This window comes from Dromaius novaehollandiae, chromosome 1 (assembly GCF_036370855.1).
Source record: "Dromaius novaehollandiae isolate bDroNov1 chromosome 1, bDroNov1.hap1, whole genome shotgun sequence".
Taxonomy (NCBI): domain Eukaryota; kingdom Metazoa; phylum Chordata; class Aves; order Casuariiformes; family Dromaiidae; genus Dromaius; species Dromaius novaehollandiae.
Genome location: NC_088098.1, coordinates 16168844 through 16313022, shown reverse-complemented (window position 1 = coordinate 16313022; position 144179 = coordinate 16168844). Strand labels below are relative to the sequence as shown.

General features: G+C 35.7%; 1 long non-coding RNA gene across 1 annotated transcript; it reads right to left on the bottom strand.

Annotated features, from left to right (window-relative positions):
* Nucleotides 1-91141: 91141 nt before the first annotated feature.
* On the bottom strand, nt 91142-133669 carry LOC112991433 (uncharacterized). Its single transcript, XR_010388977.1, has 5 exons — nt 132911-133669; nt 132176-132267; nt 102565-102621; nt 100347-100417; nt 91142-91971 (listed from the first exon to the last, which is right to left on the bottom strand). It is a non-coding gene; the product is annotated as an uncharacterized LOC112991433 (long non-coding RNA).
* Between the last annotated feature and the right edge of the window lie 10510 nt (nt 133670-144179).

The following is a 144179-nucleotide window of genomic DNA, read 5'->3' as shown; positions in this document are numbered from 1 at the left end:
AAAATGTTATGATGCAATATGGATGGCTGAGAGAACATTAATCTGCTTCCAAGTTTTAATCTGCATCAAGAGATCTCTCCAGTAGATAACAACATTCCAGACTTTATCAAGGGAGAAGGTACAGATTTCATGACACGGAATATTATCAAAGAATATTTTTAATTAGGGCTTGTGAATAAAAACAAAAAAAAAGAAAAAAAAAACCTTAAAAACAAGTGTAAAACAGGAGTAGAGAAATCTCCACCTGGCAAATCACAGTGATAGTGATCAGGAACTGCCTTCAGCCCTCTGGCAAGTGGAAGGGAAAGAAAAGCTCCCAAATGCTTAGCTAATTATCATAATCTTTTTTAATACATAATCATCCATAGCTTGTGCCAGGAACCATCCATCACCCATCTGTGGCCATGCAGAGAAGTTATCACAGCCTAAAAGCTGGCATTAGACACTGCTGGCTGTGTGACGGCTGGTTGGAAGACAGGCTGCAGAAAAATCTGTGTAATCAGAGGGTGGAACCTGGGAATTCAACCCACAAGCCTTTCCTAGGCTCTTCTGTAACTAGCCATGGTAGATCAAGACATTTACTTCTGGGGAAGTGGCTTTCCATCATAAGCTTATTGTTTTGCTAAACAGCAGAATGTCTAGGAATTCCAAGCTATGGCCTCTTGAGTCATTGATGAAATAGAAGTCTAAGAATATTTTTGTTTGTTTATTTAAAGCAACAGATAGCAGTCATCATATTAATTCCATATGAGTATGGAATATATGTTTAAGTAAGCTATAACCTATACTAAGACTTATCTTTATGAAAAGAGAGCTTAGAACCGTAATAAATCCTGATTCCTTCTTTTGCATAAATACCTCAGAAATCTCAAAGATACAATTAAACATGTGGGGAAAAAAAAGTCTGATCCTTTAATCTACGATGAGGCCATTCCACGCAAATGATGCCACTTCAGTGAAACAAAAGGCAGATTCCTGAGATGTCATCTTCATAATTTTTGTGACCATAGACATTATTATATTTGGCAGTCACTAAGACTAAATTTAGCATCAGAAAACTAATCTCTCTCTAGGCTTCTTTTTATTCAGCAGAAAGACATATGTTCCCCCAAGGGTATACATAATTCATACATGTGCAACATGTGCATTGCATACATAGTGCATACGATGTAGCAACTGAACTTTAGATGCTCTGCATTACACTGGTAGTGGGACCATGTCCCCTCTGCTGTCTGCAGAGAGAGCTGAGGGAGACAACTGGCCTCTGCGAATGTCTCTGCACCGCTCTGACATACTCTGTGTGTAGGTGGGTCTGTGGAGACACTGGTGGAGTTGTGACAGCCAGACTGAATGCACAGACTTCTGTTCACATGGCCTGCCTTGGGGCCACAGCCATACAATGTACTTTTGATGTGAATTCATATGTAGTGATTAACATTACTTGCAGATGTGGAAACTGTAATTTCTTTGCAGGAATAGATTTTTTCAACACAAAGTACAGTGAACCAGATGGAGCAACAAAATCCAGTGAAGGATCTAAGTGAAACAGGAAGACAACACAAACTCCACCCTCTACTTCACTGACTTCTGAACCAGCATTTTTCTGAAGTGCTTTAGTTCTTCTCCAGGTGCCTGCTCACTAGGTGGGCCATGCTGACAGACAGACATGGAGTGTCAGAGTTGTGGTATGACGTCACCCACAGTCAATGACCCTTTTCTTTTGCTATGACAGTTTGGACTTTTTGAAATATTGGTTTGGTTTGTCTACCTGGTGTTGTTACACTTAGCTAAACTCTGAGCATGTAAAATATACTTCTTTGCACTGCCTTAGTATCCATAAGATGCTTACCAACAACATAAACATGAAAATATGTTACGTCGCCCTCAGGCAAAAATAATACTTTGGGCCAACGTGGCACTGCTTTCTTCTGCAGTGAAGCCAACCCATTTGAGTGGAGCAGGATGTGAATCAATATAAGATTTTTTTGATTTCTCTGAATCTCACCTATGAGCTATGAATACTTTCAGGGTGTTTTCATCTTCAGAAAACCAAAGCTCACACAGATTTGAAAACTGTTAGCTGGCACCACTAATATTGTCAAGAAGCCAGCCTCTCTGCCAGCTGCTGTCAGAACAATTCCCACAGAATTAGCCATAAAGTTTCACAACTCTGCTCTGAAAACAATGTGCCTTGGCAATCCCTCTCTTACAGTTATTTCTTAATTAGCTTGTCTGATTCTTTAAACTATAACTTTTTAAGAGCTTTAGGTGAATAAATTGATCAATAACTTTATTTAAAGAACAGCAAAATTGCTATTGCTGTTCTGCTCCATGACAATTTGTGCCTTATCATTTCCTTTTCCTTTTTTGGCAAACACTATGTTCTTATTCATTTGAACTGATTTTTTTTTTTCATTTACCTATAATGCTGTGTATTTATAAAGAAAACCTTACAATCTATCTCTAATTGCCTCAGTTTCCCCTGCCCACTAGTTTCTCCAAGAATAATCATCACAAGTATGTGTATCTTTGTGGTTTGATTTGGAAATGATTTTGTTTTCAGCAACATAACCACCATCATATCTTATCAGAAAACTGGCTTGATATTCAGAAACAGAAAACTAGTTTGATATTCTGTGCAAGCCCCTATAATGGGATATTATTCAACTCAAACTGCGAAACCAGAAAGTTAGTTTGCTGTCTTATGTTAGCAGACAGACCACTGATATTTATTGTACGTTGTAATCTCACTCAGTAACTTTAGTAATCAGCTGCACACTTTTTTTTCCATCCTTCAAAACTTTTTGTATTATGATGTCTTTTCATGATTTAGCTAAATTGCTTCCTCTCCTCGCCTCATTATTTTAGAATATATCACTGTGAACATACTTTAACTCTTCATCTAGTTGTGGATACTTTACAGTTATTGTGGGGGGATGCTCCCAGCTTCCCGCCCCCCGCCCCCCATCTGGCGCCAGTTACAAGCAGTCTGCATTCCTGTGCTTCACTCTCTGAAAGGGAGGGTGTCAAGGCTTTGAGATAAGGCCTGCTTGGGCATCCGGAGGATGTCAAAGCTGTGAAATAGGGCCTGCTTGGGCGCCAGGACCCTGGCAAACAAAGCCTCCTCTCACTGCTGGAACACTCTTAATTATGGTGGTCTGGACCATCTCTTCCTCGTCAGGACCTTGGGAGATAACACCTACTCTCACTGCTGGGGCAGTGTTAATCATTGCAGACTGGAATTGACTCCTTCTCACCCGAGCTATGGGATCTCTCCCTGGACCACCACTGCAAGAGTAAAGCATTCGCAGTCACTCAAACTCCTTTCTTCAGTGCTGAAGAGTGCTCAAGGCAGCTAGCCTGCCCTTGGGGGTGTTCGGCTACTTCCCTCCCAGCGCATGACTGTGGGTGCAATTGTCATAACAGCGGAGGAGAGTTGAACCCTGCAACAGCCAGGAGCCAGGGACTGCAACTGCGTGAAGAGAACTGCAACTGGCCTTGCAACTCCACCTCCACCTTTGCCTGAAGGGTATAAATAGGTTGGCCCCGGAGGCTGTCTTTGGCTCTTTGTGGGTGACAGCGAGTCTGCCAACTGCGCCCTCCCGCAGTTACTTCCCTGGGATTGAGTGTATGTTGGCTGCTCAGGCAACGCGTGGGTAAGAGCGTATGTTGGCTGCTCAGGCAGAGTGTGGGTAAGATCAATTAGAATTGGAAAATAAATATTCTAGTTGAACTAAGTTTCTGTTGATAAGAATTGTTGCTTTGTACTGTTGCAAAGTGTAGTAAATTTAGATCTTTAAAATAAGTTGTAGAATCACGCAGTAAATCTCCTTCCTCCCCTACTCCCCTCCCTTGTGCCACACGAAACCCTCACAGTCCGGGACTGTAAACATAATCGGTTGTCCCGTGACAGTCATTCACAGTGAGTTTCTTAGTCACATGTTCTCTCATCATTTGGCTCTTTCAGGACATGACAAAATGCTTTTTAGATAAATCTGGAGTAACTTAAGTCTAAGTAAACCACAAAGTACATGACTTTCCAGCTTGAAAGAGACACAAAGAAAGGATTCAGTGGAGAGAATTCCCAATTTGCTTTTCAATTTTTGTCATGGGAATACACATTATTTCTCATTTTAAAAGAATTTGGAAATAATGCATTTTAAACATATTAAATTAAGTATTTTCAAATGCAAGGTACAATTATATTGTGGAAATCATGGCCACAGAATACTGAAGAAAACAAAAATATAATGAATTTTAAAAGAGACTACATGTCCATCAAGGTCATTAAGGACTATGGTTGAAATGTGATCTTCAGCTCAGGAATCACAGAATCACAGAATGGTTGAGGTTGGAGGGGACCTCTGGAGATCATCCAATCCAACCCCCCTACTGAAGCAGGGGCACCTAGAGCACATTGCCCAGGATTATGTCCGGAAAGCTTTTTGAATATCTCCAAGGAAGGAGACTTCACAACCTCACATTGCTGGCTTATGGTCAACTCATTATCCACCAGAACTCCCAGGTCCTTCTCTGAAGAGCTGCTCTCCAGCAGGTCAGCCCTAAAAAGTCCCTAGCTTGTTAGAGGTCACACTTTGGGAGACTGGCTGCTGAGAAGATCAACTCTACATATGTTTTATTTTCTGCCTTTCCCAAAGCATCTGTTACAGGCCATTATTTGTGGCAGAATATGGTTTAACCCAGGAGAGCAATTTCTTACCTCTAAATTGGGCAGAGCTCTAGCTATAACTTGTTAAAGTACAAAATGAATCTTTGCATCCTTTATTCTTTTTAAGACTCAAGGTCATGGTACAGAATAGCTTTTTTTAAAAAATGTGCTATTGGAAAGGCTTACTACTCTTTAGAACAGGTACATCCTGGAATATCATTAAATTGTATTCTTTTCTGGAAGTACTTTAATTACAATTACAAAAATATGAAACATCAAGGTCATATGTTGCTGGCAAGAGCAAACTATTTTTAATGTTCCATAGATGGAAAATTTCTAGCACTCTTCCAATAATAAAATATAATGCTTTCAATGCTTTTTTCCATTTCAGCATAAAAAATGCATTGCTTAAAATATTTTAGATAATAAAATATCATGTATGCATAGGCAAAATATCCATAGGTTAAAAAAAGTATATAAAAAAAACCTTTTCAAAAACACTTTTTTTCCAGTAGAACTACTTAACTGAAACAAATGACCAAAACAAAATTCATTCCCAACCGACTGAAGAAAGAAAAGATAAAGCACAATAATATGAAAATAATATTTATAAAGAAACACCAGTATTTTGTGAGATGTCTACCTGCTGACATGATGTGGTTAGGTGTAATGATCTAAATAGATTAATGTGAAGCTTTTACTTATTGCAGAAACCTTTGTATCGTTAGAACAAAGCTGAATTGCAATGTTCAAAATGTAACTCATGATGCTAATAACTACTTCCAGCTGTCTAGATGATTATGGATATATTGTAATTAATTATAATAATCATGATTATGATTAAATCATTAGCTTTAATAGATCATGGGTAATTAAGGATAATTTTGTTCCATGACTTAGTTTTGTGTATATATGCAACTGTAGATAGAAACAAAGTCATTTATAGTTTTGGAGATTTCACCTTGAATCCAAGTTATGTGTCAGTGGTGTATTTTAAATCTTTTGAATCAAACCAAAATCAGTATGCTTCTCTAAATAATCTGCAAGACTCTTTGATTTTTCTCTGAAGTTTTATGATAGTATTGCATATAATATGGATGACTATAAAATATAAGAATGTCTCAGCTTTGAACTTCATAATCAATTAAAAATGATAAAAAGCTGCTTTAATACAGTATTTTTCCTAGTCTGCTTTTCCTGTCCTTATCATCACAATAAAAACACATTTAAAAGTGATTTTTTTTTTTTTTTTTGGAAATACAAGAGCTAATTATCTTCATTCATAAATTGAAAACAGGAATAACTCTACTGCTTTTAATCAGGTATAAATGAAGTAGAAACAGGTCTGTTCCTTTGGAAAATAGTAAATCACTTTTCTAGTATAATTCCATTTCAACAGTTCTCCTCAGCTAAAATATGCAAAATATCATTTACTACAGTAAACTTAAGAAGTGTGTGGAATGTAATGGAGAACTCAGTTACACATCATTTATCCTCTGAAAGACAAAGCCTGTCATCACTTTCAGGATAATTTTTCATGAAAGGGATCACATTAATGAGAAATAACACTGAAAATAAAGTCAGCATTCCTTTAATCATGTGTACCTACTGGTCTAGTACGTTATTAAAACTACCTTGAAATATGCTGATGGTTTAGTTCCATTCCATGTAGAAAATGCATTTATAAGATATATTTGTCCATATAGGATACTGTCTATATTCCAAATTTGATTTCAGCCAAATGATATCCTAAAATATCATCCCTTTTCTTGCCCCAATTTTTGGATACATTCTAGCTCTGTATTGATTTTCAGTAGTGAAGATCAAAAAAAAAAAAAAAAAAGTCCAAGTGCAAAGAGGAGTATATGCACACTTTCAGGCTGCTTTTTTAAGGTGCTGTTTTTTCCCCCTTTCTCTGCATATGTACACTGTGAATTGGAACAAGTTGTTCACAGAATCCTATGCTTCTGTCATTCACAGAATCCTATGCCCTTGAGAAAAGCACATATTCAGAAAGTAATATTGCCATAATGATTTTAGAACAAAATATTACAAAAGAACACTAAAGTCAGTTCATCTGAGATGCAGAGCCTTTCATCTCTAATTTGCCAGTCTTAATCCAAGCAAGCTCAGCAATGCCTCACAGTCAGTACTGTCTGATGAGTGTTTGGTGGCCTATGAGAAATGAATAAATGATCTACTTCAGTTGCTTCTAGGTAGGATTTCTCATTGCAGAAAAATATTCTAAACCTTCACTGTCAGCCTTCGATGGAAATAGGAAAGCAAAATATATTTAGGCAAAACTGGTCTGCTGTGGCCCTCTCTAATGCTTCCAGGCAATGTTTGAAATATATTAGTGGAGCTTGCATCACTGCCTCCTGTTTGGTACTGTTGCTACATACAGACGGATCACGTGCTGTGGGGATGTTCACCAGTACTAATATTCTCTTTAAAACAGAATCGGCATATGGGGATTGTCGATTTTACTGCAGAACTGATTAATGTATATAATAATATAAAGGCTTTACTAAAGAATTAATAAAAGTAGGCCTCATAGAAAGTGTGAACAGCAGATGGACTGCCTGCAAAGAATGTGCTAACAAGGTTGGGAAGGCAGTGCGAGAATAATAGTCCTACAAAATATACAAATGTAGCAAAAGAGAATAAAGGAAGTATACTTACTGACTGGAGGGTGACCCAAGGCCCTATATTAAAGATGAATTTTAATCTACCAGTTAGGAATGGACATAAATTTATACAACTGTATAAAAGGAGATTTAAAAATAAGATGGATTTTTCATTAGCTCCTGGTTCCAGTTATGACATCTTGCTATGTCCATAGAAGAACAGAAATAGAAAATTATTGATTACAAATAATATTGATTACCAATAATTTTCTATTTCAATCCTCCTATGCATTACCATTTTTCAAAGTCACAAACATATTAGGGAAAGTTTTCTTCTTAAAAGAAAAATTGTGTTTGGATTATGATTCTGAGACTTACTTAATGATTACGTGGCGCAGAGAAGACTAGAGTTAACATGATGTTTGGGACAAATATAACATAATTTAGACAGGAATTTGGTGTTTGTTCCAACTGTAGACAAAGTTATAGTGGAATTCTTTACTGACTAATATCTTAGTAGAACAGCTAAGAGGGATACCAGGAGAAGGAACAGAATAGCAATATGAGATGAACAAAAAAGAGGTATAAGAAAGGGAATAATTCTTTAAAGAAAATTAATGAAACTAAGAAAAAAAAGAAAAAAATGAACAAAAACTATGTTCATAAATGGCTATTGACAAAGACAAGATAAGAATAACCTAGCAAAAATAGGAGAAATTAGCAAAATATTAAAACATCAGTATTGACTTAAAAAGAGGCAATCATTCTGGAATCAATACTCATCAATACAATGCAAATTTCTTTCTTTGATGATACAAAGCATTATTTTATACGAGGTGCCAAATATTATTACAGTAATGCTACAAGAGATACTGTAACTAAAGTAAAGATAGAACATCGGAAAGGCTTAGAGGAATTAAAGAATTGTGGACTAAAAACATGCACATTGACATGTCTGACAGGATGTGAAAATTATTTACGGTATACATATTCAATTTGATGTAGTCATTCGTGAAGCAACAATGTCCAAAAAGACCTCAGGTAAGAGAGGACATCGATATAGGTATCAGTAGTTTATAAGACAGTTGCAAATTTAGAAGTTCATGATAATTGTTGGGAAAGTTGAATGGGCTGTAGCACTCCCATTGCCTTCCTCCCCTATTAACTCTACTCATGGTAGCAAGTGCACCCCTGAGCTTGAGATGTTTAGAAATGTGTAACTGTGCAGCCACCTTTCCTTCAAAATAAGGCCCATGATTAATAACAGTACAGGTACAAAACTCAAAGGAAGGACAATTAATTAATTAATTGAATGTAATCAAAAGGATTCTCTTACAAAAAAGACTAACTGATCTGTTATCAGTTTATGTAACTTTCCTGAACAATTCAGTATTTGAGAATCGTTTATAAATCTTAAAAAAATGCAACATCAAGATGAGAAAGTAATTTCCTACAGTAGCTCCCACAGGTATTAATCATTCTATTTTTGAACTTGGGTTGAGTTTCCTAAATAATTCTGGCTGTGAAAAATGTGAATTCCTAGCTCAGTGATAGTCCTTCCCCTACATGTTTTCACCAGCACATTTGCTGATATACATGTTGAGGACGCCACAAACCATTCTTATTTAACAGAGAGATTCCGAACCTAAACCTATAATTTCCACTATTGTGCTTTCAGTCATTACAGTGACCAGAGATAAGGAAGCTGAAGCTCCACTGTTAACACTGTTCCACTTTGTAGCGCAACATAAATGTTCATTAAGCTAGACATTTAGAAACCTTATAAAAAAATCATTTTTTAATGTTCTGGTTAGAACTTTCACCCAGGAGTTAAAGGATGTGGGCACCAGTCTTTACTCTAATTGATGATCAAATACCAAAATACAGAGTAGAAGAACATCCAGAGTATAACGGAGAGCCATTTTCACCAAAAATACCTTGTTATTATAGGGTTAAGGGTTAAGGGCATAGTGTTACTTCAGATGAACTGATTCAATTACTTTTTTCTGTCTTTTGCTTGGTAGAAACACTGGAAAACATGTGAATTTGTAAGGTGATGGGTAAAATAAAATTATTTCCCAGTTATGTTTTTAGGGTTAATATTTAATTCTTATCCCTTAATTTCCATTGTTTTATTTTCTGTTCAAAGATCCTCAGATGGAAGCTAAGTATTTTGTTTTCAGTCAAACAATACATCTTACTCTTTTATATAAAAGTGTATCTTTCTATATCAGTTCTCTCAATATATAAAGCTTTTCTCATCAGATCAAAATATGTGAAAACAGTTGATTCTGTTTAGATTGCACCAATGTTTATTTAATCTTCCTTAAGCATCACATCGGCATCCAAATCAGAAAATAAATTATTTCTCCAGACTAATTATGACAGAAGACATTATTCTGAATATAATTCCTTCTTTTTAAAGCTTGTTTGTATTTTTTTTTTCTGTGATTGGTAGCAATTGGAATTGAAAGGCTTATGATCTATTTTGTGTGAGTACGGTGATTACAGGGTCCTCAAAATGAGCCTGAAGGGTTTACTTCAGAGGATTGGTAGATAACCTTACTGCAGGTCTAGTTATGTATTCTTGCACAGTAGTAGCTTGCAACATCAATTGACCTATTGCACAGTATTGTGTTGCACTTCCTAGTACTTGAATAAGTTTTTTTTTCTCCTATTGCACCCACTGAAATATATAGTAAAAATAAAATCCAGCTCCTCACGTAGTGTAAAATGTCTCAGCTTCATTATAGGCAACAGAGTACAGTTATCTATAGAGACTGATGATCTAGCAATTGCTTTGTTACTTATGCAATAATACGGAATATGTTACATATAAGTGTGAAAATGTTCCTGTTTACAGGAAGACTAATTAGTGGTTTCCTAATTAGCCATCCTAAAACACTAAACATGTTTCCAGTGTAAGTCGGGCTCATTTAGAATTGGCTGCAGTCCCTGTTTTGCACTGTATTGTGCTGAACAACCACTATGCTATAACACGGTTAAAGGAGGTCTCCAGTAGGATATTTTGCTGCATCAGCCATTATATATTAAAGGGTAACAGCAGGTGGAATTTCTTTCATTAGACCTCAATATCTAGGACATGATTTATTTGCCATGCACACAAGTAAGCATCTATGTTTAGGCAACTGAGTCAAGTTGTGAGGGTGCAGATGTCAATATATGTCCGAGTTGTCCGTTGTCTATATGGTCAGTGGGACGAAAGAGGCCATTCTAGAACATCATTCAACTGACTTATTTTGTATATCTGTTAAGGTAAGACAAATCACAACCTGCATGTACCTACTTTTTCCCATTACCTCTAGAGGAAATCTGGATGACTAGCTCAGCTCAGATTTCGCCTTATACAGTCTGAAGTTAAGTGAAAGAAATCTCACCTAGCATGATTTTAGGGGATGGCTAGGTTTTTCAAAAGATCTGTTGTTCATAAACCAAATTGCATAGCTTGACACTAAAAGCTTTTCCCTCTGTTGGGAAATGAATGAAATCATAGATGTTTAATAGAATGTGTCATCAAACTTTCTATTCTAGAGCATCCAGTTGAAAAAGAGAATCTGAACAATCTTTTAGCGAGCTGACACCAGTTTTCTGCTAAGTGTTACAGAACATTCCCTTTATATTAAGCAGTAGGAAATATTTAATGACAATGCTTTTCAAAAATCATGGTTTGCCAGGTACGTGGTGTCCACATAAAATATCTTCCTATAGCAAATAAATTACTCACAAATAGAGGGTTGTTTTTTTTCCTACTTTGATCTCAATCTATGATTAAATTGGCAATCTTTAGTAGGACTTAAAGAAGAGTTTTGTAAGATCTGTTTAAGTCATAGTCTCGCTAATGCCAGTTCTCCAGATGACAGGTTCCAGGGGAACTTTTTTTTTCTTTTTTTAGAAAAAGCAAATATAAGCTTATCACAGTTCTATATAAATATATTTAATTAGATTGGGTTTTGTAGATTGGAATTTGTATTTTTAAGAGGTTGATCCCATGCTTTAAGGAAGAATGTAGCGAGTTCAATCAAATATCGCAAAGAGTATTTTCCGAAATGCAAACTATACCTAGATTTTCTCTATTTTCCCTCCTTTTCTTCTCTGTGAGCTGTATGCACATATCAAGCTTGCAGTAAGTATGCTATAGCTCCTTAAATGTTGCTCTGTCTAATACATGTGATAAAAGTATTTTCTCATCTTTATTTCCTTACACTATTTCAGTGCTGGAAGCACAATACAAGTGTGCAGTTTTATACAGAACATTTTATCATGACAAGTAATATTTAATAAATCTGTTTCTTCACTATGCTTTTCTTCTCTTGATAGTCACCAGATGCTATGAAAGCTTCTTCAAGACACTAGTTCCTGTTATATAGTTGTATTTTATTTTTGAAAAACTCATTCCAGGTCTACTATTAGATCCTTATTTCTGCTGGTTGCATGTCACAGTAATGCTCACAATAGTATCCTTTTATTTTATTTTTTTTTTAATACGAGACATCTGTGATTCTTTTCTTAAGTAATAACAAGATGTAGCTTAAGACCAAACCCTCAGTTATTTTTATATTGCCCTTAGCAGCCATGCTCTTAACAAAATTGCTCAACACATACATGTCCACACTGAAGCCCTGAGTTGCCTGTGTCTCCCAGCAGTTGTGTTTATCTTATATTTCCAGAAAAGCAAAGTTGGGCACCCTTTGCCATAGTGCCGAGTTACATCAGTTCTTCCTGGGCCTCATGCCTCAAACAGCTTGGATCATAGGAGAGCTCAGGTTAAGTCCAACCTCCTCGTCAGGGCAGGGTCAGCTGTGAGGTCAGACCAGACTGTTCAGGGCTTTATCCATTCGCTCTTGAAAACCTCCAAGGATGGAGACAGACAGCACTGGGCAACCTGTTCCACTGCCTGACTGTCCTCATGGGGAAAGTTATATCTTTATATCCAGCCCAAACTTTTCTTCTTTCAACTTATGCCTATTTTACCTTGTTCTCCCACCAGGTTTCGCTGTGAAGAACCTGGCTCCATTTCCTTAATAACTTCCATTTAGGTCTGATTGCAGACTACTATTAGGTCCTGCTAAAGCCACCTCTTCCTCAGGCTAAACAAGTCCCACTCCCTCTGCCTCTCTCACAGGGCAGATGCTCCAGCTTCTAATCATCATGAGGGCCCTTCACTGAACTAGCTCCAGTTTATTGTACTAGGGTGTCCAAAACTGGATGCAGTATTCTAGATGACGTCTAGTAAGAGATGAGTAGAAGGCGAAAATCATTTTCTTTGATCTACTGGTGGTGATCCTGTTTATGCAGCCGAGGAGGCTGTTGGCTGCCTTTGCAGTCAGGGCACTGCTGCCTCATGTCCAGCTTGCTGAACCCCAGAGCCTTTTCCACAGGGCTGCTCCCCAGCTCTTAGTCCCCAGCCTGTGTCATTGTAGGGGATTCTTCCTTTCCAGGAGCAGGACTTTGCATTTGTCCTTGCTGAATTTCAAAAGGTTCCTGTCAGCCCATGCCTGCAGTCTGACTAGGTCCCTGTGCATGACAGCGCTTGTGTATACTGACAGCATCTCCTAATCTGGTGTCATCTGCAGACTTGACCAGAATACACTCTGTCACCTCCTCCAGGTCATTAATAAAGAAGTTAAAACAGGAAAGGAGCCAGGAGATATGTGATAGAGATATGCCTTTACTTTGAAACTGGGGATGATGTGATGTTGCCATTGCCATACGCTTACTCCTGTCTGTAGTGATGCAACATACTCTGATTGGGCAATAGTATGACGATGGCGGCTTTTAGGCCAGTTCCAGCCCAATGTGGTGATTTGCCTATTTTGCCTCATTAAATATGTTCTGACCAAATAGTTAATGTATGATTTCTGATGCTCTTAAAAGTCCTGGGCAAATATAGGAATATGATACCATGGTATATTGCATGATCTGGGTCCTTTTGGACTTAGGAATACCTTATTATCATGGTATTTTTGTCCTAAACTTCCATATCGTGTTCCCTATACAGAGCCTATATGAGCACAAACCTGTGGGCCTTCTACTCCCTCAGACAGTAGCCACAGGTATGTACTTTTAAGGCTTCATCTCTAGGCCTGTGGCAGAGGCATTGGTGATCTCAGAGAGCCCCACATTGAGATCTGAAACCTAGAAAAGGGCCAACGGCTGCTGCAAGGTGACTGGCTAGAGACAGTTCCAGTGGGAGAGGTGTGGTTGTCCTCTATCCATGAAAACTCACCACAGAGAGGGATTATCCGGTATCAAAGGTGTAGCCGTAGCCCCTCTGTTACCTTCTTATATGTCTTAATCTCTTATATTTGCATATTAGTCTTTCTAGCAACAAAATTTTGTACTTGAATGTGGTCTTTTTACATTTTTTGAGGACGCCAGGTCTTGCTGTCAGGACAGGAAATTTATCCTAGGAAAGGAACAGGACAGGAAATTTGTCCTAGATACAAGAAGAAGTACAGAACTCCACAAAGTTGATTTTTTTTTTTTAATAAGAGGTCAGATAATTTGTTTTTGTCCAATACATACTTCTCACATATCAGATTGGGCTGGGAACAGACACGTTAAGGGTTATTGTGAATACAAGATGGCTGAATAAGGTGAATAACGTGGCTAACTATAAGCCAATAGTGAGCTTTCATTAGAAATATCAAAAACTGTGTACTGGGCCACATTAAGAGGTTTAACCAGAACATTTAAACGAGTTATTAAGAGATGTTCAGAAACTGGAGAGAAGCCAACAGAGAGCTGCTAAGAAAGTCAAGATCTTAGAGCATGTGACTGATGAGAAGAGGTTGAGGGAGCTGGGATTGTTTCGTCTGATGAAGAAGAATATAAGCAGCAGGCAACTGAATAAAACTGAAATTCTTTTAATGGCACTAACAAATATGACGATGCCATACTAATTCCAGTGATGGCAGACAATATAATCAGAGACAAAAGCCAGTTTTACCCTGTGAGGTTCAGGCTGGGCTTTGGAGGTGGAGGGGGAGTCCTCTAAAAGACAGTGTTGGAACAGCTTGCCCAGAGAAGATGTGAAATCTCCATCCATGAAGAATCCATTAAGATCTAATGAAAAAAAATCATGACTGACCTGACCTAGCACTGATGATAATTCTGCTTCAAGTGGATGGCTGAAGTCTAGTAAAGGGATAAATACAGACTGACTACTCTCTTGCACGCCATAACCAGGTCGTGCCAAAAGATCCATGAGGCTTTTCCATGATCAAACTGAAAGCTACTTAGAAACTAAGAGTTAAACATCACATCTGATTATTCAACATGAAAAGCAGCAACATCCATCTTTGGTATAACAGCTGTGTGATAAGTTTATTAAATGAAGGCCTAGAAATCAGAGCGTCTAGACCTACAGCAGAGCCAAATCTTTTTCTTCTTCACTCCACGAAACTCCTGTAGCAATCTGTCCACGAGATACTCTGAAAAAATACAAAGGATCAGCATGTTTTCTGCTGAAATTGAGACAGACTATGAAAAAAACAAATTATAGGGGAGGAGTTAGAAAGGAGTGTAATTTTAGCTTAGCAGTTAAAGCTGTAATCTAGAAGCAAGCATTTGATTTCAAGGGGAAAGATACAAAAATGTATTTTTTCCTGTTAATAAGATATGTCTCATTGTACTGTAAGAACAGATGACTTTACAAAAAAAAAAAGCAGCAATGAAACTTAACCACCATACTCATCTTTTTACCTACTTACTGAGTACCACGAGCACAGGAAGAGTGAACAGAGCTTAGTAATAAGTTTTATTTTAACGTATCTTGAAATTTAGAACTCAAATAGCTGGAAGTTTAGACTAGTGTCTGAAATAAATTCATATCATAATAATCTAGACACCAACAGTGTTAGACAAGCAATCTAAAAAATATTTCAGAAGCCCAGAGGAAGTTGCTGTCATGAAGAAAACTCTGATAAAGATTTTTTTTTTTGCATTTAATTGGGTTAACATTAGAACTAAAAAAAAAAAAAAAAATGGTGCTTCTTCTGCATGGCCAGCTATCTTCACTGAAAACCATTTCTTTATCCCCTACAGAGAGCAAACTTGAAGAATAAATTAACTATAAATAGAAAAATTACAATATTGGCCACAATGAAACTGTTACAAAATGATGGACTTTGTTGGTAGTGGAAAACCATCTTTCAGCAGATACTTAAATAAAAGAGTACAATTTTCAGCATTCAATGATGCTGTTTTTCAAACATATTTCTTGCAGAGCTTAGATAAAGAACTGATAAACTCCACTAGTTTTTATAAAAGAAGAAAATAACCCCCTATATTCCCCCAAAGCTCTGTGGCATTTCTAAATAAGTACCATACTATTATCAATGAATTAGTGATATGATATTCTGTTCTAGTGCAATAAAAGCCATGGTGTGCCTGATTCCACTGTATGATAAGTATGTGAAAAAGGTGATTCTTAATAGCTTCTGGAAAGACTTTGAAATTCAAATGACTGAATTAATTTGAAGTATGAATATATACTTAGAAAAAAATCTTCTTTTAAATATATTAAAACATTAAAAATAAAAAAGAGGTTGGTAGTTTTAATAAATATGTTGACTAAAACATTAGCTAAAAGAAAACAAAAAAACAAAGCAGAAATGTGATAAATTTTGAAGCCTGCAAGCTTCAAAGAAGAGAATAAGCTTAGAATTTTGAAATGTTGTAGGAAAGTCTTTCCTGTGCTTTCATTTGTTTCTGCCAACTGCTGTGTGAATTTGAGATGCCCGTAGAACTCTCTATCGCATGTGTTTTTTTCTAGAAGAATAACACAGAACTATTAACCGCATAACATTTGTAAAGTACTTTGAAAATGGAAAACACTTGAAGGCCAAACTCAAGACAATATCTGTACTAACACAGATCTCAACTTAAGGCTTCACATAGTATGACATAGTGGCAAAACAAAATGTCTGGAGTGAAGATATGAAATGTAGAAGTAAGGATATGAGAAGAATTAATTTTCCAGTTCAGTCACTGAAGTCAAAATTAGGAGAGAGCAGGGATAGAGAGAGAGAAACAAATACTGCATATTATTTTAATCCAACATTTTTTCCTTTTTTTTTTTAATTGAAGCAATTGTCTGAATAGGTATCATGTTGGATTTAGTAAAATATTTTCCTTTCAATTATTTAATGAAAAGAAAGTGATGACAATGAAAGAATACACTTAGACAATTCATTCAGCTAGAATATTCCCCTGCTGCCTCGCTGCCCAGCATTTAAAGCACTTCACCACAATATATAAGACTCCAGGAACAGGCTGGCATGATGTCTTGAGATATCAGATCTTCAGTTACCATTTTTTATGTAATTTAAATCATTATCCACTGAGCTTGGGAGAATGACTCTGAACCACTGGTCATGAAACACAGCTGAAAGACAAAAATCCAAGTTGGATCTTTAGAAAAGGAATTTGAACTGATTTTGTGTCTTTCTCAAGAGCACTGCAGTTAACAAAAGCATATTTCAGCTTTTTTTTTTCCTTTTTCATTCATTCCTGTTACAAATATTTTTTAGCACATAACTTTTTATTAAAGTGAAGAGACGTGATGAGAATGATCCTTTTGATGACGCTTTCACTTTGGACATTTCTAGAGTTTCTCTAGACTCCAGTCTGGGGGCAGATAGGTATTTTAGTGCAACTTAGAACAGTTTCATTAGGAGAAGCATTTATAGATATCTCTTACCCAATGTTTAAAACCCTTTTAAGGGAGAAAGGATGGTTAGTTTTAGATTGAAAACCTTCCAGCTAGAGAAGAGAGCTGAATCTTACTTTCAATCTCCTGAATGTTCAGTTTACAAGACTAGATTTGAAAAGAAATACTGAAATTTAATGGCATGAAATATAATTTCATTAAGGAAAGATGATTTAAACAAAAAATGATTAAAAGACCACTTATGTTAGTACAGCAGTCAAATAATTTATTGTTTGAAAAATGAATGTGGCAAAATAACTGATTTGGACATGGAATTTTTCTTTGGTTTGGGATAGCTGCTTATGGAGTCATTATTTAGAACCAGAAAAACTCTTGAAGAATCAGTATTTATCACTCCTTTTGACTGAAACCCCTTATTGCACTTATGAGATTTGGCAATTTTTCGCCTCTCTGAGAGCTGTATTTAAATATATCTATACCTATACTCAGATATGTGTTACAGAATACAAAGGATAATATTGGTGGATTTTTGTGCTAATCTTTTTTCAGAAGAAAATAGATTTTTTTTGTAAATCCTTGCTTTTTGTGAGGGATTTTTTAAGCAAAACACTGAACACCTTAAAACATTGTCAGCTTTGCACTGAAAATAAACTAATAAAATTGACTTCAGTGTTTCAGTCAAAAGATCCAGCAAGCTGATTCCTCTAATTATACACTGCATCCAAGATTCAAAGGTTAGATATGATGGCTGATAAAAACAGAAAACGTGCTTCATCATGGGAGGACTAGTCTGGCCAGAAGGGTGGAAGAGACGAGGCACTCAGACTACAACTGCACAAGTAAACATAGTAGCATTTCTCATGAAAATGTGCTTTTTTTTTTTTTTTTCTTGCTTTTGTTAATTAAAGATTTTGAAGTTTTAGGAAAGCTTTTAGTGTTTTTTTTACATATTCATTAACCTTTCTTTGAAATCAAAACAATATAAGACTAACTAGAAACACTTCTCACCAGCCTTGAAGTTTCAAAGTAAATCTCAAACAGAGAGAGATGATCATTTAATATATACATTCTTATATCATCCAGTACAATGGCATTATGGCCTGGCTAAGACTTTTGAGGACTTAATTGTATAAACATTAAAGTAAATAAAGTTAGAAAGTATAACTAGTTTGAAGCTACAGGAACAAATAAATAAGATACTACTGAACATACATTAAAATTAGATGGAAAATTCGCTCCTTAGAAGAGATAAATTGGTATTTCCACAGCTTTCAGAAAATTATACAATTTTATAGTAGGAGAATAATTCTTTATTGAATTCTATAAATTTATTCAGAAACATAGAATGTATATTATTTTATACCATATACTATAGATCTTTTGTATATAGAATTATTTTATGACATGCTTTATAAAGCTTGAAAGCAATGTTCAAAGCATGTGTAAAGAATAGCAACCTATAAATAAATTTAGTTTCTAAACTAAGGCAAATTGTATGATCTTGCACTGTCTGAATACGAATCAGATTGTTATAGAAATGACCATGCTTGGACTTTTTCCTCTCTCCCTCTTGCATGAATTTTCATGAAGAGTGAATGAGTCAAAACTCCAGAGACTACAGTTAAATTAACTAAAAGTAAAGTACAATGTGGATAGAAAATTTATCCTCAAGCAGCTGATCTCGTGTGAGATAAGGAGAAATTTCAGAATTATGCATTTAATTTAGACTCTCTTGAACAAAAGCCTACACCTTGTTAAACACTGCATCATATTAAGAAGTTAGGATGAAAGGATAAGATCACGCTTGTAGTTTTTTGAAAATTATTATAAATATTTTCAGTGTATCAACTAAAAGCTCTCTAACTAACCTGCTAAATTGAAATGCTTGAATTTTTCTGTTTATATACTTATTGCAATCATACATTTTTCATTCACTTTATTGACATTTTAGTTATTTTCTGCAGTTCCCTCCCTTCTGCTTTACATTCCTTCTAGCACCTTTTATCTTTTATTTTCAAGTTTTCCTTCTTTCTGCTGTGCCAACTTATTGTTCAACTTATTTCATCTATAGGGAAACACAGGTCAGACCTTAGGGTTGCTGAGCTTTAGGTAGGGAATGTATAAAGTTTAATTCTTTGTTTAAAAAAACCCCGAACTTAAATCAGGTACTATGTATATTAAACATATACATATAGTTTGCTCCATCTTACTACTTAAATTATATGGATCCAAATGTGGATTAAAGCCTAAAATTAATCAAGAAAGAAGCAACGAAGTTTACTCTGAAGTAATAACTAGTTTCTTTGCTTACAAAAATCAATGTATTATGGAAGATATTTTTCAACATTTTATGGTTTGAATTTCTGACTGAAGCAATGAAATTATATAGCACATTGTAAGTGTGGGTCTTACCGGAATGGTTCTAAATGAAAGCTGAGAAGGATGCAGTGGATAAAAATTTGAAAACTATTTGCTCTGATACAGCAACATTTAGATTTCCTTATTCATTCTGCCTCACATTTTATTTCAAAAGGTTTTCATTTTTGCCTTTCGTTCCTTCCATTGGCAAATATACTGTTGACAATTCAAGAAAAATAAGAAAGAAGGGATAGCCAAATTATTTCTCTTTTAGTTTTCCTAAATTCTTTTTTCACTGTCCTGTGATACTCGTAAAGTTTTTAGACCAATATCTTCTTTCTTCTAGCTTCAGGTGACATGCTAAAATTAGTAGTTCAGTCTTTTTCTGCATCAGTAGTTCTATCTTTGGTTGCTAAGGCAGATTTTTCTTATCTTGTCACATGAAAATCTCTGTACGCTAGATTAGGCATCAGCAAAAAAAAAAAAAAAAAGCAAATGATATGCTTGTAGATGTGGCTGCTTCTCCTGCATTCACTAGAAAAAAAGCATTATCAAGAAGATCAGCAAAAGAATTTTGCACAGAGGTAGCTCTCCAAGCTCTAGTAAGAGAAACAGTCTGTCAGAAATGCAGAGAACTGTTCCTCTCATAAGCGGAAATGTATACACATATATCAGTTTTTCATTAGTTTTTCAGGAAGCCAAAAGACTTAGCCAATGTTGTCTTTAAGTGATGCTTTAAATAGGAAGAGAAAAAAACACCACTCTTTTATTTTCACATATCTCTTGATTCTGTTCTTTTTGGTGTGAAAATCTATTTCTAGACAACTGTGTGCTCTTCCTCAGTGCAAATCCTGTAAAATTTGTGTTCTATATGGAACTTTTTGACGAACAAAAAAAGAACTTTCCATGGCATTGTTATGAAAGGACTGGTGCTTTCTGCTCCTACGGTTGACTTCCTGTTTAATTTCCTGGACTAGTCAAGGAAAAGCTACAGAAAGATGAAAAAAAAAAAAAAATCTGTAGACTTGCTATATGACTGATTTAGCCCCAATTAGTTTTAGTGAAAACTACTGTTGAAAACAGTTAAGTCCATTGTTATAGATACATTTGTGTACCTTATACAAATGAGTGAACACACATGAACATGCAGTTCCTCTCCTTCCTTGCTCTTATAGTGAACTCAGGAATCTGTCATTTCAAAAGCAGATGCTATCTTAGGTTAGACAGTGTACGATGACTATACAAAGCACATAGCAAAGTAACACTTCCAATAAACAAGATTATAAGCTAAGTCTGTGGTGTGCAAGCTCTATTTTCTGCTCTTATAGAATTTAGCTCTGAAATTATGTGTACGCAAGCCCTTCTCATGTATTTCCCATTCTAAACAATATAATTGTCAACCAACAGGATTTTGAGAGAAAGTAAAAGTTGTACTGAAAAGACAGTGAAAAACCAAAGAGACAAACACAAGTAAGAGTCTGCAGAAATTAAGATTTAAAGCTGAGAATTAAAGCAGGGTTTGAAGTTCAGCTGAAGATGAAAGGTTCAAGTTTTGGTATGTTCATTTTTCTCTAAGTTATACTTTAAAGGATCGGAGTCAATACACAAAAATAATTTGATTGGAGCCCATGCAACAGTTAACTTTTTTTCAAACATTTCTTTGATTAATTTTTTCTTGAATAATCAGGAAAAAAATTGTGAAAAGGATCAAAAGCTCTCAACATGCAACTATTTGAACAATAACAGGATGAGTTGTTCTTATAGAATAAAAAGCAGATATTGTTGCATTAGACCTTCATAGCTACTCAGAGAAGGAAGTTATTTGGTCCCCCAATGCCTTCATTGAGATTCGACAGAAAGATGCTCCCCAGGTAGTTTGGTTGGCTGAACTGAATGTAATCAAATCATTTCTTTTGTAAAGATGCTTTCTAGTTAAGACAAGAGGCTAGAATCCATTGAAGTGTTTTATAAAACAACTTGGCTTCATTCAAGAGACTTAATTCAGTCACCATTATGAACTCCAAATAAGAGTATGTAAGTTTAAAAATGGTTTAATAAAATAGAGCAAACAGTGATATAAATGGAGCAATGATATTTCCTCATCACCTCCTGCCACCAGACAACCATCCTACAGCAAGCATATTTAAAAGACTACCTAGGTCACAAATTCTGGAGACTTTCTGGGATCTTGGTGACAAAGTTCAACACAGCTGCTGGCAGTGCAGTGAAAGGTATCTATTAACCAGCATATAAAATTGACAGCCACAAAAAGACCCAAGGGTCTGCTCAAGGTTGAGTTTGCACTGTAAAGCTGTCTTAAAGAGATGACACTAAAACCTTTTCTCTCTGACCCTTCAGGACAAGATGGAGAGTTTGGGCTCAATTCAGTTATCTAAGCAAGGGTGACTGGTGCCACTGGATACACCTTTACAGCACCTCCCCTTGCGTCTGGCTGCGGCTCCAGAGGGCTGAAGGTCTCTCAAAGGTTCTGTGCCGTATCTACTGGTACTGAATCCAGTCTCTTTATCCTTCACAAATAATAATCTCAAATGTTAGAGGCTTTGTAAAAGGCAGAACTGTGGAAACACATAAAATTTGAACTATGTATGCAGCCCTTTAGATCTTCTAGTACACAAGAGTTCGGATGCGTGGTGTTTTGAAAGTATGACACACAAAACATACATTCAAAGTTATAAATGATAAGGAGATGATATGTCTGGATTTATTCCTTTATTATCTCTATAGATGGCCCAAACCAATCTTAATCTCTTAAAGTAAAAAAGTCTTCTTCTTACTTGATTATCACACTTATAAATTCTAAGACCCCATCAAAATTCAGACTAAAGTTGTGTTTGTTTGAGAAATACGTTCCCAAATAAATGAAAGTAATAGTGGATTTGATTCTTCACAAGGCGATTAGATCATCATTTCCAGTGGAAGCAGTGTGGTTGTAATAAGTATTCAATGCCTACTGTCTTTGTAAAAAAAGCTTTTTTAAAAACTCTGAAAAACTATTGTTTTTCAACATTTTATTCCTCACTTCTGAAACAAAGTGGAAGTAATCCTCGACATGGAAGACATGCCAGCAAATTCAGGTGGATCTTTTTTTTTTAATAATCCACAGATGAGAAACTGTAACATATTTTCAACGTATAGACAAGAGATGCTTTTGTGAGACTAGAATCTACACTTCCAAGATTTCAGCAGTAAGTAAGGAAAGAAAGATGACCCTTTAAGTATTTAATTCACCTTGCTCTTTGGTAGCTAGTATGAGACTTATCTCTGAAATTATTGGAGGATGAGTTTTTTTGGTTTTTTTTAATCTTTGAATGACTATATACAAATCCTGACACTCATTAGAAATAAAATTTTATGGCTATTATGAGTTCACTAGAATTTCTCTGAACGGAGAACTTCCCCCTTCTTCATGCATAGCAAAATCTCTAGTTCCTTGAACATGAAATAGTATGTTTACCATGTTGCTTTGACAGTAAAATTGGATTTTATTAATCGAAAGGAAATGCGTTGGACCAGATCCTCCACCTCAAGCCAAAAAAACTGTTGAATTTTATGACAGTTGAAGTTCTAGCTCATTACTCCGAGTACTCCAAAGAAATTTTCTTTCCTTTACCTTTAAGTACCTGCTGACTGGTGGATTTGTGCTTTTCAGATGCTGCAGTGGTCATTCTTCCTTGTTTCATACCATTTTATCTAATATATTTCATAGACTACCATGTGCATCACATTTTTTTCTTTCAAAATAACACATATTATTCCAAACTAGTGATTTTTTTTCTTCTGATATATTGTTTTCCTTACTCTATTAAAATTTTCCAGTAAGTTTTTATCCTTTGTAATTTTTATATTACCTATATGTTTGTTTTCTGAAAGGAATTTCTACATTTCATTCAAGTTTTATTTTTCTTTTTATTTCATCCCTTTGCTCACTAGGCCGCTGCCTTTTTCTAATTTTTTTTGTTTGGATTTTTATGAAACATATTTTCCTTTCAGTGAATGTATGTATCCATTAGCGTTTTCTCAGAGGAATGGATTTGAAGAAGTCATTTATAAACATCACTTTTTGGGTTGGGGAGAAGTTAAAATCTGAAGGAATATAACTCATCTTTGACTGTTGGCATCAGGTTATTTTCCCATGATGGTTTCACATTCATTCTAGATAGGTAAAAATTACACTGATGTATGTCTTCCAAGGAGCATATTACTTTTTGACTTTTTTTTAAACAGGAGGTTGCTGATTGTGACATTAAGCCTCTAATTTACAAAATGGGCAGCTGCAGAGTCACAGAAGAGAGGTGTTGGAACTCTATTCTTAATTTTCCTACTGAGTTTGTATTCATGGACAAATGATTTTACTTTCCTATGTATCAGTTTTCCTCCTTGCATTCTGGGTCTCTAGTTTGATTTGTTTCAATAGTTTTGAGCTTACTGGTGCAAGGACTTTCTCTTACTATATGTTTACACAAGGAGGGCCTGTTACATGTTGGAGGTATTAACTATATTCTCGTGCGACTGAGCTTAACCCAGTGCCCACTAACCTGTCAAATTATTTTTGATTTCAATAGAATTTGGATGTAACTGGTTCTTTTTGTTTTGCTTTCAAATTATAATACTCAGAATTAAATGCACTTGGAATTAGGGACTGCTGTCCCTAAATGCTTGACAATTGTCTAGGTGCCCTTATTCTGGCACTGACACTGAAATATAGCTGCATCATGGACTTTCAGAGCAAAAGTACTTAATGTAATCATCATCCTAGATACATATTTTTCCAAGAAAAACATATTACAACTTACAAACCTTTTTTTTTTCTCTCTTGAGGATCTCTACTGTGTGAGATGATATCTTTCTGAAAAAAAAAGAACTGCTGAACTACTGGACCCTTGGCAGAGGTACTATATGATATATTTTTAAGCTATATGCGATATGTATAAAGCTTTCTTTCATTGAAGATTTTACTCTTTCTTCAGGAGCTATATGAGTTTCGCAAATAATGCAGAAGGAATAACTGTAAATCCATGACTATTCTTTTTTTTTTGCCATATAAGGAAATGACTGATTTCTTACATCCAAATAACTGCTTGATAATGCCTGGGAAAAAAAGTGCTTCTTAAGATTTTCTAGGTTTTTTATTAGATTTTTCTAAGAATTTACTGGATGATTTTCTTTCTTCTTTCTTCTTGGCCTATTTTGTCTTCCACATTTAACCAAATGACACATACAAATCTTCCTTTACTTCTGCTCCTTTTTCTTCTATTGACACCAGCTCAGAAAGCATGTCAGCTGAGCAGATTGATGAGTTTTATTTTTTTATCAGCTTTCACAAGATAGATTTACAACTTTTCACTAGTAGCTCCCACAGATTTGTGCTATACAATAATAAATGAACAGGGTATGGCTCTTCATCATTTTAATGGTTGTCACATCAGAGCTGAAAGATTTTGATTTTTGTTTTTAAAGACATCAAAGGCTAACAGTACAAAAGAACACAGATATTTACATTCCAACTTATTCTAACTTTGGTCACCGACATCCAAAACTGCCATTTTCAAAGCCCCCATTGAGTGGCACCAAATCCTGAACAAGCCTTTTTGTTTATTTATTTATTAAGTTACAGTGTTATAGATGCCTTGTTCTTCTTTTCTGGGCATGTCCAACAAGAGTTCAATGCAGCATTGATAGAGCTGATTGACCAATATCTAACTCTCATGGGCCTCCATCAGGATCTGCAGACTTGGCATTCTACGCTGTCTTAATGTCCTATGTATGCCCTATGCTGTCTGAAAGAACTAATCAAAACAGGTTCCATAGCAGCATCACCATTTTTTAATTCAATAACTAAACAGTTAGAACTCAGATTTATGATTTTTAAAAAGTTGTTTTAAAATCGTTCTTCTGCTTGAATATATTCTATTCCAGATATTGTAAGGTGTAAAGCCTTTGTATCATTACTCTGGAAACCACTGCACTTTCCAGAAAAATGTCAGATTAATTTGGTCAGAAAGGTGAGGTAAGAGTGAATATGCTTGACTTGCTTTGTGCTTCAGAAATTCTTCTGAGGCTTAGGTTCTCACGAAGACTTAGTTTGTATATTCATATTCTGTGGCCTCTGGGGCAGAGAGAGGTAAAGTGTCAGGAACCTCTATTCTGGGTTGCTGGAAATAAATTTCCCTGCTCTAATGCATATTATATGGTTTCATAATAAAATACTAAATAAAAGTAATAGCAAAAAAAACACAGAGCTACTGGAGCAGAAACTAAAACACAAATGTCTTCTCTTCCTCTGAATGACAGCTTTAATCAGTAAGCTAGAAAGTCACACACACGCATATTCTCTCCCTTGCTTTCTTTTGGTCTTTGGTCCAACAGTCTTTGATTATTGCATGAAAAATGGAACAAGTTCAGAAGACAGGAGTGAGAATGCCCTTGATCTGGGAGTGTATGTGTCCCTCAGGCAGAGAAAGAAATTTTAGCTGTGCCTCATGCAAGCATTCAACTAATCACCTTAGTGATAAAAACGGGAATGGAGAGGAGCCATCTAAACTAAAGGAGCTTTAAGTACTTGAAAAAAAAGTACTTATCATGTTATAAAACACTATAGAATTATTGGTGGGGGGAGGATGCAGGTGCCATGTTTTTGGCAAATCATGCAAATCATGAGATGTTCAGGAAAGCACTTCTCCAGAAAATGCACCTAAGCCGGAGTCGGACAAAAAGTTGGCACCTGTGTGCTCGGCTCTTCCCATTAGCTGGGTCTTCCCTTGACCTTCCCATTGTGCTGCCTGCTCTGACTGTTATCATCATCCAGTGCTTCCCAGTCATTACTTAGGGACATTAATAGGCTAATCTAGATTGTAGACTATACTTTAAGAGACAAAGTTGAAAGTTAGGTGTTATACACACTGCAATATATACATTTAACTTGAGGTCCAAATAGGTAATGAGTATCCCATGTTTTACTGCTGTGTTTTCCTTGCTCTTAGCTCCCCTTTCCCCCACATACTTTAAAGCACAGGTCTAGGCAAGAAATTTGGAATCCGATCAAGTTGGCTGTCAAGAAAAGAATCTTAAACCTGAATATTTAATCTGAATTTTAGGCTGGTCTCATATTAATTAAACAGGAATTCTACAAAGGACTCCTCATTTTATCCTATCCTTATTTCTCCTTGTGAACATTATATAAGCATTATATAATCAGAGACATTAATAAATAATGGGTCAATTACCATCCTGATACTATTTCATTTACCTTGATATCTATCTATGATAAGTTTGGATAATTCTCTTGACCGTTTTAAAGTACATACAAAAATGTTCCAATGATAAGCATTAATCAAACAGTTATGAAATATACCTGAAAATTAACATGTTATTCACTCTACTGTCTCTGGAGTTAAAGTGTGTATTGGCTTTAATCTAATAAGCATTCAGGATCATACAGTTCCTACGTGGTCTCCACAGCTGGCATGTGTTCAGATTATTACTATTTACACCAATGTTCTTCAGTTACGCATGGTCTTACAGCCTGCGAACTGGCTTCAAGGCTTTGCAGCACTGTGTCAGATACTCATATTGTTCAATTCAGTTACTTCTGGTCAATGACAGTTGCACCAAGCATCTTTGCAATAGATAATTGACTTTGACAGCATTGGAATGAACTGACAGGATGCTAGCAATCATGGCAAATGACATGTTCTGCCAGTGCACCTGAGACAAAGTATTGGTGGCTTGTACAGTGTATCAGAACTTGTAAGTAAACTATTAAAAATAGAAGATTACTTTTTCAGGTTTGATCTTAATGAGAAAAATGAAAATAAATGTCAGAATTCTGGTTTGATCCATCTTTTTGTGGGGGCCATAATGCTACAGTTTTCCTATTTAAAATTATTTTTGTGTACATGATATGTTTATTATATTCTTTCTATAGATTTACAAGCCAGAAACATGAAAACAACCCTGAAATACAGCTTTGTCTGAACTGGAGGGCAGCATCTCCATGCCACACAACTTATTCGAGCAATAGAAATGCTGGCCAGGCATGTTAGGAAACAAGTCTAATCACAGATGAGACAGATGTATGTAAACAGTATAGATGGAGATTTAAAGTTAGTGACGTTTTGAAAATAGTCAGCATTGCCCATTAAAATAATATGCATATTAATGAAAGGCACTAGAGAATGGCAAAATTTGGCTTGCAGGCTCAGTTAGTCAAGCCTCTGAAATGACATTTTACTCAAGCCATTCAGCCTTTCCGAGGTATAAATTCAGGTGGGCATTTCTAAGTAGCTGTTCATAAGCCAGGATAGTATCAGGGACAAAACGTTATCTCAGATTGCATCCTGTATAATTTGCACTATACCCGAGTGCTTCCCTGTATTTCTGCTCAGTTCCTATGTGCTGTATCTGCCCTGTCTTTGATATACTTTGTCCTCAGCTAGAGAGGTGGAGAGACAGAGTAGGAGGGAAAGAAAACATTCCAAACTCATATTTTAAATAAAAATTTAAATAATGGAATAGTTGAAAAGACATATTTCATATACCTATGTGAATGGATACATATATGAGTACTTGTACATATGAATGGATATAAATAGATGTGTGTAAGTAGTAAATGGGTCAGTTAAAGTAGCAACCGATTTGAAAAGGGAGGCTAAATCAGGAAACTAAGTATTACCTATGTTGTCTCACTAGTTTTTGTTTTCTCATTTAGTTTATAATTGACCATTGCTGTTATTCTCAATAAAAAATTTATATATATTAATTTTTTTGCATGTCATTTACTAGCACTCTTGTAAACATTCACTAAGCTGCAGTTAGGAAGTGGATGCTTCCAAGTGATGTGAATACAAGCACTTGATCTCCCAGCAGCATTCCATCTAATCGGTTTGATGGCCCTTTCTCACTGTTATTTGATTCTGTTTTTCTTTTTTTTTCTCCCAGGCAGTTCACTACATTGAAAGAAGCTTGACTGGGGGATGAAGTTCTTCAGAAAGAATTCCCATGGGTCCAATGGCTAGGGAAACAGGAATTCTAGAAAGGACTCCTCATTTTATCCTATCCTTATTTCTCCTTGTGAACATTATATAAGCATTATATAAATATAATCAGAGACATTAATTTTGTTTACAGCACATTTGTTTGGAAAGGTTGTCACACTATCTTTGGCATCTTGCTTAAAGCTGCAGATTACACAGTGGTCAGGAAAGACTTCAAAAAATAGTAGGCTTAAAAAAAGTAAAAGTGTATGGCATGTTAGAATTTTCCCATAGTCTAGCTGTATTAGAAAGAGATAAGGACACTGCAGATAAAAAAGTGGACTTAAATTATTGCTTATTCCTATTAAGAAAGTCTCTTAATCCCTTAACTATTTTAGTGGAGGAGTTTAGAATGTGCATATTCAGTTAACTATAACAACATTTATGGGATTAAAAACATCTACCATTGGGAGGCCTTTATTGTTATTCATTAGCAGAAGTTATCATATGAACTGTTTTCATGCATTTGGAACAGGGACAATGCTGAAATTTCCTGCTGGATTTCCAATATATTGTATTTATATTAGTAATCAATGATCCTGGCCCCTCTGCACTGGAAAAAAATAATAATAGGAAATAGCAGCCCCTGTCCTAAAGGGCTCATGGCAACTAGGCAGACAAGGCAGTTCAGTTGGACAAATGGCTGTGGTGGCACACAAAGTGACAGTAAAATGAACTGACCAGGCAATAGTGTCAGCTTGCCACCTGCTCAGCCATTTTCCATGTTCATTGGAAAGGCCATGACCATTTTGTATCCCTTTTTAAATAATTTAACTATTGCAAAAAGCTCCAGTGTTTAATGATGTTGCTACTCTCTTTCTCAGGCATTTCAAACTGCTAGAGTAATCTAAAAGATACCTAAAAAGTTATATTATGCTCATTTACTATTATCATGATAATTATTATTAGCAATTATTAGCTGTTATGGTGGAAATGAGTTGAAGTAGAGTTTGGAGTAGTCTGCTTGTATGTGGCAACATCATATTCTAACTATGTGTTTTAGCTCAGGTAAGCATAATACATTTATGCTAACCTAGTTCAAAAATCCATTGCTTTGGTCCCATTTGTTGTACGGAAACATTTTTTCTTCATACTTCAGATTAATTATAATTGAGATCAGCAAGACTAAGAACTCTAGTTAAATCCAGCTGTTTATCTATGGAAAAAGATGCTATTAATTAGAAAATATATATATATCCTTTTCTTAGAAATACAGACGAAACTTTCCAGGAAATTAGTCTACAAATTAGTACGTATGTTTTTATTAACAGGCTGTTCCGTCATCAGCAAACTTGATTTGTTACCTGTAGCGATATTCTTTTTATTTCTTGCTTACTTTCTCTTTCTTTTCAGTGAAGCTTTGTTAGCTAAGTCATGTTTACAATCATTGGAAAACATAGCTGAGAGGAAGCACAAGCTTCTTTCATTATTATTCTGCGTCAGTTTGTTATGAACATTACAACCTTTCTCATTTGTCTCTTGCTCTCAGTGTTTTCTTGGCTAAGATACCTCTATGCATAGCAGTGAAGTGACTCTTAGAGCAACAGCTTGAGACAGTTAAGCAGGTTATGCTGACCAGCCAAACCAACTTTTACATACTTATCATGCCTTTCCTTTATTTCTGTTTTCTCTTCCAAATACTCCATCTCCCAGGAAAAGCAGAAAGTTAACAATGAGGATAAAATCATTAAATGCTTGAACAATATAAAGGATAATTAATAGAAACTGCCACATACACCAGATTCATCTTATTTTCTTGTGGAGGAAAATGAAAGATATTGGAGAAAATAAAATAAAAATAAAAAATGAAAAAAAATCTCATTACATTTCTCAGTAGTTCTAAAAACTGTAAAACATTTGTATTTTCCCACAGTTTAACAAATATGTTCTTGTGAACATTCACCATTTATTACTTGAAGAATATTTGTTAATTCAGTCTAAATTGTAAAAAGATGGAAAGCACATAGAATTAACTATAGATAGGAAAAAAAAAAAAACATTTTGGCTGATACTAAATTACAGTTTTGAGAGGCCTGAGACTATTCACTGTGAAAAAAAAGAATATAGCTAGCAAATTGAAAAAGCTAAATACATCTTATAGTTCCAAACTACTTGAAACAAAATTTTAATTTTGAACTATCACTTGCATAAAATAGAGTTTTAAAAATACTAAAATTATAGAATATTTTAAAATAGAAATTTGGAATCTACTCAAACCCCTCCTCCCTACTCTAATTTTCCAGTTTGTGCAATGAATAATAATAAATCATCTGCAGAATAAATATCTTTTGGAAAGAGATACAATTTATTGGACTTCCTTTTACAGAAGCAGATCTTAAAAGTAATCAACTACATTTATATTTTTCAGTATTTTTCTCACTTGGAAAATAAAATTATTGAGCAAAAAAAATCCACCAAAGATGATTATTCATCATACTTAAAAATTAAAAGATTCTTAAAAAAAAAAAAGTCTGTGGTCATTCTCTGACGCAGTAATGGATATTCTGAAAGATGGAATATTGGTTTCAGAACCTTGACCCATCCCAAACTGGAAAAGATAACCAAAGTATTCTATTATTATTTAAGAGTAAAAATGTAAAAAGTAAAATGAAGTTTAGAAACACCACAACAAAATTACAATTATGTCTAAACTTCCTGTTGTTAACAAAATGAGATAAAAAGTTTTAGCCTTTTTGACCTGGAACAGACACAGTCAGCTAACAGTTTCAATGACTTTTAAACAAAAGGGAGATGCTGAGGAAGATAAAAGTATAATACTGTCTTACAGGGGCATATGACACTTAAAGAGAGTCTTGTAATTATAAAGTAGTAAATAACGTATAAGAGCAGGGAGTTATGAAGCAATGGGATGTTGTGTGCATCCCCAGGAGGTGGTACTACATCGTGTGAACTGCTGTAGAAATGGTCCTGGTGTGGCTGAACAAAGTAAATTTGAATGAGAACTTTATTATCCTTGCTATGGAGATAATCCTCAGAAGTTAAGGAGCTGCCATCTCCTCTGTATCTAACAATGTAGAGTGGAATGCTGTCCTTTTGTTTCTGTTTTTCTAATGGCAGTCACTGTGGTGGCTCAAGAGAAAGAGTCTACCATGCTTGAGTGAGTGGAGAGGATCTCCTTTTCTCTGCAGACAGCATCACCTCCTCTCTCCTGCATCTTGCCTTACATATTTTGCTGCAGACTTTCTTAAGGGACCTAGGTAAAGGCTTTAAGCAAAGTTTGATGGTTCCCCTGGCTTCACACACCAGGAGTCGCATAGCAGGATTTCCATGTGAGGAAATCCTTCCTACCTAAGGTCTTCTTTGTCTGGCTCTACAGATTGCCAAAGAATAATGTCACTCGGGGCAGGCTCACTTTGCAATTTTGCCCAACCATTAAAAACTCTTTCACTGGGGCTCTGGGAACGGGAGGGTAAAGTGGTGCATCTCTTCCTTTCATATGTAAGCCAGCAGCTGCATCCTGAGTCAGGAGAACAGGAAAGGATGAAGGCAAGCTTTGTGACATTAAATCAGTGCCATCTCAAACAACAGTACAACTGTCAAGTAAAGAACCATCCAAGAACTCATCAGCAAAAAAAAAAAAAAAAAACTGATTTCTTTCTGGGCTGGAAGACTCCCCTTCAGAAGCTGCTGCTCCTTGTTTGTCTTTCAGCAAAGATGCAGCCTGTAGAGTGCTGCAGAAAGAATTTCAAAGGAATGAAAAAATAATCAAACATCAACTCATAGGAAAAACTGACTTCAGGTAGTTGCGCAAAACCCATCAGGAACAGTTTGCACATCTTTGATGAAAGTGCACACAAGGCAGCACACTCCAGAAATACACAATGAAATGAGAAAGAAACTAGAAGTAAAGATATATTGCTGAAAAGAAATATGGAAACAAAGAACAAAAACCTCACATCAAAGGAAATACAGCTGAATTAACAGAAGCAAAGTCATAAATTTCTGAAGTTAGGATGAAAAGATAAGCTCAAAATATATATTCATAATCTTTTATTTTGATCTGAAATTATTATTCAAAAGTACTTTCAATTGTATGACATTATTTATTTTGTAAAAAAAAAATCTTAACCAACCATAAATACCTCATTTTTGCCTGTGAAGCTACCAAGTGTACCTGACATGGTAGTAGAAATTAATCTACTTTCAGTGTATGAAATTTTCATCTGGAAAAATCTTTGCCTTCAAATTTTGACTTGCAGCACATAAGACTTTTTTTGGTTACTATGCAGATACCATTAACTTAGAACATTAGAAAATATTTTCCTTTGTAAGCTACGTATGTCTAACTCTAGACTGAGAAGCGGATTCTGTGTTATTCACGGTTTTTGTTTTTGTTGTTCTTTCTAATCAAAATGGAACAGCTAGGAGAAAATCATCTTGTTTATTTGTAACTTCCATTTCCTGTGCAGTGCAGAAGTTCTTTTTGTATGTGTGTCCATCCATCCATTCATCCAGTGATTAAAATCTGAATAACATTAAACTGAATAGAAGCTATAAAAATACATGTCAATGAACCTTTGGTAAATGCAATGTTTCATTAATTATCATGTTTCCTTTTCTGTAAAAATGTACTAATTAAATTGATAGTGCCATACATAAAATCCCAGAGACCTTATAAAAGTAATGTAGCATGCATTAGTTTTCAATATATGTAGTTTTCAATAATACTATGTCAGAGGCACACTGTGCATCTGTTTTCGAGTCTTAATTTATAGATGAGATGAGCTTTCAAAAATGAAGTTTCCCATCACAACTATTTTCATTTAATTTGAGCCTCTGTATGCAAATCTAAGTCTGCAAATTAGAAAATTGGTTATACCAGTGAAATAAAATATGCATGATTGATGCATCTAATATCCTGCTTTTGTATTATGCTGTATTATAGTTACTTTTCATTTCCACCATTAATTAAAATTAAGACAATAAAACAGTCAGTGAAGCAGCAACAAATCACAGTAGCATCTTGAATATCTAAGTAGAGTGACAGTGAAATTGAACAGTATAGTTTTGATAGATAAGAGTTTACTTCAGAATATCCTAAGTTATTTTTCTCATATGTTTTCAAACTCAGTTTCAAAGAAGGAAAATTTAGAAAGGGTAAAGACATGTTTTTTTTACCAGAATTATTGTCTACTAATATCTGATCCTGCAAGATGCTGAGTACCTGTGGTGATAAACAGAACCTCTTAATTCTTAATGTAACGCAAGTTGAGAGAATAACCACTCACAGGGCTCATTCTGTGTTTTACAGGATCAGGTCCTAAATGAGCTTTTCAATTCATTGGTTCCACACCAGCGCATTTTTCTATCCAGCATTTTTCAAGAACATTTATTCATATTGAACATAGTTTGAACCATAGGATGTCATGCAGCTATAGTAAAAGGCAAATAGATTATTCAATTACTCTGTACAAGCAGAGAACACAAAGTATGGCAAATATTAAATAAGTTCATTGTTGCAACTGCTTATTTGTTAAGACTTCAACAGCACTCTAAATCCATTAACCTTTCTTGTGGTTCTTTCTTGCTTCCAGAAAGGTTGTGTTTCTGGCAAATTTGACATGGGCATGATAAATGAGTTATTTTTGCAGATGTTGATTATATGACCTGTTTAACTTGCTGTCCTCCAGTCCTGTCATGCTAATAGATGCCTGGTAGCATAAATAAAGACAATTCCCATAGGTGAGTAGCAAATGTCATTAATAATAATGTGTATCACCTAAGATGCTCACAACCCCTGCAGCACACATTTGATGAAGAACTATATATGCCAAACAGTATATGAGTTTTTAAGGAACCAAAATGGTATTTTCTTTAAGGAGGAAAATTTTGAGCCCATATCAAACAATCAAAAATTCATCCGTCTTTCTTCATTGGTACTTCTAAATTCTACAGGCATTGAAAATGATTAAATGTTGTAAAACCTACTAGAAATTCAAGGAAACACCTGACTCCAGTGGATGAATGTTTACATTGCTAAAATGGCCTCCTGGAGCGCTAATGAGCAGTAATGAGACATTCTGATTAGTAGGACAAGGGAAAACAAACTGTTCTGACCAAACAAGTGTTCTTTCTAGATCAGAGCATAATCTAAAAAGCAGTTGTTATGTAATTTGAGTTACATGGTTACATTCCAAGATAATTATGCAGAAAAAATATGCATAATAGAGTTAGATTTTGCCTCCAAAAGCTATCTTTTTGACTAACCAGAAAAACAGCAGAGATCCAGTTTTGGATATAAGGAACAAGATTATGCAATATTTAATAATAGAAAATCATTGTAAAAGAACCTTTAAAATGCCCCTGTAGAATCACATACAGATTTTAGTCCTACCTACCAAAGTCCTTATCCCCAAAAGTCCTTATCATAGGGATAAGTCCCATAAGTATTAAAACAGAGAGAAAAGAGAGTGTCAGTGTTGTATACTGAAAATTCATTAACATGGGACAAAATGAGAATCATTGAATATACTTATTTTCTTCTTTGCCTACTTAGCATCAGTATAGTTCCCAGTAAGTTAGCATTGAGCTGTCCTTGAAGCTCCAGGGAAGGAAGACATCACTACAATTCCCACTAGCCATTTGGAAACAGATTGGCCACAGCTGGTTTCAAAAGTTTTTATTAGCAGGTGTTTATGCAATTTACTGAATAACAACTATATACTGGTTATTCTGAAGCACTGTAAGGTAATATTTAAAGCTTGGGGGAGGGGCAGTAAGAAAGGAGAAAAGGACGGGTTCAGGAACAGGAGATAAAGAGGAAGGACAAGGAAAAATTGAAAATAGAGTAGCAGTTTCCAGTTAAGCTATCGCTTTTCAAACTGTTTGCTAATACAGGTACTCTTTGAAGTCAGTCCAGTCTCCTGCATCTTTTCTCTGCTGGTGGACAGATGATAGATTTGTCACTGTGCCCTCACACCAAATGCATCCAGCTGGTTCTCTTTCCAAATGACCTCCTAGCTGTGCCTATTTGCCGTGTATTCTTAGTCCCTTGATATTGCATTTATTCAGTCCTGTCATCTCCTCCTAATGTAAAGCTTGTGCTCTCCTGGCAGGGGATATCAACATCGGAAATCTCTTTCTCTAAAGCATGACCAGTTGAATTTGTACTGCCAATGCCCTTGCAGATGTGATAAACACATTCCATTTGTTACTCTCACTTTTTATAATTATTTATGATTTGAATATCATGATTAAGTACGGAATTTTGTTAAGAATATTTACAACTACCGTAGTCAATAATTATGTGAAGTGAAAGATTCTGCTGGCTCTCATCACAGAATCTGTGTAGATAGCAGAGACAACTGGAAGCCCCCATTGAAGTCCTTGCTATTCTGGTGAAAATACATTCCCATAGATCAGCTCAGACAGCCTTCGTTTCATGTTCTTTTATCCAAGCTTCAGAGCAGGATTTTGTGATGAAGAAGTCAAGATCATATTGTTTCAAATCCTTTTTAAGATACAGAAGTCTAGAGTTGATTTTTACCTTGAAGTTTCGGTTGAAAATTGTTGCATTATAAGATAAAGTTAAATATAAGTTCAGATGAAATACAAATTGACTTTAAGACTACCAAGAGCTAAACTATGGATAAGTCCATATAGTCTGAATATGCAGGGTCTGATTCAAATCTTAATATGACATGCTTATTTTCATAACCTAACTGGGCTTTGGTTAAACTGAGAAGCTAAGTAAAAGCTTTGATAAAAGAAAATTATTACAAGATATGAATGATATCAGACACAGTAGAAGCAAGATAAGGTGCTAGATGAAGAGTATTGAGCCAAATTAAATATTTAATTAAAAAGAACACAAAGGTATTCAACAAGACAGTGCTACAGAGTGATCAGCTTATGGACAATAACAAAAACATTTTTGTTCAACTCAACAGAGCAAAAATAAAGAAATATATACACATAATTGAGATTATTGTTACCTTCATCTTTACCAACAACCCAGCCAAAAATATATCTTTAAAAGACCAGATTCTATATAATTTCAGTGGGTTTCAAAACAAACAAAATTCTACAAATATGAAAATCAAAATTCTCCTATCGCTGAAATGATTAAGAATGTTGTTACATGAAGAAGGAAAAAAAAGAAAAAGGAATAAGACCTTTTTATTTTACTTTCTATCTTAAAGGTTACTTTTTTTTCCCAGAGGAAAGTATTGAGATATAGAATTATTAATAATATATGATATTTTTTTCCTATGTTTTTCCTTCAGCTTTGAGGAAAAAATGCTTCAGAGCTAATCTGGCCAAGAAATTCAGTTCACTTCAGAACTAGCACAGTCCATTACAGCACGAACACAGCAGAACCAGAATAGGACTTTAAGGCTCTGTTTAAATCCCCAAATAAAATTAAGTCAGGAAATGTTTTCTGGCCCTGAGTACAAATGGCAAAGAATGGCTACATTCACACTGGGTAGTAAGTTGGTTCAACTCTGAGCCCTCTAGGGACTTCTGTGGTTTTATGGAGTAATTATTAATATGTGCATTGTTTTCAGTTCCAAGCATCTGATATGAGCATGTTTCAGTTCACCAAAATGGTGTTTTCATGGCATAATACTGGAGATATTCATTGCATGTTCTGGAGCACGGCATACAGGAAGGTGTCCAAGGAAGCAAAGTCCAATAGCAAAATGGACGATGTATATTTTTTTCATTATATATTTACTCTGTCTTCATGCCAGTTTCAAGATTACGTTGAGATTAACTATTGAAACATGAATGTTCCTATTAAGATCCTCCCTCTTTTATTTTTCTTGGAAGTAAGCTGCTACTTCAGGAGCACATATGAAGCTGAAATCCACCTGAAGTATTTAAGATATCGTATTTGCTATTTAAGTCTTACCAATTTCTGCAGAGTACCTCTTTGTTCTAAACCACTGAGAATCTATAAGATACTTCATCACTATTCTACCATCAAATCACATTCATGTTGTGTCAAGCTGTTGCACAGAAAACAGACAGTTTCTTCTGATAAACCGTGATAACTTCTGCATAATGTAACAGCAAAATAATGTTGTCTGACTCTTTGGTTCCTGTTTCATTGATTTTCTAAAAGTTAGAGGTTTTGTGTCTCACTTGTCTCTAATTTCTTTGTGAAGTTTGTTAAAAAAGTCTCTACCATTTAACTCTGTTATGTTTTCACATTCTTTTTCACACAAGTTTCTATGTAAAAATTACTTTATCTGAATAGGTTTTACATAATTGTCATCGTAGACATTTCCATTTGGTTTTGTTCATCTGTGCTTTCCCTTTCTCTGTGGAATTGCTACTGGGGAACCATGGTAGCTGCTGTGCTAATCTAAGTAATATTAAATGTTTTCACTGATGAAGTGGTAAGGGGCAGAACAGAGCTCACAGAGAGAAATAAATAGATACATAGTGATATCGCTTGTGTAGATCTGAGTACCGTGTTTGACTTTAAGCCCGTATTAATCACTTCAACACATATTCCGTTTCATAATTTTAAGAGTTTTCAGGAAAGAAGAGACCTCTGTTACCTTGATCAAGCTACTCAACAAAGGCTATAGTCTTGCCCTAACTTTTACAATAAGCTCATGATTTCTGTTTGAACCACAGCATATGTTAGGCAGACATCCAGGTTTTACCTACAATGCAGGGTAGATGCCCTCCCTCACATGTCCTACAGGACCAAGGGACTTATTGAAGCACATTGTAGCCCCCACCTTCCTGCTTGCTAGGTTTTCTTCCAGAAGAAACTAAGGCAGGCAGGAGTATGGAGCTCCTTCTGCTCCAACATACATTTCTGCTCAAAAATACACGCTCAGGATTTACTACAGGATGCACAATGAAGGATGCCTGTCACACAGGAAAAGCACAGGCATTCTGCCTTGACTGAAAATGAAACATAACACCTTACGTCTATTGGCAGGTACTTCCGATGGTTAAAATACCATCGCTATTAAAGATGTAGTTTATTTCTAGTCTGGATTTATGATTTTCCATTTTCTAGCTATTGGATTTGCTATGCGTTCCTCTGATGGATTAAAATTCTTTCTACTCCCCATCTTAATCTCAGTCAGAAATTCTCTCCCTGTGTGGATAAACCAAATTCTCTTTTGTGTTTTTAGAATAGTGCTGTAATTAATATATTTTTGTGTGAAAGTTCATTTCCAGATGATATAGTCTTAAACACTATCCGTATTGTGCCCCACAAGGGATGGAGTTTCTCAGCAGTACAAGAGAGCTGACTTTCTCTCTCTCACTTCAGGGATGAGGAATTGGGGCTCGGCCAGGGATTGAGCTACTTCTGATACAGAAAAGGAAGGATATGAAAGACAAGTAGAGATGGAAAGAACAGCTTGGAAAACTGCTTCTTAATAGCTTCACTGACATGGCAAGGATGGAAGTCCCCAGCATATCAACCTCACCTACCAAAGCCCTCACCTTGCAGCAGATAGATTGGCCATCTAGGCTTCTGGCACAGGCAACATGGGCAGTTTTGTATGATTTCCTTCAAAAGAAGGAGAGAAAAAGACTTGTTTTAGTATAAACATATGTGTGCACATATCATGTTCCCGAAGTTACACAGAAAAATATGACTTCACTTTTATCAGAAGTCATATGTCTGAGTCTGAAAACAAATGTCTAACTAGTTACAATAGTGTTTTCATGTGACTACTTCTCTGTGAAGACAGATGCAAAGCTTTCATGGAAAAAAGACTTTTTGAAGCTGATTTTCAGAACATATGAGCCATCTCAACTTTTCCCTGCTATTTTTTTTCTGTAAGTTACATTTTTTGAGTAGCTTTTTTATTCCCTTGACAATTGTTGTAGTTCTCCTTTTATTTTCGTAAGTTTTTCCAGACAAATCACAAAGTGTCTGTATACTCCTTATTGTCTTATTGTCACAGACGATGTAATAAGTCTGAGAGTACCATTCAAGAATTCTTGCTTTTTCTGGGGGAGTATAGTTTCTTTCTTGGTTCCTGCCAAAATGCCTATATTTGTAGTAATCTTACTTGTTGTTTTGCTGTGTGGATACTTGTCCAAAGGGAACTGACTAAGACATCAATGTATTTCACATATTTTGCGCTATTTAACAGCCCATCAGTCAGATGATGGTATTTTTTGATTGCTACCCAATCTAAGCAACATTTGAAATGGAGACCTGGCCTACAAAGGAAATTTATTTCTTTGCCAAATCTTTTTCAGCTTGTCTCTAAATACATTTAAATAGCATAACTTGTGTGGTGGACAGAATCTATGCTTGGTTTTCTTTCAGTTTCTTTAGTATGCTCCTCTTTAAAAAAAAGAAAAAAAAGAAAGAAAGAAAGTAGCAGGATTGTGTAGGAAAAAAACGCCCCCAGCTCAGCAGTAAGAGAAGAAAACTTATCTAGGAACCAAACTGGACTATTCAGAGTTTGCTGCAACTCAGAAGGCCCCTGAGTTGTTTGAGACAAAGTACCCAGACATGCCTGCAAGGACAGAGTGCGAAAGTTGCTTATGAATTTTTTAATTGCAGTGTCCATAGTACAAAGCAAAAGAAAGCTAGTAGCCTGAAAACAAAAACGTTTCTAATAATGCAATTCCCCCTTTTTTTTTCTTTTTTTTCCCTTTTTTTTCTTTTTCCTCTTATGAATCCTTTAGTCTTCTTTGGCAAGTTTCATATGAAGAGAAGGCCTGGGCAGATCCACCTCAAAACTCTGGACATTGTAGGATCCTGCACTGCTAGTATTACTTCTGTTTTCATTTATATAATTTATTATTAATGAATATCTGCATATAGAAAACAAACCATACACTGATCTGCTGAAAAATGCAATGCCTACTATTTCTAATGCTAGAAAATATTATATTATTAGGAAAAAGATCAATTTTCTGGTGTTCAGTAAGAGAACACTGTAATTTTTAAGAGGCAATCAGAAGAGACAGGAATTGTGATTTTTGGAAAAAAAAGTCGGATTAAGGAGATATATAAATAGGAAAATAGATTGTGAATGTTTAATAGAAGAATATTTCTTCCTGTTTCCTGATCCCTGTCAGTTCACTGTAGAATAAAAGCAAAAATGCAGTTGAAATATACATATATTTTCTGCATTCACTAAATCATAGAACATCTAAATTGGATGGGACCTCCAGAGATCACCTGGATGAACCTTGAAATCAAGGTCTTAGATTAGGTTATCAAGTGCCCTGTGAGTCTTGAATATTTCCAGAGAGCAAAGTACTCCACTTCCCCGGTGAACCTATTCCAACGCTTTACTATTCTCACAGTGAAGATTTTTTTTATTGTTGTTACAACTAAACAGCATTTCCCCTAAGACAACTTGTGCCCACTGCCTCTTGTCCTGTGTCTGTGCATCCTTGTGAAGAGAGTAGCTCTATCTTCTCTATAACTACCTTTTACGTAATGGAAGACAGTGATTAGAGTCCCGCTGCCCCTCTCCACCCCCCACCCTTCTCTTTTCAAGGCTGAACAGACCCAGTTCCTTCAATCTTTCTTCCTATGTAGGAAGTCATCCTACATCACCCTAGTAGCCTTCCGCTCGACCCTCTCCAGGACCTTCCTTCTGGCATTATGTACTTCCCTTCTGAGTTTGGTTTCATCCACAAATTTGGTAAGGGTTAATTAAATCCCAACATCCAGATTGTCCATAAAGATATTTAAAAGTATCATAGGCATTGTTGACCCTTGAGGAGTTCCACTTTGATTCGTTAACCACCCTTGGAGCTTGGCAGTTGAGTCAGTTTTGTATCCATCTTGTGGTTTGTCTGTCTAGTTCATATATTACAAGGTTGTCAGGAAGGATGTTGTTGGAGACCACATCAAATATTTTGCTAAAATCAAGGCAGGTTATTTCTACAGCTCTTCTTTCACCAGCTGAGCAAGTTTTTTTTTTCACAGAAGGCAATCACTGACCCAAGCCAAGCTATCTCAATAAATTATAATTTATACATATATACATATGCAAATTCTATGTTGAAGTCCCTCATTTTGGTAATAAAGTACTACAAATTCTGAAATGTAAAATTGACTTTATAATTTCAGTTCCATTGCCTTGTTGATCTGGACTCTGAAATGAATTAAGCAAAAAAAATTCAGTGTGATATGTATTTATATGCATATATATAGATGTATTGTACATGATGAAATAATGACATACAGTAAATGTCACTCAGAAAAATTATGATGACTTCAAATAGCCTCCCCACCTCCATCTCGGTATCTTCAACATGTGTATCTTTATCCTTAGCCAGTACTCATACATAAGATGAAGAATAACTATCATGAAGAAAATACAGCATTAACAGCAGAACAGGCTGACAGGTGCTTTTCGTACATGGTACTTCCAAGAAACTCTGTCCATCTTTCCGCACCTGCATATTCAGAAAGTTATGTTCCACTTGTTGCTTTAAGGGGAATTTGGGTTTAATATGTTGAATATGAAAAGAGTGGCTGACAGGAAATGTTTAGGAATGATCTCTACCCGATGTGTTTTCCCTGTGGATATTTTATGCAAACATTGATATATGGGCCCCATGCTGCAGCTGGGATTTATACATTGACAAACCTAGCCTGTTTTACTCCTCCTCTCCTCCATTTACATCACAAAAATGTCTGAATGGAATTTCATGCAACAAAAATTCAGCCCAAAGTGAGATTCTTTCTGCCAAATTTAGTAAAGCTGGCCGCAAACAATGCAAGTGTAAGAGATTCATACAGAAAAGGTTACAGTGTTCTTTTTTGGTAAAAAATATTTGATGACCTAGAGTCAATGTCAGATTAAGTCCTATATCTATATGTATACAGTCTTATACATGACCATTATATATCTTAAAATAAAGAAATACGGTTATATACAAATCAATACTCTTATTAAGAAATTTAAAATAAAAGTTTAGATATAAGTGAGTGCATTTAAAAAATGTTATACACGCTAATCAAAGATCAGCCTGTCACTGAACTAAAAGTCACCTGATTTGAGTACTCAGACTGTAGTGAATGTCCTGACACTGAGAGGCCATATTTAAATATAGTCTTAAGAGCTTGATCTGAGTCTCTTTGTTGAGGAAAGATTTGCTTCTCTTCCACTCTATTTTTCAAAAAATTTGCCCAGTTTCTCAACTGCCATGTTAATCTGTTCCATGTTACTTCTACTGGGGAACAATAGGTGGAAAAAAATACCCCTTTGGCAGGTTTCCATGGAGATATAATCCTCATTCCAAAGTATCTTAGTTCTTTTCTTCAGTGTTGTTGTAAAAGTGCTAGTTAACTCATTGACTGTCAAAGAGGAGGTCTATCACTTAAAAATATTCAATCCAATGCTGAGAAATAAGAATATCCAAAAAATATTTTAGAATATTGTTTTTATATGTAAAGAAGTGATTCTGCAAGTTGCATGAAGTGATATTTTAATACAGAAATACAATTATACTTCGAAGAACTTGCATATTCATGCATGTTTCAGATTCATGAAAAGGAGGTAGTCATCTAATAAAATATCTTTATATGCTACAAGTAACAAAAATCTGTGAGTTAACCCATTTTTATTCTCTTTGGAGAGAGTAGTAAAACATTACTCACAAATAAAATAATTCAGAAATTTCAGTAGCACAGTTATCTGGTAGCCCCCAAAATGTTGACAGTGCATTCAGTTCATAGATAGTAAGTAGTGCATACAAAGAACAGATATCAGTATGATTTCCTGTTTATATTCTTCTTTTCAGCATAGTACATAGGTCTTTTATGGATTTCCGTAGTTTCAGAGCAGTGCTGGGATTAAAGTAAAGACTAAACATTAATATCCAGACATCAGACATGCTTTCAGCTGACATCATGTCATGTACCTTAGTGTCGTCATTCCTGTCCCAATCCCAGTATCTCCACAGCCCAGCAGCCCATTCCAGCTTGTTTCCTGCCTTCTCAGTCTCTCCAGAGAATGAATTGCCTCTTGTTCCAAACCTACCAATACAATAACCTAGTATCCAGCTATTCTAATCCAACTCAACAGCTGACCTAAAACACAGGGAAATTATCATCGATACTTCACCATCTCCAAATTTCTTAGTCAAAAGCGAAGCCATCACATTCACCTATCACCTGGAATTACAGTCTGGAATGCTATGGTTATATACTTTAGCTTGAATTATGACTGCTACAGAAGGTTAAGAACTTTCCATGACACTTTATTTTTATGTTGTTTTTTCATGACTTCATTTAAAATGAAAATATATTTTGTGTTCATTTTGATCTTTCCAACCTGGTTTAATTGTTAGTTTGTTTGAACAGTCTGGAAAAAGACTTTTTTCCCCACCTTCAGCTCTAAGAGGGCAAAAATCACTTTTGAAAATATATGCTCTTAATGTTGAAAATAGTTATGCCACTGTGCAAATTTCCCTTTAACTTATCTCCAATCAGCTGACATCTGAGTGTATCACAGTCACTCATAGATGATATTTTTGAATAAAATAACTGCAGGCTTATTCCTTATTATGTAAATAATGCCTAGTATTAAAAATTCAGAAAAAAATATTAGACACAATGTCTATGGCCATAAATCAGTTAAAAAAGAAAACAGTAAATTTTATTTATATTGTAGCTAAAGGTTCAAAATATGCATTAAGAAAATTTCCAAGAGAGAACTGTTTAACAGTCTGCAGAATACAGTCTTGAAATTCTAAGCTTTTTCAGGTAGCTGTTATTTTTAGTGATTTTATCTGAAGAAATAATGTTTGTCTAAGCAATTCCTGGAATGCATATGCTTCCTATGAGCATACAGAATATGTAAACATTAAAAAAAAATTAAGACAATAAAACTGATTTGAATCTGAATCTGACTTTAATCTTTTCAGTGGTGCCCAGTGACAGAATGAGAGGTGATGGGCACAAACTGAAACATGGTTAGTTCTGCCTGAATATAAGAAAAAGAGTTTTTTTAATATGGAGGTGACTGAGCACTGGAACAATTTGCCCAGAGAGTTTGTAGAGTCTCCATCCTTGGAGATACTCAGAAGCTGTCTGGACACAGTCCTGGACAGCATGCTCTAGGTGACCCTGCTTGAACAGGGGGAGTTGGACTAGATGATCTCTAAAGGTCCCTTCCAACCTCAATCATTCTGTGGTCTTTCTGCTCAGGGTGTATATTACTCCATTCTATAAATAAAAATGCTCCTCCTAGTCACCTTGAAAATGCTTAGATGTTGTGAAGCATAGCACAGCCTAGAATAGAGTAGTATAGAATGGCAGGAGGGGATGGGATGGGATACAAGCGGAGCAGAGCAGAGAGGAGAGGAGGTTGCCTCTTGTAATTATTTTCAACTGCTCTTTCACTTTGCTTTTTGTTTCTCGGTCTAACTAGAAAAAGATCTAGTTCGGAGTTCACTAATTTCTATTCCCTTACTATCCATTACTAACAGTTTCTAGAAAATAAGACCCAAGTGTAAAGAGGATGAATATTGCAATAGACAAAATGTATCTTTGCAGCAAAATGTTTCGTTGCAGCAATTAACTAGAGTTACATCAGCAGCAATTGTTTTATGAACGTCCTGGAGCAAACAAAACTAATGTTTCTTCTTATCTCTACAGATTTTTCTTTCTTTTTTTTTTTTTTTCCCTTGGTGACAAAACTTATAAAATCTGTACTTAGTGGTGTTGTTTCAAAAGCTATTGTTAGAGTAACAAGCAGCAACCCTGCAATGAGTCAGCAGCAGTTCTGCTTCCTTGTCAGAGGCAAAACAAATGAAATGCTTCTGTGATGAAATAAATGGAAACCACTCCAGTTTTAATAGTCTTTAATGATGAATTTGGTGATGTGGGAAAAATCTGATTTCAGACCACTTTCAAGTAAATAAGAATATTTGGATTAGTTGCAAATGTATTGGCAAGAACACTATCTTCATTGTTAAGAGAATTGTATTTGTGTTTTCTTCTGTAAAATGAGATTGCTTTGAATCTTTCAGACTATGTTTTTAGGATGACCTTTTCAGCTTGGATCTAAAAAAATGTCATTCAGAGTGAGACTGTTTAGTTCATTTCATTTCCACAGAGATCATGCTTGTGAAAATGTTCAACATTCAACAAAGAATTTAAACACTTATTTTTCCTGATAGGAGTCTTGCCAGGTATTGCTTCTTTTCCGAGAAGGGAAAGTTTCACCCTTTAATGGGTGCAAGGTGATAATGCATTGTTAATTTTCTTGATGGATTAAGTGGCAGGATAAGGTTTGATCTTAGGGTTGACTTATCGCTGTTATCAAACCTTTCTTTTTTTGAAAAGTGGGCATTGGCAGTCTACAGAGAACTGGGTTTCGACTTAAGTGAGTACAGTACCTAAATGTATTCCACCAATTTACAAGTTTGGGTTAAAAGCTAGTTTCTCTAAAGAGAGAAAGAAGTGTCTTCACAGAGAAATGAGATATGTAACAAGATACCAGTGATAAAAAGAGCTTGTTTCTAATTTGTAAATCCCAATGATCTTAGCAGCTGACCACATTACTTGCTACCACCCACTCTGTATGGCCCAAACAGTTGACAGAATTAAGTGTAACTGGTGGCTTTTTACGCAGAGAAAGCAAGCTAGACAGACCAGTGTAGAGAATAGAGCGACTGCTATAGATAACTATGGGGATACAACAGAAAAGTTTTCTAGAAGAGCATAGACAGTTTGTGAGCACTTTGTAGCTAGTTTATTAAGTACTACTGCTGACTTCTTTTTGAGATCATTATGTTTACTTGGTTTTATTTATTTACATTTACATTTAAGAAAATGAGAAAAATTACTTAAGCAAGGAAGTCTTTCTCATCAATTAGATGAGAGGATACTGCACCATTGCAACACTGTCACTGTGCCAGCTGTGCCAGTGGAATAGAACTTTGCTGCAGGATTTATGTCCCTCTCTGTCTATCTACAGTATAATTTTTATGGCTTGCTTACAAAAATATCTAAGGTCTTCACATTTTAACATATTAGAGTTTCCTTTTCTCAGAAAGGTATTGTAAAAAAATACTCTCTTTTTACAGACAGAAAATAAAAACACAGAAAAGTTTAGACTTCTGAAGATTTATACACATCTGTGAATCAGAAACACTAATCATTTTTTTTTGTAGTAGTAGTAGTAGCAGTTAAGAAAAATCTTTTGAAATCTCTCTAGGCTCATACTTGTGTCTTCAACTTCCTATATACCTTTGACGTATATTAGAGGTAAAATATTTAGGTACATTTAAAAGCATCAATGACCTGCTGCTTGCATTTTAGAATCTAATTACTGTTATAATACAGTCCTAAGTGAAGTAAAAATGATTACATGACAACTGTGCAAACTCTCCCTAATGGAGAATAGTAGATGGATTTGATGATTTTTCTCCTCCAAATGCAATATAAAAAATGCCTCAGCTAAACAATAAAAGGAAGGTACACAGAAAACATTATAATTAAGTCATAATTTATGATGCTATATTTAGCAGTACCAGGACCATGCTATATTTACCCTTCACAGCATCAGAGTATTACACTGAGAGCTGTAGGGCAGGTAGGGGAGCCAATAAGTATTCACAGAAGGCAGAAGAAATTATGGATGAGAAAATGTGAGTTTGTGGCTCAGCAGATTTCAGTAGAATCTTCAAGCCAGCAGATGTAGCTAATGGATAATATTGCTCATTGCCTGCAGTTCCACTTATAAATGACTTTTCAACTCACAAAAGTAAGACCAAGAACAAAATTGTCTAAAGTACAGGGATATGGGAATGACAGAAGAAAATGTCTTTTGCTGTCTCTTCATTTTCAGTGAGACTGTAGTAGTTCTTGTGCTGAAGAAATCTTCTTCCTTTTAGCTGACTTCCTTTCCTGATAGTACTATGGCCTTGGAGGTTTAGGCGTCTCCTCTAGGGAGTACTGTCGTGGCCCGAAGGGAGTCGTTCAGGACGACCTCCCTCCCCTTGGGGCCAAATGACCAAGTTCCTAATGCCCTTGGACTGAATTAAGGTGAAACGACACCAGCCAACCAGTTTTAAGATTTATTAAGGCAAAATGGAATCAACTAACTAGACACATCCCGCATCACACATTTAGGAAAAAGAGAGGAAAAGGGGAAGACAGAGAGAGAGAGAAAGATAGATATCACCACCCATGGATCCAGCAGCGTCCCGTTGGTCCTCTTCTCTTGGGAGTCTCGGTGGCGGGGGGGGGCAGCGGCGGGAAGCTCCCGTCTGGTTCCGCTGACTCCGCTCGAGTTCCTCAGTCGTCGCAAACAAGCCCCCCCCCTCTATTCACGCCGTCTGCAGTTTTTATAGGTTCTCGCCCCACCTCCGGGAGGTGCTTCCTCACTTCCCATGCAGATTAGCTGTCATGCGCAGTCCGCCCTCTCGGAACCTTCCAGAAACGGGCTGGGGGCATCTGGGGGTCTCCTGCTCATGTGCAGATGGCAAATGAGTACGTGCGGTTCGTGCCCTAGAGATGACCTTCTGCCCTTTTCGCGCCCTTTTTACCTTGTGCAGGTGCACCAGGTTGTTTACCTCACGGACAGCTCCTGGGAGCGCCGGCGCAGCACTGCTGGACGCGCCTTGGCAGCAGCGGCTTTTGCAGCAGCAGCAGCAGCAATGTCGAGACAAAACCGCATCTAGAGAACCGGTTCTCTACAACTACCTACCTATGGCTTTAGGTTGAACCCATCAAAGTCTTTTCCAGAATCAAAAGTGATGGTGAATGAGTATTGAATGGTCTGTATCTGAAGAACTGGTAGGGATCTACATAGCCTCACTATAATTTCTAACCTAAGACGTTACAATGTCACTGTGTCTGCTATTGCAATGTCCACACCACTGCTATCACACAGCAATAGCTGATACCACATTTTAATCACTCTTCTGATATTGTTGTGTTGCAAAAGCACTGTATTAAAAACTGTATTAAAACTGTATTAAAAGGACTCTTTTGTCATTTTGAAAATCTTATATCTCCATCTTGTATGGACTCCATATGACTTCTCACAGTGTATAATTATTTTAAAGGCTAATTTCAAGCTTTTGCAACTGAAAATGTTTCTAATGCTATGTTTCTGCATTGTAAAAAATAATATATAATGTAACATATAATGCTATATATTTTAAGCTTTCATTTCACTTTTAATAAGGTCATTGTAAAGGACTATAATTTATTATATTGTAAATAATTGTGCTAACTGGAAACTATTTTGATGTACCTCCAAAATAAAGTTCAAATTTTGATATCGTAAGTGTGTTATGCACTTATTTGTTTCATAATTCTATTTGACAATACTTTAAAAGAAGAAAGCACGTTTTTCTCCCAGGCTCCTGTTTTGACCCATTTACAATATTAATAACGACTTTGCTTTCAAGATACCAGATGGTATTGATGAGACCTTAACATGTACCCATGTTGTATATTTAAAAACTATTTCTTCTGAAGATGAAAAATTAGGTGGAATCCAATAACTTGAAAGTAAATCTTATTCAGTGTCATGTCATCACTGAGCTCTGTCTCTCGCTGTAGCAGAGAGACCTTTCCTGTCATTGAGACACTTTTTGTGACAACTGCATAAAGAAAATTTATCACAAATCTTGTTGGAAGCCCTAGTTCTTCACTGATTGTTTCTGAAGAACTCGTCATTACAGCATTTTGTTACCCAAATGGAATACAAAAGTGAAAAAAAATCTATTATTATTATTACTATTATTATTATTATTAATGCTGATGAGATTATGCAGTGATCTGCATAAAAAAAATTAACTTTTCTCAGGAGGTCATCTTTGAACTGCAGGGAGATGGACCAGGTGACCATTTTTAGTTTCCTTCAAGTCCTGTTATCTGTTATTCTAGAGAATAGAAAATAGCTTAGAGAAAGTTGACTTGTCAAACCCAAAACAAAAACATGTTTTTTAAAACTTTTGAAGGGCATATGTAAAAACATTAGACAATATTTTTCTTTATATAAGACTGTCCTTAACTCTTTTGCTAATGAATTCAGATGGAAAGCTCAAATATAAATATACATTTTTTCTTTCTTTCTTGCAGAGAGCTGATTTCCAGTGTTTGTGAGATCTTTGGAGGAGTCACTGAACAATGAAGGACTGGTGATGCTGGAAGAGGTTTCAGGACCTTTGTCATCTTAATTGACTTTCACCTTAGAGATCATTTGCTAAAAAAATTGATAGGAAATGGAGAAAAAAAATCAGGACGGTCGGTACAAACTAAAGAAATGCAATATATGAGTAAAGGAAAGAATGAAAGAAAGAGAAAAGGATTTAAATTAGTGCATCATATGTTAAAATATGAATGGCAGTATAAAATTAAGTTTTAGTGTTTTACCTCATGCTAAGGATCTTTTTCATTTTTTAACTACGGGCTTCTGCTTGCATTAACTGGTAGCTGAGATAACAATGATTAGATTTATACTTTTGTGATGTTAAAATACTGGTAGTGAAAGATAGTAAAAGAGAAAAGAATCTGCAAAAATTAGTGGTAATATTACTGATAAGGTCAGATAATATATTAAAAGTTCAGAAACCCCTGTAGTATCATTCAAAGTAATTAAATAATGACTGAAAAAGCAAGGTTCTGGTGCTGTTATCTGCTAGCGAGAGGGGGCAGAAGTGATAAATAGGATTATGGATTTGAACCGGAAAATATATATCTTTATATCAAACCTATCAAAAGAAAATTATTGTGACAAAAGACTAAAGTTTTATGATCAAAAGTCTGGTTTGAAATGTCTTGGAGAGAAATAGTGACTCATAGCAGGCTTGGGAAGTTTGGTCCAACAATATATTCATATTAGTGCAGTGAATTTCGTATTATAACATCTCAGATGATCTTTGCGGGGCTGATTCCTCGGTAAAGAAAGGTTACATCAACTTACGTTTATGTAGGTTTAAGCAGTATTCTCTATGCTAGCCAGCATTGCAAGAACAAAAGCGAGTGAGCTGTATAACTTCTTAATGCTACCACAATACTGTATGTTTACATTTAAAATCAATATTTTCTTTTGCATCGTACTGTCGGTGACATTTTCTTGGAAGTTGAACCTGTCACTATGGTAGATGTCCTTGTAAATGACTACTGTGAACATGTTACTCTTTTGGAAGCTTTTGGCTCTCTAAAAAAACTGGTATGGTCTTTATGAATACATAGGATGGACTTACCTCTCCTAAAAGGCTGCCTTTTTAGTCCTATTTCCTGTATTTGCAGAAAATGACAGGGAGATCAAAACAAAACAAAACACCCCGCCCACCTTTCTTCTCTGAACCTTTAATTCTCAGAAAATAATAACCTTCAAAGTCCTAGAAAAAGTCAGATTATAAGCATTACCACATATATTACCTTTCTACATAGCATATCTGTATGCAGAAGTGATCACATGCACATGTTCTTAGTGAGGTTATATTCTGCTGAAAATTGCAAATGACAGTAAAATACAGATGCTGCTGCAGTGTTGTTATTCTTAGACAACCCTTCTATATTCCTAAACAGCTTTTAGTAACTTTTATGACTTTTCAAAAACTCTTTTTCTCTGACCTGAATAGATTAACTCCACATCTAACAAAGACAAGAGGTCTGGGACCTTAGGAAGGATGAGGATAATACTGAAAGTGAGAGAACAGTGATTATCAGAGTATGTAGAAATGATTGTTTCAATCAGTGTCTCCTCCTGATTCATTTCATAGTACGTAAGTCTTCAGAGGTGACACAAAAATTAGACAAAGCAAGGTCATTTCTATTTTGTGTTGGATTTTAAATGTAAAGAAATACATGCAAAGAATATCTCCAAGGCATAATTCAGGAAGTCTGGTTTCCTTTTCTCTTGTTCAAATAGTTCTGTAACATATAATTTCTCTTGTTTTCTCTAATGCAGCATTATAGTAGTATGGCTGAGATCCCCCTGCAGCTTTGTGTGTGTGTGTGTGTGTGTGTGTGTGTGTGTGTAATTATAAATTACTATTTAACTTGAATCTTTTATTTTCCAATTTTATTTTATTTCACAGGTAATTTTCTTTACATTCCTGTCAATTTTCATGAAACTCTAAATAACTTAGTATTCTGAGAACTCTAGTCCTTTGCCCAGTCAGACTAAAGCTGACCAAGTTCAACGGCTACAGAAATAGACAGGGAAGGACAAACAAGAGAGTATTTCTTAGAATAACTTTTTGCATGTGCCTTATTCCTTAAGGAAAAATGGTTAAAGAATTCTGAAAACAATTAAAAAGAAAAAAAGTGTTTCTCATTGAACCTGTCAGTTTTAGGGTGTTTTGGCAAATGTTAATTTCAGTCTAGAGTTGATCTATATATTTCAAAAAGTTTCAGTAAGTATAAATACTGTGCAAGACCATAAAGAGCTATCAATATATATATTTTTCTATACTGTCTGTAGCTAATTATTATTTGTTTAAATGTGAGTGAGATTTCTGAGGACATATTTTGTCAGTTTCATGACTTATCTCGCAGAAAACTGATGAAATACAAATCATTGACTTCCAATGTTTGACAAATCAAAGGATATTGTACCTTCAGTTAGCATACTTTCTCTTGCAAACAGGAACAAATCGTAATAACTGCAAGTTTGTAGGTGTGATGGAGTCTTTATTGATAAAAGTCTTACTCTTGTAGTACAATAAATAGCTTTAACAATGAACAGGTTCATCCTCTGTATTGGCCTAATGAATCAAGCCCAAATACTTGTATGATAATAATCATATTTTGAAGGCTTGTTGGTCATTTAATTAATTTCAGTTCAGTAGTCAGTGACCTTCTCCATCACCTCATCCTTTACTTCCTTGGAGACTGTAATAAAATACCTGAGGACAAGTCTATCAAGGAGACCTAAGTCTCTTTGAAAAAACAACATGACATTAGTGGACTCGAAGGGGTGACAGGAAGATCAATTTTTGCTGAGGTTGTCCAATCAGTCATATACTACTGCATTAGCATTGCTCCAGTGTCCTTCTTGTCATTACAGTCATTCTGGTCACCCAATGCACTGATTATGAATGTGGGAAAAAACCTGACCCAGATGCAAGGAGAGATCAGCAACAGCACAGCAGTTCACCTGAAAAAAGAAGCGGCGCCTGCAGTGCCTGTTTAATCTGATGCAGAGACATGTAGTTCATATTGATTAAGTCAGGGAAGCCAAGACTATGTGACCTTTAAAGGCTGCACAGCAGATAACTTCCATAGTGAAAATGACAGGAGGTACCTTGTAAACACATTCTTTAATGCTGTACATTAAATGACGGAAAAAAAGATCTGCCTAGTAGTAATTAAATAAGAAGCCAGATATGTATTATATATAAACATAGAGTAATCAGTCTTTCCTTACCTAATATTCAGTAACGTTTTATAAATGTGTAAAAAGATTGTGTCTCCTTTCAACTTCTTGCTGAAATTTGAAGTCATGCAATACTAAACAGTTCAAAAGAACTTACCAGTCTATGACTGTCCCTTCCTATCAAAAGTTAGAAGCACTGAACTGGAGCTTTTTTGTAGAGTTTTAAAATCATCTGTGTAATTCTCATTAACACAGATCCCACTCCAGTTCCAGCTGTATATATATTTTGAGAGAAAACTGAAGAGTTTTGCAGAGGAGCACAAAACAAATGGATCCATGCACTTTTAATAAAAAAGGATTAAATTAAATAGAATGCAACAAGAAATTAGCAAAGCAAGGAAGTAATCTGTACAATTTTCCTGTTACGTGCTACCCAGTTTCAACTGAGATGATCTCATATGAGCTATAAAACTTTTCTAAGCAGTATCCATGGTGACAAGGAGAGAAACAAAAGACAACCAAATAATATTATTCAGCTACAACCATGTTAAAATCTGCTCTCTTTTGAGAAGCTTAGAACATTACTAAGACTCTCAGTTTTTTGCAAGTTATTGTTTTGACTGATACAGAAAAGTAAAAGAAAGCTGCAATTATATGCAAGCCTAGACTCACTGCTGTGCTAACCTTCAGCTTTCTTCTTTAATAATACTGCAGGTTACTAATTGCAGTTTGACTGCCAAAATAAACTTATCAGGTTATCAGCTGCCTTTTTAAGGAGAATTCAAAGAACAGAAATTTTGTTGAAGTGGAAGAGATTCGTATGAAATTTTTCAATAACAGTCTCCCAAATGCTATGGTATATGCTTTGTAAATTGTTTTAATTCTCACCATGTAGTATGAACATTTAAAATTAAAGTGGTGTTTAGCTAAGAAACCATTTAAATGAAAACTACTGCAGGATGTGAGTTGATTCGTGTTTCCTTGGAGATGATGAAACACTGAATAAGAGGCAATAACAAGTAAAATGTAGGAAAATTAATGGTTTACTCATTTTATTTTTGAATTTGTGGTAGTATGAGCTACTGCTTTAAGAAACTGACTCTTAAAATTCACCAGGCTCAAATTTACTAAGACAAAACATTTCCACCTCTAGCTGGACCTATCTCTAGGGTCCATATGACGTAAAGATATGCACCTTCGAAGTTACTCAGATAGATATATGGAAAGGCAGAAGCTGGTAAGGTGGACAAAAACCACATTTATAAATTTAAATATGCAGTAATTTAAAGTACCTGTTATTGTAGCTATTTGCTTATTTAATGATCATATTTTAAAGAATATGTGTTTGAGAACCATAAGGATGGATTCCTCCCCTCCGTAAAGTTAGGGTTAATTTGTTTCCTCAATTCCCCCAAAGCAAAAATCTCAACATGTAAAACAATCTCAACCAGAATATGGCCATGTTAAAAAGAAATCAACATTTGGATGATGAGCTCAACATCATCAGTGGAATGTATATCTTTCAACTATGCAAGCTATATATCTCAGTTTTGCTGTACAAAACATACAATAAAAGGTGATAGAACATGCTATTACCATATTTTCAGAGGTGCACATTTGAGATCAGCTTTGACTACGATTTACTTATCCCAATTTCCACAAAATGGGATAGATGTAATCTTTAGAAGATCAAACACCTGCATATTTTTCTTATGTTTAAAAGGACAATTTCTTTTGTATGTTTGTTGACTGTTGCTATGCACTTAATGTGTTGCTATGTACTTAGTGAATACCTTAAAACTTCACCTCATCACCCTTGTGAAAATGATATCGCTTGTACAGCTGACCAGTATAGACCAAATTGCAAGTTTCCCTGTCCAATAGCTAAGAAAGGAAGATCTAGTGCCCAGTCCTGGGCTGTCAGGGGCATCGCAGTATCAACCAGTATGGTATATGTTCAAATTGTGAACAGGCAATGAAACTGCATGGGATCATGCACCAGGTGTGCTAATACTAAAAAAAAAAAAAAAAAAAAAAAAAAAAGCAAGCTCAATAATAGGCAATATCACTGAATTTTACCCCAAAGATAAAGTAGAAGGATCTTCTAAAATGTTTTAGAAATTTTGACTTATTTTGTTTCTGGCATGGGACAAGCAAAACATAGTCTGTCTATCAGTTTCTGGAATTAGCATAGAGAAAACAATCGCTATGAGTCTGGAGAATTCAGAGGAAGGCCCAAAGGAGAAAACAAATAAAATAACCACTACATGATAAACAAAATAAGGCTTTTGCAGTAAAAATAATAGTACAGAAATGGAGAGGTCTTTAGGCATATAAATGGAGAAAATGTGTATGGAAAGGTAGAGTGCAGAAAGTGAAGAATTAGTGAAACAGATGCAATGAAATAGGAAGATAATGTCAAAGGGGAGAACTTGTAGACAGAGAAAAGGAAAAAAAAATAATTATAACCAAAACTCTGTGCACCAGACTGGCCAATTCTATGAAGGGATAGAAATAAAACTAATGACAAATCCATGAAGAAAATGAGAGAAAAAAAAAAGTATTGCTGAAAAGGGTAAGTGTATAGGGTGAAAAATGCCTTACTTTTTTGCATATTCTAAAAGATAGTACACGGTATTTATTTATTTATTTTTATAATACAATTGGTGAGGTGAGAGATTTGCTGTTGATATGTTCCTTTCATGGATAACTCTGATATCACTACTAAGGGAGTCTCTAAGCAGCTTGATTGGTCTTGGTTACCTGCTCAGTGTTCCCAGAAAAGAATATAAGGTCTGGTGTGTTACCTGTTGTGAATCAATGCATTTCTATTGGCTTTGGTGGAACTTTGTAATTTCTACCAACTAAGATCCACTTTGTTCCAATAAAGAATATTGCAAACTATTTCAAACTGCCAATTCTTATGTGTTTAGAATATTCAGCATAGTATGATGTAGATGAGTAGACAGAAATTGTACAATCTGTCAGTACGATATAATACTTTAACATATGCTTCATATGTATTATTGCATACCAAATAATAATATTTACTATGGCAGTCTTAAGGGAATTTTGGTTTTAAATGTTATGGTGATTGTATATGCACAACTAAGACGTTTCTGTAAGTTTTGCATTTTCAGCTGAGACATTAATCAGCTGTTGATATTCTGAAGAAACATAAAGGACCTGAATAGTAATTGTTGTGAAGTGTGAAAATGAAGTGTGTTTACATTCAATTTGAATGTATACACATGAAAGAAGAGCATTGTCTATAACTTGATTGCAACATTTTGCAAACAAAACTCAATACACCCTATTAGAAAGGAACTATGTACATTTTGGTTAAAATATTCTCTATCGTGACGTACTGCATTATGAAAATCAGACCTGATTGCAAGTCTGATGAAGTTGGCTAGAAATCACATTCTACAGGTGAAAAAGAGTAGGGAAAAAAATTTGTTTGAAGATATTTTCCACCTCAGGTGTTTTTATCTCCTCAAAGGATTTAAAGTACTGTGTTTTTAATAACGCCTTTTTTTTTTGAAACCTACCCTCTTTTTCAGTTAAATCAACTTTTATATACATTGGTAAATCTTATTTTTTAATCATATCCATACTTTTTTATTATTTAGGTTACAGCTTGTTCTATATATGGATATTCTGGCATTAACTGTAGAACAGATTGTGTTGGGATTTCTACAGGACTGCACTATGGCAATACAGATTAAGCAATTAACCTTGATGTCACTGTAATTATTAAGATACTTTAGCAAAATGAACTAATTTCCCCACAGGATGTTCTGCTGAAATCAACTTCCACTCTTTTTAAGATGCCAAAATAGAAAATGTTAATGGAAAACTAAGTTTGCAATTTTAATAATCTGTTGGGTATACGGACCTTTTCAGAAGTCTTCTTTAAATGTTTTACACAATAGTTCAGTTAAAACTGGCAACATATATTTTTTCATATAGATTCATAAAGATGTCTCTATTGTATATGATAATTAAAAGGGCATGTAATAGTATCCTGTGGAGAAGAGTGAAAAACTGGAACCAAAAATTGGTAATAACCTTTGGAGCTTTACTATGCAATTTCTGATCTTAAACAAATGTTATTCTAAAATACATAGCCAAAAGGAACAAGTTCATATTACATTCAGTACAATATCAGACGTTAATATTTAGGTTATAGAGCTGTTTGTACCCATCCACAAAGAATATCAGAATATTATGCAGTAAAATCTAATAAATTAAAGATGCAATAATATAAAATATTTCTACTTCTTAATAACATATTTATTTAATATTTAACCCTTTTTAGCATCTTTAATTTATTATTTTATTGAGAACACATCAGTTTATTTAAACAAAATTTGGTTAAATAAAATACTAGCTAATTTTTTATCAGAGATTAAAAGATGAAATACATATAAATTTAAAATTCATTAAAATATTTTAAATATACTCTTTTATGTATACAGGAAGATAAATGATATATCTCTTATAGAAATTTCTTTGTAAAGGAAACCTCTTCACAGAAGTTTATGATTAAAGATTATGTATGATGGTATCAAGGCTATTTAAAAAAGTAAGATTATTTACACACAAAATATTGAAAAAATTATTAGGCAAAAAGTAATGGTTACTTTATTACACTACTTACTAAAAATTTTTAGGGACTTTTCTGTGTTCTTCATTTAGGATTTATGAAGATAAGCTTCAATTTATTTAAAACAACATTTAGAGAGTGGTAACTAAATAAACTAATAAAATACACACACAGAATAATTAACATCATACATTTAATTGTATGCATACTATAACAAAGAGAAGTGCAATTTTTTATCATTACTGATATTAAAAAGATTTCGTTTACCTTCCTGTACACAGAACTTTTGACATAGAAGTATAAAATCCCAGAAGGAAAATGGTGAACACAAAGAAAAATAAAATCTTAATTATTTTAGATGAGGAAGAAAATCATATTTTGTCTTACAAGTAATTCGTCACACGCAGCATTTCTACATAGCATTGTAGAGTGTAGAAGTAGATACTTCATGCATTCATAAGTAGTATGGAAGCTATTATCAGATGCACTGCTCACCCTCCAAATCAATGCTTCTTTCAAAAGAAGCCACTATTCTTGAAATTCTGCATGCTGTATCTCCTGGCATCATCCTTGCTTCTTTTTTCTCTGAAGCTTGATGAAATTCTGGAAAAAAAAAACGCACTGAATTTTTATTAGAAAGTACGTTGACTTTGTTTGGCTGATATTTCTAGAGTATTTTGTTTGTTTGTTTTGTTTTGTTTTGTTTTTAAATGCAAAAATAAGACCTATAGGTTTTTTGGTTTTGTTTTTATTTTGAGAACAGTGGAAGAGTTACAGACACTCAAGTAAACAGAGATGCAGCTGAGCTATGGCCATTTATTGCAGGGGTATGTAATAACATGAGAGGTAAAAATGAAGAAAACCTTATCTATCCCAGTCAGGAGACTAAAGGATTGAAGGTGCTTTAAAAAGAAAGGGAAAATTAATATGCAAGTATCTCTGTAATGATTGCAATTCTGATGGAAAATGACAGGACTGCTCTAACTGCCATGTCTCAAGCAGTGCATTTACCTGCTTTCTCCCAGCACAGTGCAGCCGGGTTTCTCTCTCGCCCTGTCCTACAGGAGGGATTGGTACAAAGCAGCAATTTCAGCAGTATATTTCCAACAGATTCTGATAGAACAGGGGAATCCACTGCTGTTTGTGGCCTTTCATTTTTATCATTTGCTCCAGCCTTTTATTGTCTATAGACCTTTATTCACCCAAGCATACTCCACTCTTTCCCTCTGCTATGAAGATATTTATATATAAGTAAAACCTTGTCTACCTTTAATATAAGTTTCAGTAAAGCTAATTGTGCTTGAAATATTCCAAAGAAAATATTCCAGAAAATATTTACTAGTAATTCCATTAGCGAGCTGGAAATTATTCAGTTGGAATATAGGTATTGGGAATTCATATAAGTAAGTTTTGTCATGTTTAATGGAACATAACACTGATGAAATCATGTATTTCTGTAGAGGCAGCATTCTAGTCATTTTTGAATAAGTGACTTCGAAGGTGTTTTGATCTAACTGGGAGGTGACAGACACTTTCTAGAAAAGTACCATGAATATGCAAGTTGTATAGAGAGATATGAAGGTTACAAAAGAATGAAAAGATTCACTAGAATTCCTGTAGGGGGTGAATGCAGAAAAAAATACCTTTTGAAAAGAAAATTATTGACATAATTAGGATACAGGAGTGTATGAAGTGAGTTATAGTGTATTCAATACCCATAGCTCTTTAACACTTCTTCATAGAGTGCTGTCTCTCCCTTTGAAACCTCATTAATAAGTGCAATCCAAAGGGATACATTTACAAACAAAGGTGCTTTTTGTTTTTGTTTTTGTTTTTTTTTTTTTTTTTCTGGTTGAATGCCATAAAGGATAATATTCTTATTAGGACAATCTATTAAATAATCATGACATTTATCTACTGAAAATATTTCCAAAAGATACATGCATTCTCAGCTCTGTTACACATTGCTATGTGACTCTACATGAAGCACTTCTAGGATAATGGCAGAAATAATCCAGGGAGAACATAAGAACATCCTGCTTCCTCATTTCAGGGTGCAAAACATAAGCCTAGATTTAAGGTCCCTTTTCCTTCTGCTCTTTCTGGTCCTATGACTTTTTCTCACTTTTCTCTTGGCTCCTTGGTGTAGATCCTTCATCTATACATTCTTCTTTTTAGCATACCTTTAAGCTGTTTTCTTCCCTCTTGAATTAGGATTGTGATATACACTTTTTTTCTAAATATTAATTTACATATTTCATAAATGCCTGCTACATAATGGATAGATGATTTGTTTCCCTTGTCCCCCTTGCTCAGGGCTGAAAATATTATCACCTTGTTTTCTTTATTATCCCATTTGAATGCTTATTGAAATTCAGTAAAGTCATGATAGGCTTCACAAATAAAACATATTCAATACAGTTTCTTCCTTTCTAAATTTTTCCATAATCATTAAATTCCTGTTATTTGTGCAAAATTCTGTTATTTGTGTATGGGCAATAGAATCAATAGATTATATCATGGGAAGAAATAAAATATAATACTATACAATGATGAACTTTTGGAGACAAAACATATATCAACAGAAATGAAAATTCTCTAAATCAGTAGTGTGGTGGCTTTCTAGAAGTGTATAGCCAGAGAGGAAGATAATATATTCTGATTTTCTGATGCACCAGCAAAATAATTATTTTAATTTTTTCAAGCTATCTTTCAAGCTATTTTTCAAGCTATAAAGCTACCTAATTCAGATCCAAAAATGACTGAAAATTTAGAGTAAAATATAAAGCAGAATCAATGTGTAAACAAAACTGGTCTCATGAAACAGAACTAAAATAAAAGTGACAAGTTTCACATCTTCCCTCCTGAGTTTTGAAGCATTCTCATTGGTCATTCTAGGAAAGTTGACATGATATGAGAGAAATATGGTCAATTTTTGTACAGCTTTTGTATCGAAAAAAAACCATTTCTATCTGTTCTTGTCACTTAGAAACAAAACGAGACGCACAGACCTCAGTCATCTGTATCACTAACACCTGTATCTGAAAAGGCAAAATACTAGTCTCCTAAAGTACAGTTCCCAAGAAAACTATGAGAAAACAATAATCAGTTTCTCAGCTATTGGTTCATTTATGATTTCTTTTGGTCACAAAACTCCAATAGCATCTTAAGCTCTCATTGAGCGATATAAGACAGTCAGAACTTTGAAACTTTTTTAGAGAATCTTAATGACTAAGTCCAAAGATGCAAACTTCCATAATATCCTAATAGATCAGTAATGAATCAGTATCATGAATTTTCATTTAATAGTACAGCAGGAGCTAAAAAACATAATGCACAAAAGGATGAGTTTACAGTATGATAGACTAGACTTTTCACTGTGAATGCAGTTTTGATAAGTGCAGCTCTTTCTGCAGCCTACACCTACAAGCCTTTCAAAAATTTACAGTTTGTTCAAAATATATTTTTTTTCTGACAGTGGAATGAAAGGGCAAGAAGAACAAATCTAGAACACCTATTTGCTACATATTCTACCATACTGTAATGTCACCCTTCAAATACTTTTTTTCTTAGTAAAACATGGGTACACCTAGATTCATCATAATTAACTTCAGTCATTCAAATGTTAAGAGTGTGTTATAAACTGTTTTCCTTAGCTCCTTACCCCCAACGAGCAATCAGAAATAGACACCTCAACACGGTGATCTATCCCACCTTCTTTAGATACCTGGCTTAGAATGGCTTATTTTTCACTTCTTATCTTTTTTTCACTGGTCTTAGATTTGATTAGATTTGATTAGATAAGGTAAATCTCACCTTATTTCATTTTATCTGAAAACTACTGAAATTGGATTTATTTCAACACTGTTTTGTCATGTAATGTTTGTAACTAAGGTGCTCAAAACGGTCAAAATGCTGCTTACTTTTCCAATAAATGTCATTTGCTGGCTGGATCTTCTTTCTACCATCCTCACATTCTGTCTTTCTCCTACCTAAGATAATACAGCAAATCATATGTGAAGGTAAGAAAATCTGGTTTTTTTTTTCATGTATGGAAGGGCAGTAAAAGAATTGGTGAAATAATACACTTCAGTGGGTGGTCAGTCTAGGGAACACTTGTTGCAGGAATCCAATGTCAAGTCTACCTATACAAAATAATCTCAGACATATACACATTTTATTTTTATCTAAGTTAAGGACAAACAAAGTCAATCAATTAAAAGTTGATCAGTTTTTCTACAAATCAGTTCCACCTTGGCTGAATCTTGTGAAATTTGCACAGATGGCTTTGAATGTTGCTTAGTTAGTGGAGACATGAGCTATCTAGTTTTAGAAACTTTTACTCTTTCAGTGCCATTTGTCTTGGACTTGCTCTAAATTGTACAAAGTGTAGAAGTTCTATAGCATTTTTAGTCTTTTGAATGTTCAGAAACAAGACATTCTGACTTATTGATGTGATAAAATGACTGTGTCACAGTTCTAACAAATTAGTAGTAAATTAGTTTTAGTTGAATGGTCCAATTCAATTTTATTTTCAATTTTTTTCTCTTTGGAAATGTAAGAAAAGAACATTCTAAATCTTTGACATAATTAGAATTGAAAATCCAGGAAAGATGGAAATATTTAACTAATATTTTTAGAAAATAGTATGAGTAATGAGGAAATAAATATAGACATTTTCAACAGACTGGTTCTGTATTTCTTCTACATGAGCTTCTACATGATTATTTTCAAAGTATTTGCTTATATTAAATGCTATTCATAAATAGAACAGGCAATATTTGCTAGTATTGCATTAATTTTCATAATCATCCGTCATTATCTTGATACCTGATATGTGATAATGGGTTTGTGCCCCAGGGAAGTGTCCCTCTGCTTCTCTTGAAGAAATCATTTGAGTTTCTTTTGCTTTGTGTGAAGACTTTAAATTTAGATTTTATTTATTTTTATTTTTTTTACAATACTGAGAGTAGGGTAAATTCCCTTAAAACACTGACAAGGGAAAAGAACAAGATGAGATGAATTATTCCAAAAAAGTGTGAATTATTCAGGTCTTTCGAGGGTGCTTCTCAGAGTCCAATACTCTCTGACCATGTTCTTTTAAACATTCCACACATGGAGGGTGTAATGTTTAATATCAAAATTTATTTGAAGATATTTGATATTACATGGGATTTTCGATTTAACAGAGTGATACAGCAATATAGTGAAATCACAATACAAGTGTAAGTGAAGTTACACTTAGGAAAACATAGCAGCTGCAATATACAGTTCAATCACAATACAAATGTGATCCTCATTACCAGCCTCTACAATATGCTCACTGTCATGACACTGGGCATCCCCAATCACCGGGAAGGAATATGTGGGTTGAGCCACTCGAGTCCAATATTCTCTCTTCAAAATTATTTTGTCAGTTGTTCATTTTTTATACTCTGTGTTTGGCTGAGCCAGGTGCACATGCCCTCCTGTGCTGATCTGGCTCACCCAGAAAGACATTCCCACTCTTTTAATGAACTCAGGGAGAAACATTTACACTACCAGCTGATCCACTCAGCTAGGATGCAGTCAGTCCATCCACACAACTGACATAGCTGATTATCTAAAACAAAGGCCATCCTCCAGTTCCTTTCATGCTGACATAAAGTCAGCTTCTGTGCAGCAGCTGTGGTCAGTCACACCCTACCTTATCCCCTGAGCTTCACGAGCACTTTGCCCTTCCCCATCTCCTCTGAGCCTTCTTCCATTGTAGGAGTTTATTGGTCTGTCACAGTTCTTGAAACTTTTATCTATCTGAAGGATGCAAAATCAGCATAGAGGAACAAACTGCATTTTTAACAGTGTAAATATTACCCTCTTGAGCTATGTCCAGAATCAAGTACATACAGTAGTATTTAGTCATGCAGTCCTTACTGTCCTCTAAACTCAGGTAAATCCTAAACTCTGTCACTTTCCAAACTGATTTCAGGACTATAACCACTTTCCCAAGCAGTCTATGAGTCAGATGAATAGACTCTTTTTAAAAATTATCCATTCTGTGAATTCCATAAGAATGCCACTTGGTATGTTCCCTCAAAACTGTAAATTTTGATAAGAAGAGTTTAAAACACAAATGAATACATGAAAGAAAAATTTATCAAATGGTATTTACTACAAAGTTACTATCTCTGGCCCATGAGTTTTTAAACTGCAAACTTTTGGATGCTAGACATGTTTTGAGGATGCATTTCTGTATATTTTTTTCTGTTCTGGTATTCTTCCTTATGAACTCACTGCTGACCATCGTTGGACTTAGCATGCTGGATGCAAAAGAACTTTTTGCCTTATTCTTCTTACATACTCTGTTCTTATTTCTTAATAATGTTCCACCCACTGTGGAGAAAACTGGTAGCCTCAAAAATTGTTCCTCCTTCCTTGAATTCAGCTTCAAAAGAAGGCACTCTAGTAGCATTCACATTTGCAGAAACTTTCAAGAGAAGCTGTCCCACAGGCTTTCCAGAAGTGGCCAGCAATTCCTTTTTCTCTTCATGCTTACATTCTATTTATTGTGTGCAACTGCCACAAAACTGGGTATCTGGGTGCTGGGTAGATTAGTTCAGATTTGTTTACATTTACAAGAATTCTCTCAGCTAGAGTATGGAAGAAGCAAGCTGAACAGCAGAGGACAGAAATAAAAGATTTAGAGCAATAGATTGGAATTCTGGGGAAATTTGTAGCTAGGTGAACAACAGCTGTGATATCCGTGTGAATAAAGTGATGATTGATTCTTTTTCAGAGACTTGCTGAGATTGGTAGGAACTTCTGGAGTTCATCTAGTCCAACCTCCTGTTCAAAATAGGGTCAACCAGAGCAGATTGCTCAGGACCTTGTACAGCTGGGCTTTGAATATGTCCGAGGTGTCAGATTCCCCAGTCTTTCTAGACAACCTATTTCTGTGTCCAGCTACCCTTACAGTAAAATAAAATAATAAAAAAAAAGCAAAGCAAAACAAAAAAACCCTCATTTCCTTTATTTCAATTTGTGCCCATGTGCCAGTTTTGCCCACTGGTGTTTTTTCATTGGACACCACTGAGAAAAGTCTGGCTCTGCCTTCTTTACTCCCTCCCATCAGGTACGTATAGAAATTTTCCTATCTTCTTCAGTCAGCCTTGCCTGGTTTCTTCGGTTAGAACACCCATGTTTTAGGTAAAAGTTCCTTAAGGTCAGAAGATAAAATGTGAGCCTACACTGTAACTATTCAATTAGATAGCAATGGAAAAGAAAACATTTGAAGACACTTTTCAGATTCATTAATCACTATATATTCATTTCACCTCATTGCATAACAGCTTTAAAAGCTTAAGAAATCCTCAGTCTGTGCTCCTGATGGATTTGGGAATGTATTTAAAAGAAGCTGGCATCCTTAGTGTTCTGGTAATTTAAAAAATTACCGTAAGTGAATAGAGAACACATTTCTTTAAAAGCATGATGAAAAGTAAGAACTACAATTTAGACCTTTTCAGACCAATCTCTAGATATATGGAGTAGCACACAATGTCTTTTGGGATAATTGTTGAGAATAGGTGCAACAGCCGCTGCATAAATGGAGGAAACTTTAAACTATGTTTAAGAAGTTCCTGTAGACTTCAAGTAGTAAGAAGATTAGTAATGGACGTGCACACACATTTTGACCTATTGGTATTTTAAGCATTCTAAGTCTTTAATAAGCTTCCAAATTTTTCACAGAAGAATAAAAAAAAATCTTTTTTGCAGGACTATTATTTGGAGCTCCATTTAGCTTGCACTGGTTTGTTAATCTGATATATAATGTAGTTTTGTGAAGAGTGGTGTTAGAACAAATAAAGGTGTGTTTCACAGGTGGAAACATGCAGTCAGAGGTGGATGAAGTGGAAATACATCAAGTCAAAGCTGCTGTCAAAATGAAAGGAATGTTTAATTGTAGTGTGAGCTGAACATTTTGCAAGGACCAACTGTAGCAAAGCTTTTTGGCCTTGATTTGCACTTGCTCCATCCTGGGAAAAGGGAGTTTGTGAATGCTATTTAGATGTAAATAGAACTGCTCAAAGAAATGTCGCATATTTTGTTCCTTTTTTTCCCCCTCCCATGACTTAAGTGATTAATATTGTGAATATTCAGGTTTGGAATCAACTGTATTACATAAGAAGAAAAAAAAAAGCTTTTCAAAAGCTTTTTTTTCTCACACCCTCTTCGTTTATAATTAATGACAAACAAGTTGTCATTCTCATTAAAAAATGTAACTAAAAGAAATTCTGTTGCCTGAATTATACAAAGGTCGGACTAAAGGAACTTATTATTTCTTCTGATCTTACAATTTGAAATCTATTAATGTGCCTGAAAAGCCCAGAAGCCAAAAAGTGAAGACAGACAAATGAGACAAAAGCAAGAGTTTCACATTTCTACCAAAAATCTCTCTTCTAGGAGAATAAGCATCTTAAAGCCTATAATCTTCCCAAAATTAGGTATATAGTCTCATCTAGCCTTTAGTTTTTCAGTTTCCGGCAGAGAGAAACAGGCATGTCCTAAGCTGATTCAACATGTTGAAAAAGAGATATTTAGGTTTGGTGAGATGATTCACTTTCTGAAGGTGTTTTTCCCTCTCTATTAACTACTGCAGCCCGGACAATCAGCTTAGACTAAATGCTTTGTTATGGCTGAAGTTAAATGAAACCCTAGTTCTGGCCTCTCTGTATGTTTCCCAAGTTGTCTCTAACTCATTTTTTTCCTGGACAAATATTAGGCAGCTAGATCAGACATGGGGACATCTAGAGCTCCATCTTGAAGGAGCTGGAGTCTGCTTTTGGTCCTTAGTCTTGCTTCTGTATCACACAAGTCTCAGAAGACTGCAGTGTAATAGAAGGGTGGGAAGGAGGATGTGTACAGACCAAGCAATCCAGTGCTACCAGATGACAAGCTAAACTAATTTTTAATGGGAAGACCATGTTGTTTATAAGATTATAAAGGTTCATTTAAACAGAAACTAAAAAGGCAATTATAAAAAAAAAATGACCAAATTATGACTTCAGTATTTATTATTATGTTTCTCACAGAGCATAATTATAGTTGTGTCATTTGTTCAGTTACATTCAAGGTTGCAGCCACACTTATATTATAAACCCTATTTTTCAAGGCTTTATAGCTTAGCAGTAAGAAATTTGCTTAGGGATGAAAATTAGCACAGTAAGTGTCATCCCTGGAACATGTTATTTTACACCTTTCTCCATTCTTAAGCCTGGGGAGTGTAAGATTAAAAAGAAGGGAGGAACTAATTGGGCCAGAGGAATCTTATTTTGGTAGTACAGATAAAAATAAGAGTGGAAACCTTGCCACTTTCTTCCTAAAATCAGTACAAGTACAGAATAGCAAGAATGTTAGATTGCCACTATGTGGAAGAATGCAAAGTTCTTGTTTGTTGAGCATTTGAATATAACAAAAGTAAACAGTGTGTATGTTTTCAGCACCTATGAAACCAAGGGATCCTTTTTTCTTTCTTTCTTTTTTTTTTGAGAAATAATCATATTTTTGGCATTGTAGATGATTCTACCTGTGCATATAGATTTCCATGAAGAGAAGTTCATGCTTTAGAACTGAGTCTTTTCTGCTTAATTTTTCAGAGAGATAGTAGAGTAAATTAAGTGATCCTTTAAATCTATTAGTCTTTTCTTCTAACTTCTTCCTCATAAATTTGTATCAATTTGAGCAACTTGAGTTCCAGAACCTTTCTTTAGTTTTCTATATGAATTTTAAGCACATATAAATATAGCAACATATGTAAATACAATGAGATAGATATAGATACACAAATATATCTCTATTTCACCATATTTATACATATATGTTACAAAATGCATTGATAAATATCTGCCTTTACTCTTCAATTAACACTATTGATTTAGCCTCTGTATAAGAGACCCTGTAAGTACTGCACAGAATAAAACTGAAAATGGTGATTTGCTTTCAAGTTTTTTCTGAAAATTGAACTGAAATCTACAACTCAAAGAAGTGCTAAAAAAATACCCCTAGTTTCTAATGTCTTGATTCTACAAAAAAGAAATGAATTTTAAGCAGACTGGTAGTAACCTAAGTCTTTAGTCTTCTAGAGCAAGGGCCATTTGGGCTTTTATATATGCCATTTTTTCCTTAGTGAGGTACAAAAATATTCAAAATAATGAGCACATGTAAATCATTATATAGCTGAAAGAACCTGATAGGCTTATAAACCAAAGCCTATTTTTTCTTGTTTCTATTATTTCAAATTTTCTTTTAATTTCCATATTACTTTATTTTTCTTCTTAAGCTATTTCCCTGCTGAGGGTTTTTATTGGGGGGGAGCTTATTTTTAGTTATGTATTAATAATTATTTGGACGACTTTTAATGACTAACCGTGAAAAATAATTCATTCTGATATACTGATAACTTCTGACCTTGTCCATTATGGGAATTTAGTGATCTTGACTTAATTCTGTGAAGTCATTTCATTACATATCTTCACCTCTTAGCTCCTCATCTACAGATCACTATTCTGAAATCTCTTTAGAAGGCACATACCTACACACAGGCCTGCAGGATCTGAGCTTTGTATCTGGACACTAAAACTTTGCTGTGCAACATGCACAGGTAATGGGCATGCACACAAGTTTTTCAGTTTATCATGCTTATTATACTGGTCCTCGAGTTCCATCCTAGAGAAGGGTGGAATATCAACTGGCTGTAAGGGAGGAAAGGGAGCACATATATAAACTGACAAAAAGGTCTAAAGGAATCTATGAGGTTTTATCAGCATTTCTTTCCTAGGAACCACCATCTGTTCTTGCTTTATTTTTAGATCACATTTCAGCTCTTGGTTTTGTATTCAAATGTGTTCTCCCTGCTACTCCCCTCCACTTGCAAATACATATCTTAAAATGCCGGGTGTTTCCCACAGTGTCAATAACATTAACAGGAACAGGAAAAAAAAGATCCCAGAGCTACTTTTTTTTTTCTTTTTTTTTTTTCCTACAGATAGGTATAAGCAATGCCTAAAACTAAAGACAAGAAGGCAAAAAGAAATAGAGTATCATAAATCATACAAACTAAGGAGGCTCTTTCAGAAGAGTTTTTTCCTTGTACAAATGAGGAAATCTTGATTTTGGTTTGTGTCTGTGTCTCTGTCTGTGTGTCATTGTGTCAGTGTTTTTGTGTGTACAAGTACTGAGACTGTGTTCTTTACTTTTTGCTCCTGTTATTTACTCAGAAATTTAAAAATTACACTTTGTGAGCAGATTTCTACATAGATTTACACTGAAGCAAGTAAAACAGCATATCAGGGAAGAGGTTATCACATATGAGACAATTTTCAGAATTGTCTCTGAATTTTCAGAAATAGTACCAAGAACATTTTTTAAAATAAAGTAGCCAAGACAGTTTTAACCTCCCATTCTTGTTCATGGGATGGCTCTGCAACCTACTCAAACTTAGTAAGCATTTTGCCTGGGGAGCTGTTATGAGCAGTCTGGCGATAATTTTGAAGCTACTGGTTACTGCCAATCTCTTTTTCTTAGTATATTTAATCCATTGGAACATAACATCATTTTCATTTGACTACACAACAGAAATAGTGATGATACCATCCCTTCTACCCTGCAAAGCCCTGGTGAGCCTGTAATTCCTTTTTTTTAAGGAATTAGCAGACTAGCTGCAAACTATGTAGTGACAAATAATAATAAAAAACTGAGACATGCAAGTATGTGCTAAGTCTACGTTGTGTTGGAGCAGAAGACATGTTTAGAGTTACATGCTCCTCCTTTCAGATGCTAAAAGCATACATCACATTCACAGTATAAAACAGTTTTGTGCATAAAGTTCATGACCTAGCTAAATGCCATGCATTTAGCTAATATGGACAGAAGAGAGGCAACAGAACTCCTGCTGCTGCTTTGAAAATTTATAACATGTACCACCTTAGAAATACGACAACTAAGCTAAACTAAGCTAATTTAAAATCAGCTCACAGAAATATATTTAAAAATTAGTTGCCTAATCTAGTTATGCAGGGTTTCTCAAGCTAGTTATCTGGGGTTTCTTAAGCTTAGGTGTCTAGTGCCATTTGAGACACCTAGGTTTCCACAAGCAGCTGACAAGTACTGTACAACCTGTGCTCTCCTGGAGGTGGAGATGGAGGCCAGGTAGGAATATCCTAGGATATCTAAAATGGCACTAGATACAGGCAAGTGAATTAAGCCCTCAGATGTCCTTAATCTTTATGTAGAAACAGGTACCTACAAGGATTGATCCCATCCCATCTATCCTAGACACATCTCTGTGCATGGTAGTTTTCTCTGTGAATATGTCATTTTCCTGCATTGACTACAGGAGTGGTATTCAGCTGCTCAAACTTGGGTTCCTATTATCCACTATGACTCAATGTGGGATCCCAACGCCAGGCCTTCAGACACTTCTCAGAAAGGCTTACGTCTCTAAAGTTGGTTCTCTGCTAAATCTACAAGCCTCATGCATGTCTCATATCCAAAGAAGTCTGAAAAGGCAGGAGGTATCTATATTTAGGCAAAGAGCACTGACAACACTGACATGGTGAAAGCAATGCTCCTAAGCCAGGATAAAACAAGTACTGTTCAAATAACTGTTATAGATCTCATTCAACTAATGTCCTAAGAAAAAATTTAAAGATGCTGAATACAGCCAAGAAAAAAACAAGGGGGAAAAAAGAGGAGGAAAAAAAAAAAAAGATTGCCAGAAGAAAAGATGTTATTGTTATGGATCTCTACAAAATAGACCAAATTTTGATGTGCTATGCAAAAAAATCTCAGTGTAACCAGTATTAGAAAAATCAGATATATTGTTAAGCACACAGTTTGAACAGCAGGTGTACGATGGGGCTGAGAAAGATGTTACTATGCGGATATAAGCAATCTCAAACACAGCGTGTATGCAGTAATGCGTACTCTAACATTTTTGCTGTGTTAGGAGGTCATCCTCATTCTATCAAGCTAGTGCTGGAAACTGGCCCAATAGTCTCTATATCTCTCTATATAAATCTATTTACCTAAAATGCTTTAGAAGTTTGCTACATACTAAATGTAGATTAAATCTAGAGAGCTACTAAGGAACCAAATTCCTGTGGTAAGCTGTTTGCAAGTAAATATGGCTTCTGATTCCTATTGAGCACCTGCTGGACTGTATATTGTGCACAGTGATATCCATGTTCTAAACAGAAATTGATTTGCTGCTGTGCTCACACAGATAGCAAATTACTTCAAAACCACCAAACACTATTATACCACAGACTCTTGATTTCTGCTTTTACAAATAAAACTGTCAAAGGAAAAGGACTGTTTGAGCAAAAAGTTTGTTCATAAAATTAAAAATCAACCTAATATGGGATGTGGACTATAGAATTTATACCACTTACCATTTTAAGTGGTATATAAGTTGTATTCCAAAGGCTTAAAATGTAGTCCTGAGAAAGTACTGAAAAAATTGAATCTTCTCAGTGAAGCTAAAAGATTGAATGGACTTTCAGGACCTACAGTGGTGGACAGCCATCCATTTCCACTAACTGAGAAATAATTTGCAATTTTTTTGTGCAAAAATGTTCTTTATTCTTAATTTGAAGAACGTTTGACACCAAATAATGCTGCTGAGGACAGCATGCATCTGAAAGCATTTATAATATAATATTTTATAATCTTTTGCATTTTAAAATGGCAATACAGACATGCATCAGTGCTCTCATTTTTCAAAGAATTCCTCTTGCAGTCCTCAGTAACCAAGCTGGTATATAGAATTGTCTTGATGTTGCTATATTTGAGAAGACTTCTGAAGTTCACAAAAAAATACAGGCCGTATTACAGTACATCAGAACAGCAGAACTGTAATTGAAGTTGGCCAAATGTTGCTTCAGATCATCTTTTCTTCAATGTATAATTTCTCATGCAGATCTAAGACTTGAAGCATACCATGCTGCTGTAGTTATAAAAAAGACCTGTCCTCTCTTATCCAATCACATGTCATACTATCCTACATTATGCTATCAAAATTTGCTCAGTACAAGAGACCAGTTGTAGAGCTATTGAAAGCAGTACTTTATATAGCTTGAACTTTGTCCTGGAAAGCTACTTCCTATTATGAAAAAAAAAACCCTCTAAATAATTCAACATTTACATTCTCTAATCTTGTGTTACCTATAATTATGATTATTAATTTAAGACCTAGAATCACATTTACTTAAATCTATGACCATTAAATATTGAGAACACTACATTTGCTCAAGAACTTTTATAAAAGGCAAAAAAAAAAAAAAAAAAGAAAGAAATTGTACATGGTTGCCTTATAAATACCAGAAAAATGAAAAAAAGAAAAAGAATGCAACTTTTTGTCTATGAATTCAAATCAGACAGAGGTCATAGTCTTTTCATGACAAAAAGCATAAACAAGAAAAAAAAAATCCTATACCTGCAAACTAGTAAATGTGGGCATGGCATGGTTCTTACTTTACACCTACTTGTCAGAAGTGAAAACGAAATATTTTGAACATCTACCTGTAATAGCTTGTTTTACCTACTTCTCATTACCTTTTGCAGAATGGCTGCCCAAGAGAAGATCACGCCAGACAAACATCCTACCAGATCTACACAACTATGTGCATGGACAAGGAACTACATTAGGAGAAAGCTGCAAAATGCAGTGACAATTATTTAACATAGCTCACACAAATTCTTTTTCCCTAGTTATGTTCTGTCTTTTTTAAACACTATCTCTGCAAATCTTGTGATTATGTAAACATCTCAGAAAATAACTAAAATGGCAATTGTCTTCCTGGCTGTCCTGTGCAATTAACTCGGGGGCATAGCAGCCAAGTCTGAGTACTCTGACTAAATCTAGCCCAAGCAGAATGCCTTACATTCTTACAATGCCTACAAGTTTGCTATCTGTTACAGTGCCTTTACTATTTCTGAATTATGTGTCTAGGGTCTTATGTTAGTTATCCTTTGCCAGCTGCAGGAAAAGATGTCCAGGGTGCTGTAGAAAAGGTACTGAATTGTTGAGTTTTTTTTTTTTTTTTATCCCACACATTCATTGCAGATAAGGAAGGTTCTAGATTATGCTTTAAGTCTCTTCTGATACAAGCATACATTCAAAATGCAAGTAAGCACATTTTTGATGCTTTTGTGTGTGGGTGAGCTTCTTTAAAAAATACTTTTAGGACCAATGTGTAAGACTTGGTACAATTTCTTCAAGAATTGCCCTTAGCAAGCCTACGTAAAGCCAGCTTTAGCTTTCTACCCTTATCTTAATAATCTGCAACTTTAACAAGACTGCAAGTCCTGCATTTGCAGTGCAGAGGCAGTCTGAGGTAGTAGAGGTATCTCAGCAGGTAATTTAAACTGCACTGAAGGTATCCTGTTCTGGAAACTGGTAATGGTTATTTCCTGTTACGTGAGACCTCATGGTTGAGACTGGCTTAAAACTGAGATCATCTAATCTCTCTGTTTTTAGCCATATTGTTGCTTTGCAACAGAAACAACAGATTGTAGCTTTCCATAACATTGTATCTGAAGGAGAGGTTTAGCAAAGAATGCCAGCCCAAGGCCCCTGCTGAGGTTCTACAGGATTCCACACAGTATAATACCGGAGAGTTAAAAAAAAAAGAAAGAAAGAAAGAAAGAAAGAAATTGATGGATGATTCACCTGTATGCTGATAACTGTTGATTAAATGAGTCTGTTGATACATGTAAATCTTGCAAGTCTAAACAGGTGTTTCTCAATCTTGAAGTCCTTGTGAATGTTTTGATAGCCTGCAGATGGAACAAATACAACTTGGCCACATTCAGTTGGAAAACGACTTTTGTCTTCACTGATCAGTTTGCTTCCTGAACAGTGACTTTTTAATAAAACATCACTGAAAAGAGTATGTTTGTAGAAAACTTGTATACAGAACCTTGAGCCTGGGTTTGGAGATTTCACACATTTCTATATCCCCATATTCTGAATATTTCCTTGATTAGAAGTATAATTTTCTTTGCAATAGTTGCCTCACAGTAAGTTAAAATCTTAATAAGTTTTAAATATAAGACAATTTTGAGGTTTAACTCATTAATATATTAGCTTTAGCTATTATTAGCATAAGTTATTCCATCCTTCCTCCATTGAAGAAGATGAAGCAATGTGTACACTAGTTTGCCAAACAGGCCTGAGATATGCTGAAGCAAGTGACTTTATGATCCCCTCCCCTTTACATGTTCCATTGGTACTGCTGTTTAGTAGTCCAGCATGCCTCATGCTTATAGCATCCACACTGTGCATACATTCATGTTGCATAGCGTGTCCAAGTCAGAATCGGGAGGTTATATCCTATATATCTATATATCTATTCTGCACCTAATTTATTAAAAACTCAAGCTTTTGACCTCCTGATTTTGGGTTTCCACATCCCATGCTTCAGAAGGACTTCAACAGAAGGAAAAATGTTTGTGTTCTCTTTTTTATAATCTGGGCTAATCTATGGCTGACTTGCTTCAGCTTCCTTTGCTCTTGGATCCTTACAGTCTTTTTCCACGATGAACTTTCACCCTGGCTTGCAAGCACATTTACATTGGACAAAACATACTTCTCAACTACTGTACTCACTGAGCACTTAACAAAATGTCATATGATTGTGACAGTAATAATAATAATAATAAAAAACAGGTTTTGTAAAGTTTTACATTAAATATTAGCACATAACTGGAAATGTTAGTGGACAGCAATGACATGGCTATAACAGGTAACTAAGCTGAAATAAACAGAAAAACCATTTTAAACTTTGTAAAAAAATAGGAAGTGTGTCAGCAGCCATCTGAGGAAGACGAACATCTTAAACAGATTATGCAGCAGAAAAGAAATAGAAATTGAATAAAACCTGGGAAAAGCAAGGAATAGAGAAATCATCCCTTCCTCAACTCTAATCCTCAACTAGGGGCAGAGCTTTGCAGTAGTGGTTGAGTCAAGTGTTTCCTCAGCTACTCTAAATAGTAAGTGGATTTTGGCTGATTGAAAGATAATATTGCTCCTCCGTGATCCCATGTCAAAATAAAGTAGTGCATATTTGCATTCCTCTCATTTAAAAGGGAAAAGTTTTGCTGCAAGTCCTAAATTTAAAATGAGATTTGCAGAGTAACCACAGTGTTTCTTTGAGGGAAAGCTCATTTGCAGAGTCACACTTTTGGGGGCAAGAAGTCATGATTCTATTACGCTCCTGAGAAGAGCATATCCTGAGCCTATTTTACCCAATTATTGCAATGTAAGAAACCTACTGTAAAGAGACAGATGCCTATCTAATGTTGACTCTCTGCTATAGTTTTGTTGGAACAAGTGAACATAATGTAACTTTAAGCCTGGGCTTTAAAAGAATTTCTGCTATTAAGTGTCTCATGACAAGCTGAAAGTCATGCTTATGTGTTTCTTTAATGTCAAAGTTACTCTAGTCAAATCTTGTTTACACACAAATAACCTATTATTTTTAGTTTAAGAATGCAAACTGGGCCAAATTGTCCCCCTTTTGCAATAGCATCTGCTCCATGGGTCACTTTACTTTTGGAATATACAGGTAAATATCAGCACTCCTCTGCACTGATTCTTATTTCACTGCTTTGGTAATGTTTTTCACACCAAGTGATGGAACAAGATGCAGACATATTGATGCAAGTTATTACTCTTTTTTCAAGAAACTTAGTGAAGACATTCGGTGGAATACAAGCCTAAGAATGTCACAAAGCCATATTTCTGATTTCATAACAGGACTTCTAATGCTAACAAGTAGTCACAAGTTATAAAGCGATCCCTCCCAAAAAGGTCAGCAGGACATATATGCCAGATATACTAGAGTAATTCTAATATTCCTCATCTTGACCGTCCCTTTGAAAGAACAGGGATAAAATGGAGAATTAGTGAGAACGTATGAGCAGGGTTTATGCTCTCACTATGTGTTGGCAAAGTGCTGCAGTGCTCACTGAGGGAAAGCTGAGCAAATACACACTCCTATATGTTGACTCTACTTTCTTTTGAGGAAAAGTCTATCCTTGGTTTGTCCACATTTATGTTGTCAAAATACGGTTAGCAGAATGTTCTTGGTTTGATATTTTAAAAGGTTGTTTGAAAACAAGCATTCAAGACCTTTTAGGATCTCTTGAAAAAGCACAACTTAAGTACTGTCTTTGTTATGGTTCAGGTAAAACTACTATCATAAACTGAGAATGGAAAAATTCAACTTATGATTATTTACACTATTGTCTGTGCTTCACTTTAAAAAATTATTAGCCATTTTTATAGGAAACAGCCTTCAACTTGATTCCTTTTTTTTAATATGTGTGTCATTATACCCAAACCAATTTTCCTTCAAAACACAGTAAGGTGTTCTTCTGCATCCCTGAACAAATGGACTACTATACCTTGACACTCTACATTGAATTCAACAAACCCTATTCAATAGCCCTCTAAGAATTTGACAAGCTTCAGCCTGTAAGCATTAGAAATTAAAGGCACTTCTAAATTATAGTACACATTAATTGCTTAGGAAAGAATCATACTGAATTAAAAAGACAATGAATGTACTATTGCATAAGGAAATTCTTTTAAAGTGAACAGTTTTATTAAAAGTTAACACCACCAAAAGAATACTAGAATACGATCCATATTTATAATTTTGAGCAAGACTTCCTATAAAGCAATGAGTTATAGAATTTGGAGACTTACTAAGCTCTTCCTGTTATTTCAGCTTATTATTACAAACAATGCTTCATCTAACCTAGTTTATTCTATATATATATCAATCAGTGTTATTTATGAAAATATGAAATATCTGTAATTTTAGAGGCTCTCTGAAGTATGGCTCTCATTCTACTCCACCCTTCATTCCTATGAAGAGGACATTATAAAGTCCCATCTATTTCAAGGTGAATTATTTATATTCTTTCTGGAATAGATGGTTTACATTTGTTTTAAGTTCAAAGTAGATGTACTTCTCCACTGCAAAATCACCATGGTAGATTGCAAAATCACCACACTACTCATGCATTTTTCCCATTGTTCTCTAGCTAAGATTTATAACAGCTTAAAGATAATATAAGCCTTAGCATTGGTTGCTTTTCACAGATACAGCTGTAGATGCAAACCTGATGAATGCCCTAGCACTGCTGGTCATGAAACTGCCTCGCCCTTTATAATCATCAAAACTTTATGGGACTATTTCTTTGTCTGCAAAAATGATCAGAGCTTCCCCAAACTCGAATGGATTAGATCCACTTCAAACAATATTTTGCACTGCTCTGCCTTTTCTTTGTCATTACCCTCCCCATCCAGGCCCATCTCAAAAAAAAAAAAAAGAAAAAGAAAAAAAGAAAAAAAGAAAAAAAAAAAGAAAAGACAGCTTTGGATCAGTAACAGTTTTTAGTTTGAAAAGTCAAATGAAAGGAGTTTAAAGAAAAGACTGACAAGCTTAAAAATCATATTTTTGCTGTATTTTGTCTCTTCTTTGCTTTTTCATTGAGTCAAATGGATGCGATAGTTGCAGAATGCAGGCTCTCCATTCCTAAATGTTCTTTCTTCTTCCCCGTCAAGCAAACTGTTTGCTCTGATTGTAAAGCAGTATTGACTTTATGTGGTGAGCCATTTATCCTCTTTGTAAAACATTGTCTAGAAATTTACTAGTAATTTTGTTTCAAAAATACTCTTTTATTAGTTTAATAAAACTACTCTGTATTAATGTGAATTCATATTTTTGGCATTTTTGTGTAAATAATAAGTAATGGGTAAATGCCTTCTGAATTTTTCTGGCTATTCTTGAGTGATAGTAGCAATAAAAAATAAGCAGCTCTAGGACATACACATGTCTACTGCAGTAAGACATGCTTGCTAAAACATGTATTAGAAGCATTAATGTGCATATTTCCTTATAACTGTGTTGAAGTCATGGCGATGAACTAGCAGAAGTAAATGGTATTAGACATTAAACCCAGGCTTCTTCTGGAGTTTCCACTCTTTTGCCTGTTTCAAGGAAGATAAAAATAAGTGATTATAGTTGGGTTATGAGTTATTGTCAGGGCCCCTATCAGAGTTTAGCTGTCTGTGTTCAAGGATAGCTCCGATGTGGTGCAGCTGTGTGACTGTGGATCAGGCTGCTGGGAAGAGCAGCATGAGGAAGGGACATGCAAAGACTTTGCAAGGCCTCTCCTCCTTCCTCAGAAGCCACATGCAAGCTCAGGCCCTTGGCCTTGGTCTCTGCCCAGGCACTGTCGCAGGTACGCCTGGCCGTACGCCTCACTGATCCGAATCCTGACCCTGACCTGCTGGGGGGCTTCCTGGCTTGGAGTGGACCTGCTGGATCACTGTGGGCTGCCTGGCAGTCATGCGACTCTTGACTGGACGTGGTGGCCATCACCAGACCTTGCTTGGGCGCTGTGGGACTGCACCCCTGCCGGGAGGACACTGCCCTGCCCACCCTGCTCTCCTCCTGGGCTCCCAGCCCTCACGGAGCAGCCTGCTGTTGCTGCTCCGGACGGTTATATTATCCACATACCAGCAGAACCAGCTTGAAGCAAAGCACTGCTTGTGTTCCTGTACCAGTGGCTATCATGAGAGACCTTGCCACTCCATGAATGCTTTATCCCATTAACCTGTGCCACTGCAAGCCCTGTGCAGAGGTTTTCACCACTTTTCCTCTTGACTTGTGAAAAGCCTAAAGATGCCTGTTGAAATAGAACACAAGAAAATTGCCACCAGATCCATTTCTCAGAAGGAAGCATTTCTTCGCACCTTTCTTTCTCTCTTTCTTTCTTTTTTCCAACAAAATTGCTAATGGGCAGTATCTCTGACATTTAGCTATATGATTGCACGGTAAACTCTAATGACTTAAGGATACATACATACTGGGAAAAGGTTAAAAGAACATACATACTAAAACACCTGTAGTGAAATGTTGGTTTTGTTTTTAAATCATTTTTCAGCAGACAGTAAAAAAATGCAATTTTTTTTTTGTGACAAAGTCAGTTTATTTCATTTTTGTCAAATTGCACAAGCGTCTACAGAAATCTGCTATTTTGATTAAACAGAAATCCCAGAAGATTGCTGACTTAGAAATGTTAGAATACTTTCTGTTGGAATTTTCTGTTGGAAAACGTTCAACAAAATATAAGGTTCATAAAGTGTGTTCAGAACCTGGTGATCCATTTTCTACCAAATATACTAGGTGTAAGTGAGCACAGATGTGAAGAACATGTAAGAGCCTACTCTAAGAAGAATATGACCTTCCACATGAAGTTAAGAACCCAAATAGGTTTGAGTTCAGCATCAAAAACAAATGTTTACACAACTTTAAAAAGCCAAATATTTCAACTAATTAAAGTAAATTAAAATTAAAACCAAATGAAGTAAATTCAGTCTTAAAGTCCTAAGCACCCCATGCTCAGGCCTAAATTACAGTTGAAATTGAGTAAAGACTTCATCCACAACTGACAACTGTGCAGTTTTCATCTATTACACACACACACACCCACACACACACACACGAGCAGCTTCTACTTATGTGGAAGAGGCTAAAATACCCATCATCTCCTTTCTCCACTGTTGAATTTAATGTCACTCTGATCTATATTCACCAACTAATTGCTTTGTGTCTTTCATCAGTGAACAACTCTGTTGCATCATTTCTCAGCTGGATTCCAGGTGAATGTACAGTTACAGCAATTTGCAGTACCATGCAGGTCTTCCAAGTGTGAGGAATGTTGCTTTAATGTTATCTCATGCAGAAAAGGTTATCTGTCTCAACAGAAGCCTAGAGTTCTTGCTCTCAATGAGAAAAAAAATAGAGATTTCTTCCCTCTAATTAGGTAAAAAGAAAGGTTTATATTTTAAACGTAAGCTGAACTGTGTGAAACAGAATGAATAACAAGTATTAAGAATATATTTTGTGCCTAAAAAGTCGATGGCATTATAAAATGGTAGTTTGCCATGTCTCATGCTGATTATATCCTGTTCTTTTTGTTTTAATATTAATAATTTAGTCTTCACACAGTACAGAGGTTTGTGTTAATATGACATTGCTTGCAGGTTAATATTTCATGTGTGAGTTGTAAAATGCACATGTTCTGATGGGAGCTAAACCTGATATAAAAACCGTATGAATTTTAAATAACAAAGTTACTGGAAAAGGATACAATTATATAGGGCAATTAAAAAAATGCCCTCTAAAATAAAGTGTTATGCTTTCCTTTTGCCAGGAGCTTCTGATTATAAATATCATTATTAGTGCTGGGATTTGAAAATGGTACTGTGTATTAATATTGACAATAGTAAGGTTCAGTATTCTAATTACATTTGTTATTGTTCTGTTTATAATTACTTTAACTTTGTTTTGCTTAGTACTACAAGAGGAAATAATAAAGTCTTTTAGAGAATCTAATATGCTCTGTTAATGGCAAAACTTTTATCAAATGCTACTTATTTCATTACAGCCATCCCAATGAGGCATGCACTGCATAAAAATTGTATGAAACAGGCATTATTTGGCCCAAAGAGTGTAAAGGTTAATTAAAAAAAAATGCCTAGGAACTACAGGTGTTTCATTGATAAAATATCTAGAAATAAAGTATAACAGCATCAATAAAAGTTTGCAAAACCAATATTTACTCATAACAATTCTCAGATAATAAGATACTATTATAAGAAAGTAGGAAAGTTACACATGGTGATCTAAATTTCAAAAGAATAATTTGGAACATTTGATAAGAGGATCTTTACACCTCTCTGTATATTTATCATGTGCCCATTTTATGTTACCCTAACTTTTTTAAACAGTAGTCATTACAGCTCATCATAAAGGCGGCTTATTCCACCTTCCTGAAAGTCAAGATTCCTTTCTTAGTGTTAGATTTGTTAAACGTAGATTTTGTGAAATAGAGTATATTTGTTTAAGAACGAATGGGACTTATAAAGACATATCATTTCTGAAGAATGATACTGATTAAAAATGTTTGGGAGTCTCTTTGTACTTATAGATTAGCTAAGAACTAATCACCATTAAGCATTCAGTAAACTACAGTGATTTACTGTATTGAATAACCAGAAAACTGGGATTTGAGCGATGCAGCTTCTAAGTTCATCACCACTGCATTAGTTCAAATCAGCCCTTCACTGTTTCAATTTATTTATCAGTAAAATGAGGATAATAGTATTTACTTACCTCAATTAGGGCAATAAGGCTTTATTCAACTTTGTAAAGAGCTTCGATATCCTCAGGTGAAAGGAATTATGGAAATGAACATACAGTCTCAGCATCTCAGGCCAGTTTTCAGAAAGATGTTGATCGTTTCAATGTCTTTAAGTTCAAACAGGTAAGTGAAATCTAATCTAAGAATATACTATTGAAAATAACACTGAAGCCAAAAGAATAATTTCAAAAGTGACTAAGGTGGATACCTCCAACTTGAAAGAAGCAGCCTGAGGCACCTCAAAGAGTTTCTCATTCTGTATCACTGGCTATGCACAAAAGATTAGAAGATAATGCCTCTCTCCTCAAAAATGTTGTGATAGTTATTGCCACAATTATTTAATGTTTTTACTAACTCATAGGATATCATCAGGGTTCCAGTCTCTGATAATAATGAGTCAGTAGAACAACCTTGAATAATACTGTTATACATGTAATTATTTGAGTGAAAAGTGCTAAAATTAATGTTTTAAAGTCACATTATGGGTCAAGACATGTCTCCAAAGGTAAAATTCCACCATAATAAATCTAAAACAACAGTTGGGAACTTCTGTTTTAGCAAGTATAATTTAGGAATTTGGTTATTTTTTTAATTCTTCATTAAAGTCTGTGTTTTATTGCATAAGGAAGATAGATCATACACTGACAGCTGATATCAATAGCCTGTCTGAAGCTATCTCAGGAACAATTTTATCCCGAATAGTTACGTGTAATTGTTAGTTAGGGTAAAATTAGTGTTTGCTCAGTATTTTCCTTTCCTGATTTGTACTTTTCCAGTCTCCCAAATGTACTGCATGGGAAGCACAGCTTTTTACTACACATGTATTTTTACTTCCTAGTGGAGAAGATTACCTCCCTTGTAGACAGTTGTATTTTCTCAAAGGAGATACTGAGAGCATCAAGTCATTATTTTACACCTCTTCTCTTTGTGTGCTTTTCAGTATATTCTACACTGTATCCTACTGATCTTTTTTTTTTTTTTTTTTTTAAATAAATTGGAAAAAAATCAATGCTTTAAGAACTACTGTTTTGGCAAGTTGTGAGCATATTTTAAGAATATTTGTTGGGAGATTTAAAGAAAGAGGCAAAAAAGTTAATGTAGTGAACTTTCACATGTAATGAAATAAGTTCACAAACCAAGAGTCAGAGTTTGGAGTGGAATATTAATGATATGGATCCAGGCCTTGAATATGTATAAAAACAAGTTATTCTTTAATATCTTTTGAAGGGATGGCTACAAGCCAAGCATTCCATGATTCCTCACAGTGTTCACTGCTTTATTTTGAAATTCTTCAAAGATTCTATTTTGCAATAATATTATAATTCTCAACATATCGGTATCATTATCGTTATATTCTTATCATTTCATTAAAAAACCTGTATTTGACATGAAATATTTATTTGAAAGTTAAATGGTTCTGTAAAAAAATATAAAATTCTTTTTAGGTATCCATATTTCAGAAATCACCACAGTAGAGAAAAAGAAGCCATTCACAAATTCTGTTTTAAATCTATACTTTACTGCTTCTGGATGACCCAGTTAGAAACAATACTGTTTACTGTAGCACAGGATGGCAATGTTTCAAGATATCACTGTTTTAGACTTCTGCTGTTGGAATTTGTTCGTACTGTGTGGTAAAATATCTCATACCATAAACAACTATCAAAGGAAGCAAGGGATGTGGTGTAAAATGGTATCTTGTGTAAAAACAAGGACTAATGATAGAGAGGTATCTTAAAAGATAATTCTTGTAGGACAAAAAAAAAGAAAAGAAAAAGGAGGAACTAGTTCTTGTGGGAAAGCAATTTTGCTGACTTCCTGGTCAAAATCTGTGAATCAAACCAGAAAACGAGTAGGAACCTCTTCCTAGCAGATTGATGTACTGCAAGAATGTAACAATAACAACAATGATGCAGAAGTAATGGTAGTATTTGAATGGCAGTTCCTAGAAGGTAAAAATAAAAAACTTGACAGAATTTATGCCTGACCGAATTACCAGTGGTTGACATAAAGACAGTATGATTGTTCTGATGTCTTCATTATCCTCTGTATATGCTTTTGCAAAGTAATTGAAAGAGCAATTATTTTTAAATGAAAAACTATGATTTATAAGACGGAAAGAAAGCAGCAACTACCAATAACGGATTTACTTTCCTTCAAATTTTCAGAAAGAAGTAGACAGATTGCCAGAGCATTAACCTTTCTTCAGTCTTTACAGCAGCTTGAACAAACAAACATAAGCACTTCTTACTTTCCAGGAAGAGCAAAGTCAATGGATAATTTCCACAGAATCACAGAATGGTTGAGGTTGGAAGTTGCCTCTGCAGATCATTTAGTCCAAACCCCTGCTCAGGCAGGGGTACCTAGAGTGCATTGCCCAGGACACTGTCCAGACGGCTTTTGAATATCTCCAAGGAAGGAGACTCCACAACCTCTCTGGGCAACTTGTTCCGGTGCTCAGACACTCTCACAATAAAGAAGTTTTCTTCATGTTCGGATAGAACTGCCTGTGTTTCAGTTTGTGCCCGTTGCCTTTTCTCGTGTCATTGAGCATCATTGAGCAGAGTCTGGCCCCATCCTCTCTACAGCCTCCCTTCAGATACCTATACACATCGGTAAGAGCCCCCCTCAGCCTTCCCTCCTCCAGCCTGGACAGGCCCAGCCTTCTCAGCCTTTCCTCATACAAGAGATGCTCCAGTCCCTTCCTCATCTTAGTAGCCCATGTCTCTCTTGTATTGGGGAGCCCAGAACTGGACAAAGTACTCCAGATGTGGCCTCGCCAGGGATGAGTAGAGGGGAGAGGATCACCTCCCTTGACCTGCTGGCAATACTTTTCCTAATGCACCCCAGGAGGCTGCTGACCTTCTCGGCCACAAGGGCACATTGCTGGCTTATGCTCAACTTGTTGTCTGCCAGAACTCCAAGGTCCTTCTCCACAGAGCTGCTCTTCAGCAGGTCAGCCCCCAGCCTGTACTGCTGCATGGGGTTATTCCTCCCTAGGTGAAGGACTCTGCACTTTCCTTTTGTATGGGAAAGTGCGGAAGAATGTCGAGGAGATAGACGATGGAAGCTAGCCAGACCGTTTCATGGGAAAAGGAGCATCAACAGGGCATGTTGACCCATAGTCATGTAGTTGAGCCTGTGCCAGGGTGGCGCTGCACCTGGGCTTTGAATCAAGAATAACAATGAGCTCAACATGCTTACTGCGCATGTGTACAGTACATAAAAACTTCATCTAGTGCTCCCCCCCTCGGTGTTCCTTACCCTGGACTGATGCTCAGCGGTGCCAGGGATCCCCCACTCCATTATTGCCTTGATCGGGAAAACGTCGGGGAACCCCCGCTCAGATGCAGAGGTAATAAATGCTCCATATAGACCATCGTATGCCTTGTGTTTGTGTATCTGTCCCTGCTGGGAGTCCAGGCGGTGCCCCCGCCTCACCCTTACACCTTTGTTGAACTTCATGAAGTTCCTCTCTGCCCCTCTCTCCAGCCTGCTGAGGTCCCTCTGAATGGCAGCACAGCCCTCTGGGGTATCAGCCACTCCTCCCAGTTTTGTATCATCAGCAAGCTTGCTGAGAGTGCAGTTTCTCCCTTCATCCAGGTCATTAATGAAGAAGTTGAACAGGATGGATCCAGTGTTAACCCGTGGGGGACACCGCTAGCTACAGGACTCTAACTGGACTTTGCACCACTGATCACAGCCCTCCAAGCTCTGCCTTTCAGCCAGTTCTTAGTCCACCTCACTGTCCACTCACCTAGACACATTTCCTGAGCTTGCCTATGGGGATGTCATGGGAGACAGTGTCAAAAGCCTTACTGAAGAAGCCTTACTCATAGACAGCTATTGGTTTGGCTAAGCTTACTTCCCCTTTGTGAATCCATATTACTACTCCTTATCAGCTTCTTGTCCTTCAAGTGCCTGGAAATAATATCCTGGATGAGCTGCTCCATCATCTTTCCAGGGATTGTGGTGAGGCTGACTGCTCTGCAGTTCCCTGGGTCATCCTTCTTGCCCTTTTTGAAGACTGGACTGACATTTGCTTTCATCCAGTCCTCTCCTGATCACCACGACATTTCAAAGATGATTGAGAGTAGCTCACTCAGCACATGTGGGTGTATCTCACCAGGGCCCATGGACTTGTGTATGTCCAGTTTGCCTAAATGATCCCTAACTTGATCCTCTACCACCTAGGCAAAGCCTTCCTTTCTCCAGACTTTCTCCCTGGTCTCCAAAGCCTGGGATTCCTAAGGGCTGAGGCAAAGAAGACATTCACTATTTCAGCCTTTTCTGTGCCCTTTGTCACCAGGGCCCCTGTCCCATTCAGTAGCAGGCCCACATTTCCCCTAGTCTTCCTTTTGTTACTGACATATTTAAAGAAGTCCTTCTTGTTGTCTTTCGCATCCCTCATCAGATTAAACCCCAGATGGGCCTTGGCCTTCCTAGTCCCATCCCTGCATACCTGGACAAGATCCCTATATTCCTCCTGGGTGACCTGCCCCTGCTTCCACCCTCTGTACACTTCCTTATTCTGTTTGAGTTTTGCCAGGAGCTCCTTGTTCGTCCATGCAGGTCTCCTGTCCCCTTTGCTTGACTTCTTGCTCATTGGGATGATCTGTTCTTGAGCTTGAAGAAGGTGATCCTTGAATACCAACCAAGCTTTCTTGTACTCCTCTTCCTTCTAGGACCCTATCCCATGGCAGATTCGAAATCCTCATGATTTCAATCAGTCATTCAAAGACTACACAGCATTTGAGGGGAAAAAAAGAACAACAAAAAAAAAACCCTTACATTTTAAAAAATGCATACTATATTTATTGAAAAGTGGTGAGCAATAGTAACTCAACAACCAGCAAAACAAATTGCAATACAAATGATTAGTTGACTGTAGCTTGATTTGACTGCAACATCAAAAATGTGACGAATGGCAGCTGCTGTCTTTCAGAAATTATTCCTACTGAAAAGTGATCAGAACAACTTGGTCTTTGTTCAACCACAAGTCTTTTCAGAAAAAAATTGAAACTGAAGTTCATGTGCTCAAATGTGGAAAAAACTCGACGTCAAACCAGTATGAGTAAACATAGGAGAAACATAAAAAGAGAGACGCTTTGCCAAATTAAAGAGGATCATAAGATGTCAATGGAAAGAATAGGACACTTCATTTAAAAAAAAAAAAAAAGAATTATTAAAACATGTTTGTATGTCATGTTAGAAGACAGTGATAAACAGAAAGGAAACCAAGAGTACCAGAAACTTATGGTGGGACAGGGACGATATAGATATAGATAAAAGTATTAAGTTAGGATATACTGAAGGAGAAGTATGTAGACGAGAAGAGAGAACAAAATGCAAGTCCGCTATAAATTGGTTGTGATGGGAAATATGTATTAGGAATATGTCTTTCTTTTTACCACATCTCAGTGTGCATAGTTCCATGATTCTTTCCTTACTTCTGTTTACTTTTTTTTTAATTTAAATCTTACTCTCAAGTTTTCAGAGAAAAGCTAAAAAGCAGGTGTCAGACCCATCCAAAAGTTTCAAGACAAGAAGACAAAATAAAGGAACAAAAAAGCATGTTTTAAAAATGATTACATTCCTCCTTTTAAATCATTGCTTTCTGGGATTTGATATGTGGTTTTTGAAAGCTTAAGGTTGGCAAAGTATTTTCCTGAAATAAATATCTCTTGATTACCTTACCAAAAGTCATCAAAAAAGGTCTTGTTTAATATACATCACTACATTTCAGTAATGTATCATATGATGGTCATCTGTGCTGAATGAAGATGAAGAGGGAAGATCTGCAAGGTAACAGAGAAGTGACAAAAAACAAAGGGTGGCAGGGGCAGGGAGAGGATGGGCGGAAAAAGGATGCACATTTTTCCAGCCTTGTGCAATTTTTTCTTTTATTTCTAAGCACACTTCTGATATTGGCTCAGTCCAAATCTTCTGAATAACACTGTACGGTAAGCTCAGCTAAGCCTTTGTGGTTTGCCACCTCTAACAGTCCCACTTCTTTTCTTTCTGAGTGTGACCAGCCAATAACCCCTACAACAGAAGAAGGCTCAGAGGAGATGGGCAAGGGTGAGGTGGTCATGAAGCTCAGGAATCATGTAGGATGTGACTCATTAATCACAGCTGTTGCACAGAGAACTGACTTTTTCTCAACACAGGGCATCAGAAGATGACCCTTGTGTTAGATAAGCAGATGTATCTGCTGAGTGGATCAACTGGTGTAAACGTTGCTTCCTGAGTTGATTAAAAGAATGTGAATGTCTCCCTGAGATTAACCAGACCAGCATGAGGGAAGTGCATACGAGGCTCAGCCCAACATAGGGTATAAAACCTGAACAACTAACAAAGAAATTTCAAAGAGAGCAATGGGCTGGAGCTGGCTTCAACCCATGTCTTCCTTCCTAGCAATTGGGGATGCCCAGCGTCATGACGGTGAGCATATTATAGAGACCGGTAATGGCAATTGCATTGATATTATGATTGAATTGTTTAAGTGTACACTTGTAATTTCAGTATATTGCTGGATCACTCCGCTAAATCAAAAATCCCATGTAACATCAAATATCTTCAAAATAAACTTTTATATTAAACATTGCACTCTCCATATGTGTGGAATATCTAAAAGAACCTGGTCAGAGAGTACTGGACTCTGACACTGAGACTAAAAAAGCAAGGCACTGACAGATGGTTTTACCATTGCTCTCCAATGATACTGAAAGAGTATTTATGTTATATGTCAGTCTTCATGCACACTGTGTTGCCAACAGCGTATGTGAATTCCATGTCTTAATTGCAGCTAGAAAAATAAGAAGCAGAGGAACAGTAGGAAGAAACATTAATCAATCAACAAAGAACAAACCATATGAAAATTATCCAAATACTTCTGCGTAGCTTACTAAAGGGACACTGGCAAAGTTTGAGTTTTTTCATTAGATTTTATTCTGAAAGCTGCCTCATCTTGGGTTTTGTGCTCTTGTTCCTCTGTGAAAGCCTTTGCTTGCTATGTATTTTACAGCACAGACTGAGAGAAAGAAAAATTACTTCTGAGAATCACAGAAGCCAAAAAAGTAGCTTCACCCTGCAGGGTTCTAGAAGTTCTTAATTTAAACTATGAATCACTTTGCCACAACCAAGAGAGAGATTCCTAAAGTGGCATCCTTTCGGGATGATTCTGCCTTTAGTTCTGCACTATATAATTCAGACATTCGGAACAAGTTAAGCATTTGAATCGCTGATGGTGGCTGCTGCACTTAAAACTAGTGTTGATTATTCCATCACACTAAAGAAAGTGTGCTTTTCTACCCTTAGGTCTTTTTCATCTTAGTGGAAGATCCCCTTTAAAAGTGATAAAATTTGCTGTTTAAAGTTAGAATTGTCTGGATTTTGACTGGTTTTGATATTTGTCCTTCCCCTCCACCAGCAAAGGTAAACATGGAGGTAAAATTGTGAGCGCAAATTCCAAGTGACTTGAAGAAGAATAATATATATGCTTGAACCTCTTTAAAAGACCAACCAATGGGGAGCCATCTAATGAAGTGAGTTTTACCCTTTTCTCATTGGTAAATATATAAACTGTAGCACTTGGTAATATCTTATGTATAGCTGATAACATCAAGTGGCTGATTCTTAATAATGAGTTAAGTAAGGCCAATGCAGAAGGTGACGAGAGCATGACCTCGCATCCTGCCATCATTCAGTGACAGACTAACACCTTTCAGGACATGCAAAGGAAGCAATATCTATGCTTGCCAAATACAGCAACTCCACCTGTCTCAAGCTACTGGGGAGATATATATCAGGATTCAATCTTAGATTTGTGTCTGATCATAAGCCTGGTTTTCAACTGAACAAAGGCTGCAGATAGTGTGAAGATTTAATATCCAGGGCTGTATGTTTCCAGCCTTCCTTAAACAGTGAATTAATCATGATGGAATTAATTTTTAATTTTCAATTTTAATTTTTATAAATACCTAACTGAAAAGAGTTCATTTTAAAATTAAATAAGATCTCTGAATCTACATGTCAATATGTTCTCCTCAAAGCTTCCAAACTCTCCTAGACCCCTGAAGGTCACAAACTCAATTCTTTTCTTCCCTTCCCTTCAGGAAAGGGTTGAAAAGCTAGTGAAAATTTAGACATATGGGCAGACTCTATGTAAGAATACAATCTGTAATAAAGAAATGTGCTGAGTTTATCTTTTTCTATAAGCCCAATGAACATTTTCTCCATTTGCTTCACTTGTTTTGTAATACATGTTCTTTATGTGAACTTTTTAATTCACTCTCAAAAAGAAAAAAAAAAGTAAATGAGTAATATCAGGAAATTCATGAAGAATCACATTTTTATCCTTTCTTCCCAATCTTGGAAACTTCAAGTCCATTGTATTATTCCTGAAGAGTAAAATTTTGACAAATTTTATTTTCATGACTAAGTTTTATAGACGTGCTGTGCTCCAGCACTGAATGTTTTGCTATTCCAAGTCAAACACACAGCTTGCCTCTGATCAAAGAGAGAAGTGCTGTAAAAAAGAGCAAACAGAGATGAAGTCAGATGCACTACATAGTCATCACTGTAGCTCAGTATAGTTCAAAAGTCATTCTCAGGCTGCGTGACCAGATGGTAAAACAAAACCTGAGTCACCAAAAAAGTAATGAAAAGTTTTGTGATTTAGGTATTGACAAATGAGCTCTGCAAACCCAATTGCAATAAAATAATAAACTGTGAGTGAAGTGACCCTGCGTATGCTCTGCAGATCTTGTAAGCTAAAATAAAGTGGGTCAGATAAACGGGAAGGCTAACACTATAAACACTGAAGAAAACTGAACAAAATATTTGTTCCGGAGAAGCCTGTCTGTGCTGTTTACCTTTCCTTCTTTGTTTCTGCTCAGCTGACTCCAAGAAAGAACAAGATGAGCAGTTTCAGAAGCAGGATTCGGCGTGTACTGGCAATAGGTACAATATGATATTGCTTGTATACATCCTAGAAGAAAAGGATCTTAAGGAAGACAACAGAGAAGCTTCCAGATGATTTCTGACCAGAACTGCTCAGTGCAATATCAAAGAAAGCCTAAAGGTGTAACTGTGCAGCCTTACAATATGGTATGGCCATTGCTAGTAACAGGCCATAAGCTTTGTACCGAATTTGCAAGGCCTCAGGCCTGAGGCTTGTCAGGTTGCTCTGTCTGAGCTTTTCTTGGCCTGCCCATGGCTTGAGCCCTGAGTGCAGAATGCGATATTTATGATGCTAAGATAATGAGGCAGTGCAGAGAAGTGCAGCCTGCTGTGACTGAGGAGGCCTAGAGAGACGTGTGATACATTACAGGCACCATATGTAGTAAATTTACATGCAACATGGAGCTGCAGACCAATAAAGAAAGAGCAAAGGCATAAAAGCATGTCAGCAAACATATAAAAATATATTTGCTCTTTTCTAAACAGGACTTGGAACACAACAGAGCTGTATGCTTCAAAATCCAACTGGCTTGGAACAGGCATACCAAAAAGTGAAGTCTGATGCCTCAGCTGTGAATGTGAGCTAATGGTAGGGCTGAGCGAACTGTTGGTAAATGAAATTATGCAGCTCTTGAAGAGAAGGCTGGCAGAAGAATGGCATATTTTGAGCACATGTAATAATGTCAAATGACAGCAGTCCTGGGAGAGCATACTTTTCCATTCCTCAAGAAGTTTCTCTAGATAAAAACAGAATTCTGACAATAAGGTTTGTATTTCCTTAAACAAAGCTACAAATAGAATCTTTTTTTTCTTTCTCTCCATTTACCTTATGAGTCCTTTTGTTTACACAGCTCCCCTTCATATTCAAATAAACTAGCAAACCAAATCAATGCTTAGAAGCTGTTTCTATCATAGTAAAATGAGGAAACCTGAACCAGCAAAAACTTTAGATACTTTCTCCCAGTGACAAAATTACTTAGACTAAGAAGACTTTAATTTTTTTTGGTCATGCAGGAGCAAATGAGACTATATGTCCCTCTAGTTCAACTAATAATTTAGAAATATAGACTATTTCATAGAGACCTTACTTAAGTTTGTACTTCTTTAAAAGTCAAGCATATTTTCAGTAGTTTGAAAAAAAATAGAACATTTATCTAGAAATATTTCCTTTCAAAATGGTGCTGTGCTTCAAAAGAAAGAATTTCTATATTTTTAATAGGGTATTTCCTAAAGTTATTCTTCATATTTTGTTAAGCTTATCCTTGATCAAAATGCATGCAGAATTCAAAATTTAATGAATAATATTTTAAAGATGTCTTCTTAAAGTATTTAAATGTCATTGCCTTGGGAAAATTCCAAGTTAAAGACAATAGCATTTTCCCCCTTAGTTATCATTGCCATCAAAAAATATTTTACTGAATATATTCTTGGCTTATAAAGGTAATAAATTTAAACTATATATTTCACAAACTACTTTTTATTTTACATAATACAGGAATATTTCTTTAACAGGTTATTTATTTCTTTTTATCTGAATATGAAAATTGTATGAATTACATAAGTGTGTAGAATAATTAAAATATTTGCATAATAATGAAACACTCCTCTTTTGTTACTATCTTGTAACTGGACAGCATAGAATCACAGAATGGTTGAGGTTGGAAGGGACCTCTGGAGATCACCTGGTCCACCTGAACCCTCCTGCTGGTCTTTGCTCCGGACTTTCCCATGCGTTTTCAGGGTCTGGAATTTCTGAAGGCAAATATTACCAGAAAAGACCAACGTGAAGAGGGCATGGGGTACTCTGGCCTTTTTTCATGTCCTTTGGCAGCAGGTCCCCTGCTTCATTCACCAGTGGGCCCACATTTTCCCCAGTCTTCCTTTTGCTGCTGATGTACTTGCAGAAGCCTTTTTTGTTGCCTTTCATGTCACTCTCCAGATTCAGCTCAGGTTGTCTTTCCTATCCTGAACATCCCTGCATGCTTGGACAGTGTCTTTTTGTTCCTCATAGGTTACCTGACCTTACTTCTACTTCTTATATGCTTCCTTTTTATGTATGAGTTTTTTCAGCAGTTCCTTGTTCATCCATGCAGGCCTACTGCTGCCTTTTCTTGAAGTGTCCTTAACCTCCCTTCTCTCAAGGACCACCTTCCATGGGGGTCTTCCAAGCAGGTTCCTCAGCAGGCCAGAGTCATCTCTCCTAAGTCCAGGGTCGTGATCCTGCTATTTGCCTTGTTGCCTCCTTTCAGGATGCTGAACTCCTCCATCTCACAGTCACTGCGGTCAAGATTGTCCTCACCTTCACATCCCTGTCCTTTCTTGTTTGTAAGGATCAGGTTCAGCAAAGTGCCTCTCCTCAACCATCTCTGTCAGACAATTATTATCAAGGCACACCAGAAATGTCCTGGATTTCTTGTTGCCCCTCCAGCAGATGTTGGGGTGGTTAAAGTCCCCCATGAAGACCAGGGCCTGTGAACATGAGGATTCTTTCAGGCATCTGAAGAAGGTTTTATCTTCTTCCTGATCAGAAGTCTGCAGCAAATACCCACAACAACATTGCCAATGTGCGTCTGCCTTCTAATCCTAACCCATAAGCTCTCAGCTGGTCCCTGGGTAGAGTTTCACACATACATAACCACTGCTCTCATATCAAGGGTGACTCCCCCTTCTCACCATCCTTCCTAAAGGACCTTTATCCATCCATCACAGCATTCCAGCCATGTGAGTTATCCCACCACATATCTGTGATCCCGATGAGAGCCTAGCCCTGTGAATGCACACAGATGTGTTTATTCCTCTTGCTGCATGTGTTAGTGTACAGGTGCTTCAGAGAGGCATCTACTCATGCTGATTTGCCAGAAAAAGTGTGAGAGCTTTCCCTACTGTGGTATCCTTTCAGTACTCCCTTATTTGTGCACATATGCTTGACAGTGCCTTCAGCCCTGTTTTGACCATTTTCAGTGTCTCTCCCATCTACATCAGCGTGCATCCCTTGTTTGCCAACCCCACCCACCACCTCCTCGCTTGATTGAAAGTCATTATCTCTCTTCCCTGTCATTCCTAATTAAAAGCTCTCTTCATCAGGATAGCCAGCCTGTTGACAAAGATGCTTTTGCCCCAGTTCGTAAGGTGGATCCAATTTCTTCCTAGCAATCCTCAGAGGTCCCGATGGTCACAAGAGCCAAATCTCTATTGTCAACACTAGTTGTGCAAGCAGTCGTTGACCCACAGGACCTATCCACTCATCATCAAGCCCTTCCCCCTCATCACCAGTATGATCAATGAGACACCACCTGGGTCTCCATGCCCTTCACGCTTTCTCCTGAAGCCACTTTTGATGCCCTCATGGTCTTCCCTAGCCATATTGTTGGTGCCCACATGGACAATCAGCAGGGTATAATAATCTGAGGCTAGACAATCATCTTCAGCCTCTCCAAAAAGTCCTGAATCTGAGATCCAGACACTGCCTGTGCCTCCTTCAGTACTGTTGGGAGTTCAGGCTCTGGAAGGTGTATAGTCTCAGAGAAGATCCAATTAGTCTTTTTAGCTTGTATTCACCACTGTTAATGAAATTATATTAAAGTGTAATTAAAGGGAAAAAATAATGGTTGATACGAGTATAGGAAACATAACTCATGTCATTCTCCCTCCTCTGATATCTTTGCACCAAAAATACTATCCTTTTCTCATGCTGGTGCTGACTTTGCTACAACATGACCTATCTTCAATTGGAATGAAGGGATACCTCTTACTCAGACTCTTCCTCCTTCTTCAATGCTATGTCTAAGGTCCTCAAGTATTTTCTTTGGGAGATATGAACTTGAATTCCTTAAGGTTAAGGGGAAAATTAAACCTGTGGGGTTTTTTTTTTTTTTGGTTGTTTTTTAACTGTAATTTTTATCATCACCTGGAATACTTTTTGTACTACTAGAATTTTTAAAGGAAACAAATAAAAATGCATTTGTGAGGTATTCAGTCCTGTCATTAAGTGTTGAACTTGCCCAGAGACCTACACAGGATCTGGACAATTTGATTGTTTTTCTCTCTCTCTCTCTCTCTCTTTTTTTTTTTTTTTTGGAACACAACAAAAATTATTGCAAGGGGTGGGCCTAGAGGATGAGGGAGTCCTACCTGGTGCACTTAAAACACCAAGTATCTCTGGAGACAATGTTACCATACAATAAATGTTCAGCGTTTCCTAAAAGTTCATTCAAATTTGACTGTCTTTGGACAGGAGTGTTGCATGATTCTAAGGAAAGAGGGTGAGATAATGAACCATATTTTTTCAGCCATGCAGTCTTTTAGTGGAAAACCAACTTCTCCTAAAGAGCAAACTGTAGATAAGCAATGGCAGATTAAAACAATTAGCTGTTTATATAGGATATAGTTCATATCATGGTTGGTGTTTTAAGCCAACACACAATAATGTTAACTTCTACTGAGGTGGTGGTTTGAATCACATAATGCACTGTACAGTTACTAAAAAGCAATCAACACAAAAAGAAAAAAATGGTGCTGGAAAAGCAGAGAAAGGGCAACTGTTCTAAAAAGCTTCTAAAAGATGTAGATATATCACTTAACAGTGCTGTTTAGTCTAATGAAGAAGAATCATCTTCCAGTATAAGTGGAGAAACGTTCTTTATTTTAATTTATTTTTATAATTTGGGCAACATAAATACAAAGGCAGCAATACAAATAAAGCAGGATGTAATTACTGGGGAAAAAATAAATATACTAACTGTAATTCTAACAGGCTAAAGGTGGCTTGCAAGACCACATAAATTAGCCAGGAAAAATAAACCATTCTCTGTAATGTATTATGTTGGTATGGAAAAAAATAAGATATAGAACAGAATATATTTAAAATATAAGATCTAGTTGTTATTGTTAAAACAATCACAAAATAGACCTGGAACCACAGTCACATTCTCTCCTGACATTACTTCATTAACTTCAGATGGAGCTATGCCAATAGAGAATTTGCTCCTTACAACTCTCATAATGTAAGGTGAGAATTAATTCCTGCAATGCTCTTTACCAGACACATTAATTTTCACCTTGTATATGCTTTAAGAAAACAAGTCTCTGAGGACTAGAACACATTAAAAACACAGGTACCTATACTTCAGATGTAAAATTCAATTTTGAATTTCTAATGAAATGTTCAAAATGGCCAGGATACCATGATTTCCCCTTTGTCCCTTTTTCTGGCAGCAGAACTCCTTAGCCTCTAGCTGTGCCACAACCTCCTCTGTCTTCTGCATTTTGTATCCAAAGAGTTTATAGTACAGTGTTCCTCCAGTAGATGAAGACATCTAATTTTCATACTCATTCAAGCAGCAAATTTTCTCAGAGAGATGTGAGACATCCCTCATATTGCTGCTTCTACTGTATAGGCTTTCTGTGTCATTCTTCAGAAGTACTTAATTTGCTCCATCAATTGTATAGAGAACCTACTTAAGACTGAAGTCATTAATTTTGGTCTCTAGCTTTGACAGTGTGGCTTTTTCTATTAGGAAGTTTCCTAGAAGGTTTTTATCATAGACTGTAAACATATTGTAGTGAGAACACCTGCGGAAGATGTGGCATGGAGTCAGTGACTGGCAGAGTACGTGGTTGCCGGGCCAGCACGTGAAGCTACACACTGACCAAACTCCCATTGGAACCAGGCATGCATATTCTGTTTTGTCTGCAATGTCTAGCTGCTTCCCAGACAATAGTTTCTCACAGTTAGCACAGCTAAGACAAGGAAATAGTTCTAGTAGATAAAAGAGGGGACCCTTAGGATACATGGGAGTAGTCCCACCTGGGCATCTGACCCGTGCGTCTGACCCATGCCTCCAGCAGGCTCCTGCTGGCAACCCCTCCTCAGGTTTCCCAGGTCCCCTGGTGCAGCTTGGAGTGTAAGTCCTTTATTAAATCTATCCTGTTTAACCCCTCATGAACTTCAAGTGTCTCCCTCCACCAGTATCCGACCCTCTCTTGCCCGCCTTGCGGTCACAGATGTGAATCCAGGATCTGCAGTAGAATGTTGTCTTCTAGAAATTGGTAAATAGAGGGCACATCGTAAGAAAACAGTATGAGTAAAGCCTGAAATCTAGAATTAAGAATTTGCTTTGGAATTCAGATGCCCCATAAAGATATAACAATGGATGTTTTGCACCAGGGAGATCGGCATCTTTCCTTAAAATCTGTGTAATCCTTGTTTCTTGGTATTACATTTAGGTACTGTATTCCAATAATGTAATCTGTTGCCTCTTGCAAATAGTTTGGATTGGGGAAGGTTTCCTTATGCATCTATAAAACGTTCCTGGACTTCAGAACTTTCAGAACAAGATAAATTATCTAACAAATCTTATTTTCTTAGGCTGAAAGTGTCAGCAGAAGGTTGTAAAGGCATGTTTCCTGTTCACAGAAAGTAGAATGATGGTCCAACACTACTGAGAAACATCATAGACAAAGGAGCCATAAAGATGTATGATTTTTGTGCATCATCTATAGCTTTAATTAGAAAGTCCAGTGGCTTTAGGATTCATCGAAATAAGTCTTTAGACAAATTGTCTTTGTTGGAGGGTAAATGTGAGCAACTCTAACTCTTTTTATTAAATTCACATAAGGGATATTTTTTCCCAAATTTATTTATTTTGTTGCTTGGGTTAAGAGACCCTGGACCGTGTAACTACTGGCTATTTCCCAGCTTAAGGGAAATAGTTGCACCCCTGAGGTTTGCTGCTGGGTTTGAACTGAGCAAGAAAGTAGAATAATGCTTTGAATTAATATGTCTGCCAAAGATATTTTGTTGAGTCTCATTTTCAGTTCTGGATATTATTACCACTGCTTTATCATCATCAAATAGTTTAATATTTTCATTAATTAAGGTATTAAATGCCACTTTGTTTTAGTAATAATACCAAAACCCAGATCCCAGATATAGGAATTCTGTTGGGGAAAAGAAAGAAAAAAAAAAAAGAAAGCAAGCTCTGTTTTACAACTGAAAGCCTAAATTAAAGGAAAAAACAATACTTGCTTTGTTGTGACATGTTTATTGTTCAGCTGTGTAATAATGTGCAATCTGTTTCCATGACCACAAGTTCACCAATTCATGCTGTCATGGCTTAACAGGGTATAGGGTACAGCTACCTACTTAAAACTGTTATATTAATGGTATGAATCACACCATAATTGAAAAGAAAACCTTTTTTTTCAAAGTAATTTTAGATGCTATTCTTTTGTTTTATAGATTTTTTTCCACACCTCCCAACACGTTTTTCAACATGAAGTTTTGCTACTGATTTCGTTCAAAAGGATCACTGCTCTTAGTAAAAGAATGTCATGAAGTTAAGATAATGTAGGGGGACACTCAGATAGTTCGAATTTCACAATGAATTTTTAATATGTTTCTGTCTGAAGAATTTCATAGGTATTCATAGCTATTAAAAGTAAAATTTCTGAAGACAACCTGAATTAATCATGTAACGAACAGAGAAAGCAATTGGGCATGACATGATTATTTAACTATCTCAATGGTTACATGAATATATGAATTGCTACCAGATAAAGACACATGAAAGATATGTTTATCATTGAAAATCTTGTCTGATTAACCAAATGCTAGTCAAAAGGATATTCTGGTTTTTAAAACAGGATTTATTAGTATTAACCTATGAATTAGAAGGTGATAACTGAATTCATGATTTCCTGTGTTTTTTTGAACTAAATAAAAGTCTGTAGAACTGTCTTTCTCTCAGTGAATCAATCAGACTATACTTAGTGAAAAATGACAAAATAAGTAGGTGCTAGATAAATAGACAAACAGGCAGATACTTTAGATCATACCTCTACCTCCTATCCCAAACTCACAAGATAAAAGAAAGTTGCTCATTCTGGAAAGGGTATTGATAATTACAGCGCTGTTTCTTTGTCAGTAGCTGCAAGCTGAAAATTCATGTAATTAACTGTAAATCAAGAGAGGAGCAGCCCTGAAGACATGAGGAGCTAGATTCAAAAAGATCTTGGGGACTATAAGAAAACTTCTTGTGGAGTAAAGGCATCAGGAGTAAAGTTCAAAAATTCTTAATGAAAAAACTTCACTCATTTAGTCTCTGCTCTTGAAATTAGGTCTTTCCTGAGATCAATTATCTGAGAAATCTGGTATCAGATGCGCTTATAGAGCATGTGTAACACTTGAGATGTTCATAGCCATAAAAAAAAAATGTAGTTGAGGCCAGTGATATTACCTAAAGTCTATATAATAACCTACGTTGTTGCCAGATGGCTGGAGTCCGAAGTTGGGAAATGACAATCTCCCTGAAACATTTTTCTCAGCCTAAACAGATTCAAATCTGCATCTCTTAATTACAAGCCTATTGGTTACACAAACATAAGGATGTGTACTGAGGGAGTCTTCTGGAAGCCTTACTGGTGTACAGAAAAGGGAACAAGACTCATGCGCAGAAAAAAGAGATGATGACACTGGAGCCAGGTTCTAACTGAGTTCTGGATTCTGTTTTGGAAGTCAGCAAACATGAAAGTTGTTTTAAGGCAAATAAAATCATTTATTTGTTGTGAAAAGTCTGAAATCATGTGTTTATGCACTACTGGAACTCTTATGTCAAAAATTATATCAAAATATTCAACAACTCTCTTCTTTTGAAGAAATGTCATCAGGTAAGGAACTTGCATTTTAACATATATCAACAAGTCTTTTCTCATTCAAGAGTGGAAGTTCTCCTTACAGTCTTCAATACAGTGTGACACAAATGGAAAGGAGAGTCCACAACTAATTCACAGAATGTTACTGTGATTTCAAGAGGGTTTATGCTACATTTAAGTCACAGAAAAACAAAGCAGTGTACCTGTCATGTTTGAGTACACCCATAAATAGAGTTCTGTTCTAGTAGAACTAATTGGTACAAATGTTGGCTTGCTAGGAAAGCTGGAACAAAATATTCTTAATCAGCAAGGATTAAGGAACTCAAGCATAGGAAATCATGTAGAGAAGGAGAAATGTAAATGAAATGTATTTTGCCTCTTATAGGTCTCCTTCAAGATGTAATCATTGACTAAGACACCACCTAAATGCTCTTTACTTTTTTCTACTTTTCCTCATTAATTGTCTATCTATATGTTGGGTACTTGGTTAGTAGATCCTAGAGTGAAACTGCCCATCGTGGAGTGAAATTCTCAAATTGAAGCTAATCACAAAATCTGTATACAATGAGGGGAGAGAATTGTGTGTCTAAGAATCCCAAAAACCAGCTTTCTTCAGTTACATAGATTAGCCATCAAGAAACACAGAAGTACCATTTATTGCCTTGAATTCTGCCTTTCTTCATAGTTTGCTGGTGCCATGTTACCCTGTATTCATTAGGTCTCTATAACCTAATGAATAGACAGATTTGGTTCAAATCCATAAGGGTCAGGATACTGTTGATACACAACTTCCAGTGTACATAATGTTTGGCAGTCAGGGTTTTCTACTCAAAATGGGTGCCAATAATTGCTAGGATAATGTTTTAAGTTAGGAATACCAGTCCTATACTCATGTCTAACTCAGGGCTGTAGAAGACACGTAAATTCTGGAGGTATTTATTACTTTATTATTTCATAATTTTTCTTATTGTACAGTCCAGTCCTCCCATTTCTGGCTGCTGATAATCCCATGCCTATGTACTTGCTTTTCTTACACGGCTCTGTACAAGTAGAGCTTTTAGTCATAATTTCTATGCTATAAAAGTAGTACAAAATCATGCTGTCCATTCCAAACCATTTTTAAATGCATGTAACTAAATAATGAGAGGATTGACTTGTAGTAGTTCTGTAAAAATTGCTGTGACTAAAATGTTTTTATTTGTAAGGTCTAGAAGGCATTCATCTTGTATCTAAATGTGAAAGAACAATCACCAAAGCATGAACTGAATATTTGGTAAAGTAAAATCAATATGCCTTTTTACGTTAGTTAATTTCTTCTTTAGTAACTTCTTACAGATTATGAGGAAGAATATTCTTGGCTTCATATGGGATATGTAACCAATCTGAGGAAATGCTAGCTCATTATTTTCATTGATATCAGCCCATTATATCTAAATTTATTATTTTTAATAGCTTTAAAAATATAATTATATGGATATTGCTAGATTTGAAACTTATTAATGGTTTTATCAGTGATAAATGAATGCATTATCCATCTCTTCTATGGATGAATAAAAGGTATAATCTAGGCCAGTAATAAAAAATTAATACATTTATATTATTGAGATGTCTATATCAATTTTTAAGTGGCAGAAGAAAGTAGTACACTCTGAAAACAAGGAAAACGAAATGCATGACAAAGACTTAAATAAATATTGGTAGATGCCAAATACTTTTTTTTTTTAAATTAACATGCACTTGTCCCACTTTCTTTGATATACTTGCATGGTTCTTCAACAGATTGAACCGTCTTCTGAATTTAGGTAGAGAGAACAGTATAGCTATTAATAATATGGCTACCCAGCATAGCTGTTTATACTGTTATATTTCCACAGTCAAAATTTCTTTCTATAAAATTATTTTTGGGGTTTGGGGTGTTTAATCAGCTGCCCTTTTTATGTATAGTAGAATAGAGGGAAAACACAGGTTTGTTCATGGAGAATACCTAGTATATGAATTTCATGTGATTCTGTTATGACTCATTAGTTAAATTATTCTTTGAATATGACCAAAAAAGTGAGCTTGATACATTGCTGCTACAAATATTGTTATCAGAATGAATGACCACAGAAAAGTGAACACTATTTCAGGACTGAAATATAAACCTCCTTCAGTCCATTAACTTAGGTGATTCAAATCCAAAATGTACTCACCCTTGAAATGTGTCTTGGACTCCATTTTATTCCAGCCTACAAGACTGAAAATAGTTTTGGTGCCCTGAATGCTGAACAAGGAGAGAAATAATGAACAGACATTTTTCTTCTGAAAAAGAAAAGGCTCTGTCAATACAGTACATTTTCAAAGTCATTCTTATAGTTTATAATACGTATTATTTCCTTTGTAAAGAGATACTCCTCAAACTTTCCCACATGTGAATTACACATGGAAACCAATAACATTTGCCCACTCTAGGCTTTGTTTTGTTTTGTTTTGTTCTGTTTCCAAAGAAGTTCCTCTTCATTAAAAAACAAAACAAAACAAAACAAAACAAAACAAAACAAAACAAAAAAACACCTCTTTATCTCCAAAAGACTTACCTCTAGTAAACCTTAGTTACTCTAAAGAGAAAGTCCAGTTTTATCTTTTCTCTCCCAAAGCTTGCCCTGCTCCTGAGCAAATAATTCTCACGTGGGAAATTCTTTAAAAGAGTCTTTGCATAAAATGATTAATACAGTGTATTATTTGAATTATAGGAGCAAGAATCCCTTCCTAGGGGGGTAATCCCTTACTAGAGTTCATTCCGCTTAATACTGTACCAACATATACTAAAAAATGATCCCTAGCATGAGATGGTTTATTTCTAAGCCAAAAAGAGATTAAGGAAATGCATGGAAAAGTAAAATCACTTACACAGGATCATACAACAGGTCAATAATATAGCAAGGAATAGGCTGACAGAAGCCTCCCAAAGTTCAACAGAGACAAATGAAAAATTCTGCACTTTGTTTTGAATAATCTGTCCAAAAATGGATGGATGAAAAGCAGCTTTGCAGAAAAGGACTTGAGGGTCATAGTGGACAGAAAGCTGAACTGCAGTTTTCTCTTTCTGTGGGAACATGGAATTCAGCAGACCAAAGTAGTCATGTTCCAAAATAGTTTGGGTATTCTGCAGTGTAATTTTGTTCTGTGCCTTTTCTAGTATGCTTCCTTAGTGTAGTCTTTCTTGCTCTCTCTGACTTTCACATCCTTCAGGCTTCATGACTGGGGCTTGTACTAAGTTCCTAGTTGTTTAAGTGTATTCTTTCCCAGTATTCAGCCTTTGTTAGTGCTGTGGATTTATAGATTAATATTCCATGGTGCAAGTGCAAGCAGACATGTCTATTTGATAAAATTTCTAAGCACAGCTACTACTGGCTTCATTATTACCAAAGATATATAGCTTGAGGTAGGGCAGTAAGAGAGAGAAACAATACCCTAAATACCTTTATTTTGTGTTTTCATGGCTTGGGAATGTTCTTTGGATTGCATCAGAGCATATAGATTCCTGCTCTTGCAGAATACAGCCTTTTTGCCAAATTAAGAAGTCAGCATCTATCTTACTCTACCATACTTCAGCTACTTTACTTTTGGCTAGTCCTCGAACACAAGTTCCCTAAGTTACAAAATCACTTTTTTTTTCTCTTGCCCAAGATATTTTTTTCCCCCAGTGTGTCCTGCTGTAACCAACTGGTTCTTTCTTTTGCTTCTTTGGAAATTCCCTTGCTCGAGGGAATCGAGGGAATGGCTTCTGAAGAGGATTAAAAGAAAACGTATTTCTCCAGTGATGCGGCTTAAAAAAAAAAAAAAAAAAAGTCTGGCTAGATAATATCTAATCAGAACCTAAGAGACTTTTATATATACCTAACTCATGAATAGATACATCAGACCCTCTTCCTTTTCTCTTTAACACAGAAAAGTATGTAAAAGAAACATAAAAAAACATGCAGTAGACAAAGGTACCATATTTTCAGTATTTTAGGCTTTCCTTCCTCACTAGTAACTACTATAAATATGAGTATATGAACAGTATCATACATACACATGCACATATGGAAAAAGACCTTAAAATTTTAAAAATCACCTCTATCACCTGTATTTAACCCAAAAGAAAAAAAAAAAAAGGTAGTCAAAATCAGTTAAACTACTCAGATAATACAAAAATTTTCTATGTAAATTAAGCCAGCAATATTCTCTTTGTTGGATAATAAAATGCAATTAAAACTTATGAGAAAAATCAAATACTCATGGATCTAAACTATACATACTTTTTTACCTCTGTCTTATCTGCTCTTGTCTCAAAACATTTTGGAAGAGAAAAGTAGATAAGCAAGTACTTCTAAAGATCAGCAAACATGATGTATATCCTGAGAAATGTGATACGAATCAGCCTACCTGACAAAGTTTGAGATGACTGAATAAGACATGAAACTGGGGAAAAATGTAGTCTGTCTAAAAAGAAAAGGGGGGGGGAGAGAAGAGAAAATGCCCTTTAATATTTTACCAGCACAATTGTTCATGAGTTTATTGCTGAAGAATAGATGGAATTCTCAACTTTCTTGAATAACTTATAATCATTTTCATTGTAGCTAAGAAGGTAATACTGCCAGTGTGATTTCTGAATATTTTCACCTCTTTTGTGCTGATATAAATGGTCACAAAAGCTGAAGATCTAGTCCAATGTCTTTCAAACTAGAAAAAGGGAAAATCTTCTATAGGTCCAATTCTCTCTGTTGCATCCAGATGTGGCAGCCAGTCCTTAATCACTGGGTAACAGAAGAGATACCCAGTGCAATCTGTGTGGGCTAAAGAAACATACCTTGTACACAAAGCCCAGTATTTATTGTTAGTCTTAGCAATCTAACCCAAATAATACTATTTTTCCAGTTACAATTGTACTAATGCTTATAGTTCAAATTATCCAGCTACTAGACTTTTTTCCAATAATGAAACAGTTGAAATTGATATACTTGTTAGTATCTACTGTTTTCTCTGCTGTTAGGCTCACTCTTCCAATTTACATTTGCCACAAGCCACTAACATCCCGAGTGTTTCACCGGGAGGGAATGGTGTTGATGGTGGAGGCTTCTTCCTCTTCACTTTTTAGTCTAGCCCTCTTATGTCTGATTCTATACATTTTCTAATATCCTATACATCTTAATTTGTTGTTTGTTCACAATTTCAAATTATATACAAATTTTCTATTTATGTTACATTTTACATCTACTGAAAACCTTTTCTTTGTTTGCTTTCTTATCTCTAAAGCATCTTTTATCAAGCTTCCAAGATTGCTTTCCTTTAAAGTCTTGTGACTAACCACTGGTCATTTCCTTATAGCCCTGACAACTCCATTATCATCTTGTGCTTGTACTTTCAAGGACTCCATTAAAATCATTTACCTGGAGGGGGACCCTGTTATAAGCCCCTTTTTTTTTCTTTAACAGCTTTTGCACTCTGGACTCTTGAAAACCTACAGTTTTGTAATCACAGCTTATTCACATATACATCCTTGTATGTTGATCCTTAATAGTTCAGTCTTCAAAAAGAATTAGGTACTGAAAGACACACAAGCATTTACATAAACACATAAACACATAGACACATGGACACAGACAAGAGCTTTTACTGATGTAACAAGATGTAGTCAGTGGGAGAGGGTAAGTAATGATGTACTCGCCAGACTTTGTCCTTGGGATTGAATTCATTGATGCTTTTGATAGCGAATTTGAGGCAAAAAAAGTTTTAAACATCTAAATGAAGAGGGCTAATGATGGGAAATTTGAATCATCAATACAGTGAAGAGTGGAATATCAGACATGAAGAACTGAGTGATCTTGTATACTTACATAGTAGACATAAATAAAATTTTATAGTATAAAATATAAGGTCACATATTTGGTAGGAACAGACAGACTTTTTTTGTGATTAAGAATGAAAAAGAATGAGAAAAACTTCTGTTTTCCCTTGTCATATGATGTTTGTGAATCACCAGCATGCTATGGCATGGAAGAGTCAAATACAAGCTCAAGATCTGTTAGCTGAATTATTTTCCAGACAAATAAGTGCAACCTAAAATACCAGAAAAGTTCAGCTCACAAAGATGACTACATTTAGGTTCTGACATGTAGATGTTTTCCTGTGAGTTAGGTGTCTAAATTCATGTTACAAGCAATGGGGGATGTATTCAGTTCATTCAGTGATGCCCAAAGGGGAATTCAACTCAAGAAAAGCAAGATTCAATTATATCTAGTGATATTTCAGATGCCCTAGGGAATCTGAGACTTCCAAAAAAGATTGGCAGACATGGATAAGGACCCATAAGAGATTTAGTCCTTTCTAGAGCAGCTACAAGCCACACATCACACTCTAGCACATTTCAAATAGCAATAAACATCAATGTTTAGGTGACTGATTTGTGCTTTAAAGGTCTACTTTAGGTTGAGTTGATTGTTTCTTAGGATCCACTGACTGCATTGACTAGATATCCGTTGACTACAATGGGAGGTAGATACCTAGTTCACATGAAGACACCCCCATATAGGCACATACATGTAGAAGATTTACTTTGGAGCTGACCACCATCATGAGAATGACTGAGAGAATGAAGAGCTTATTTCATACAAGAAAACTCTATAAAAACATTCAGCTTTGGGAAGTGATTGCTATGACTTTCAGAGAGGAGATGCAGAGAGGGAAAATTATTATTTAGGATGAATAACAGCACTGGCAGAAGAACAAAGAGTATTTTTTGATCACAACAAAATGAAAATTTCCTATCAGAGGAAAGTTTGCAACGATGACATACTGGAGTACCAGGAATAGACAACTGATATAATTTTAAATTGATGTAGATTATGTATGAAAGAATGTCTGAAGGCTGCAAGTTGTTGTCAAAGAAAGTTATGTCCAGTCCCCTCTTCAGTGTGAGTGAACTGAAAATTAAATACATTTTTCTCGTCCAAGTGATTTGTCATAACGGTTTGTCTAACCCTCATGGCAACCGACATCAGCAAACCTGCTGAGAATGTTTTTCTGGAGATCACTGGAGTAACCACCACACTTTCATTTTGGAGGGCTTTGACAGCTTAAAATTTGCCAGGAGAAAAACGGTCATATTTCTGGCAATCTCTTTACATTGACCTGCTGTTTGAACAAAATCCTTCTGTTAGTCAAATTTGTGGGTAATTCTGTTAATAAGTAAATTGGTTTTAAATTAAATGTTTTTAAAATCGGCTTATCACTGACTGTGCTCAGATGGTAAAACCTTAATATGAAGTTAGTGCAGCCTAGACATCTATTACTGAGATCAGTCTGACTGCAGTCCAATTCAATGACACTTACTTATAGGTTAATGTTAATTCAGAATTAATCACTGAAGTAACACAAGGTCATGCACTGAATAAGTTAGTTAAAATGAATAACTAGGATGCTACTCCCAGGCTCTCAGAAAGTCTTTGGATGTTCCTTGTCTAGGTTAATGTTGCCATATATTATACAATACACTGTATACTAATTTCTCTTTTATGACACGCTTCAGTATGAAATTCATTTTCTGTCTATGATTTTACATTAACCTTAAATGTATCTGTGAAAATGTCAGTATTCAAAACAATTACCTTTCTGTTCTATACTGAAGATAAGTTAGGAATCGTAATTGGTTGGTATTTTGACCAGTTTACTCTGATGAGATTTATCAAACAGCAAATATTGTTAGGCAAAATGGATTTTATCAGTAATAGTGTAGATACTGTTACAATGAATTATTCCTTTGATTTTTGTCATTTCAGCATTGTCTATAATGAAGTAGTTCAATGTGGGGGGGGGGGGGGGAAGATTGATATTGCCTGCTTTGTAAAATTTCTTACCTGAAAATTTCTTATCAATTCTTATCAGACTTCTTAGCCATGGAGGATAATGGGTCTTCAGACGAAAGTGTATACATAGGTTATTTAGACATAGGCCAGTGCCAGAGATGGCCTTTCAGTTCTATGTTTCTGGATTGTAACAGGGTCCTACTCCTTGAAGATGGCTTCTAGGCATCATTTCAGTACAAATGATGAGCAACAACTATAAAAATGCAACAATATTATACACATTCACTGCAAAAAGAAATATATATATATTTGAAATCAGCTTCCTGTCCTTTACACAAATGAACAAGCCCAGGGTTTTACACTGTCTTTTAGCAGTAGGACAAAATTTACCTCAGTGTAATGATTTTTATTCAGAATTTACCTCAGTGACTCAGTGTGATGATTTTCAGATGTCAACTTAAAACACTAGTTATGCTAGTTAGGCTATTAATGTCCTGGAAGAGTGAGCGGAGTAGACATTAAACCATGCTCTGTCAAAAAGATTTATTTAATACTTAAAACTTATTATTTGTTAGCATGTTCATGGCAACTCTGCTTCAACAGCTACTTCTTTCAGAAAAAAATGTGATATGCATCCATCTTATGTAAAGAGACTAGACAAAACAGTTAAAGATAAGCATTAAAAGGTTCAGATTCTTGAGGTCAAAAGTGGGAGTTAATGAACAAAGATCAAAAAAACAGGGACATAAAACCCAATAAAGACAGAAAAACAATTCTCAAATTCATATTCACACTGCTGAAATGTTTTCCTTAATTTACTATATTTTACTGGCTTTAGTTTATTGCCTGCATGATGGTCAGTCTGCCATCATTTTTCAACGGAGATGCTTTCAACCTTTTTCATTTTCCAGTTCTCTCTTTTTCTGGATTTGTATCTTCATCTTTAATAGCAGAGCAATCAAGTAATTAAGTTAAAAGCGGAGGTGTATTTGCCTCTGAGGTTTCTTTAAATATGCAAATAACAAAACAAAAAAAAAGAAAAGCTTTTAATAGAGACAAAAATCTTTAATATTTTCTAAAAGATTATTTAGATAGAACTTTGGAGGATTCATCTTGCTTAATTTTGCCATCTAAATTAGGAGTCTAGCAGAAGCTAGGCTCCCTCAACAGTTAATGGTGTTTGCCTTTTAACAATAACTGCTATTCAAAAGATGGAGTGAATGCTTTTTCTGTGTTACTTAGATTCAGCTTTCTTACTAGATAAGGCTTTTGGAAGAATATGTTTATTAAAAAACATAGATTTGCAGCAATGTGACAAGTTAAAATACCAAAATTCATTACTAATATTATACTTAATGCTAAAGATATTGGCTACTTTTGCACCTCTACTAGCGTTTCTTTCCATTCTTCTAGACTAAAGAGAATTTCCATCTTCTGGCTTAAGAAAGCCTTTCTAATTCCTACTACTGTTTCTTTAATATGTGGCCTTCTTCTGGGAATAAAAAGGAAGGAAGGCAGGAAGGAAGGAAGGAAGGAAGGAAGGAAGGAAGGAAGGAAGGAAGGAAGGAAGGAAAAGATCAGGGAAAAAGCTATGGCCTTTTTTCTCTGCTCTCCTTACATGAAAGGCTTAAATCTTGTCCAGTTGTCTCTTCATGATTTTGGTTTGTCATTTTTTGTTAAAGGAGAGCAGGATCTCATGTGGTATTTCTTCTTTCTGTTTCTCCTTGACCTTTTCACCAACTTTTTTTTTTTTAATGTTTTGTGAGCACTAAACTTGCATCAGGATGTGGTCTATTCATTTACTTTTTTTGTTGCAGCCTCCTATTGGTTAAATCGGTCTACCTGATTCACCAAATATTACTCTCTGTGTAAGTGCTGCACAGCATTTAAACATAATGCCACAGAAGATGAACTTGGGAATGGGGTACGTAAACTGACCTCCATTTTCCTTTCTGCCCCTACTGCACTGTGTGTTCTGCTAATTTCACAGGGAAAATTTTGGAGGACTCTCCACCATAGAAGGCTTTCTGCTGAAAGAAATGTGTTTTAAATGGCTCTTCCTAGTGACAGCTCTAGTCATAAAAATATTAGATAAAAGGGAATTGGTCTGTCTTTATCTAGATTAAAGAAAAAAAAAAGAATGTGAGTGCTGGTCACCCCTTTTAAACAGGAGCTGAAGATACTTAACTTTAGATGAGAATTCTGAGCAACAGATCTTGAATCAGCACTGGTGGTAGCCTCTATCCCTTACTCATATGTCTAAATACAGAGACAAATGGGATTTTAGATATTTTTAAACCTGATAGCGGTGTTCTTTCCCCATTCAGAATACTATCTATCTTTTCAGAGTATTTATCCAATCCCAGGCGCATTATGAGGCAACTTGTGCCTCAGGAACCTGTATCCCTTCTGGGATACAGGACAGGTAAGAATGTATCCATTATTTTAACACACTAAAGGTTTTAAGGAGGGAGGATTCTTCTTTGGTTCAGTGAACCAAAAATCCTTCTCAAGGTCATGTATTAGCTCCTACTTCCTTTTACTTTTCCCTATGGTCATGCTTAAAAATGTAATTTTATGTGTAAAATTTTAAAATTAATTCTGGTGTGATGTTTACTATTATAGTATGCATTGTTCGTATGTGTGAGGGAGAGAGATAAGCTTATAACCGTGCAATATCCTTTCTCTTTTTCATTTGTACTACTAGCAGCTGCTGTTTGTGTTGTAAAAAGGTGCTCTGATAAAGAAGATCATACTGTATATCTCAGTAGATTATATAGCATGAATATATTTAGACACATAGATATGAATATGCATACAAATTATAATCAAATCTCAAGGAAATAAGGTTTCATTTTAAAATCTTCATAAACTGAAACTCTAGGTCAAATATTATTTTAATCATTGTAAACATTTTCAAACACTGCTTTAAGTTTAATTACAAGTGCAGACTGAAACAATGTCATTAATATAATTACTGTCCATACTTTGCATATCTTGACCCTCAGTAATAAAAGAGAGTTATCACCAGAATTTAACAGTATTAATTACTGTTAATTAGTTTATACCACATAGCTTAAGGAAAAACAACAAATCCTCACAGACAAGGAAATCTCACACCAGAAAAGTCCGCTAGGAAGGTTCAGCTACAAATTTCAGTGCTTCTGGCACTTATAAATGTTTTGGTTCATCATAATAAAGACAGTGTGACATTTGCAAACAGTACAAACTTCCCCTGTCTGATTGGACTAAACACATGGTGGGGGAGGGGGGTTACGTTCTTTCCAGAACAGTCTTTTTGTTTTTCATATTTAGCACTCTGGTCTAACACAGAAAATAAGGACACAGTTTTTTTCACCAAAGCACCACAATGTCAGGCTTTTGCCAGCCACACTGCTATCACGAGTTATGCTAAAATCTTACCTGCTTGTAGTGCAATTTTTCAAGTCTAAAAGTATGCTTCCACAAAGAAGAGATATAGAGACTAAATCAGCACAATAGGTCAAGAAGATAAATCTCAGAGTTCTTTTCCTCTACATTTGGACAACCGAGCCACACATATTTTTCATCCCTCATAACTAAGACTTCACCTAATAATATAAATTCTATATTTATTTTTCCAACTAGTGCTAAGATTACATTCATATCCAGATAAAGCCTACAGAAAAACACTCAGGCAGATACGACACAAGACCTATGGCTTTCTGGAATAGCAATTAGAAGCCAGGTAGGATACCCAAAGGGATCTTAAATGGCAATACATGCCTAAGTTTAGTAGATTGAACCTCACTGTATCTGAGTTCCCAGTAGAGTAAATTAATGTCTGGGGTGTGATTCAGTTACTTTAACACACATCTAGCACCATTTAAGATTCTCATGGGAGGAAGGTGTCTGTGAGGGTGGTGAATATAACACCGGACTTACCTTCCTTTCTAAATTGGAGGATGAAGGGCAGACAGAACAACCCAGTGCAGAGTTCTCCTGTGTGTGCATTACGAAGTACCTTCTTTTGTTCAGACTACAACATTTTATTTTGTAGCATTTCTGATGGACTTCTCTAGTCTTTGGATGAGGCCAAAGCTAGTAAAGTGATGGCAAAATAATAAATCCAGCCACCTTGTCTTGCATGTGACTGGTTGAATCAAAATGCACATTTGGATTTTTTTTTTTTTAAAGGAACATGATTTTATGCCATTACTACATTTGTGGTGTGTTAGTTGAATATGTTGATTATGTAACAATACCAAATTACCACATTTTAGATATTTTATGGTAATGTGAATTCTGTTTCTTATAATTGAGAAAGTGGATGTGCTATTATATTTGCAAAACAATAACTTTCTTGCTATCTGTCCCTCTAAGTCCACTGAAATAGCATTACAAATGGTATATTTAGTATAATTATTAAATGTATTTTAATTATTAAATGTATAACTATATATTTAGCAAATATATAATGATATATTTATTAAATATTAAGAAATTAATAATAAAATGCTGAAAGTTACATTTTTTCACTTTTCAATTAAAATGCTTTATGAAAATTGTATTTTTGTTTTTTTTATGTATTGTAATCCTCAAGCAGAAGAAAACCTTTGATAGGACATTTTTTAACGAAAACTAAGCCCATCATTACCAAAACATGTTAAATGTCTCTACCACATGTAGCTTTTACCCCTAAATATTGTTTGCTTTATGTTTTTAAATAAATCTCAAGGAAGTACAAATACTTATTCTCAATCTAAGAAAAAACTCATAACATTGAAAAACATTTTATAAAACATTGTAAAACAACTTAACATTGCTAAAATGTGTATGAAAGCATGTGAGAAATCATTAGCAGCATAGGAAAAAATAAATATAAAGAAAGCGATCTGAAAGTAGAGCAGCATTCAGAAAAATTTCCTATTGGAAATTTTTTTTAAAACTCAGTTGCCATAATAAATATAACTTACATTTTTATCTACAGTTTTTTTGTTTTCAGACTGTTCTTCTTTTAATCCTTTCCATCACATCCAGAGGACAAAAAATGTATTTTCCTTGGCTGTTAACTTCAACTGATGGGCACACATTCATTAGACAAGTTAACCCAGCAGGGATTCATTCACTAGTTTCGGTAATCATCTACTATACATCATAATGCTTTGAAAATGGAACAGCTGGATAAGAACACGTTCTCATGGTAGTTCATCAAACAATTTTTAAACCATTAGTTTTAAACACATAGGCATTTGTCATATATCCCAAAGCAGTAAAGAGATTATTGTGCCAATGACTGTTAACAGCTACTTTAACAATGTTTAATACAAAAATGTCAAAGTCCTCCAATAGCTCGCTTTACTTTTCTAAATATGCAACTCATTTTAAAGGAGCAAGTATCTCTACATTTAATTGATGTTTGCAAATTACTCAACAGTCAAGCCTTTTCTGCTACAGAAAAACTTACATTAAAAAAGGAAGAAAGAAGATTTTTGTTTTTGTTTTTATTTTCCTGCTTGTTCATTTGATTAGTTGTTAATTTGGGTTTTCTTTATTGGTTTGTATGTTTTTTACATGACAACTTACCTTATAAGGCTTCATGTAACTTCACAGATTACGAAACAGTACCTTGCAGAGCTGGGTAGCCTGTCACAGTCAGAAGATCATCTCTGTATTAAAGTAGCTTTAATTTTTATATTATAATAAAATAAAAAAACCCATGAACTTTGTTAGACTGTTGCAGTTTATATGGTAGCTGCAGAAAGGCCTTTCATGCAAGACCTTGTGGATCCTATATTTGTACCTCACCTTTCATTAGGCATGGTATTGTTCTGAACTCTTTGCAGAAGAGTAGCACCTCAGAAGACCTCTAGAAAATCTGCTAGATTGGAAAAACTTAAGCTACTTGTCTATAGTTATTTGTATTGCAGCCAACAATTCTAAGGGTTGTTTAAGGTGTAGAGCTCTGGAAGGTCTGCTAATAGATAGACTGAATGAATCACAGTACTCTTGAATGATAGGAACAATAAAGAACAGTCTGAGTATGGCCCAGAATACCTCCATGTCCTTTTGATAAATTAAAGACGTTTAATACTGTTTTCATAATTTAGAAAGGATAAATCTGGAGTAAATTAATTTAAATACAGGGATATATTTCAATACTTTGATTACATGGCTGTATTATCCTAGATAAGACTACACACAACTGCTATGATGGACATTCAGTTCCTGAACTTCTATCTTTCTCTTTAAACTTAAATAAGAAAGGCCTGGACTTTTGAATCAGGAAGAATTCTGCTGTTTCATCAATTTTTATTCAGTATTGCCAAAAATTTTAATTTGTAGCATGGTGAGAGGAGTAATCCAGTCTCTGAATAGCCTTTGACTATCTATTGATACTTGTGTTTCATATTACAAACATAAAATCTAATATCAGTTATAAACAACCATATCAGCATAAACAACCATAACATCTCCCTTATATTATTTTCAAAAAAATACCTTTCCTGAAAAGTGGGGATGTTATTTGTGGGATATGTGTATGCTTGCCTAGGCACAGACATAAAGAAATATATGTATAGTTCATATTTATTAATGTATTTTTTCAAAGCATGCTTACAGGTGAAAATGAGATATACTGTAAAAACAGAGCTGAAAACCACTGGATTTCTAAAAAAAATCTCTGGTGATTTAGGAATGCTTTAACTCCTTATTACCAGAAACTCCGCACTGCTATCATCCTCAAGTTTCATGTCATTTTATTAAGAAGATAATTACAGCACAGGGTGCAGAGATATGATAACGTTACCATTAGCAAAGCTGTAATTAAGTCTGAGGTAACCTGTCCTTATAATCCCTTCATCTCAGTTATTTTTTCTCCCTGTTTCATCTCACTATTTGCACCGAAATGTCTCATGCTGGTTCCCAGCCCCAGCATTATCTATTTGTCCGGATTTTACTTTTATGCAACTTTCTAAAACAGATCTTGCTGGATTTGAATATCAAACTTGACTGAAATGAAGTTTGTCACAGAATCATAGAGAAACTTAGGTTGGAAGGTACATCTGAAGATTTACTAGTCCAGCCTTGTGCTCTAAGCCGGGATAACTTCACATTTAGAAATTTGGAATAACTCGAAGGATAGCTCCACAGACTGTCTGGGCAGCCTGTTCCAGTGCTTAACTACTTTGAGTGTGAAGACTATTTTGGTAATATCCGGTTAGAACTTCCTCTGTTGCAACTTTTGATTGTTGTCTCTTGTTCTTCTGCTGGGTGTTTCTGTGAAGAGTCTGGCTCTATCTTCTGCATTTAGGTGGTGGAAGTCTGCAATTAGATTCTCCATTAGCCTTCTCTTCTCCAGAATAAACAAACTCGGTTGCCTCAACATCTCCTCGTACATCGTATGCTCCAGGTGGTCTCTCTCCAATTTGTCTACATCTCTCTTCTATCAGATAATAACTGCCCAAGATTGGACCCAGAATCCCCAACTGCTGAACAGGGGAGAACAGTCACTTATCTCAGCCTACTGACTCCCCTTTTGTAAACGCAGCCCTGTATGCAGTTATCCTTCATTGCTGCAAGGTTGCATTCCTGACTCATGTTCAACTTGTTCACCAGACTCAGAAGAGTCCTCTCTGTATGAGTGAAAAGAACTCTTCATACGTGCAAAGCCATATTAATTTAATTAAACTGTTAGTTTAATTAAAATCCTAACAGCCCAGAAAAATTATTATTATTAGTCCAGTTACAATGACACTAATGCTTAAAGTTCAAATTTTATGCAGTTAAAATGATATATACACACAAACTGCTTGGTATGTGCCCCTTTCTCTGGTGCTGTGTTCATCCTTCCGCTGCCCCTCTGGATCCTAAGGGGAGGGCGGCTTCAGTGTCGGTGCACAGGGGTGTGTGTAGGGGACATCCGCATTCTCAGTACTTTGCCGGTAGTATGACATTGATGTTTTCTTCCTCCTCCCTTTAGAATCTGCTTTTACTTGTTAGCTGGTGTGCTTGAAACCTTGCTCTTTCTTCACTGCTCGGCATCTGAATTACCTATCTTTGGTGTGTTTCACACAGGTTGGATACTTATTCTTTGGTCCCTGGGTTCCCCCAAAATTGGTTTTATTCCATTCCCAAGCCTGTACTCCTTGTATGGCTAATAATCAACCAGTAATTGGTGAGCTGTTTAGAGCTCTGGGGTTCACAGCATTGACCAGCGCCGATATTTTCAAGTCTTTGAGATCATCCCACATTGTTAGTCCTCTATGCTACATTTTATTCTAAGGCAATTCATTTTACACAGACAATCTATTTGTTATTATTACTGTTTTATATATGTGCATATGCATATATATATATATGTATGTATATCTCAATATTATACTGATTACATCAAGCCAAGCAAAAAATAAAACAAAGTAAGTGGTAGTCATCTGGTCATTAGATGATTGCCATGACAAGCAACAAAAATCTCCAGGCAGGCCAAGACAAGTCCAGAGTAAGCCTGGCAGATCTTTGGGCCTGTTAAAAGCAATGGCAACACCATATTTCCTGGGCTACAAGGGCACAAAAATGTACCTAAAATCTCTCCTCTTTTCCTAAAGTTATTTTTTTTGCAAATTCTGGACACCTCAGAATTGTTCTCCTTTCTTAATTTAATATGGTATGCAAGTACATAGATTGGAACAAGCCTAGACTCATAACCACAGATAAATAGGCAATATCTTTGGTTGGCTCTTTATCACTCTAACACATGAGAAGCCACTGGGGAGAGGTCAGACTGGGTTTCCCCCCTCTCTTTTCTTCTAAATGCAAAATACATATATATTTTTTTCAAATTCTGCTTTTTGCTGTCTTATTGACAAATGTAACTAACTTTCTGCCATCAAGGATTAGAGGCATTTGATTAGAGAGATAAACCTGAACTCAGATTTATTCCTAGGTGTGTCATAGATTACTTTTGGATTTGTTCTGTACATTGAAGTTGGTAAAGGCTTTGCTACTCATTTCAACAGAAAAAAGATGAAAATCTTGATGTCCAACTTCAATGGGCTTTTAATCCAGCCTTTTTCCTGATCCTTTCTTCACCAGGTAAGCATTGCTAGCTCTGTTGGACAATGAATCTGCGCACTTTCCCAGAGTGTCTGATAAATAAAAAATGTGATAAAAAGTTTTTAAACTTGCAAATGTAGAGGGACACCAGCTAGAAAGCTAGAAATTTATGCTGCTGAAATGCCCTTAGACCCAGCTGAACTAAGGCACAACAAGTTTCAAGCTGTGGTAGCATGCTCCTTTTGCTATTTTGTTCACTTTTCATGGTCAGAGGACATCAAAGAAATAACTGAGAAAACACCTTGTCCTCATTTTAATGAGGAAGTCATCACATTGGATAAATTGAGTATGGATATCCAATGTGCACACACAGAGAGACTAGAAAATTATTTTGGTTAATTTACTGCTTACATGCCACTAATTAAAATGCTATCTTTGCAAGTCAAATGTTCAGCATAATCCTGGGATTATCTGCTACTGATTCTTAGCCTTGTTTCTTAATCCATTTTCTTTATTTATTAAAAAGAAACATTGATCTATTACTTTGTGACTAGCAGTCACTTCTTTCAGCAAGATGTTTTCACTTCTCTAGAACCATGAAAACATCAAAAAAAAATTTTTTTTTTTTTACTTTAGATTATTACTCTTTCAGGAGGCTACTAAGCAAGGAAGGGTTATAGGAAATTCAGACGCTGTGATTGGCGATCATCATTATTCTAAAAATGCCAGAAATGGCTGAAATAAATAGAATGCTACTCAATATTTATTACTGCAAAATAGCCATAGGAAAAGAATGCATAAGCAAGAATATATGTAAAGAAAATATTCTTATTTATAACTGTGAATGTTCCAGCTAGGATGTTCTGGATGATTTTACATTAAGATAGTTTTTGACATATTAGACTAAGTCCCAAATAAGTGTGAGTATGTAAAAAGAAGAAAAAATTAAACAGTTTGATAGATTTGCTTGGGATACAATGCGAAATAATGTGGTTTTGACCAATGAAATTATTGTATGCTGCTAACATCTTTTTTTTTTCTTTTTTCCATTTCCTGTTATGAAATTGTTAAATGATTTGAAAAAATGCTATCTATAAATGTACCAGCTGCAAACATTTCCATTTTATTCTAGTTTTTATCAGAAAGATTTTCTTGACCAATATATTAGTATTTCATTCTTCTTAAGTAGAATATACTTTTGGATATTGTACAGCTATTACCTCCTAACAAATTGCAGCTGTCTTCCAATTAAAAATAATAATAATAATAATAATTCTGGGTATAGACCATTACAGGACTATTTTTTTCCTGCCTTTAAAGATAAAATTTTCAGAATCCCACATGCAGAAATCCTTTTTAATCTCGGTATGTTAAACATTTTTGGATATATATATATATATATATATGTATATATAATATTATGGATTAAATTACGCAGATTTCAACACATGATGACTTTGTATCAGAATAAAAATATCAATTAAAAATTTGTAAATGCCAGGGGGCTTCACTGAAAAATTGACTGATATTCATTCCATCCACAGAATGATTGCTTGCATACAAAAAATAAAAATTATGCACCTACATTTTTATTTATATATATAAAATAGTCCATTTGCACTTGCTAGTTTATGAGTGCAGACATGGTATTCAGTTATGAAAATTTAGCTTGTAATAGCAGAGCTGTCTGGGATAGCTCATATTGTAAGATTAAAAGAGAAATCTGTTCAATAAAATTCACACTCTGTGTTAAAGGTGAAAATTACCTGAATTCTAACTAACTTGATAGTTATACCAAAGAACTCTTAGTAAGGAGATTCTTTCTGAAATATGTACACTAAATAGGATGGTGCATGAAGATATGGACCCTTGCGCTTTAGAATCTTCAGATATTAAAAAATCTTGATTGAAATGTGATTTTATAGTAGAGGACTGACCTGCGCTGCAGTTAGACCACATATTAGTGAAAAGTAATATCTTTGTTCAGCTTAGGAATTAATTATTATGATCTCAATAAACTTAACAGTTACACAGTAAATATTTCAAAAGAAACAGTAGTTTCATGTTAATTCTCTTAATACTTCCACATAGAAAATATTGGGGTTTTTTTTGTATGCAATTTCATCAAGACTTCTGTTATTGTAACTAACACTTAAATAACTAAAATCTGTTTTTCACCTTTAAACACAAACCTGATCTCATTAAAATTTCACTTCCTACTGAATTAACAAAGTGTTTTTTTCCCTTTATTTACATTAAATCCAACAGACGTTATTGAGTTAATTCCATTTATTGTATAAGATGATGACAATACAATCAGGGTTTTTTTTCAAAACTGTAATTGTAAAATTGACCTTATTAAAATTCCACTTCCTCCATAATTAAAAAAAACTAATTACTTGTAGTAATTGGACCAGAAATGACATTTTCAGTTCATTAATATTCAACAAATTGTTTTTGAAGATGTTCTTGCATGGTTAGTAGTCAGTCTTTAGCATTTCTGTTCATTTCTTATTTAAAAGTCATCTGGAATAATAGTTTGCATTTTAATAAGACATATCTTTATGAATTGACTTTATTTATAAGGTTTTTAATTGCTAATTAATGTGTGAAAATATCTGTCTCCAGTAATATTTGTAGCACTTGAAGTGAAAGGTGAATGTAGTATAACAACATTTTGCACATGCCACATCACCCTAGATAAGCATGAAAGATACAGTATTTCCCAGATATGCATTTTCATTCTTCTTTCCAGAAATGTCAAAAACGGGCTTAATGTGTCACAGTGCTGTGCACCTGAATAAAGAAGACAATTTATCTAATATCACAAAGTGGACACAAATCAAAATAATGTTGTATGGACTATCTTATTAACCAACAAACTACAACTGAGATCATTTCAAGGTGCATATTATTTATATTATCTGATGTAATCACATTTGAACCAATATCTTATATACACTTTATTTTTCTTCATAATCTTTGAATATACGTGTCTATATTAATAACCTTGGAACTGTAACTCCTCTGAAGTCCCCATAAAAGACAGTTCAGTCACAGCCATGAAGAGATTTCCCATCTGATAGGCCTGAATTGGGAGCCGACATGATCACTTTTAAGGGTATGTGTAAGTCAAGAACTGTGTTTCATCTCAAATTGCCAATAAAACTGTGAGATGGTGTCAAATAAAGAGGCATTTTGAGTGACATGGCTGCATCAGAAATGAGCTGAAATGACTGTGGACTTTCATACTGTCAGAAAAAACAATCTTCATGTGATTTTTGGGTTCGTATTTCCATTAGTAGCCATAAATCTTGGAGACTCCTGTTTCTATTCCTTGGCCTGAAATATCTTTAGATAGTTACCTGCACATACCAGCAGTAGAAGTTCAAGTACCTGGGAAACTGTAGCTGTTTTGGGAATTTTCAGTGCTTCCAAGGTTAGGTTGCATCGGAGACAGAATTTTGAGGATCAAAATATCATACTGAAGGCTATTTTTTGATCTGCCCTTTTGGATTACCTCCAGTCTTTTTGTTTTCATGTCTCAGTTTTTCCAGGGCTCCACACCAGGGAGCCTTTACTCTTATGACTGAGTGCTTTGATTAGGTCTTTTCACTTCCCCTTAGTGCTTTTCCAGTCAAGAAGCAGATAAACTCAGTAACAAATGAAATAGAAGTGAAAGGTTTTGATTTGGAGGAAGCAGCATAGTACAGGACCTACTACTTCAATCAAAACATCACTAAAAGTTAACTGAATTTCTTAAATGGTGTGGTAGTCATTTCTAGTTTAGCCTGCAGTCTCCTATCAGCAGACAGGGTTGATAGCATTTAGGACTAACCATTAGACATTGTGGTATTGAAAGGAAGAATTAGGGCTTGGCTGTTCTGGTTTCTTAGCTTTCAGGAGAGGAAGTTTACTCAGAATTGAAACTCCAAGTGTGTCAGTGCCTGTAGCACAGAAGTGTCTTACCAGAGGCATCTCTATCCTTCTGCAAAGCTCCTAAACTTTCCAGAAAGTGGTGCTTCCTGCGTTTCACTCACAACCCCAGTTCCACAGAAGTATTTTGACTATTCAAATGAATCAGTTCCTCTTTTAGCCAGTTACTGCATCTGCCAGTTTATAGCCAGTTGAGAAGCACCAAATCTTCTTTTAACTTTCAATACTGAATCAGCCTTGTTTAGGAATCAGATCTTTCAGTATGATTTCTGACCCAAAGACTACTAGAAAAACCTGGCTGCAAATCAAAACTAGTAGCTCCTAGTGAAATTCTGGAGAATGAGATGCAAACAGAACCCTTCCACCCTGGGGATGAATGTCCTGTAAAACACAGGAGTCTGTGCTCATGCAGCCAGAATCTCCTTATTCAAGTAAGAGTTGATATTCAGCTATGAAGACTGAATTTCTCAAGCATTTATGTGTGTGACTTGCACTGCTTTGAGTGAGGAGGAGACACCTAGATAATGACTACACATCTACATTTTGAAAATCTGAACATGTTTTTTTTTTTTTCCTCCTTACAAATCAGTTTCTGAGTGCATATATTTAACATTCATGACAGTTTATTAAACTCTTAAGCAAACAGTTGCCATTACTGTCTTTTAAAGGGTTTCTTTTGCCTGTAAAAAGCTGGAAATACCTTCTTTTGAAACTTTCAACATATGCAAATCCTTCTTTACAAGCATATTAATACAATCAGCCCACTCTCTGCTTTAGTAAGTGAAATATCCTGGGGGTATTTATCAGAATATTCAAGCTAAATTGTACACAGGTATAGGAACTCTGAAGGAAAAAAAAAGAAAAAAAAGCTAACTTTCTGAGCTCTATAGTCACATAATGAGTCTAAAATGCTAATCCTGGCAAGCAACAGGAGAATTACTTATATTACAGTTTTGAAATAATAATGACTTTTTTCACAGTTCATTTCCACAGCAATTAATTAAATTAATGATGCTGTATTTTATGTGTAAGGTATGTACTTAAAATTTGGAACTGCATGCTATTTGAATAAAATGTGGAAGTAGCCTCTATATATTGTATGCATCACATTTTCTGGTGCAAAGATTAATCTGCTGGAGCCTCTGTATCTTGGCAGGACAAAATGTGTAGAAATCATGGTGCAGTATTTGTGTACGATTGTTTAGAACCACGTTCACAACATAAATGTGGCCTGACATTGTGGGAAATGTCGTTAAAATAATGCAATGGCATTAAGAAGCTAAACAATGAGGAACTTTATGTCCTACAAGCACTATTCTGTGGAATTAATGTGAAAAATTATGAGCTGCAGACTTGATTATTTTCTCCCTTAGTCCAATGTGTGGTGGGGTAAATCATTAAAGGTTTTGTGGCAGTATTAGGAAATCATATTTTATCTCCATGTATTGCTGTCAATTGCTCTGCTAGTTTGAGAAATATTCTTAAAATCAGATGCTGCTGAACTTTCTGGGGTTTTTTTTTAATAGTTAAGGTAAATATGTCTTATCTAAAAGGCTGAGATTTGTAAAAATTTTAATGCCTGCAACTTTAATGTACCTAAGGAGAGGCTGTCTTTACTATATTATCTGAAGGCTTAAAATAAAGTAATAATAATAAAGCAATGCAGATCATGGCATATCTGAAGAAGCCTGACAAAGTTATACCAAGAAGCTGGAATGAAAGCTACCCTGTGCAAGCCAAGTGCTGAGCAAGAGTCCAATTGCCCTTCATGACTGAAGATGCCCTGTTCCTTCTAGCAGCTTTCAGAATGATGTTACTTTTTCTTCTTGTCACTGCCCTTGTTACGGCTTCTTTTTGCTACATAATTCTTTGAATCTGCTCTGAAAGAAATTGGTAACTAGATATATTCCATTAGTTCAGATTTACTCTCACATCTTCTTAACTCATTTTTTAAGTGTCAAATGCAGTCACAAGTAGATTTCATTCTGGTTAGCCTATCTGGTTCCCCTTAAAATTCATAGTAGTAAAATTCAGTGTTATGAAGTAGTCGCAGTCCCACATTCTTACTCATTTCTATATTGCCATGATTTCCTTACGCTCTCCTCAAGCAGTTCCATGCTGCAATGCGTGGCTGCAGTTCCATGTGATATTTTAGTAATGTCAGATAATCCTTTTGCTTCCTGTAGTGGATGATTCTATCAGCCAAAGATTGCTGGCTGGAAACCATGCTCTTACAACTGGAAATACCACACTAATTTGCACAGAGGTATTCAACCCTCCGTACAGCACAGGAAGTAGAGCATGCATCCCTTCGTGATTACATCTACTGCTATACTAGTATGAGTGTAGGATTCACGAATCCATCCCCCTCTGTCGATGGCTGGTCTTTAGGATCATCACAAAGTCCAGCAAGATGGCCTGAAATAAAACCTCAACTAATCATAACCAATATTTTTAATTACTTGTAGGAACATGACCTGCTTATGAAACTCAGGGAAGTTAACTTTGCAGGATATGCCTGATTTAAGAAATGACAGCACAGTATTTCCTTTGCTGTTATATAATTACAATTATTTACTTTATAAATTCATGCTATTTAGGGCTTGAGTCATCAAAATGGTTTGCCCATTTCTGTTATATTTTCCCACAAAATGTATTTAAACTGCCTGTAGTACAATACCATGAACTGCACAAACATACCTACTTTAATAACTTTCTCCAATAAAGAGGTCAACAGAAACAGCACATACTGACCCATAATTGAATGCAACAGATTTGCTGAAACTGATTAAGCTTTCAGAGTCACGCACAGGCTGCTACGCTCATACATCTCAACCAAGTTGTAAGTGCACATCTTCCCTAATACTGACTTGCAGATTTAGCAGTCATGTCCTAGGTCAAAGAATATACTCATGATAGAGCAACCTGAAAGTGCCTGGCTGCATAATAATGATTACAATTGATAAAATACTTTGCACTAGGCATGGCTAATGGTTTTGCCCATCTCTCAAAATATTTTGTGGTTGATAATGATTGCTTAGTTCTGCAAATCTTTTCTTGTTCATAATTTAAATTAATACTTTACCTTCATTTAAAATGCAAAGTCAAACTCAAACCGGGGGCCAGATCCCAGATTGTTACATGTTATTATACTTTGATTGACCTCATCACTTCTTAGCATGGTGCCCCATTATTACATTAGACTTTCACCTTTCATATAAAGTAAACACACAAATGAACAAACAAATAAATTGTGGATTTTTTTTTTTTGATTTGGGGGAAAGTATAAAACATGGAGTTTAAAAGATCAGACAACATTTAAAATGCTCCATATTTTTTTTCTTGGAAAATTCTATACTGTGCACTGCCTTGAAGACTCATATTTGAAATTGCCACAGACCATGACTATATTTATCCTGATTGAGAGTTACACTGTGGATAAGAGTTACCTTGTAGCACCATTTAGACAGTTGAGGTAGAATGCAGGTTGTATTAATCATGTCAGTCTGTAATGGTCAACATCCTGTTTTTCTCAAATCCGATTTTTGTTAATGACTGCAGATTGGTACTTCCCTTTCCTTTTTGCTTTTATGGATTTATATTTTTAGCTTTAGACATCTAAAAATACTGATATCTGCATATGAAGTAATTGCCTTATAGTTCCTTTAACATCTAATGGAGGAAAATAGGCATTATTCGTTGCACTATTTATCTGACCTATTTTTAATGTCTACTTCAAGATAAGATGAGTCATTCCTAAGATTCCTATATTGACTGAGTAATGACTCCACTGGCTCTAGTGGGAGCCAGAGGTAAGAAGGTCAGATGTAGATATAGATATTATAGGTAGATAAAATTCACCCATAATAATGTTCCTCATCTTGTCGGATAGGTGATCTCTATTCCTTCAGTACATGTGTAGGAGAGTGAACTCAAGAAGTCTCTGCACCCCAAGTCTCTCCCCCTCACTTTCTGTCCGTACACTTGGGCAGTCAAACTTTTCTTTAGTTCATTCTTTGTCTTTATCTCTCCTCTGTAGTATGCAATGTGAAAGCCTTGAAGACATAAATATAGACAAATTCTTAATTTAAAAAGTAATAAAAACTAGTCACATTATGCTAAACTTTAATTAGACTATGTTTTAGTCAATAGAAGGCCAAAAGCTTATAAATAATTGAAAGGTAAATCCTAATATTCTTTTTGTACCCATAAAATATGGTATAAATATTCTCTTAGTGTAAGTATTAAGACTGCTTCCTCCATCTTTCTACTTTAAGCAAACATTCTAGAGCAATAAGTGTTTCTATTCTACAAAAGACCTAAACTGTCTTACTTCACAACATATCTCCAAGCAAAAAGGACACTTCTGTTATTCAAAGCTGTCTTTACACACACTGTTTCTAAAAGTCCTCCATGTTTTGGGATTATTTATGTACTTGCAGCTAATCTTTGAATCCATGTTTGATCAAACGGGCACAGCAAATGAAATTCCTCTAAAAATACATGAATCAGAATAATTGCTTTGTTGACAATATAAGTAAAATTGCTTCCAGCTCTTGAATAATCTGACAGATCAATAGTTTATTAAGTATACTTTATTTTTAATCCATAGCACTATATTTCTGAGCTTTGGTGTCCCTTCTAATGTCATACATATTTTATCACAAAAAGGAAGTTTGCATAGATAAGCAAATATTAATGTCAATGCAACAAGAGTAAGCATCAGAAGAGATGGAAACCAATATAACAACAGGTTAATTTTAAATTGGCTTTTGTTCCTCCTAGCAAAAATATTAAAAACAAATTTGACTGAATCTGAAAGCTCTACCTGAACTGTCTTTGTATGTATCTGCATATTCACACTTAGACATTAAATGTATGTGTTTGTATGTGTGCGGGAGGTGTGTATATGTATATATATGGTATGTTACATACTTTATTACATTCATTTGGTCAGATGTATACTGTTTTAATATTGATGTTTATTAACCACATGTTTTTTCCTTTTCAATATTCATTTCAATTCATTTCAACGAGTTCTTACTCTTTATACTACCACAAAACTCTGTGGTAAAACTTCTGTTAATACTATATTGTGTGCAATATGGGAGGTTCTTTCATGTATAAACTTACTAGTACCAAGTGTCTGGGTTTTTGCTTAGCTTATGACTGAGAGAACTAGCCCTTAAAATAGAAAAGGGAATTATAAAACCTTCCAACCTTTCTTTCATTGAGAATTTAATGTACCGATACATTTTACTGAGTTTCACTGATAGACTTGTTCAGCTTGGTTCCTTGAGGTGAAGTGGCAAAAGACTGCTTTGTTACCAAGCTCCACTTCAGTGAGGGTGACAAAATGAGTTCTCGGTCACTGCAGATGATCTGAGATCTTCCATCACCTTCAAGCCTAGTGTCAAAATCAACAAACTGCCAGGGTTAGCATGTAAGTTGTCCTTGTTGTTTTGTTCAAAATTAACAGACAGATATGGCATTTCACATTGCTCAGAGCAATATTTACAGATTTAGAATTGTTGAGATGCTAGTAGCAGTATTATTACTGGCTGTAAGTTCAGGGTTTTCTTTTCAACAATGTATACAAGGACTTTTTTGTTTGAAAAGAAAGACTTAAGGTTCTGGAGCATTGGCCTCAGCTTGAAAGAGGTTCTGTTTTCTATTAATCATGCAAGAATCCTTAATAAAAGAGCAGTGTTATTATCTAGAATAACAGCATACATATTTTTTTTCCCCAGTAATTACCATAAACTCTAATAATCCTTTGAATGATAGCTTGTCTTTCAGATGAACATGCACCTGCAATTTCCAATTAAAGAAATTTCACCACGATCCAGAGCCTGAAACACAAGTATCTATATTCAAATAGATATCAAATAAGTATCTTCAAATCAAGTCTACTTTGATTTTTATAGAAATAAGACACATAAGGACTTTTGAGGATATGGTTCCACATTCTTTGGTAATTTGATCCAAGTTGACCTATTTCTCGTGCACCGCTGCAAGGCCAAACAACATTGGGAGAAAAGGAAATGAAAGGTGTGTTTGATACTTAAAACACTTACTGGCCTAATTCTGGATTACAAGGAGAGCTTCATAATGACTAACTTTACTCTAGTCTCTTGAACTCCATTAGGGACAATCCCTCTAGGTTGTGATTCAGAACCTTAGACTTTGGTTCTGAATCACCTCCCTGAGGAAACTATCTTTGATTAGAAACAGCTATACAGTGAAGACTTACTGTAGGCCATTGGAGACTAAAGTTTACATTGGAGACTAAAGTTAGCCCTTTTGAATGTTTTCAAAGTGTTAATTTCTTTCCAGCGATGGGAATAGACAATGACCATTAGTCACCATGATGAGATCCAAAAAAATCATTTAAAAATGTGAAACTGTGTCCTTTCATACTGCAGATTTGCCTAATGCTAAATTTCACCACTTTTACTGCTGATGAACAGAGTCATATATCTTAAGTAGCCACACTGCAATCAAGGAATCTCTAAGTATTGGAGCAGTAGAATTTGCCTTTGGCCAAACTGCGGTTTCAAAAGCTTAAGCAGCTTCATAGTTCCTCATAGAAAACTTAGGGAAAGGAAACACGTTCTAATTAGAGTCAGTTCTGCTTTTATTAAAAAAAGTATGAATCCTTTGCCCCTTCCATCCCTGCTTCAATCAGTCAGACCATTTGCAGAAAACAACATGTCTTTGTTCCTTAGAGATTTATCTAAGCCTTATTCCCTATATGAAGTTGGGATTCTCTATTTGAAAAATCATAATTATCTCCCCCGTTGATAAGTTGCAAATACAGGATTGTGATTTTCAGGTGGGAGAAAAACAGCAGGAGCAGATCAGCTCCAAAAGAACAAAGATTCTTTGTTCATGCAGATGTTCTTAAGAACAAAGTAAAACTGCAACAAGGGAAAAGTTTCAAAAACAGATTGGTCAGCAAGTTTGTCAAAGTATTTCATAAAGCATCAATATATCTTATTAAAGGAAGTAGCTGAGATATTGTAAGGATATAATACTCTACATTGGGACCTTATAGCCCTGTAAGAATGTATTACAAAGAATAGTCTTTTACAGGGATCCCAAAAGACTGAACCAAATATTTGCTTAGAGATGGGTGACACTGTCTCTTGAATGCCCTTTGAAGTACATGCATCTGTTTTTAATGGTCTAAATTTGGTTACAGTCTAGTGTGGGAGCATTATTGCATATGTTCACTACTTAGTGCTTAAAAGCCAAGTAAGAATAGGCACTTATTTGTTAAGCTGCATGTAAACACGGGGCATCTCAGGGCTCCTCTTATACCTGTCTTGTAAATACAGAGCGAGGGAAAGGAGGTTAATCTCTGAACTAGCATCTGAATACATTCATTTGCTACTCTTGCTCTGAGCAAACTAATACAAAACCAGCCTATATTTACACCAGAGTAGCTTTATCAACATGATTGATTGCACCTTCTTAATCATACAATGCTGTCTTATTGTAGAGTTGCTTTGAACTGTACTACACAGTTTTACCTGCTTGGGTTAGTTATTTTCTAGGAAAGCCTTCACCATGCTTCATTTTTCAGTGTAAACATGACTTCAAGAGATATTGTGATCTAAACTGACAATCCAGGTAAAGGAAAGGAGGAGAATATTTTACATTTGTAAAATAGCTATTTCCTGTACTGTAGTGCAAGAATTGAAGGTTTATTGTCTCCTGTCACACACCCCATTTGTACGGACATATTTACCTGCTTTCAAATGGAATGGGAGATGATAATGATTCGCCTTTCCTGATTTTGAACATATTTAATGGCAATTTTTTCTTTTAAAATTTATTTAAAAGAGACAGTACAGTACTACGGACATCTTCACTGGAAAGCTATGAAATGATGATAGACAACTTTCCTAATAAAGAAGAACTTTACTTTTTTGCACCTTTCTTTCCAGTGTAATAGCTGCATAATATCAAATCATAGCACTACTTTCAGCCATTAATTCTTATTGAACATAATTAATTATTCCTGTTCTGGCTTCCTTACAGATGGAAGCATAACAAGATTAGGGAGGGACTAAAGTAAGGAAAAGGAATTGAAAGTAGGTTTTTTTTTTTTTTTTTTTTTTTTTTCCGGCACCAGTCTAGTTTGCCTGTTTGTTTTTTTTCCCATCAGGCTGGCTCATGATAACATGAAGAAAACTGCTCTAGCTATGGAAATCAGACTTGATCATGGATGTAAAACCTAGGTGAGATGAATGGCTGGACAGTGGAGTTCATAGTTATTCTAGCACTTATTCAGACAATTATCTCTGTTAGCCTTTATGGGACTATTTGTATGAAGAAGTGGTGGAAACTAAACCTTGATCTCAATTTATTCTTTATAGTGCCATTTTTTTTTCCTCTCTAGTAAAACACTTTGGAGTTTCAGAGCTGTATAGAAAATGCATGAATAAATATAAGAACATAAATGAAAGGTGGGGAAGGAATCAGTATATATAAGTTGTCCTCATCTTCTCTTGCCTATGTTCTTCTTTATTCAAATCTGAAGTGCTCAAGTCAATGAAACATTCATGTTTATTTCTGTGAATATTAGATTTGACCTTTAGGTTCTCTTGAACACAGAAAAATAATAGGTCATTGAGGGTCAGAGTATCTGTATCTTCTATTTCCCAGTTCATAGCAAGCTTTTTATTGTTGGTAACAGTCTCAGTTGTCATACGCCAGAAAATAAATTTCTAGTTCCTCTCATGATTAAGAAAAAAATCCCCATTCAAACAGTTGTCACTAGCTAGGTCCCAGGGTTTTGTCTGAAATATACTGTTCTAATGCTCCCCATCTAGCCTGTTCCTCCCAGCATATAATTTTAGTGGGCTGGTGAATGAAGGTCCCAAAAGTACTCAGATCTCACTCATTCACTGTTTAATGGAAAGAGCAAGTAATATATTTTTTGAACAATGAAAGTCTGGCAATAGAAAAGCAAAGACAAACTCAAAAGAGGTCGAAAGGTGGGGGTGGGTTAAAGATTGACTACAGGGGTATTAGAATAAGTGTTCAAGCGAAAGAGGGGTAAGAGGAGAACATTTATGAAAAAGGTGTAGGTAAAGCAAAAAGATGTTATTCTGCAAAGAAAGGATGAAAAAGATGAGACAAAAAAGGTATTGCAGAAAATTGTGGTAATTATGAAGAAAAAACAAATGGAGGAATTGAAAAATAAAAAGAGAAACAAATATGAGTAGATAAGAAAGCCCCAGATTTTCTTTTATGTATTCTTTAGATACTGCTGTAAGTGTCATATTTCCTTAGATAAGTATATAATTTTAGGAAAACTGGATAGCAGATCTTGCTTTGAGCCTGTACAATATAATGTCTATTTGGTTTGTGAGTACTGTGAATTCTATTATTAATAATCTGGAGAAAAAAAAGCACTAGCTAAAATGAAAGAGTTTGCAAGGAGAGCTAACAAGTAGATGCTACCAGTTGCTTAGCTGGAGAAGTATCTCTTGAAAAATATTTAATTTTACACTCGAGAAACACTTGTGAAAACAAGAATAATACATTAGTAATAATACATCAGTGACCTCTAGGCAAGTAATTCCATCTAATAAAGCTAAACACTATGAGGGTTTTTTTTGGGGGGGTGGGAGGGGTTGGAGATTGTCACTTACTCTGCTTCTCATCCTTGTCTAGTTCAAGGAAATTCTGCCTCAGATGTATGTGATCATTATTTTTGAATGTAAAATACATCTTATGAAGAAAAAGCTTTAGCAGAAAACATCGATCTTGTAGCTTGTTAAAAAGCAATCAGATATTGGGTTATGATAGTGCATAGCATTGCAGCTGTGAAGGACTAAGAAGAAGAATTTCTTTGTTTCTTATTGTGAAGTCCTGCTGCTACTATCTGGGGCTTCCTGTGTCTGTGGAGTAATAGTCAAAGAAGACACCCACAGGGAGTTAATATGGTTCTGAGCTCTATTAATTCCTGGCAAGATTTCTGCATTAAAAAGAAGTCTGGTCTACAGGGAAGGTGCTGCAGGATGCAGCCAGCTCCCTGACCACACCGCTCTCCGTAAGTCTGGCATAAGGCCTGAAGCACTCTACACAGCTCAGGAAAGTTACAGGACTTTCTAGGTGGATGCAGAATGGTGATCTTTGTTCTCCAGGCCACCAACACAAAAAGGGGTATTTCATGTAAATGGGCATGTTCACTTTGACTGTAGTTAATTTTGAATTTGGGACTGTTTTTGCCTTATACTAGCTCTTCTGAGTGGCATCTCAGTTCAGTTAGACATTCAGACTAAATTGCAGTGCTGTTTTCCTGAGATAAAAGGCCAGTGCTGTCATTTTTTCACAGAGGTAATGATACTTTCTGTTTGTCTTTCTTTAGAAATAACTGTTCTCCATTACCATGCAAAAATCTGAATGTGTTTTAAGATGCATTTTGCAAAACACTTACTTTATTTACTGAAATAGCTTGTTGTAAAGCATAATTTTATATCGTTTGGTCTATTATTGATCTTCATTGTCAAAAAGTGACTGCAAACTCCTTTTCATCCATATGTGTAGGTTTGACGCAATGCCAATAAGGCAGCTATGAAATCTGCCAGCAATGACACAGAGTAGACTCTTGGGCCCTTCCTGGCTGATCTAATAGTCCAAGTTACAATAAAAACTGTGGCTTATCTTAACCTAACTTATTATCATTACTACTTAGAGGGAATGATGCAGAACTTTAGTAAAGAAGAAAATTAAGGAAAAAAATGCCCAATATTGCATCAGCATTATAAAGACCACACTTAAACTGACCATATGCCCTAACTAAGACAGAATCCTTCAGTGCCCCTCTGCAAATACTTAGTGAAGACAATTTGTGCCACATTTGTCTCTAATGTGACTCATTCTGTTATCTATAATGTGATATGCATTTCTTTATGGCATCATTTAAGTTTGCTCAAGCATCTTTCAGATGTTTGAATTATTAGGATACTTCCAAATAACAGAAAGGCTGTACTTTAACTGTATTTCACATAGTAACATTATCTTCTGAGCTAGAATTATAATCTGTTTTGAGTCTGTAAAATCAAAGCAACCAAAGAAAGAAAAAAAAAAGTCTTTTTTTTCCCCCCAAAAAGTGAAAAGCTAATATTTGACATAAGTTTGTCTCAGATCTTCAAGGATGAGACTAAAAATATCACTGTGAAAATGAGAATTTAACTTACATTATGTATGATGGACACATACAATCTTCTCTTAAGGCTTAACCCACAGAATTTCATACTAAACATAGATCTGAGATTTCCAAAAGCAATTGATGTTTTGTGTTACCTCAGTTTTGAGGTATCCAACCTGTAACACCTAAAGAACCTTGATTTTGAAAGCGGAAGCACTTCCTGACAATTAGACATCTTTGAGTTCAACAGGCAGAGATGGCCCTAGTTTCAGCCAAACCATCTCAATATTTTGCATTAGGCAAAAGGAATGGTAAAGATAAGATTTCACACAGACCCAGAAATAATTTGCTTGCATTCATGTGACACTTTGTCCAAGATAATTCATTCTGTATGACCTTCATGTTTCCAGCCACTCTTTCCACAGAGTACATTTCTAGGCCTGTAGTCATCCCCATTTGCTTGGACTTACCTAGAGCTACTCTAGCACAGTGAATCATTGCATGGTGTAGGCATGCCCTTGACTTGAATAACAGAGAAATGAAGTGCCCAGTTGTCCTGGATATAGGCCCTTTAAGCATCGTTAACATGAAACCATTTATAATTGCATATATATGGTGCATATATATTTAGTTTCTAGATTTCAGGATTCAAAAAAATGGAATATTTGAAAAGCTATGTTATACACCTACTTCACTTCTTACAGTTTACTGAAGACAAAATAATTCTCTATAGTGATTTTAATTATTTGCCATAAAAAGGAGGGTACAACATAAGGGTAATGAGGAGGCTGTTGACTGCTCTTGCAGAAGGTTCTTTGCTCACATAGTAGACATGTAGTTGCTCTTCCACACATCTCCACCATCATTACAGTTACATCCATGCTCTGCTATGATAGCAATTTATCACTCATTTTCTTTGTTTGAATTTTTAAGGGGAAAAAAACATATTTTAAAGAAAAGTAATTTAAAAACATTAGAGATTCAGATGTCTCTTACTGTAGTAGATCTCCCATTTTATGGATGTTTAAACCTCTAGGCAGTCATATGGAAGGTAGCTATTTCACTGTTTTAAGAGAATTTAGTGCTGCTCTTCTGTTAGCAAAATAGAGTCATGTCCCGATCATGACAGCATCGAATTTAGATTTCAGATCCACCGAGATCAATCAGTAATTCCTGGCTACTATGAAATTTCCCTCTACCTCTGCCATCTGGTCTTTATCATAGCCCTCCCTAAGTGATTTTAGCATATAAAACAGCCAATAATGTGACCATATATATGTACACATATATATTACCCATCTGATGTGACAAATCAGCTCAACACAGGTTCTTATGAATTCCAAAGGCAATCTAAATAAGTGAAAGAAAATTGTTTAGAGGGAAAGGGGAAGCATATTAGACAGGAACTGTTTCAGGTTGTGCTTCTGTGAAACTGCAGGCTTACACAGCTTTCTGTCTACTGAAGTCCTGTACTCTGAACTCCAAAGTAGAAAGGGAAGATCCAATTTCTTCTTCTCCTTCTCCTTCTCTTTCTTTCTGGACCTACATTTCACGTGGGACTGATAAAGCTCAGTATGACTGAATGTTTGTTCAGATTTCTAACAGACTTCAGCTCAACCTTGATTTTTGACCCTTTTTATTTGATACTGATAAAGAGGCATGAAAGTATTATTTCCATGATCATAACTATCAAAGAGGTAGCTCTCCTCAGGGATGATCTGTATTAGCGTGTGAAGATCTGTTAGCAAAACAAACTAGTTGCTCTGCTTTGCTTGTAATTTGTCATTCACCAGTCTCCTGAAGCCTTCAGTCATTTATTCAAAGAGCAGAAATGCTGTGTGATTTAGCTAAATGTTGACAAACCTCATTGCCTTGCAAGACTGAGACTTTAGTCAGGCACTCAGAAGCTAGACTTTGTTTAGCTGAACTGATCAACCAATGATGCATGTCAAATACATTTGTGAAAATCAAAGCCTATTTGTGAACAGAAGTAAATAATTCAGTAATCACAATAAATAATTTAACCAGCCCCCCTTAAAAGACTGAACTATGCCCTCACCTTTAGAAGTAGTCCCACCACGTCAGTACTCAGGCACAACGGTAAAATCCAATCAGGCAGCTTTTCCTGGTATTGCTCCTGAGGTATCTGATCTGCAGCAAGAAGGAGCTTTGAAGTCTTCAAGACTATTAATAGCTTTCATGAGAACTAAAATGCACTTTAACTAAAATGTTGCTATTATTAATATCAATTGCATTGCTATGAAGGCTATGTTCTACCCTTTGTTTCAGTCATGCAACCCCTCGGACTTTAATGAGGCTTTACAGCTAGGAAGGATGGCAGAATTTGGTCCCTTTTGATTAAAACTAATTTCCTATTCTTATAATGTATCTTACCACTCCCCGCTCAGAATAACAAGTATAACTAGCTAAATTCTACTTATAAGTGTGTTCCCTTTTTTTAAGACAGATAGACCTGTGAGCAATCTGACTGTTTTGGAAAGAGTGCTACTAAGACACACACATATATACATGCATATGTTTATGCATATGTATATTTATTTGTATGTGTCTATGTATGTATCCTATAGATTGCCTTCAAAAACCACATGTAACCTACTGTTACACTCAGAATCATCTTATAGAGAAAAGACACCACATGTGAAGCTAAGAATTTAGTTTTAGCAGAATCAATGCTTTAAGACTCTAGTTGTCCAAATTATCTAACAAATACAGAAAGGTACAATTAATAATACCCTTAAAAATGCTACGCAAATATAATCTTGCCAGCACTTACCCCTCTTCTCTGGTGCTATTTTCACTCTTCCATGTCCCTCTGGGTTCTAAGTTGACAACCATCCGTCCCGATCCAATATCGGGAGGGTTTCGTTACAATCCCAAGGATGAGATTAAGACGCTAAAACTGGTCAAATATCGTACAACCTTTCAACTTTATTTTCCACGAAGTGGGGAGAAAAGGTGGGGAAAGGCAGAGGGGAGGCGAAGGGGAGAGGGGAACAAGGGTAAGGGGAAAGGATAGAGAAAGTTGGAAAAGAAGAGAAGAAACTAGCTACCACCACTGCGAGTCAGATGATGTTCCGCTGACTCTGTTTGAGATCTCCAAACATTGCAAGCGGACTGGCTGCGGATGGTGTCGCCGAACTTGGCGGCAGTGGGGTCCCCCCCCGGCAGCAGTGGCAGTGGCCATGGCCCAGCCATGAGGAGTGCAGAGTTTCGCACGGAGGCGGCTGCTCCACCGGGCTCCTTCCTTCCCCCTGCCGTCAGAGAGCGCGTGCAGTAATTACAGCTCAGGCTGGGTACCTCCAAAGAGGGACCCCGAACAAAGAAATCCCTGGGCATTTATAACTTTCCAATCTAAGCTCTCTACCCCTCATGCGGTAGTTTGGATCAATAGTAATTTTTAGGTCTGGGGTCTCATGCTCCTTATTGGGTCTCATCGCTGTCCCTAGGCAGGCTGTTTATCTTTACTGTTGTGGTTTCTGCTGACAGATGTGTCTTCATTCTTCGGGTCCTGCCCTTGTCTCTCAAGGCCCCAAAGAGGTGGTAATTCCAGCAATTAGCACTGCCCCAGCAGTGACAGTGGGTGTTATCTCCCAAGGTCCTGACAAAGGGGATATAATCCAGACACTGAGATAGTCCAGATCCCCCCTAATTAACACTGTTTCAGCAGTGAGAGAAGGCTTTGTTTCCCAGGGTCCTGGTGCCCAAGCAGGCCTCACTTCAAAGCCTTGACATCCTCCCTCCCTGAGTGTGAGGCATAGGAATGCAGACTGCTTGTAACTCCCTTATCATTCCAGTTTTAACCAGCGCTCAGGCCCCTTTTCTTACTGAACTAGGTAAAAGTTCATTATTTTATCTAAGTGCGGCCTAAGGCTTCAACAAATTTAGCTACTCATGCTAAGCAAGTTTTATAGAAGTTGTGCTAAGCGGCAATAATTTACAGTCCAGGTCCAAAAGTCTCTGCCTGATTGCGGTCTGGTTCAGTGCAGGCTCAGTGTGTCCCAGGTGGTCGCAGGGAGACCACTTTGTGGGTCACAGCAGCTCAGTCTTGTTTCCGCCGGGAACAGATGGCTTGTTTGGGGTTATGGTTTGCTTGCACCTTATGTACCAAGAAATGTTTAAGGCAAAAGTTACTCATCTGTCCGCCACACCATCCTTCAGAAGAACAAAGAGGAGGGCTTTTGACAAGTCACCTGAAGTCCTGAGATCTCTTCTGAAGGACGATGATGCTTATGACAAGGGTTTACCCCTTACCTTGATGTTAGTCGAGGGGTATTTTTGAATACTTCAGTGTATTTTTGAATGCTTCCTCCCCGTGGGCTGCTGCGCGCTGGGCGCTGTGTGGCAAGGGCCGAGCGCGGCCGGGCAGCCCCCGGCTCAGCCCCCCAGGGCTGCTGGCGGGGCCTCAGTGGCTCCCTCGGGTCGCCAGACGCATCCTGCGGGTGGTGCTGGCATGCCGGGGGGGCAACGGGTGCTTGGCCGCAAGGTCGGCGTGGGAGCCAGCGCAGCCCAGTTCCAGCTGCAGGGAGCCCTGAATCCTTGCACTTTATGTCAGTACATGGCCTTTTACCAATAATGGCAAAAAATATATATTTACTGACCTACATTATGATGTAGGGAAAGGCGATCGGAAGATCTCGTGATGGCACGGAAAGAGGAAGGAAGAGGAAGGGTATGACGTAGAGATAGCAGTATGCTTGTAGGTATATAAGCAAATACATGCGTACAATAAACGCCATTTGCAGCATCCTCATATTGGTGTCAGTGCTCATTGGCCCGGAGGCTGGGGGAGCCTCCGTGCCGTCTCAGGCGAACGGGAGACTGTCGCATCAGAAGGCGACATTATGATATTTTTGCATCACTTGGAAAATCTTAGGCAAGTCACAAGGGAACCACAAAGATTATCCAAATGAATAAAGACAAGGATCATTAAGTTTTCTTCATGGAAACTTTTCTTCATGATCAACTATTTGAAAATCATATCTATTTAATGGCTAGATTTTTTTTTCTCTCAATGGAAATACTACAAGTCTTAATGTAAATCAAAGTTGCAGAAATTTTAAGTCAGTATTTGAAAGGGAACATGCATTCACTGTAAATTGAGCAGATGGCCTGCAAGCTTTAATGCTTTTGTCTATTAAAGTCTGTCTAATATTTTATTTTGATTATTGATTATTATTGATATTATCAATTGAAAATCAAACAGAATACCATGGCTACATCTAACTGGAGAGAAAATGGACGTACTGGCAAGTGGACATCCCAGGTGTGTCACGAACACTTTGAAGCATGGGTCCTACCTGTTTCCCAGTTTTCTTGAGCAGAAAGTACAGACAATACTGGTTAAAAGCTTTGAAAAAGCTGAGGGGAATCTAATTGCTGTTTTAGCTGTGTAACAGGTGGTTATAAAGAAGACAGAGCCACACTCTCCTTCAAGGCTCCCAGCAAGAGGTAATGAATGTTCACTGCAGCAAAGGAAATTGCAATTAAATATAAGGGAAAAAAAATCACTTTGAGGTTTGCCATTGTTCAAGCTCAGAGACACTGTGAAAACTTCATTCCAGAATATATTCAAAACTTGATTAGAAAATGTCAAGGTCAGTTTGATCTCACTTTGAAATTGGATTTATGTTCAAAGTTGTCTCTGCTTAAAGAAGAGATTGGACTGGATGACCTAGAGGTCCTTTCCAACCTAAATGATTCTACAGTTCTCTAAAATAAAAATAAATAATAATAAGGGGGGAAACAAGAAGAAGAAGAAAACAACAGCATGCCTTAGCCAGACCCCTGTCTGGATGGCTGAAAGACCAGAGCCTTGGGAATGCATATACTATTCAGTAGATGCATCCAAGGGCATCCACAGTTACTATTCTCGGTGCAATATTTCAGAGGGGGACAGAGGATATATGCTTTCTTAACATCCCTCTGGTGCTGAGGCCATTGGCAGGTTTTGCTCTATACAGCCTGGTAACAGCCCATAGAGAGATATTCATCATTACAACACTTCTGACCAAACCTTACCCTTCTCACTGTATTTGTAAGATGAAACCTCTGAGAAGCCAAGGATTCCCAGCCAGACGGATGACATAAAGCCATCTATATGCCCTCCAGAAAAGTCATGCTTTAGCAACACTTCTAGTTGACAATTCCAGTTCCTTTCTGACCCATTAGTGCTGTGTAGGGTATAGGAAAAATCTGACTCAGATATGAGAGTGGGAGACGTCATTCCCAGCAAATCTAAGCTCTTTTGAATGGTTTACCTATTAAATCCCCCAAATGTATATACTAAAACTCACTTTCCAAAAGGTAGGCTAGAAATGGATGAAAATTCAAAACAATTTATGTTCTTTGCAAAATATTGAGTATGTGATGAAAAGAAAATCATTTATTCCTGCTCCCTAATAAATGTTTCATTTTGAAGGTGACATAGTTTACTCTGCTTACAAGGCTGTGTTTTGTGAGATAACTCCTACAGCTGTATACTTGAGTCTCCTGTTTCTTGCTCTTCCATGAAGGATGTTTATGAGATTAGAAGCTGGAAATGAATAGGAAAATAAAATTTTAAGAATAGCTGCATCCCATCTAATATTTTTAAAGTACAAATGTGTATGGGTATTTTGCACAGTATGGATAAGGGTTGCAAATATCTCTGTAAGACAAATGACCTTTTTTGGACTACTGCATAAGAGAATAATATGGATCCAGGTCACATCCTAATACTTAGCTGGTGCCTGACCAGAATGCATGCTGGAAGTGTGACCGTACACCATAGAGACCACCCACCTGCAGTGCTGGCCTGACGGTGGGCCTGATATTCATTGTATATAGTCAGCAGCACAAACCTGTAGTCCCTGGTAGATTTACATATGAAAATGTAAGTCAGGAAAGTGTCTGCTTAGACATTTTGAAAAACAAAGTCATTGCAACTTAGTGTCAAGAGTCTAATCTCATTAATAGAGGAAAACAAAATACAAAACTCGTCAGCAAATAATGTGTTCTGCTAAGCAGATAGAGGAGAAAAACAATCAAAATGTAGTTCAAACTAGCAGAAAATGAAGTTTTAAGATTTGAGAGATTTACTGACATCTCATCATCTTCATTCATTCTTACATTCTAAATTACACTACAATTTGTAACACACTTCTTTAGCTAAAGACATTCTTTTAATTACTTCCATTTTAATTCAGAGAGATTATAGTCAGTCCCAGTGAGGATGCAAGCTGATTACCTCACAGGCTCCCTAATGCTTGATTGTGGAAGAAAACTCTGATCCTTATGTGGGTATTTTAAGAATCAAAACAAAAAAAAAAAAAACCCCAAAGACAGAAAAATAGAAGCCACACTGATTTTTCAATACGTTTGTACTTGATTTGTTGTCCTCTTCACCTGTTCTTGTTGTTGAACTTGTTTGTAGTTACTGCATGTAATATGGGCTTGGAAAAAAATCTGATGCGGTCAGAATATTTTCTAGTTAACTACTAATGGGCCAAAATGTTTGAGATTTCTTTTTTTTCTGTCAAGCCCTCTGTCAGGCTTGATTTTGGTGTGCAATTGTCCAGCCATTTAAGTGATTTTAAGCTGCAGTCTTCACGTATATGTTATAGATTTCAATGAAGTGCCTTTATATACTTTATATACTTACTTTTTAACAAATATTGTCTCAAGTCACAGCTATTTTTTAAAGCCAATTAAAAATTCTAAGAATCTTTTCTTATTTCTAAAAAGAATTTTTGAATGCTTCTTTTCCACTCCCCCGCCCCACATACACACACATATTCTGTCGTTATCACAGCTGTCCAAGCTATCTAAGCCAAGGCAAAATTCTCTGCACAGGCATGAGTGTATCATATGTAAATTTCCCAAACTGCATCTCAGAGGATACAGTCTAGGGAGACTCTTCATATGGTTTGTATTTTACTGCATAGCATATCTATGTGATCCAATGGTTAAAATCTCCCCCCCGCCCCCGCCATCTATCTACTGGTGAAGACAGAACTGATTGAATTCCTTCTACCCTGCTGCTGAACTCTGTTAACAATCTGCTCATCTTGGCTTAAGAAAATGTTACTACCATTCAGATTAATGGGAACTTTATGGACCATCTTTGCTTTACTTCAAAACCAATGAGTACAATTTCAATTTCTTTGATGTTTTGAGTTCTTTTCCAATCTTCAATATAAAATACAGAAGTCATGTAAAGGCATTTCTATATGAGTTCTAATTGAGTTCTTCTAAATAAGATTCATTTCCATATGAAGTCCTCCTGAGTTCTGGATAGGTTATATTATTACTAAGGGAAGCAAAGAAAGCCAGAATTTTTCTAGCTCCAGACAACAGTTATTTAAACTGCCTTTTGCACAGCACTGGGAAATCTCATGAAAATATTTATAGCACATCATTTTTCCTTTTGACAACTAAAATTCTAATTAAAATAGCTACATGGGTATTTGTTCCCTTATTGCATATAGAATTACCAGGGGAAAAAAAAAAAAAAAAAAAAAAAAAGACATTTCATAGGGGAATTTGTTGTTTTAAAGTTAGCAAAACTCCAATAACTATTTTCCAGTAGCAGTAAACATTTATAGGGAGCAACACATTCAACTGTTCTACCAAAAGCTTGAGAAGCCTTAGTCTGCAAAAATCTCTTCAAATCTTCTATACACATGCATACACACACACTTGTATGTGTGAAAGTGTCTATCCATTTATATGAGTAACACTTGTTCCTGCTTAATATGAAGAAATAATAGTAATATATAACATGGTAGAGTACTGGCAAAAGATTTTTGTGGTATAGTAAAATCTTTGTGGTAGGTATAATCGGTTTCCGGGAACTATTATCCTTTTGTCCACTGAAGAGAAACCTCCTGAGCATCTTTACAAAAATAAATTTTTAAATAGACATTTCTATTTCTAAACAGTGTTTTAGAAATATTTCCTTATCAAGGAGAATATCTAAGTGCTGACTAGACCAATTGCAGCACACCCACCTGACCTATCAATCACTCTTCCCAGCTTTGTGTCATCTGCAAGCTTGCTGAGGGGTCATTCTGTCCCATTATTCAGGTCACTAAATAAAATGTTAATTTTCATTTACCGTACTGCAGTATTGACCTCTGGGGTTCTGCACGAGTAACAGGCCTCCAGCTGGACTTCACACTGCTGATCACAACCCTCTGAGCCCAGCAGTTCAGCCAGTTTTCAGCGCTTCTCACTGTCCACTTATCTAGATCATATTTCATCAGCACTTACTCTTCTTGAATAGTGCAGATTTAGCCTTTTCTTTTGCCTGTTCTGTTTCAACTACCTATAAATAAGAAATTCCTCATGAACTATTATTGGATCAGGAAGTACAGTGAATTACAAGTCTTAAAATTGAGCCATTCTTATTGACAGGATTTAGCAAAGAGTACTTTGTCAGACATTTAGTTTCCATGCTGTTGTGCCTATTGAAATCCAAGAAATCTCACTGAAGTGGACTGTAACTGGTCTCCTCATCTCCTTATTAACTTCAACAGTGCAAGGCCTTGAAAGTGTGTATAATGGTCACACTTACTTCATTAAGCTTAGTTATATTGAAAATCCTGGTGTAAACAAAAACAGAATGAAAATACCTGATTGCATTTAAACATGAAGTCTCAGAAAATGCTAAACATACTGAAGTAAATTAAGCTACCAAAAATAATAGTGGAAACCTCTGCTGTTTAACACAAAAATGTTTTAAAGATCTCTGTCCATAGCTGGAAAATGAGAAATACAAAAACACAATGATGTATATCACATAATATGTTTTTATTTCAAGAGAACAAAGTTGCTGTTGTAGTTATTTGTGAAAAAAGTGAGATTTTTATATTTTTAGTTGGTGTAGTCTGAGAATTTTCTACAGAAATGAAGCTCAGAAAAAAAATATACATAACATAAGTAGAACTTTCATCTAAGGAAAAAAAAAGTAAGAACTCAAAATGGGTAATTGACTTAAAAATCTGTTTAACAATGGTACCAGAAATGTGATTTACAGACTCAGCTTGGATTCATTGTGCAAGATTAGAGACACTTTTAAAAGCAGTGAGAGTGGAACACTTCTCTGTAACAGTGTAGAAGCCTGATATGCAGTGAAATAATTATGTATTATTTGGATATTATCCAAATGTCTCCTTTGTCAAAGCATTTATACTGATTAGCAGTGTCAAGTTGAGTGATTTCTTCTGTCCTGCCACCTCCCTCTAGAGAAGATGAGGAAATGGCAAAATGAGCACAGCCCCATCATAACATTATGCTTTCTTTGCCCCACAAATCTCTGGCCCTTAGAATCTGAATCATCATCTCTCTGACCACACGAGAAGATGTGCTTCTGTTGCAGACACATTTTCCCACTCTGGAGGGAGTCAGAAACTTCTCTTGGATCACTAGAGTTGAAAAAGAAGGACCCAAGGGTAGGATATCATCTCCATAATTATTGAGGCTGCACCAACCCAGCAGATCATAAAACCAAATTGTCTTGTTACAGAGTGACTAAAAGAAGGAAAAAATAATTATACATAAGTAAGATTTGGTTTTAAATTAATAAGGAAACCATGGAATATGATGTGAGTTTCAGCTAGGGTTAAAATGAAAAGCTAAAAGACTTTTAATGTCAATTTAATAAGACTGATTATGATACTTTTGTCTGTACTTGGTGAAGCTGAATCTGGGTCTATTTCGAGGCTTTCCGAAAGACAGAGTTGAGGAGAATTCAAAAGGCTGTGGCTGAAAAGTATGTGTGTGGGAAACAACTTGAGAATAAACTTTGTACCAAGATATTTTGAAAAGAGTCAAGTAGTTACAAATGCAAATCTGAAGTATTGTTTCATCTGCATTCAAACACAAGTGCAAAATGGCAGGTGTTGACATTATCAGTGTAATTTACACCTGCAAAGAGGCCAGTTTGCTCTAGGCTAGACTTTGGTCACAGCTGGCATAGATGTGATAGATGTTATGTTTCCCTTTCTTTTGAACTGTGCTTTCTGTGAACCTAATGCAGTCAAATGAATTAATTAATGCATCAGATAAAATAGATTGAAGGGTTTCTTTTTTCTGACTATTAGGTAAAACTTGCAGTATTTCCTTGTTTTATTTTGCTTTATGAACTTGCATGTTCTCCAAGAGACTTTCAGCTTTGTCGTAACCTATTATTAGTTGTTTATTTAGTGTCCTGTTAGTATATTAGTGCATTTTAATGCTAGGCAAATTTTTAGCTGGTGTAACATATTTTTTTAACTAGACTAAGGATTTGGGATCATTATTACAGTTTCATACATGACAAGAAGGGGATATTCTACCCTGACACTAAATCATAAAGAAAAACAATTAGGAACCTGATGGAGGAGACAAAAATGAAGGAAAAGGAAAGAAAATTTGTGATGGCAATTTTACATGCAATGAAAGGGGAAAAAAGAAAATAAACAGAAAGAATAATTAAGGGGAGAAAAAAGGAAAGCCAGAGAGAAAGGAATGTGGAAAAACTTACAGAAATTTTCACACTAGAGAACAAGCCTATTCTTAAATGATTTCTAAGCACTTGAAAAAGATCTGACTGATTAGATGCATTCTCAAGAAATGGTTTGTGATCATCAATTACTTTACAGACAGAATCAAAGTACAAATTGCCTGTTTCAGTCAATTACTGCTAAGATGACATAAAAGCAGTTTAACTGTAATCAGAACTTACACTATTCAACATGGATATTAAAGGAAATAATAAGCAGTCATAAATACAGTGACCCATTTATCTCTTTATCTGTCTGCTTCCCAAACATAAGCATTAAATTCAAGCAAACTGAATCAAAAAGCAGAACCAAGTTAATTAGCTTTGCGAAATTAGCAGAACATATAAATTGGATTCTACTTCAACATTTACTTCAAATTTACTTAGCTTAAAGCTGATTTTGAAGTGAATAATGAATGTGTAGAAAAGAATTCAAAAAGTTTTTTGTAACTCAAAACCAGAATAGAAAATAACTTCTTGATGCTTAGACACTAACATTTTTCTGCAGAAAAAGATATCTGCATCCCATAAGAATGCTTTTGAGGGCAAGGATTCCTCAGCAGGAACTCAATTTTAAGCTGCAATTCTCACTTCACAGGAACTCACCTGAGAGAAGCTCCCTTTGGGATTTACCAGGTCAGTATGTCCTACTTGCACTTTACTATAGTCAAAGTCTAAGAACCATCGCTATAGGCCCAAAAAGCAACTGAAACACCTCCCTAATTGGAATAGATGCCAAGAAGAATTGAGACCTATATATTATTAAATTATGTTGGTTATTGTATTTTTTTTAGTGAATTACTATAAAAGCCTCAAGCAGGCATTATTAAACTGAAGCGATATTATGGCTTGCGCTAGCTTTTAATATGTACTGCACAAGTATAGGCTGCTTTAATAAAATTAAACTAGGCATACATAGAGACCAACAGTTTTTATATAATGTTAGTGGTTTTAAGCATTTATAATCTGAATATTTTCCTCAAAACATTAATTTTGTTTCCCTAATTTTTCATTGCTCTCTACATTTTTGTTGCTTGTCTTTGGATTTTCCTGTTTCTGCCTTTCAGCATCTGCTTAGTTACCTTTTAAGTATGGAAGCATACACAAGATTTTAAACCATTAGATCCGTCCAGAGTGGTATAGTAGAAGCTATACGACTATCTTTCCTTTTTCTGTGGGCTTGGCTATACTAGAGAGACAAATATTTTTATTCTAGTTATTGCTATTGCCAGTTTGAATGATTTGTGTATATTCCAAAGAGAAGTTTTTACTAGGAAAAGCAAAATAATTCAATAGGTATACAAGTATATGGAAGTAGATGATTTGGGACAATGGAAAGATTAAGGAATAGGTGAGGTGGGACTAGACACAGGAGGAAAATGTTAGACTTCTGAGACAGCATAGGAAGCAGGTATAATAAGCAGGGGCACAGGAGGTATATGAAGAATAAGGAGCAAAGATAGGGGAAGTTGGGTGTGCAAAGTTCCTGTGGCATTCAGGAGAAAAATTTATGGAGTTAACCAAACCCTAATAAAGGTAAAGGGTGGCATACATCATTTATGTTTATTTTTATCAATATATATTTATACTTCTCTTATTTATCATTCAGTTTAAGACAATGATCTGTTTTTTTAAGGTGTTTGTATTATCTGGCTACAGATGAAGAATCTTTCATATATAAACTAAAGTTTGGAAAGACTGATTTCTACTTGAACAAGAACAAAAAGATCAATATAAATGTAGCCAACTGTCATTGTCATAATTTATTATATTGTGTATTTATATTATTTTCAGACTATATTATTTTTGTTATCTTTACTCCCACATACCTCCAAAAATTTTGTTTTGTTTTGTTTTCTTATCTTTTTTTTCCAGAAAAGTTGAGCACATTATAGAACTTTAACAAAAAAATCATGATGAATAACATCAATATATTTTGGGAAGACATTACTTTGATGATATACTTGTGCCACACATTAACAGAGACATACGACTTATTGATTTGTTATTAGTGACTGATGAATTTATTAGTTATACCTCAGTAAACATTTCTTTCAGAAACACAGAAAGAAATTTATTATCATATAGATCAAAAGAAGCGAAGGTTACAATTTACCATCTTAAAGACATGTATACAACTCTACACCTACAAGTGCAAATGTTCATATGTGAAAAGGATCCATATTCTCAAAATTTCATGATGCTGGGTTAGTGTTTTTCACTATTATAAAATAGACAGGGCAGATGAGGATTTGGAGTCTTTCTAACACCAGTGATCAAATTCTTACCCCCTTATAATAGAATTAATCCACGTTATTTGAAATGTGCTAGGTTAGGGTAGAGTTCTCCTCCTGAAATCTATGGGAGTAGCAAGGGCTTTTTCTTCAGCTATGGAGACTGGTGAATGACCATTAATAATTGCTTAAGATGGTGCAGAAATATTGTCTTCTTATAGGGTAATGAAGAAGTTCTTTAACATCTCAAACATGTTTTACCAAACTTCACATGCATGTGACAAAGT